General features: G+C 40.2%; 7 protein-coding genes and 6 pseudogenes across 7 annotated transcripts; 7 read left to right on the forward strand and 6 right to left on the reverse strand.

The window, feature by feature from the left end:
- Nucleotides 1-4364: 4364 nt before the first annotated feature.
- LOC113905587 lies at nt 4365-5838 on the reverse strand (annotated as a pseudogene).
- Nucleotides 5839-9745: 3907 nt separating this feature from the next.
- Nucleotides 9746-11323, reverse strand: LOC113905585 (hemoglobin subunit epsilon-4). The gene is made up of 3 exons (XM_027563095.1): nt 11201-11323; nt 10853-11075; nt 9746-10012 (listed from the first exon to the last, which is right to left on the reverse strand). The coding sequence occupies exons 1-3, from the start codon at nt 11290-11292 to the stop codon at nt 9884-9886; spliced, it is 444 nt and encodes a 147-aa protein (XP_027418896.1). The 5' UTR covers nt 11293-11323; the 3' UTR covers nt 9746-9883.
- A 7521-nt stretch (nt 11324-18844) lies between these two features.
- LOC113905588 (hemoglobin subunit epsilon-1) lies at nt 18845-20701 on the reverse strand. Its single transcript, XM_027563097.1, has 3 exons — nt 20530-20701; nt 20190-20412; nt 18845-19099 (listed from the first exon to the last, which is right to left on the reverse strand). Exons 1-3 carry the CDS (start codon nt 20619-20621, stop codon nt 18971-18973), a joined length of 444 nt encoding a protein of 147 aa, XP_027418898.1. The 5' UTR covers nt 20622-20701; the 3' UTR covers nt 18845-18970.
- A 20212-nt stretch (nt 20702-40913) lies between these two features.
- Nucleotides 40914-41035, reverse strand: LOC113906077 (annotated as a pseudogene).
- Nucleotides 41036-49277: 8242 nt separating this feature from the next.
- On the reverse strand, nt 49278-72991 carry LOC113904976 (annotated as a pseudogene).
- On the forward strand, nt 58731-58873 carry LOC113906076 (annotated as a pseudogene).
- Nucleotides 72992-73911: 920 nt separating the features above from the next.
- Nucleotides 73912-79705, forward strand: LOC113904795 (olfactory receptor 51B6-like). Its single transcript, XM_027561884.1, is given in 3 exon segments — nt 73912-73919; nt 78779-79488; nt 79491-79705. Coding segments are annotated over 3 exon segments (933 nt in total).
- An 11499-nt stretch (nt 79706-91204) lies between these two features.
- Nucleotides 91205-92147, reverse strand: LOC113904977 (annotated as a pseudogene).
- Nucleotides 92148-107058: 14911 nt separating this feature from the next.
- Nucleotides 107059-108045, forward strand: LOC113905165 (olfactory receptor 51M1-like). Its single transcript, XM_027562143.1, has one exon. It carries the CDS (start codon nt 107059-107061, stop codon nt 108043-108045), a length of 987 nt encoding a protein of 328 aa, XP_027417944.1.
- Nucleotides 108046-117643: 9598 nt separating this feature from the next.
- Nucleotides 117644-118606, forward strand: LOC113904978 (olfactory receptor 51M1-like). The gene has a single exon (XM_027562027.1). The coding sequence runs from the start codon at nt 117644-117646 to the stop codon at nt 118604-118606; it is 963 nt and encodes a 320-aa protein (XP_027417828.1).
- Nucleotides 118607-121073: 2467 nt separating this feature from the next.
- LOC113904979 lies at nt 121074-122006 on the forward strand (annotated as a pseudogene).
- Nucleotides 122007-133171: 11165 nt separating this feature from the next.
- Nucleotides 133172-134107, forward strand: LOC113905186 (olfactory receptor 51I1-like). The gene has a single exon (XM_027562162.1). The coding sequence runs from the start codon at nt 133172-133174 to the stop codon at nt 134105-134107; it is 936 nt and encodes a 311-aa protein (XP_027417963.1).
- A 7022-nt stretch (nt 134108-141129) lies between these two features.
- LOC113904980 (olfactory receptor 51J1-like) lies at nt 141130-142083 on the forward strand. The gene has a single exon (XM_027562028.1). It carries the CDS (start codon nt 141130-141132, stop codon nt 142081-142083), a length of 954 nt encoding a protein of 317 aa, XP_027417829.1.
- Nucleotides 142084-144179: the final 2096 nt, after the last annotated feature.

Genomic DNA, 144179 nt, shown 5'->3' on the forward strand with positions numbered 1-144179 from the left:
ATACAGTAAGTTCTTCAGATATTTTTTAAACTTTTATGAACATTTAGAAGGAAGAAGTGTACTTTGTTTTCTCATTTGAGATTGTGAAACTCACAGTCTCCCCTTACGCTCTTTCAAACATTTTGAAAATCTCTTTGTCTCCTAATGTCTAATTTTATCATGACGTTTCTGTGCTCAAGAATGTGAAAGGAAACTTCCCAAAATTTTCCTGAAATGTCTCTGATTCTGTGATGTGACCCTGTGGTTTTTAAACATAGTGTTGGGGTGTAAAGGATTCTCAGTGCCTATTATGTATAATGACATGAGAAAAAAATAAATATTTAAAAGCTCATCTGCCTTCAGATAATTCAAAATATAGTTGTGAAAAAGTGAACTGTAATGCATTGTCTATAACCTGGGAAGCAACTTGTTCTGTTTCAGGTAGTCAAACTTAAATTTAATCAACAGGAACATGATATAGATTTAAAGAAATGCATGCAAATGGCAACCCACTCCAGTATTCTTGCCTGAAAAATCCCATGGATGGAGTAGCCTGGTGCAGGCTACTCCGTCCATGGGGTCACAAAAAGTTGGACACGACTGAGCAACTTCACTTCAGTTTATTTAAGTTAGAAGGTTCTAGAAGTCCTTCCAATTTTACATATGACAAAAATAATTTCACAAGGGATAGTTAGGGAGTTTGGGATGGACATATACACACTGCTATCTTTAAAATGGATAACTAACAAGGTCTTACTGTATAGCACAGGGAAGTCGAGCAATGATATGTGCCAGCTTGGATGGGAGGGAGTTTGGGGGAGAATGGAAACATGGATATAAATGGTTTAGTCACTTTGCTGTGCACTTGAAACTATCACAACAGTTTTAATTGGAATGGAGAAGGCGATGGCACCCCACTCCAGGACTCTTGCCTGGAAAATCTCATGGATTGAGGAGCCTGGTAGGCTGCAGTCCATGGGGTGGCTAAGAGTCGGACATGACTGAGCGACTTGACTTTCACTTTTCACTTTCATGAATTGGAGAAGGAAATGGCAACCCACTCCAGTGTTCTTGCCTGGAGAATCCCAGGGAAAGAGGAGCCTGGTGGGCTGCCATCTCTGGGGTCGCACAGAGTCGGACACGACTGAAGCGACTTAGCAGCAGCAGCCAGCATAAAATAAAAAGTTAAAAATTTTCTAAAGATATTGTACTACCTATAAGCAGAAAGCAAATATCTAATCAGTGATTTACTTTCCTGTGTGCTTCCTCATTGTATATTGTAGCACTAAACCAAAGAAACACTGTACAATAGCCTATTTTTAAAATTGTCCTCTACTCCCAGGAGTTTTGACACAAGAAATAATTGTTCATTCATTGATTATTTCATTTAATAAACGTACACTTACTGTCTATGGTGGATTTGCTGTATAAGACATGGTAATCATGTAGGATAGTATAAAAGGCAGAAACCCTTATACAGCACACAGGGTGAGTATGCTAGACAGGAAGAAATGTGCAAAGTTTGGAGTGGGAGGGTTTGGAAGAATTTCCTTAGGCAATACTGGAAATTTCACTGATGACAAGGTCAAAAGATTCAAGCAAGTGTTATGCAAGCACTGAGCTTTACCTGAAATGGGAGGTTGGGGTTAATTTTGGAGGCTATTTGGGGCAAGTGGGAGAGGGAGATTATGCATTAGATTGGGAATATCGGATGTAATGTAGCATCGTTGCCTACAATGTGCAGGCAAGGGAAGTATGAAAAAGGGAAACGTTAATAATGGTTTCTTGAGTAATCATTATGTCTCTGATTGAGCACACTATTTCTTGAGTAATTAGTGGATATGGATCAGAATTAGCCTGAAGTTTCTGCCTAGGTTTGAAGTTTTCCATGATTCCCTGCAATGCCAGTATCCTGTCTATATTTTAAACCTTCTTAATAGTTCTTGTGCTTTGAGACAGAAGCTTCATCCATTATTGACTATGTGAGGTACCTTCCTTTTCTCATTCCCCTTGTCCTCTCATATTAGACACAAAGCCTCCCTATCAATAGACCCTTAGGGACTTTCCCATATCCTTAGGGGGGAAAATGAGTAAACTGAATCAGGAAATTGAGCTGAAATTTATTTATCAGGCAGAAGCCATACCTTTGAGGGTGGATTTTATTTCCCCAAGTTCAGAAGATAACATCTGGGGAAATACTGGGGCCTTCCTGACAGTCTAGTGTTTAAGGCTTAGTGTAATGCAGGGCGTGAGGGTTCTATTTCTGTTCAGGGGACTAAGATCTGACATGCCTTGTGGCCTGAAAACAGGAACATAAAAAACAACAGAAGCAATATCACAACTGAAAAATGACTTAAAAATTAAACTGTAAAAAATAGAAGAATCTAGGGAAATCAAGTCTTCCAATTGGAGAGTCAATTCTTAGATAGACTGATAAGGAATCCAGGGTGCTCAAGGGATCTGGAGCTCTCAAGGAGGAGAAAAGGAAAAATGTTTTGTTCTACATTGCTTTGTCTTAGTCACATAAGACATTTTTTCTTCAACTCTGAGTTGTGACAACAATCTTTAAGACTAACTTTCTTTAAGCCCAGAGCTCTTTAAACCCATGCATAACCTAGGTGGTTAAAGTAAAGGTAAAGGGCTTCCTTGCTGGCTCAGACAGTAAAGAATCTATCAGCAATGTAGGAAACCTGGCTTCGATGCCTGGGTTGGGAAGATCCCCTGAAGGAGGGAATGGCAACCCACTCCAGTATTCTTGCCTGGAGAATCCCATGGACGAAGAAACCAGACAGACTCCATGGGGTTGCCAAGAATGGGACACTGACTGAGCAACTAACACAGACACAAAGAGGCCTATTTACTAGATGAAGGACAAAGAAGGAAGTGGCATCAAGTCCTGTTTCCAAGCCTATTCTTAATGATGGTGCCAGTACAGGATATATTCATGGTTTAGGTATTCTCCTTTGTGGTGGATGTATTATCAGTGGCCAAGTCTCTTAGAGAAAGACTGATTGATCTTTACCAAACCTCTTATGTAACTCAAGTGATTAGATCTTACTCTCCAAATAGGAAGAGCATGAGAGGCCAACAGAAACCTACAAGACTCAAGTCGTTTTAAAACATAATGCTTTCCTACCTCCCATCGTTTGTCTTCTCTGAAAAAGTAGATGATCCCTTTCAATAGTCCATTTTCCTCCATTTTAGTTACACCAGAGACAGAAGCCTTACGTGGACTCGTTTGCTCCTAAGATTTGCTTGGAGAAATGAGTGAAGCTGCTTTTTTACAGATGGAATTTGGGAACCAGACAGTGCAGTGTTCAGGACCTGCAGACCAGTACAGGGTTATCTATGCTGTCTTGCCATAGTAATGCTGTTCATAAACATGTCAATCCTTATTTTTACCTCATCAAAGTGTTAAGAAATTCCTTTTCTGTTTGGCAACAAACCTCCTATTTTTAAAGTTAGGCTCAAAATATACTCTAATTGCTGAAAAAGTCAGTCCAAGGAATAAGGCTGACCTTCTACCATGGCTTCCCTGGTAGCTCAGATGGTAAATTGTCTGCATGCAATGTGGGATACCCAGGTTAGATCCCTGGGTGGGGAAGATCCCCTGGAGAAGGAAATGGCAACCCACTCCAGTACTCTTGCCTGGAAAATTCCATGGACAGGGGAGCCTTGTAAGCTACAGTCCATGGGGTCGAAAAGAGTTGGACATGGCTGAGCAACTTCACTTCACTTCAATGATTAAACAACAAAACAATTCATCTTGCTCAAAGGTATGTTTTTCCTTAACTTTGTACTAATGATTATATAACAACAATGCATCTTACTTGAGGACCTGGTTCTCCTTCTTAAGATTCTTCTGACTAATCCTGTTCTCTTAAAATGTATGTTGTGAGAGAGGGTTCAATAAGACCTTTCTATTGTTAGTAACCAAAGGAAAAAGTATATAAGGTCTTGATAAGACTAGCAAGTAGGGCACTCTACAGTTCCCCTTCTGATGTCTATCTCAGAAGCTTCCTCTGTCCGTTTTTCACTGTAATAAAATTTCTGCCATGCAAAAGCTCTGAGTGATCAAGCCTCTTCTCTGGCCCCAGATCGAAATTGTCTCCTCTGGAGGCCACAAATCTGACACTGTTCACTGTAAGCTATCACAATGTTCATCCACTCAAGGAATTCAAATAGGGCTCTGTAATAACCTAGAGGAGTGTGAATTGGTGGGAGATGGGAGGGAGATTCAAATGGGAGGGGATATATGTACACCTATGATTAATTCCTGTTAATATGTGATAGTGATCAAACCAGTATTGTAAACCAATCATCAATCAATTAAAAATAAATTTTCTCCTTTTTTAAAGAAAATGGCCAGGATCCCAGTGGTATTTTTAGGTGAGGGCATTAGCCACACCAGCCACCACCTTCTGATAGGCAGCCAGGAACTCCGGGGTGAATTCCTTGCCAAAGTTTTGAGCCAGTGTAATTACCAGTATGTTGCCAAGGAGCTGTGTGGAAGGAATAAAAAAACAAGGACATGGTTAGCAGAGGCACCCAATTCAGACTAAAGAGTATTTCAGTCTCATCCCAAGCTGTGCCCCTAGAATATAAGTAGAAAGATGGCTGAAGTATAGATGTTACTTCTAATATGAACCCACCCATATCAGCCAGTCCATTCTGAAGGAGATCAGCCCTGGGATTTCTTTGGAAGGAATGATGCTAAAGCTGAAACTCCAATACTTTGGCCACCTCATGCGAAGAGTTGACTCATTGGAAAAGACTCTGATGCTGGGAGGGATTGGGGGCAGGAGGAGAAGGGGATGACAGAGGATGAGATGGCTGGATGGCATCACTGACTCAATGGACGTGAGTCTGAGTGAACTCCGGGAGTTGGTGATGGACAGGGAGGCTTGGCGCACTATGATTCATGGGGTTGCAAAGAGTTGGACACGACTGAGTGACTGAACTGAATTGATAGCAGCCTGAACTTGTTCTTAGAAATGTTTCTGCCTTTCTGTCTTAGTCCATAGCCTGTTATCATTTTTTATTCTTTTGAACCATTTCAAGACACAATGCATCATTTTGTCTCCCTTGCTTTGAAAGGAAGAGGTAAGGGGAAAATATGAGATAAAATTTTAAGTGACTTAAAATATAAAAGTGTTTTTAAATACTCAAAATGTTTGAATAAAAAGAAGATACTGTAAAGAACAAACAGAAAAAAACAAGATTGGGTAAGAGGAAATGATGGCTGGGAACAAAGAAAGTAAAGGAAACTAAATGTTCCTGAGGAATCCATAGTGATGTAACCAGAATATCTCTTTTCCATTCTGAACTGTATCCTGCTGCTTAACTCTCTCCTCATGATAGGAACTTAACCACCAAAAAAAAAAAATAGATGGAGAATATTAAGCATCCCGTAGACTCACACTGATGTTCTCAGGACTGACATGCAGATTCTTACAGTGCAACTCACTTAGCAAAGCAAAGACACCCTTGAGGTGGTCAACATGCTTCAGGCCTTTGGTAAAGGAGTCTAGCACCTTCTTGTCATGGGCCTTCACCTTAGCGTTGCCCATAATAGCATCAGCAGAGGGCAAGTTCCCAAAGGACTCAAAGAACCTCTGAGTCCAGGGGTAGACAACCAGAAGCCTACAGGGTGAAAACAGCATAAGGAAGGAGGGAGTCAATGCCTGCCAGAATCCCAGGCAATGGCTCTGTCCCCACACACCCAGCTGACATTCACTCTCCTTGCCTTGTAAGCTGAATACCTGCCTGCCTAAGGTTTCAACACCAACTTCAGCCACCCTCATTTTGCTCTGCAGGGCAGTGACAAGTAGCCTTCCCCTCAAGAGTCAGATGCACCATGATGTGTGTTTGTGCAGTTGCAAGTTGTGTTAGAAGCAAGTGTAAGCAGTAGGGGCCCTGGTCTTGCTTGTGAGCCCCACCCAGCCCCCTGCCCTCTCTGCTCTGAGAGCAGATTAGCCCAGGGCATAATACAAGTTCATTGGCTTGGGGGAATGTAAGATGCACTCCTGTTCCTCAGTGCCCTTCATCTGTGATTGGCTGATCCAGTGTGTCTAGACTCAGAAACTTTATTCTCCCTGTTCTTATCTCTTAGCTTCATTTCCTTCATCCATCCATTGCCTCTATAAATATATTCCCAGTCTCATTTATGCTTAAATATTTCAGTCTGATGTTGTGTAATGTATCTTACAGTTTAAGCCTATGAAGTACAGTTTATCTATGAATTTAAAAAGTTGAATTAATAGGTAAGAAAACTAAGACCTAGTAAGGAAATATTTTATCAAGTTGACTTTGTATGGAGCTTCACTCTGTTTCTGAAAATATTTGTAAGAGGTTGAAATGGATAAATATTTTGTCATAGATTTAACTTGTTTTCTTTCTGCTTGTAAAAATACTCTGTGCCACAAAAGTCAATTTTCACCCATTCCCTTCATTGAACTAAATTGCCATCAAGTTAATGAAAAATCATAAATATTGTCTTTCTAGCAGCTACTGAACTAGGTTTATGGAACATGGAGCAGCTACTGAACTAGGTTTATGGATAATGGAAACAATTTAATGAGAAATAAAGAAAAATATCTGATATTTATGATATGACTGTAGAGAAAATTCAGAGGACTTGCAAACAAGATTCATCTTATCCAGCGTGATAAAGTCTGACAGGATTTCTGGGAAAACACTAAGTACAGAAATTTCCACATCTGCATCCTCAGGAAAAAAGTGAAAATGGACCCAGGAATGAAGATTCAAGTCAAATTTCATTCTTCTCAATTCAAAATAATACTACAATGATATACAAATATAAACCCACCAGCATACCTGGAAAGAAGGAAGAAAGGAAGAAAAGAAGAAGAAAGGGAGGAAGGGAGGAAGGACGGATGGAAAAAGGGCCTAGGAGAAGGGAAAATAATGTAACAAAAGGGAAAGAAGAGGGAAAAGAATATATAGAAGATGAGAGGTTGACAATTCCAACATTTTGCAAGGCTGTATATAAAGAAAAGTGTTCATACTTTGCTAATGATAATGTAAAACAGTACAATTGATTTTGAAAATATTTGTTGGTATCTACTGAAGCAGTGGGGCTTCCCTGTTAGCTCAGCTGGTAAAGAATCCACCTGCAGTGCAGGAGACCCCAGTTCAATTCCTGGGTCAGGAAGACCCTCTGGAGAAGGGATAGGCTACCCACTCCAGTATTCTTGGGCTTCCATGTAGGCTCAACTGGTAAAGAATCTGCCTACAATGTGGGAGACCTGGGTTCAATCCCTGGGTTGGTAAGATCCCCTGAAGAAGGGAAAGGCTACCCAGTATTCTGGCCTGGGGAATTCCATGGACTGTGTAGTTCATGGGGTTGCAAAGAGTCAGACACGACTGAGTGACTTTCGCTTTCACTTACTGAAGCAGAGGATGTGCAACGCCTATGACCTGGCAATTGAAAAGCATGTTTGTGTGCATCCAAAGATATGTAGAGGAATGCTTATAGCATCAATATTCATCAGAATCTCAATTCAGTAGCAATTTTAATGTTCCTAAATTATGGTACAGTAAAATGATGAAATATTTACAGCAATGGAAAGAATCTGCATCACATGCTGTAATACAGATTCATTATATAACATAATGCTGTTTAAAAATTACCAGGGACAATAATTCAAATAATGTGATTTGTATATAGAAAGATATACAGTGTGACTGTGATTCAGATGACAGGGAAATATTTTGTGATAGGAAGATGCTATGAATGATCTTTATACTATGTTACAGATTTTTTTTCCTTTAACCTGAAAGTCAAGTAGAACTATTGAGAAATTCAAGAAATGGAGTGACATGATTGATTTGTATTTTTCAAAAATTATTGTGCTTTCAGTGTATAAATGAATATAGGAATAGAATAAATGAGAGACATATAGAATGATACTGTAGTAGGAAGGAAAATATAATTGTCATCTCTGTTTCCAGTCTTGAGCAACTGATGATGTCATAATCATTAAGATGTTATGGGCTTCCCTGGTGGCTCAGATACAAAAGAATCTTCCTACAATATGAGAGACAGAAGTTCAATCCCTGGGCCAGGAAGATCTGGAGAGGGGAATGGCAACTCATTCCAGTATTCCTGCTTGGAGAACTCCAACAGAAGAAACACCATCTCTATTTTCAGACTTCAGCAGTTGATGATGTCATAGTCATTAAGATGGGGAACACAAAAAGAAGGTTCAGTTAGCAGAAATAAATTAGGAAATGATCAGGAGTTCAGTTTTGGACATACTGTATTTGAGTCACCTTTGAGCAATCCAACATGGGATATTAAGCAGTTAGATAGCTAGATATGAAGCTCAGAAACAATGGAATCAATTCAAGAATCTACAATGAAACAGGGCACAGAAAACTAGATCATAGAACATCAGAAAAACCACTACCACTACCTTGGCAAAATGACAGACAACACACTTTACAAACATCTCCTTGGAACTTCAGAAGTGAGGGTGGTAGGGATCATTTGTGAGGCAGAGATAGAGATAATTATCTCACTTCACAAACAAGGAAACTAATTCTAAAAAAATATTAACTAAATGTTTCGAGGCAATGGAGCAATACTTTGACCTTGTCTGTTAATTCCAGGGCTTTGGCTTTTCACTTTATGCCAGTGGCTTGAGTACAGAAATTTGAAAAGATTTTTACAAGGGTGGCTATGCCCATTACCAGCTCCAAGCAAGAGACGTCTAGGTTTTTTCCTTCTTCTGTCAAGAAATTTCCTCTGCTCATTCACCAGATAGGGCACATGGCTGTCATCCATGACTATTCCACTCTCATTTCACTGTGTTTCACGTCTTCAGGCTTCTTTGCCACAACGGTCCAATATTTGATTTTTTAGTCTTACTTCCCTTGCTTCTGTCAAGTTGAGTCCTTTACCTATAGCTTTATTATAATCATAGCCAATTCCTAATCCCAGATTCAGGGTAGATTCTGCCTTGTCTGGTCTATACACACACGTGGATCAATTTCCCTACAATATCCTATTCATTATGTCACTCTCCTGTTCAAGAATCTTCTTTTTGCATAAAACAATAGCTTTATTTCCTGATTTTTCTGGTCTCTCTAGCAAATTTTCTAATTTTATACTACCACTGCCATTAAAGGGCAAATTTATCTTCTGTCCATTAGACCTGAAAGGATGACTTGTGAATTTATCATTTTCCCTAATAAATGGCCTTTATCTCTAGCAAAGGTTTAATAGAATTAGTAATGTGTTCCAGGACACAGAGCTCCCAAGTCATATAACATTAGTACCATTGAAGATGCAAGGAAACAACGGAGAGCACAGTCCTTGACTGGGTGCCTAAAAAGTACCATCTTCACTGCACTTACAACTATAAAATATATGACTTCTATATTAAATTAAAGTAGACCAAAAAGAGCTCTATCCTGCATTTATACAAATAACAGACTATACAGGGTCCCCTACTTTGTGTCCTAACAACTCACTATTAACAATCATTTTGCATTTCTCTAGAGTAACTCCATTTCTTTCCTTTTTCTAAAGACCTTGCCAATCTCAGGAGTTTACATTCCCCTCATAAAATTAACTGCACACTAAAGTCATTCTTATAGAATCTTATTAGGGTTCCTTCTATAACCTCCCCAAAATTTCAATCTCCAATATTCCCAGTTCCAATAGTAAAGCTTTTTTTTTTTTTTTCCCCTGAATCAACTTATAAAAGATAAAAACAAAGAGAAAATACAAGGACAGTCGTTATAGACCATGACTTTTATTTCATTTGAATTATATTGGAATTATGTCTGGAGTCAGAGCTCTCTCCCTCTGTCTTCAGGACAGGAACTGAAGGGAGACTGGGCCCTCAGATAGGCACCAACATGGTTGGCCAGGCATCTAGTGGTACTTGTGGGCCAGAGCATTAGCCACAGCATTTGTCAGCTTCTGCCAGGAAGCCTGCATCTGCGGGGTAAATTCCTTGCTGAAGTGGGTTGCCAAGACAATCAATATCATGTTGCCTAGGAGCTGGGAATAAAAAGAAGATAGTACGTAATGAAGAGAAGGTCTCAGGCTGCCCTTCCAGCAAATAGATACAACATCTGTTTCCTTCTTCATAAGAGGTTAAGCGGCTTTCATGGCCATGTTCCCACAAAAGTGCATCATTATAGACCTGACATTGGCTTCAGTGACTCCCAGTCTGAACCCCCACTGTGTTATATCATTCTCCCATTTTCTCTGTCAACTTCCAACCCCAGAGCATTGCTATGGATTGCTTCTCTCCTTTATTTTAAAAGTAAACTTATAGTGCTGAAAGGGGACTAGATATGCATATTTTGTCTCAAGATATTACACACATCAGATTGTTTGGACATCCATTTGATGAGGAATCCAGCACCTTGTATACAAAAACATTTCATCTTTGCTAGAGAGTAGAGAAGGAGGCACAAATCGTGAAAAGTTGCTCTTATTTTGCCCTGTTTAGTTCTGGTTCAAAACTCAAAAATCATAAAGAAATGTATTCATCAATTTTCATAGAAAATTTCAGTTATCAAGGCAAGATTTCTTCTGCATGGCTCAGTTTGTATTCTCCAGGCCAAAACATATAGCTCAAGTTTGGTTAGTGTTCTTCATAACACTTTTTTCTTTTTTCAGGATTATCAGATGACCAGTGACCTCCACTAGCCATAGAATAATTACTTGGTCTTATCTTTGACCTCTGGAACAACCTATCAAGATCAAGCCTTTCTCTGAAATATTACCTCCAAAAAATACTTCTATAGCATAAGACTTAAGTCAGTGTTCTCATTATAACCACAGCACAGAAACCTGGATGAAAGAACAAAGCACAGGCATGCCCAGACTCACCCTGAAGTTCTCGGGATCCACGTGCAACTTGTCACAGTGCAGCTCACTTAGATCTGCAAAGGTGCCCTTGAGGTCATCCATGTGCTCAATGGCATTTCCAAAGGAGTTCAGCACCTTCCTGCCATGGGCTTTGACCTTGGGGTTGCCCATTATTGCAGACTCAGAGTATAAGTTACCAAAACTGTCAAAGAACCTCTGGGTCCATGGGTAGACGATCAGGAGCCTATGGGATGATTATAGACACAGAACAGATGAGAAGTCAGAGTATGTAAGAAACCTAACCAGTCCCTCTTTTATGGAACACTTTCAGCCTTTCTACATCCTCTCCTACCTGTGTCCAGTGCTTACCTTGCCAGGCTCTCACCGCCGACCACCTCCACATTCACTTTGGCCCACAGACTAGCAACAGCAGCCTTCTCCTCGGTAGTAAAATGCACCATGGTGTCTGGGAGCTTACTGGTGATCCTAATGGGCCAGAAGCAAGTCTGTGCTGCCTCTTCACTGTGTGGCCTTTTATTCCTCATCTCCTGTCCCAAGGTCCTTCCTTCCCCCAATAAAATGAGACTATTGGTCAAAGGTAGGGGGCCACCACCAGGGGTGGGACTTGGGCAAGGGTGGGTCAGCAAGATGGACATTTGTGTCTCTGATAGTGTTACCGGCTCTATCAGGGATACTCCGCTGTTTTCCCCCCTACCCTCTACTGTGTAATTCATATCTCAAGCTCCCCACCACCCCTCCTGAAGTGACCAGCAGGCTGACCATGAAGCATAGCTAGAGTTAGGAAGAGCAACATTTAGAACTCTGTTGAGCACTGTGTCAGGTATTTACAAGACACTATTCTGCTGTTCAGCCAGCGTATATTAATAGAAGCCACAGCTCTTCTTGGATTACCAATGCTTCTAAAGCTTATATGGGGCTCATACTTTTATAGTTCTCGTAGCCAAGTATAAATGATCCCAATCCAGCATCAATTTATAAACAGGATAGGCAAGAACTCAGTAATTTAGAGAAGAAATGAACATCAGCCCTTTGTTACTGAGTTCTATCAGTAATATGTGTGCTTGTCTGAATAATTGTTTTCACTCTGGTTACATGGAAACTCTCTCTGGCCAGAACATGTATCTATGCATTCATATCAGAGAATACACTATTGAATGTTAAATAATAGGTGTTTCTGTGTTTAATGAAGAAAGTATAAGAATTCATCTTGGCAATGGCTCTGGATGAACTGAGTTGTCTCATGTGCTGGGTCCACACTCCTGGCCGAGTGTGACTTTTCTTCACATCTAATCAGTCAGAGGCAACCTTCACTGACAGTACTCCACACGCCACTGCCACTGTGATCTAAAGTGCTTTGTTCTCATGCATCCAAATAAGCATTTACAAGACTGGAAAAGACACATTTCTAGTGGGAGAGGGAATGATTCATTTTATCTCAGAATTTGTTGCTCCCACATTTTGACCTCCAGAAAGCTGGTTTGCTTCTCACTGAGATCACTCTTACAAATATATATACATATAATAAAAATAATTTTCATGTGTATTTACAGAGGGACTCTAAAATTTAGAGTTCAACCCAATGTGTTTATATTAATAGCCAAATTTCTACTATTAGAAAATAAATCTTTTCTGTCTATTTGATACAGTGAGACATTTTTATCTATTCAGCCTGGAAAAGACTTAAACGTAAAATGTGGATAAAAATTTCTGTTTCTGGAAGCTGGTTTACCATGACAGAGTGGATAATCTGTGGGTACTGATTTATGTGAGCACTTTGGTACAGAGATATAAAGAAAATAGTTAGGATTAATCTCAAAAGGATTTGCTTCAAGAAAAGAGGTCAGAGAAATGAAAGAAAAAAGCGGAAACTATGACCACAACCAGGAACCTCACTCACACTCAGCTGGGGTCTGGCTTGCAGGGTTGGCTCTGGGTACTTTCTATCTCTAGCCCTGATGCCCATCTTCATTGGAGTATGTGCCCCTGCAAGGCCTCAGACTCAGGGGCTTCTGCAGCTCTGAATGTTGGGGAATAACTGCCCATCTTTTCAGCAAAGCAGGCAATGATTCTGGAAGTTACCTCTAACTCTGGATTTTCTCTCACACTTTTTAGACAGTCCCTCTTTCTGGGCATTTTACAAAGGTCTCTCTTCCTTGAAATGCTGTAGCCAGCCTGCTCACATATATCTCCTAATGCAACAATCAATTTAACATTCCCTTCCTGGTGGTCCAGCGACTAAGATTCCAGTCTCCCAATGCAGGGTCCCCAGGTTCCATCCCTGGTCAGGGAACTAGATCTTACATGCCATATTTAAATATCCTGTGTGCTGCAAAGATCGAAGATCTTGCCTCCTGCAACTAAGACCTGACACATCCAAATAAATAAATACAAATAAATATTTAAAAGAAAAAAGAAAATAAGTTCTGAAAAAAAAAAAAATCTTTCCTAGCCAGCTCTCTTCACTTTACCTAGACAGTTCCTTAGTAAAGCCCATGGGCAGTTCTTTGAGTTGACTTTGAAAAAAGGTATCTCCTGCTCTGACCTCAAACCCTTCCCATCCCAATCTCTCTTCACAAGGGTTATGACAAACCAGTTACTTTTAGAAAATATGTTCTTAGAATGGAATGACATCCTTGCCTGGATAGTGCCATCTTAAGACCTGGGCTAATTTTCCCGTAAAGAATCTCCATTTTGGTACTCCTCCTCCATCCAGAACTTTTGTCTTGACTGAAGTCTTTTTTTCCAGACCCACTTAAGACCCACTTGTTGATCTGGTCCTATGGAGTTTTCTTGTCCCCTGACACCCTTTCCCTCCTGCCAGAAAACTCCCATATCTTTAACTGGAATAACTCACAAGTATATGATTCTCCCAAGTGTATGTCCCAACCATATACCTTTGGTGCTCTGTTTTTAATTTTCCTCCAGAAATCTCTACTTCATGAAATGAGTGAATGGTGAGCCCCCCTCACCCCCTCAAACACAGTTCAGCATAGAATCCCTAAGGATTTAACATATTTAAAAGCACGTGAGAAAGCAGACCTGAGGACAATACAGAGAACTCTTAGTAGAGCATTACTGCTACTGCTACTATAAAGTAGAGAATACTTTATATTGGTGACACTTGGTGTCACTACTACTGCACAGGACCCTCAGTGAATCTTGTGGGCCAGGGTGTTCACCAGTCCAGTCACCAGCTTCCTTCAGGCAGCCTGCACTGGGGCTTAATTCTGTGTCAAAATGGTTTGTCAAGACAATCACTAACACAATTTCCAGGAGCTGTGGAGGTGGAGAGAGATAACAGATGTGTACAGTGAGCAGAGAGTTGCAGGCTGGCCTTTCCACTCCCACTTAGAAAGAAGTGATATCAACTTCCCACAAAGCCTGGGGCATTGCCTTGTCTCTAAGCACAGTTAGTTTGTTCCCCTTGCTAGACTAGGAACTTGCCCATGATTTCCCTCTTCCTATCTTCCTTCATATTTTGTGGGCTTAAAAATAAACGCTCATAGCTTTTTATCATACTCACTCCAACCCACGTGTTCTAGCTGTTTCCCTCCCTCAGAGACATTTATCCCACTCCTGGATTTATAGGATGCAAACTTGAAATGGCTGTCTAGAAACAATTCTGTACAAATGCTCAACCAATGTATGAATGTGCTGTGTGGTTAGGTGCTCAGTCATGTACGAATCTTTGTGACCCCATGGTCTGCAGCCTGCCAGTCTCCTCTGTCCATAGGGATTCTCCAGGCAAGAATACTGGAGTGGTTGCCATGTCCTTCTCCAGGGTATTTTCCCAATCCAGGGATTGAACCCAGGTCTCCTGCTTTGCAGACAGATTCTTTACTGTCTGAGACACCAGAGAAGCCCTAATGTAAGAACAGCCTTAGCAATATATTTGTGAACTCTAGCTTCTTTTGGTATACAGAGTCTGCATATGCTGCATAGACATTCTCCTTGGTAATTTTTTTTTTTTTTTTCTGCCTCCTGGAGAGGAAAAGAGAAAAATAACAAGTAAAGGCAAAGTTCCTTTCATACAGTTATACTTTCCAGTAGACAATATCCTCATCTCTATATAGGCTTCTTTTTTTTAATTTATTTATTTTAATTGGAGGCTAGTTACTTTACAATATTGTATTGATTTTGCCATACATTGATATGAATCCACCATAGGTGTTCGTGTGTATATAGGTTTCTTTTAAAAGTCAATAGAGTCCAAACAAACCCCTCTAGACTTCAGAAAGCAGTTTTTAGGCCCTAACACATTACATCTTGGTCTTAGTTCAGGTCCCTGGAGCTTCTTTCCTTTCAAACTCAATATTTCCAAATGTTTCACCTCCTATATCCATCCTTATTTCCTTATAACCTCTCGGTTTTTGGACTCATCTCTTCTCTTTCCTCTAGACCTGTCTTGCTGATTCCTCAAATTCAGGCTTTGAATTTATTTTCTATTTCCTCACAAAATGATCTTTTTTTTTCTCCAAAGCTCAATCAGTTTCAATAATGATAACTATTCTTATAGCCAAATTTTTAAAAAAGCATTATTATTTGGAATAAAAATCACATATATTTATGAATACATATATACTAGATGGTGCTTATAGATAACATAAATACTGCCTCTAAAAGATAGAAGTTACAGATAAAGCTAATTATTTTTAGAGAAAGAGCTAAAGAAAGCTTATGTTCCAAGTTGTGAACTAAAAATGTGAGATATATTAGTGTATTTAATTCTGACAAAATAGACTTTGATAAGCATGATCAGTGAATGAAAACTTAAAGTATTAAGTGATGCTTCTCAAATTGTAGAGCTAGCAGTATGCTCAAATTCAAACCAAAGCAGCAAGTTCTTAGGTTTAGAGCTGGCTCCCCATTAGTACAAATGACAACACTAGGGAGAGACTAGGCAAGGGTCCCTTGATTGTACTCTGAGAAACACATTCCATCTCAAGAGAGCTGATCAAAACTATGTTTCTTACATTAAGTAAAATTAACTATAATGTTTTTTTCAAACTTTCATTCCCATGGGTTCTCAAATGTTCATTCAATAACTATTTGTTAGATGACTCTGTGTTATGATTTTTCTATGTACTGGAGATTTAAGATAGACAAAAAAGAAAGCTTTCCTCTTTATCTAATTTTGTGGTGGAAGATACAGAAAATGAATAAGTAAACCCATCAACAAATAATTTCAGCTATTATCATTTGCTGTGAAGGAAATTAATATCTGGACATAATGAGAGAGGGACACAATTAGATAAGGAATAAATCTAAGAAGGTCATAGTTGAGGAAGCCCAGAATGAAAAGAAAGAATCTGTAGTGGAGAGTATTGGGATAGAGGTCCTGAAAGTTGGGACACTGGATCCAAATCTCTAAGGAAGGTAAAACAAATGTCTGCTATGCTAGAAATATGAGTGATGGGTTGGTGTGGTTGATATGTAAATAGTAAAAGTTAGAATGGCAGAAAATATTGTTTCAGAAAAAGCAAAAACCTAATAACTCAGAACTTCTCTTCTAGGATAGGGAATACAAAGCCATTCTAGTATTTTAAACCTGGTAATGACAATTTCTAAACCCTCTGACTCTTAAATTAATATTCCCAGATAATTGTGTTATCACATTATTTTTCTCAGCTGGCTTTTATGGTCTATCAACAATAATTAGACATCTTTTCATCTATTAAAGATTTGAGTCCTCTAGACCTGAATATATGCATATGATTGTAAATTATATGTTTTTGTTTTCAGGTAAATTGTCCTGAACTGGCAAATTTTAGAACTAAACCTAGATCATTAAGGGAGGAAGAATGTATCTTCTGCTTGCTCCTTCATCATCGCCATCCAGGAACCTTTGATATTCAGAATCGGAGTAATAGTTGAGAGGCAAGAAGGATGAAAAAGAGATCGATAGATTAAAAAAAGTACTTTGCTCTCATTTGTTGACTGACTGGGTGGAACGGTCTTGGTGCCACACAGAGCCTCTCTTTACTCTGTTTAGGGGCATAATAAAAGGCTAATGGTGGACTTCCTTCGTGGTCCCATGTACAGGAATCCTCCTCACAACCCAGGGAACATGGATTCACTCTTTAGCTGGGAAACTAGGATCTCATATGTTGCAGGGCAACTCTACCCACCAGATGTAGCTACTGAGCTCACATGATGCGACAAAGATCTCCCATCCATTACTAAGGTCCAATGTGTTCAAATCAATACATAGGCAATGGAACACAGAGAGACCAATGTGTTGACAGCCTGCAACAATGTAATCACTGGTCTTTTATTCCCATTGTGAAGACACAAGGCCAAAGTAGAAGGTAATTTACAGGACGTACTATAATTAATGTGTGGGAGCAATGAAGTGAATGCCTCATAGAGTTAAATTTGCCAGTCCTCAGGAGGACAATTTGAATCAAAGCCTGGAGCTCATGATTCCCTGAGCAATCTGGCAGTGATGCCCTCAAGAATAATTCAGTTAATGTTTCTCTTACATGAACTCCCCAGGTCACTGCAGGCCTCTTCTTTTTTTTTTTTCTTTCTTTTATTATTAGTTTATTATTATTATTATTATTATTATTTACTTTACAATATTGTATTGGTTTTGCCATACATCAACATGCATCCGCCACGGGTGTACACGTGTTTCTTGTTAGAACCATGCTGTGAGTTTTCTCATCTGCTGCCACCCACTTCCTCCCCATTCACCCTAGCCAATCAGAAAATATGTCCTCTTCACTCTCCCCTTCTTCATCCTTCACTTTTTGCAGACCTCCTTGATCTTCTTTCAGGGCTTCCCCGGAGGCTTAGCAGTAAAGAATCTACCTGCCAAGCAGAATATGCAAGTTCCATCACTGGGTCAGGAAGATCCCATGGAGGAGGAAATGGCAATCAGCTTCAGCATTCTTGCCAGGAAAATTTCATGGATAAGGAGCCTGGTGGGCTACAGTCCGTAAGGTCACAAAAAGTCAAACACGGCTGAACACACTGCTTTTTTGGATTGAGGCCATTATATCTCTTCTCCTCAATTAGAATCCATGTCTGGTCTCTGCAATTTTCAATTCATTTTGTGTGAATTAAGCAGATTACTTGCCCCCTCTAAATCCTACTCCTTGAGTCATTTAAAGTTCTAAGAATACCTATTGCTTACTCATGCTACTATCACAGTAATAACTTTTATTTTTATGTTCAAAGACTTATATTATCTAGTCTTTCCTAATTGTATATGTCTTAATATCTCTTCCACTTCCAGAGAGCCACATTCATGCACATTACTGAGCACTGGCTGGCTAATTTTAGACTATGAGACTTTGTTAGTATCTTATCTCCTACATGAAATCTTGGTCATCCTCCTGTCTCCCCAATTTATATACTATCATAACTCTAATTTTATTTTAGTGCACACTACATTTAACCAGAATATGATGCAGAATGATTTCAAGTGTATTAGCCTTGGCTTTGTAAGGAGACAGTGGAATCCTTTAGAAAGGGTAGGCTATTGTTGATTCATGGAGATTTTTTTGAAAATTCTCAGCCATCCTTCAACTGATCTTCTATCTTCAATTCAATCTCATAAGATATATGACAACTTAGTTGAGCTAAAATGTACATTAGAACAAATTGAAAAAGTAACCAGAGTCTAGATGATGAATCCCTACAAAACTTTTACTTTTTTCTGCAAACTCTCTGACGTGTACCATAAATATATCTTGCTTTTTCTCAGACACCACTTACTACTTCTGCCTTCCTGATGCAGTAAGTCATGCCACCGTGAACTGTGACATTCAGTCCCCAACCACTAAAATAAATATTTCCCACCCTGGAAAACTTCTTTCCCCACCTTAGCTTTCTCTCAATCATCCTTCCATAATGTCTATATTCTATTCATGAGCTGCCCAAATGCTTCTCTAAGGACTCTTACTTCTTCCTATGTCTCTCCCCATTCTTCAGATAATGAACTGTTTCTCCTTTAGTACAAGATGAAATGATGGAGAAGATACAATGTTAATTTTTGATCACTGAATAGAATGTACTTTATTAAACAGAAGCTGGGCTCTCAAGGCCAAACCCCAGTCCCCAAGGGCAGAAGGGAGGCACTGGGGACACAAAATGGTGAATTGAAAAGAGGATTCAGTGGTATTTGTGGGCCAGAGCAGTGGCAACACCAGACACCAGCTTCTGCCAGGCAGCCTGCACGTCAGGGGTGAATTCTCTGCCAAAGTGAGTAGCCAGAATAATCACAATCACATTGCCCAGGAGCTGTTGGGTGAGAGACAGAATGAGAATTAGGTATGCCAAGTTGAAGTTTGCTGAAAGAGTTGCAGAAAATAATGGCTTAGTACCTAAACCCACTCCCAAGTCCACATCTTAAACTTCTCCATGGGTTGTACCTGTACAATAAACTCAGATGAGCTTGTCCTTCAATTTAGTTTAAATTCTATGAGCCCTCCATACAATATTTTGTCTACCTATATCCCTTGGCTCTCTCCTATTTCATTATTTTTATTTGCCTCCTTCCCTCCCTCTAGTTTTTATATTCATAGGATTTCAGGACTGCATGGGTTGTTAGAATGAGCTTAGTAAAGCCTCGATTCAATGCAGCAATAAGCTTCCACTTAGTCACAATACTGATGGGTAATTTAATTGAGAATTGATCAATTTTTCTTTAAGATGATCTGGCTAAAAATTATTCTCCCAAGTATCTTCCTAAACTTCAGTCATCAAGAATCACATAGGATAATTCTCCTTTCTTGAGATTGGACTTCTTCTATCAAAAGCCAGATTTCATTTCTCCTTGAACAAATATGCTATTCTTTGATATTCTCTGGGGTAAATACATCCAGTTCTGACAGAAGTTCCAGAAAATTTTTAAGCAAACTTAAGGATGCTCATCATGGTGCTAATGATAAAGAACCTGCCTGCTATTGAAGGAGATGTAAGGGATACAGATATGATCCCTGGGCTGGGCAGATCCCCTGGAAAAAGAAATGGCAACACATTCCTGTATTCTTGCCTGGAGCTCTTTTTTAATGCTCTTAACATCCTTTTATTTTTTTAATTTATTTATTTTAATTAGAGGTTAATTACTTTACAATATTGTATTGGTTTTCCCATACATCAACATGAATCCTCTGCAGGTATACACGTGTTCCCCATCCTGAACCCCACTATGTCACTAGTCCTGAATCAACGTGGTCTCAGTATGCCCACTGGAAGTCTGCCCTCTTAACACCTAGTTTGATCTACGATTTCTGAGATTTTTTCTAGTCTTTTCAATAAAACACTCAACTTCCATTATTATTGCAAAGTAAAAAGCCACAGGGAACACATGAACACTTCCTAAACTCACCCTGAAGTTCTCAGGATCCACATGCAACTTGTCACAGTGCAGCTCACTCAGCTTAGCGAAGGCACCTTTGAGGTTGTCCAAATTCTTAATAGCTTCTCCGAAGGAGGTCAGCACCTTCTTGCCATGGGCCTTGACCTTGGGGTTTCCCATTATGGCAGAGGCAGAGGACAGGTTGCCAAAGCTGTCAAAGAATCTCTGGGTCCAGGGGTAGACGACCAGGAGCCTATGACATGGAAACATAGCAGATGGAAAATCAGCGACTGAGAAATTTTTGAAGAATTTTTTGGCCAATTTTCCAGGCTCATATTCACCATCCTCCCCCATGAAGTCCACTTCCTACCTGCCCAGAGCCTCGCCTCCAGCCTCTTCCACATTGACTTTGCCCCACAGGCCAGTGATAGCAGCCTTCTCCTCGGCAGTAAAATGCACCATGATGTCAAGTTGTGGAGCTTACAGGTGATCACAGAAGCATCAGAAGCAAGTCTGTGCTGCTGCTGGATGCTGTGGCCTTTTATTCTTAACTGCTGAACTTCTGCCCCCTTGCTCCCCCTTGTCCTTTGAAGTCATTGGTCAAGGTTAGGCTGTGTCCCTCAGGGGTGGAGTCAGGTCAGCTGATGGTCAGCAAGGAAGATGTATATTGAGTGTATGATAACCTATTGGTTCCTGAGACATCTTTCGTTTGTTAGATCCTCCTCTATCCCCAACACTATTTTCCACTCATTCCCCATTTTCACCCTCTGTTCTTCCCCTGTCATCCTCCACAATTGTATCCATCCCTCCTATTCTCCTTCTTCCAGAATGATCCATTGAGTGTAGCTAAGCACCAGACAAGGAAGGAGTTCTATTCAAACCATTTTAGTATCGGTTAAAGATGGTGAGATGGTAACAAGGACAAAAACATGCTCAAGATAAAAAATACTACTGTAGACAAGAAACTCAATCAGTTCTAGCTCTCTTGAGGAGTGAATTATAGACAAGCTCTGGATTTTAGTTTTCCAAGGGAGAAGAAAACCAAACAAAACAGACACTCATGGTTACTTCATGAAGCTGAATGGAATGCAAGAGATCTATAATAGAACTAAGAGCTCAATCCCAAATTAAAATATCCAAAGGTTATTTCATAGAACAGGCAGAATAAGCTTACATCCTGTGCTTCCAGGGAACTCTGTTCATTTCTCTGTGACAAGGGAAACTGTCTATTCTGGAGATATTGCCCTGAGTGTTCTTCTTAATTTTCTCTTCTTATTTATACCAGCTAGGCAGCTAAGAAATCTTAAATTATTTAAAACCAGGACTTGTGATCACACTGAGGAAACATGAATTGATATGAGAGTCTAGGTATTGGAGTATGTTCAATGTTTGTTGAAGCCATCAGTGATGGAGACTTCAAAATTCTCTAGTGCCTTGTTTTGTTTTGAATTTTGATGTCCCTGTTGTCTGTAGGCTTCCCTAAGAACATGTCATCATGAAATAGAGTATGCAATTTTTTCAGCTGTGATCCATCGTTATTATACAGGAGTTGATATGATGGTAAGGAATGATGGAGGCAAACCAGCATATAATTCTATAATTAAAAAATTAACCTTTAGTGGATCAATTTTCCTGGGCTGTGACCTTCACAAATATTCCTTTCTTCCCCCACTCCCTTAAGAAAATAAGAAAGACACTCTGGGTTAGACTACATAACCTAGGATGACACACTTCTAGGTCAAGAGAGCAGATATTTTATCACTAATATAGAAGACCAATGAAAGGACAAGAGACATTGGGTTAAACTGTGAAGAATAGCCCCTGTGTGAATAAGAGCAATTTTTTTTCCCTGTATTTGGTTTGTAGGTGCTCAGCAAATTCTATATTTCTATATTTAGTTTCTATAGTTCTAGATATAGTTTCAGGTGTTCAGTAAGTTGATTCAGTTATACAGTAATCCCCCTATATATGAACTTGCAAGTTGCAAACTTTCAAAGATGTGAATTTGTGTTCCATCAACTTCAGGTGTGAGTGAAATTGCAGCTTGCTCTCCATCTCCTATTGCTGATGATCCTCCAGCTCTACCATCTCCCACCTCTTCTCCCTCCTCCAGCCAGTAACTCTTCTTGCCTGTTCACTCGATGCCAGCCCCTGTATGCCAGCTGCTGTGCTGTACTACAGTAGTTTTCAAGATAGTATACTTTAAGATCAAAAATGTTGTCTTTATTTTTTGTATTTGTTTTTTGTGTTATTTGTGTAACAAGTATTGTAAACACATCACAGTACAGTACTTTATAGCTGCTTATGTTAGTTGACAGAGAAGGCAACGGCAACCCACTCCAGTACTCCTGCCTGGAAAACCCCATAGATGGAGGAGCCTGGTGGGCTGCAGTCCATGGGGTCACTAAGAGTCGGACATGACTGAGCGACTTCACTTTCACTTTTCACTTTCCTGCATTGGAGAAGGAAATGGCAACCCACTCCAGTGTTCTTGCCTGGAGAATCCCAGGGACGGGGCAGCCTGGTGGGCTGCCGTCTATGGGGTTGCACAGAGTTGGACACGACTGAAGCAACTTAGCAGCAGCAGCATGTTAGTTGATTTTTAGTTGACTGAGTGCATGCTCAGTCATGTCCAACTCTGTAACCCTAAGGACTGTAACCTGCCAGGTTAATATGTCCATGAGATTTTTCCAAGCAAGAATACTGGAGTGGGTTGCCATTTCCTTCTCCAGGGTATCTTCCTAACCCACAAACTGAGCCCATGCCTCTTGTATCTCTTGCATTGCAGTTGAATTCTTTACTGCTTGAGCCATCAGGGAAGCCTCATTAGTTGGGTACCTAGCTAACTTTGTTGGATCTAGGAACAAATTGGATTTATGAACACACTGTCAGAATTGAACTCATTCATATACATGGAACTTAATGTTTATATATAATATATATTTTCAAATTGTCTTCCCTTGTAGTCTATTACAAAACATTGAGAATAGTTCCCTGTGCTATACAGTAAGTATATCTATTTAATATATAGTAGTGTGTTTATCAGAGAAGGTGACGGCACCCGACTCCAGTACTCTTGCCTGGAAAATTCCATGGATGGAGGAGCCTGGTAGGCTGCAGTCCATGGGATCACTGAGAGCTGGACACAACTGAGTGACTTCACTTTCACTTTTCATTTTCATGCATTGGAGAAGGAAATGGCAACCCACTCCAGTGTTCTTGCCTGGAGAATCCCAGGGACAGAGGAGCCTTGTGGGCTGCCGCCTATGGGGTCACACAGAGTCGGACATGACTGAAGCGACTTAGCAGCAGCAGCAGTAGCAGTGTGTTTATGCTAATCCCAACCTTCTAATTATTCTTCCCCCACTTTTCCCCTTTGATAACCATAAGTTTATTATATCTGTGGGTCTATTACTGTTTTTTTGTATAAATTAATTTGTATCATCTTTTGGGAGGCTTCCCTGGTGCCTCAGTAATAAAGAATCCAACTGCCAGTGCAGGAGAAACGGCTGGGTTGGAAAGATCCCCTAGACAAGGAGATGGCTACCCACTCCAGTGTTCTTGCCTGGGAAATCCCATGGACAGAGGAGCCTGACGGGCTACAGTCCATAGTGTTGCAAAAGAGTCGGAAAACTTAGTGACTAAACAACAACAATACACACACACACATAAACACACACACACACACACATCTTCTTTATCCATTCATCTGTTGATGGACATTTAGATTGCTTACATGTCTTGTCCATTGTAAATAGTGCTACTTCAAACATAAGGGTGCATGTATCTTTTTGAATTATGTTTGATATATTAATCAGTAGACTTAGGGTTCTTGGTTTCCAAGGCAAATTTCTATAGATACACACTATGAGGATAGTGACTCTTTCCTTAAACTTTGGGTATGAGGATCAGATATTGTCAAAGCCCAGGGAATAAGAACCAGGCCCCATAAGACCAAGAGTTTGGGAAATAAATCCCATCTGCAGCAGACAGTATGAGTACTTCCCATTCTCCTTCCAGAGTGTGGACACCAGTCTTCTCAATTTCAGAATGTAGAGTCGGGCCCTCTCCTTCTCCCTCATACCCACTTCAGGTACATCCTTCTCTAGAAACGCTTTGGGGAACAGACCTGGCTTCCCTCCAGGGATCTGGCCCATCTCTTGCCTTCTTATTATTAAACATTTTTGAAAAGTTTCTAGGAAAGGTTATAGGGTTGAAAGACAACATGTCTGTAGCTTAGCACAAGGTTTATGAATTCTGATTCTGAAGTCAGGTAGTCTAATAGAGTTTCATTTTTACTTAAATGCTTGTTCATTCAAACTCAATTATCTTAGCTGCCCATTTTAAAATAATTTACTTTTTTCTCCTATGAAATACCATGATAACTGTCTCTTATTCCCTTATTTGAAAAACCCAAAGTTTAAAGGGATAAGTGATATGATTATCCATGATACATCAGAAAGATTAAATGGTCAGAAAAAATCTAAGATTATTCATTTATTGGATATTAATTAAAATTAATAAAATAAAAATGTTACTTCTAAAGGTATTTACATAAAAAGGACTTTTTAAAAGAAATGTCAAAATTTGATAAAGACTAGCTCTTGTATCTTAGGGAATTCTGTAGCATTTGTACTTTGGTAAACTCTACAGGATGCTAAGAAATATAAGACACTGCTTTTTAGCAAGGAAAAGTAAAATATTTTATTAAAACTTTCTAGCTAAATATGACATCTATACTAATCCTGTAAGACAAATAATGTATTATCTTTAGGTGCTATTAGTATGGAACTTATATAAATTATTAATAGATAAAAATAGATATTTGATTCCACTATAATTTTTCATAGTATTAGCTGAGAAAAAAAAAATACTGCAGAAGTTACTCTTCATCACAAAAGTGTTTTTATGAATACAGTTTATAAACCACTGAAGATACAAAAAGAGCTGCTTAGTATTCTTGATTACAGAGAGGCTATACATTATAATCTTAATTTATCTTGTTATAGTAGAAATAGATAGGATCAAAGTTCCTATTAAGTGTTGAATTAGCCTAGAATAAATTGGGTACCACTAGTAGCTGGAAAATCTAATGGCTACCAGGCAGCAGGCCAATGCATATCTTCTGTTATAGTAATAGTTGCAATGAAGGAGAGAATTGGCACAACGACTAGCCAGGCAACACTCCTGCTTTGTAAACACAAGACCTCTGCATCAGCTCCCACAAAGACTGAGGGTGACTCTGAACCCCAGCTGGGTCCATTCCTAGAGTGAATCCTTTATGTTGGTGGCAGACAGCACAGGCATCAATGGTTTGATGAACCTCTGGGAGCACTGTGACTAAGGCATAGCCAGAGATGCCTGTGTATGTTACTTAAGCAAAAGGAAACTTCACTAGGAAGAGGGAAAGGAAGGCCAGAACCAGCAAGTTATTGCACTTGTCTACACAATGAACTTCGAAGGTAAAGAGCTGGAATCTGACAACTTAGAAAAATCACAAACTTCTCATTTTCCCATTTTATAACATTACTTTCTTGTCTCCATTGATGATTTTTGACCTCATAAAAAATTGCTTTCATTTACATTATGATTAAATTTTTGAGAAATTACAGAGGTTTTATGTCCAATTTAAATATTATTACCTAGTGTATTTGATGAATTAAAGCAACTCTGAATAGTTAGAAGGAATGAGACCATCACTGGAGCCAATGAGCTGTAGCTTTCTAGGCTCCTCTGTCCATGTAATTCTCCAGGCAAGAATAATGGAGTGGGTAGGCATTCCTTTCTTCAGGGTATCTTCCCAACCCAGAAATTGAACCCTGGTCTCCTGCATTGCAGGCAGATTCTTTACCATCTGAACCACAAGGGAAGCCCACATTGGAGCCAGTACTTGCTAATCTTCCTCCTCACTACTACACTACCATGGCTCACTGGCCCATATCTCATGGATATGACTCGGGCTTTAGTCAAGTAGTAATTTTCCAGCTTTGTTCAAATGTATTGTTAGTAGCTCTGAAGCATACATAAAATCAATATTTAGATTTCTACCTAGAGTTGATTCATATGGGATTCTTCTAGGTATAGGGTTTAGATTTCTGTGTCCTAAGATTGGGAAGTCCTTGACTTGGTGACTTTGAATTCTAAAAGATTAATGACTAAAGTTTTTTCCTAGTCATATTATCTTCAATATTTCAGATACTTGGTACTGAATCTATAACACAGCATGTCTCTTGAATAAGAAATCCACATATATCTGAAACAGGATAGATTTGAAGTTTTGAAACTTAGCAAGGCTTAAATGGGAGCAGTGTTGATTATGGTTATATCCCACCCATTAACAAGATCATCTACTATGAGGAATTGTGAGAAAGTAGGATCCTGTGTATTATATGGTCTAGTGAGGGCCAGTAGTGATTGCTCCTCTCCAAAGTCCCTTTCCATACTGTGCTGTGCCTTGCTAAGTCACTTTAGTCCTGTCTGAGTCTATGAGACTCTATGGACTGTAGCCTGCCAGGCTCCTCTGTCCATGGGATTCTCCAGACAAGAATACTTGAGTGAGTTGCCATGCCCTCCTCCGGGGGAATCTTCCCAACCCAGGGACAGAATGCATATCTCTTAAGTCTCCTGCATTGAAGGTGGGTTCTTTTACCTCTAGTGCCACATGGGAAGCCCCAAGCCCCTTTCAACCTTTGCTAATTCTAGCCCCAGAAGGGCTCTGTCTGAAACCAAATTATCACAACCCCTGTCTTACTGAGTCTGAGGTGTCTCTGAGGGAAAGGAAAACTTCTTAGGTCCCTAGACCAATGAGCTGCTGCAGCCCCTCACTCTACTCTAGCCCCATTCATGCATTAATGTCACCAATTATTTCCCTGCACCTGTTTTGTCTTTTTGTTTTTCTTTCCCTTCCCATTCTTCTCCTTCTTTTTCCTCCTCTACCCCTCTCCTTCTCCTCCTTCTTCTCCTTCTCTTCTATCTCATTCTCCTCCTCCATCTCCTTCTTATTCTATGTGTTCACAAGTTTTCTGGGACTTTGGAGGGGTGGCATTTATTTTATTATTTTATTTTGTTTTCAATTAACAAAGGGAAGCAGATCCAGTGTTTTTCTCTTTCTTGGGTCTTGGGCTGGTGATAGCTGGATGGGTCAGAAACTGTGAACATAGATAAGGGCTCAGGAGTACACAAAGAGGGGAGTGGCAAAGAGAGGACCAGCTAAAGACAATGAAAGCCAGGGTGCTTCTTTTACTGCTTTCAAAGACTCTGTCTTTCGTTTCCATACAAGTAGATAAGTGAAAGAGATTATGGGTTTGTGCTTGGGGTCTTGCATGGTTAACTGTTCAGAAATGCCCGGTAAATATGCCCTGTGTAAAATATATATGTGTGTGTGTATGTTTATAAATATGTGAGTACTTCAAAATATGAAGGCTACAGTGACTGGATAGCATGAAAATACCTTGAAAGCCAGGGGTCTAATTTTAATTGCAATTAAAAATAAATTTAGTTTAAAAAGCTTTGAAAACTAATTTAAATACAAAAGACAGACGCAAAATCACCTGAAAGAAAAAAGCATATTTCCCAGGCCAGAGACTCTTAACTATAATCTATGGAATGTTCTGATGTGTTAATCATTAGAGTATTAATCATTAGAGAATTGACCAACAAGGGAAGTCTAGGAAATAGAAGGTTGCTCTGTTGGCTTAGAATCTAGAGATGTTGAACCTCACATAACATTTATGTTCAAGCCATATCTATCTTTCACATGAAGAGGATGAATAAGCCATGTCTGAATTTACTATCAAGATGCTTCCTTGGCATGACTGAATCCAGCTACTTGCCTTGTAACAGTTTGCTTCCTCTATTTACTTGATTAATATAAGGAAAGCATGTATTACTCACAAAGACATGAAAATTCAAGTTATAAATCCCAATGTAAATTAATAAAAAATTACATTGATTTCTATTTTTAGGGTTGTGTGCCTTTTATTTTGACAAGAATAAGTCTTCAAGAATAAATCTCAACCTACAAACAAATGGGCCACATTCTGAAATTAACTAATATGATCAAGGCCCTGTTTGCTGGAATCTAAATTGCACTGGTTGGCATTACCTCTCTTGGCGTTACTCCACTGATGTTGTGGTCTGCAGGTTGTGGTGGGTTGGGTGCACATATATGCATTCATGCATGCTAAGTTGCCTCAGTCATGTCCAACTCTTTGCAACCTGGACTGTAGCCCTGCCAAGCTTCTCTGTCCATGAGATTCTCCAGAAAAGAATACTGGAGTGGGTTGCCATGCCCTCCTCCAGGGAATCTTCCCAACCCAGGGACTGAACCTGTGTCTCCTGCATTGGCAGGTGTGTTCTTTACCACTAGCAAAATCAGGGAAGCCCATTTATATGTACAGGTGCCAGCATGCATGCATGTATGCTAAGTCACTTCAGTCTCATCCTACTCTGTGACCCTATGGGCTGTAGCCCACCAGGCTCCTCTGTCCATGGGATTCTCCAGGCAAGAATACTGGACTGGGTTGCCATTTCTTTTTCCAGGGGATCTTCCCGACCCAGGGATTGAAACTGAGTCTCCTGTGACTCCTGCATTGCAGGTTGATTCTTTACCAATGAGCCACAGAGAAAGTCTGTAGGTCCCAATATAAATATTAGCAATTGTTATTGTAGGAAATTAGGCTTTATTATGAGTGATGCAGGAAAATACCAGAGAACTTTGGACAAAGAGATTGCCATACACAATTTGCATTTTTACCAGTGTGCTTTGACTGCCATATTGGGAAAACACTGTCAGGAGCAGTGGTAGAAAGATCAATTAGAAGTCTGCAGTAAGCATCCAGGTGGAGATTATATTGCCTTACACCAGGGAGGCGGTAGCAGGGGGTCAAACTGTAAATAAATATTTAACACTAAGTAGATTTTCTAATAGGATGTGGAATTTGTGATCTGTTGGTGTGTGTATGAGTGTGCATGCATGCACATGCTCTTGTACATGCTGATTTCTGAATGCGAGTATCTGTGTGGGAGCATGTGAAAGTCAGAGAAAGAGAGTCTTTACATTGAGTTTCATCAATTTCTTTGTTGATCACGTTAACTGCCCCAGATTTCTTGCTTTTAAATGAGGATAGTGGTACTTCCTTGGTGGTCCTGTGGTTAAGAAAGCACCTGCCAATGTAGGGGATACAGGTTTAATCCCTGATAAGTCCAGAAAGATTCCATGCCACTGAGCAATTAAGCCCGTGGGCCACAACTGCTGAGCCTAAGCACTGCAGCTGCTGAAGTCTATGTACCCTAGAGTCTGTGCTCCACAGCAAGAGAAATCACAGTGAGAAGCCTAAGCACCACAACTGGAAAGTAGCCCTCGCTTGCCACTACTAGAGAAAGCCTACATGCATCAGTGAAGGACTAGAGCAGCCAAAATTAAATAAATAAAATAAAATGAAGATGGTGGCTGGGTAGGTAGGAAACTCAGAAAATATCTCTGGAGTATGTTCACACATTCAACTTTTAGCCAAAGTGACATGGAGAATGACAGCACTTCTTGGGTACTGATCAGGGGCCTAGAATGTAAGACATTTTCCTGTGAGGCAGTAGCGCCAAGATGGGCCTGAGATGGTTCCTTAAGTCGAGTGTTGCCTGGTGTTATCCCCAATCAGATCTGCCCAGCATGTCACGGGCCCTTTGTCAGCTGATGTTGGGGTTAACATTGTTTTCCTCTTCCTGTTTCATGCCCCCCTCTTTCATCCTCATATCTCAGTCATAACCACAGAACCCTGCAAAGTGGATGTGCAGTATGTGGAATCTTAAAAACGTGAGACCTAGGACTCCCCTGGTGATACAGTGGACAAAAATTCATCTTCCAATGCAGAGGACATGGGTTTGATCCCTGGTCTGGGAAGATTCCACATGCTGCAAAGTAACTAAGCCTGTGCTCCGCAGCTACTGAGCCTACACCGCAACTAACAAAGCCCACACACTGCTACTACTGAGCCTGCACGCTGCTGCAACTGAAACCCGTGTACCTAGAGTATGCGCTCCACCAACAAGAGAGGACACTGCAGTGAGAAGCCCGCACACTGCAATGAAGAGTAGCCCCACTCACTGCAACAGAGAAAACCCCCAGGCAGCAAGAAGATCCTAGTGCAACCACAAGAAAAAAATTAAGAAAATTTTTAAAAGGTGAGATCTGGAAAAATTATTTAGTCATCCAGCCCTGACACATCTTTATATACTGGAGGCAACGGTTTATAAGGGCTCTGTCCTGGGTTATACAGGACATGAGAAAGAATCAGGACTTCTCTAGCAAAGGTTTCATGCTTTAAATTACTCTGATCACATTTGATTTATTTTGTAAATTAAAAGTTCATATGCATGTACTTATAAGGTTTTTCTTTCTTTTTTTTTTTTTCTTTTTCTTCTTCTGGCTGTGGGAGACTACCTGCAAGATGAATATTTGATGAACAATGACTGATCATTCAATGGCATCTATGGGACAACCAGAAATACACTTTAAATCCAAAGGGAACATATTCCAGGATATGTCACATTCTGCCTCAGTATCCCTCTTTCCTCCTGATGCTGTCTCGGATGGAGTTACAGTCAGGCAGTGTACTTCTCCTTTTTTGTCATCTGTCCTGTAAGCCTCCTCCTGGGAACACAGATAGCAGTCAACATGCGGGGCTGAGAACGTCTGGCCACACACCCTAAGCCTCAGCATGACTCAGCATGATTCAGCATGGTTGTGTTGGAGGTGGGGGCAGACCCTTGTCCCTAAGGCTAAGCAGACCTAGAAGATAGGGAGCAGGGCACTGACTCAGATCTGGGGGTGGCCCCGAACATGAATGCCTATGGGAAGGCAGCAGTGGAGGTTTAGACAAAAATGAATTATGAATTAAAGGGAAATTGGAGCTTATTTATTTGGAGATGAGATGGTTGTAGGGGATAGAGGGGCCCGGGCTTGTAGGCAGGAGAGTCATCCAGTAAATGTTTTCAGAGCAGCTGCTATGTGGTAGAAACTAATGTCAGTGCTTGAATCATAAATAAGACATGTATCTTGCTGTCCAGGAGTCAGAAACAATAGTTAATAATGTATAATATATACAATATTATAATATTTTACATACTTAATAGAGATATATGTGTTAGGGGAAAATTATGACTCTCTAATTTTCTTCTCTGCAAAGCAGGGTATTAGTTAACTAACTTGGCTGTTGTAATCATTTTGCTATGCATATGTATGGGCTTCCCTGGTGGCTCAGTGGTAAAAGAATCTGCCTGCAGTGCTGGAGGAATGGGTTTGATCACAGGGTTGGAAAGATCTGCTGAAGTAAGAAATGACAACCCACTCCAGTATTCTTGCCTGGGAAATCCCATGGACAGAGGAGCTGGGTTGTCTACAGTCTATGGGGTCTCAAGAGTCAACTAAACCATCACCATCACCATGTATATATACTATATATATATATATATATGATATATATCAAATCATCATGTTGTATACTTAACACAGATATTATTTTTATTTAAAAAGGAAAGCAAAAAAAAAAAAAGACTTAAAATATCTATATCTCCAATCATCCTTTGGATGTAAGTTGTGACTGTAATGGATAATACTTAGTGAACATATATTGTGTCCCTATCTCTTTACACAATAAATTAATTCTCATGATTTACCCTATAAGTCATATTATCATCCTATATTTCAGACACATGGAGACATTAAGAATCTTGCCCAAGGTTATATAAGGGATCACTGAACCGCTTCCAGTTCCTCAAGGTAACATTTGACTAAAGCATTGTCATCCTTATTTGATTAGGAATGGTCTTGTAGTCACTGAAGACCCTGATACCCTATCTACCTTTACGTAATTTTCCTGGCCCCAATAGACTTATGAAACCTCTGATGTAGGAAAGAAGAAGAAGCGAGAGTTTACTGTGGTGAGTGAAAAAGTCTCAGTCTGTGACTAAGGGGTTCCTTACTAAGGCTCAATTATTCTGCCTCACAGTATTGTGGCTTCCTTGGTGGCTCAGCAGTAATGCCTGCCAATGCAAGAAATGTGAGTTTGATCCCTGGGTCGGGAAGATCCCCTGGAGAAGGAAATGACAACCCACTCCAGTATTCTTGCTTGGAAAATTCCATGGACAGAGGAGCCTGGCAGTCTACAGTCATTGGGGTCACACAGAGTGGGACATGACTTAGTGACTAAACAACCTTGCATGGCAGCTAGTTCTATGTATCTTGCATGAAGGATGATGCACAATGGGTATTCTCTATTATGAGAAACCCATTCATCTCTCAAGGCTCACCTTACGTTATTTACTCCCCCAAAATAAAGACAGCATGAGGCCCAAACTGACCTTGGAGAAGTTAACATATAAAGCAGGGTCCTACACTGGTAACATTTGTGAGGACTCACTGTCAAAGCTCTGCAAAGGGAGTTTCAGAGAACTTGCAGACCTTCTCATTTTTTGTGCTCTTAACTCATCATCACAGCACTGCCCCTGGTGTGGTTTAGTGTCCTGAATGCTTGGCACAAATTAAGATGTCACAAAGACCTAAATAAATAGATATGCCTATCTTTTAGGTTCATTGACTTTAATACACTCTCATCCTTAACCAAACTTGCTGCTTGGCCAAGGGGTCAAGAGGTCATTTGTGCCAGTATGGACTTAACCTACAATCTAACAAACTCTGTAGTCCAAGCTAGAGCCTCTTTTTAACCTGAATTTGTTTCCAATTCTTTTTTATTTATTTCTCTTTCAAACTTTCCTACAGAGAGATACACCCATGTAGAGAAGGTATGGTCTGCAACCATGGCTTGAACCCTAATCTTTAATCTCTATGGTAAAAAAAAAGTAGGGAATAGGGGCAGTTTAACCTGCTTCTATTTCTTGGGTCCACAGTGGATGTCCACATTGATGTTTTGTTGTAGAAAGAGCAGAGTCTTTAGCAGCAAGAGAACCGGGCCTGCATCTTAACCTCACTACTTACCAGCTTTGTGAACTTGGACAGATTATTTCATCTCTTTGATCTTCAAGTCACCCACACTATAAAAAAGACAGTGTCATATGGACAATAGGTGAGTTCAGAACACCTGGATTCAGATTAAAAATTGACTACTTATTCAAGACATTTTCTTACATTTTCTGTGCCTTGGTTTCCTCATCACCTGAGAAACATTAATGGACTTCTGAATATTGGTAGAGGATTAACTAAGTTAATTCATATAATGAACTTAAATTATATCTTAGCATATATGAAAAACTCAAGAAATATCCTTATCATTAGCATGAATTATGGGGTTGTGAAGAGTCAGACATGACTTAGCAACTAAACAGCAATAACATATTTCAGGATATATACTTCACAGAACTACCATATTAAAGGAGACTATTAAAATACCTAGAATGGTACCTGACATGTAGAAAGATTTAAGTAAGTGTTAACTCCCACCCTCTTTTAATTTTCCCCTAGTCTAAACCTCTTCTGTTTCTTCAAGTGTCTTTCCTGTGGTCTCTAGTTCCTTAATCATCCTGTTTCCTGTTCAACTTCTGGTCAGATTCTTAGTGGACCTCTTATGCTTCAAGATCTAGGGTTGTACATGCTCCATGTGAAGTGAGAGTTTCTAAAAGAGCAAAGTTGCTGTCAGCTGCCTTCATCTGCACCTATGCCTTCAGGGGTTTCAGTCCAAAAGCTAAGCTCTTGACTTTCACCACAGTAACTGGGAAGATGGCCCAACTAGGGGAGGGGAAGGCTCTGCTTATACAGCATCTCAGGCCATTGTTCAATGATGTATTGGGCTTTGAGACAGTCTGTAGATCTTCAAGAGTGGTTGGTGTTATTTTCTAGAACTTACCTGTTGTTTTGAGACATCTGGTCTCTAGTGAGCCCATAGCTCTAGCCTGAATTGCTGTTACTGGTCCTGACGGTGTCTATATCTTTTTGTATTCAATAACCCCAAAGATAGATGTAATTATTATCCTTATTTTACAGATGTCAAGACTGTGTTCAGAGGATCAAGCCCCCCTAGTTGGGTTGGGGAGTCTTACGTGGTAGTAAAAAGTAAAATGCTGCTGTACTTGGCCTCACTTCTGTTCTCATAGTCTATCTGCCCTGAGACTCGTGACTCCACCCGGAGCCGCCAACCTGACCTGACCACCTATCTGACCCAACAGACCTGTAGCCCTTCTGGGCTCTGATAGCCAGCAACTAGTCTTGGCCCTGCCCTCTCTGTGACCTCTGATAGACACATCTTGCACCCCAGCTCCCAGAGTCCCTGTGGAGACCTCAGGTTTGCTGAGTCAAAGTTCGCTGAAGTTCAAGCCCAAAGAAATGCCTGCTTGCAGAGTTACAGTCCCAGACCTCTCCAGGCCTGCCTCCTACACACAGAGCCCCATTCCTCTGCTCTCCTAGGCCTATCCATCTCATGCTCCTCAGCAGTGCAGCAAAGGGCTTGTGAGCTGTGGATTCAGAGTCTGATTTGGGTCCAAGAACTAGCGATGTCTCTTACATGTCTGACCTTAGGCAACATGCCTTGACTCCTCTAAGCTTAATCTTCATCCCCTCATCTCAAAATAAGGATGATGATCTTATCCAATTTTTTAGAGTTTATGTGGGGTTAGAAGAAAATATGACACACTCTGAAGTAGCAGCTTATTTAATTAGAGTTTAGAATATAGAAAAAAGGCAAGGAAAAGAAAGTGAACTCGCTCGGTTGTGTCCAACTCTTTGTGACCTCATGTACTGTAGCCTACCAGGCTCCTCTTTCCATGGGATTTTCCAGGCAAGAATACTGGGGTGGGTTGCCATTTCCTTCTTGGGGAGATCTTCCTGATCCAAGATTCGAACCTGGGTCTCCCACACTTCATGCAGACTCTTTACCATATGAGCTACCAGGGAAGCCCTTAGAATATAAAAGTTCTCAATAAATAGTAGATTTTATCATCCATTAATCCTATACATCTTTTCCACAATTCTCCTACTCACTCCACATATCTTTATTCCCCCACATTCCTCTTCATTCTGACTTTTTTATAGTGATTTCAGATGTTTAGAATGGAATTTGGGGGATAAGCCATTCAGTTCAGTTCAGTTCAGTCACTCAGTCATGTCAGACTCTTTGCGACCCCATGAATCGCAGCACAGTAGGCCTCCCTGTCCATCACCAACTCCCGGAGTTCATTCAGACTCACATCCATCAAGTCAGTGATGCCATCCAGCCATCTCATCCTCTGTCGTCCCCTTCGGCTCCTGCCCTTCAATCCCTCCCAGCATCAGAGTCTTTTCCAATGAGTCAACTCTTCACATGAGGTGGCCAAAGTACTGGAGTTTCAGCTTCAGCATCAGTCCTTCCACAGAAATCCCAGGGCTGATCTCCTTCAGAATGGACTGGTTGGATCTCCTTGCAGTCCAAGGGACTCTCGAGAGTCTTCTCCAACACCACAGTTCAAAAGCATCAATTATTTGGTGCTCAGCTTTCTTCACAGTCCAATTCTCACATCCACACATGACCACTGGAAAAATTATAGCCTTGACTAGACAGACTTTTGTTGGCAAAGTAATGTCTCTGCTTTTTAATATGCTATCTAGGTTGGTCATAACTTTCCTTCCAAGGAGTAAGCGTCTTTTAACTTCATGGCTGTAGTCACCATCTGCAGTGATTTTGGAGCCCCCAAAAATAAAGTCTGACACAGTCTGACGCTGTTTCCACTGTTTCCCCATCTATTTCCCATGAAATGATGCCATTAACAAGTGAATTATTTCTTGAAGGAGCCATACTCATCAGATGGATCATCTCAGCAGCATTCAAGGGGAGGAGAGGGGATGAAAGCCAACAGTGGGAGCCCAGGAAGGAACCCGAGGCAGCTGTACTCAAGGAAGTGAGAGTAGGAAGCTGGGGGCCAGTCTCTGGATGCTGGGCTCCTAGGGAACAGCTTCAACGAAATTGGACACAGACTGGGAAAAACAGTTTCAGACTTTAGGTAAAGACATTTTAATAGGACAGATTGAAGAGAGGGGCTCTGGAGGTTTGGAGCAAAGGGATCCCTGTCACACTAAGAAAACCTGCCCCTTGTGGGCACTGGTCTCTTTCCTGTGCATATCCTATGGGGCTCCTGATTTTAGGACAGGCTTCACAAAGCCCTAACTGCCCACCAGGTAAACCCCTGAATGGGGAGAAAATATTGTGGTTTTCACTTGGAACTCTCTTTTCGCTCTACTTCCCTTTTTTCCTCAGCTCAGCACATCCACTTGATAATTTGATTCATCCAATGAAGAAGTGAGGGGGAGAGCCTTTTCTCGTGTGTGTCCATCACTGTGTGTATGATAGGGAAGAAGAGACTGAAATGTAACAGCACAGACCTTCATAGAGCTACGTGACTCTAACAATTCATCAAGGACAATCTTCAGCTTACCCTGTTTCATACAGTCACACTGAAGCTCTTCCTCTCACAGGGAGGCACTCATGGCTTTTCCACTGAGCCCTTGCTTTTGTTAAACAACATAATATTTGCAAAGTTCTTACGCAAATGAAAATTTTTTAATCCTGCGTCACATAATAATCCCTGTTTCAGAAGATAACCTTCCCATATTGGAATAGTCACATACATATTTGTTAAACCCAAATTGCATACATTGTAACATGGTGACATACCAGTGACCCAGAGAATCACAGTCCTTGACTTCACAAAGCCAACTACTTAAATGAAGACAATAATCATAACCACCACCCTTTTTCTACTTAGTATATTCTTCTTGCTAGTATACTCTTCTTTCTTTCCTAGTATACTCAGGGAAATAAGTTAAATGATATGTTATGCAAAATCCTTGCTGAAATGTCTGGCACATTAGTAAGCTTTCAATAAATGCCAGTTGTCTTATTATTACTGTTACAAATGCACTGGTGGAAAGTGCAGAATAAAATAGTCAACAAAAATGGCAAAAGACTCTGGAGCACTTAGCATATATAAGACACAAATTTTGCATATATTTACTTTCTCAGTGTCAGAACAGTCTTATGAGTATGTTAAAACCCCATTTTATAGGTGAGAGGATTGGGTCATACAGCTAGTAACGTGCTGAGTTCAGCCACTCAGACCATCTGACTCCATAGTCCGTGCTCTTAACCATGGCTCTCTACTCCACTAAGACTTCTTTGAAGTAAATGGTTCAATCTCTGAAGTGAGTTAGTGGAGGCAGCTAAGTGGTGAGAGTGTCAAGCTCTTTCCTAGAGGTGTGAGAAGAGAGGGGAGAAGAGTATGCTCTCTTCTCCACTCAGGAGCCAGCACACGCACATTACTACCAGTTGGTCTGCTTAGGAGAATGTCCTAGGTGAACGAGAAGACCTCAGGATGTCTTGCTGGTTAAGAAGAATAGGGTTCAATAACACTCCTGGTTTAAGTGTTGAGGGAACTTACGAATTTAATCAACAGAAATTCTCTGTCAGTAGAAAGACCATTTTATCTGCACGGTGCGCTAAGTCACTCTAGTCACATCCAAAAGAGAAATCTGAAGCTCAGGGAAAGATGAGGACTTTCTCAATGTGATGTAATTTGTCATGAAAATGCCCAAGATAGGACTCAAAGCTCCTGACTTGCTCTCCAGGGCACTTTCCCTAAGGCCCTTTGGCCTTGAACTGTGCTCTTTCTGAGAGAAGGAATAGATGGAACCTAAAATATCTTAGGGTAGTTTCCCTGCTACAGCCAGGCTGGGTGGGATCCTGGTTAGTTCTTTAAAAATAAATATGTCATTTGAATACAGAAATAGGCAAACCCTGCTCAGGGGCTGGGAGGGAAAAGCTGCTGTTTCCAGGTCCTGGTCCTACAGATAATGCTATCAGGGCCCTGGCAGGGCCCCTCCCATGACTGGGCCTTGACATGAGTCAGCCTAGTCTGGGACAGGAACAAACCTATCATTCAGACCTGGAGGCTGGCGGGGAGAGAGGGGAAAGGGCTTATAGTCCACAAACTCAGTTATGACTCTTCTCTCCCTAAGAAAAGGAAGGACGCACAGAGGTCTATGTAGAGCCTGCTTCCCTTTTTGTGTGCTTCAGCCGTAAAGAGGTAAAGAGCTCACTGCTCTCAAAATGATGGTGAGGTCTTTGCACTGTATGCCATCTCATACAAACCCTTGTCTCAGCCCACACCTGACATGGATCATATCTCTCTTCCCAGGCCCACATGCTTGTCTTTGCATAATAGTTAAGGCATCATTGAAAAATTTACTTTTTTCAACTTTTTTTCTTGTTTCTTTTTCTTCAGTGACTTAATGGGAAAGTGCATACATTTTCCCTCTATAAATTGGCAATAGATTTAATTTCACAACAACTTTCTTGTGCTTATATATATTCACAATAGCTTTCATTTGTTACTGTTGGAAAAAGTTACAATACATTGTGGTAAACCAAAGAGAAAGCCATACAAAGTCAGAAAATAAAAACTAGGCCTCAGTTTTTTATCAACAATATAAATATTATGAAACTAACACAATTATGTGATAATTAATATATAGCATCTAGTTGTATGCCTGACATGTCATAGAAAATCCAGGAAAGGCGTTACAAGGTATTTCAATGACAACATGCTGACCCTGACTTAGGATAGTAAATATAGACAATACATAGTTAATTTTCCCTGGTGACTCAGATGGTAAAGAATCTGCCATCAGTGCAGGAGACCCAGATTTGACCCCTGAGTGGAGAAGGTCCCCTGGAGAAGGGAATGGCTACCACTCCAGTATTCTTGCCTGGGACAGTCCATGGACAGAGGAGCCTGGCAGGCTACAGACCATGAGTTCACAAAGAGTCAGATATGACTAACAGTTCCAACCCAAAAAACGTGACTAGGGCAGCATTAGGATGAAGGTTAGAATTTAATTTTTAATAATAAAAAAGACAGATTTTATTTTCTCAGTCTCCAAAATCACTGCCAATGGTGACTGCAGTCATGAAATTTAAAGAGGCTTGCCTCTTGGAAGAACAGCTATGACAAACCTAGACAGCATATTAAAAAGCAGAGACATTACTTTGCCAAGAAAGGTCCACATAGTCAAAGCTCTGATTTGATTTTTCCAGTAGTCATGTATGGATATGAAAGTTGGACCATAAAGAAGGATGAGCAATGAAGAATTGATCCTTTTGAACTGTGATGTTGGATCAGACTCTTGAGAATCCCCCGGACAGCAAGAAGATCAAACCAGTCAATCCTAAAGGAGATCAATCCTGAATATTCATTGGAAGGACTAATGCTGAAGCTGAAACTCCAATACTCTGGCCACCTGATGCAAAGAGCTGACCCATTAGAAAAGACCCTGATAGTAGGAAAGATTGAAGGCAGGAGGAGAACGGGATGACAGAGGATCAGGTGGTTGGATGGCATCACCAACTCAATGGACATGAGTTTGAGCAAGCTCTAGGAGATTGTGAGGAACAGGGAAGCCTGGTGTGCTGCAGTCCATGGGGTCACAAAGAGTCAAACATGACTGAGTGGTTGAATAATAACAACAAATCAAAAAGAACTTGAATAAAACTTTGAGTTTTCAATAAGTTTTGAGATGGTACTGGACTAGAATGAATAATCTGAGGACCTGTAGTTTCTATTTAACTGCCTTCAGGTAGAAATCTCTGCAAAGAATTAGTGGTCCCCCAAACCAGTGCCCTGAGAAAATATTTTTTTCTTATGCAAAAAGTCCAAGCAAGTCCTTGTCTTATTCCCTGAAGTCAGCAGAGAATGACTCTGGCCCACCTTCAGGGTGAGGGAAGACTTGGGGAGTTTGGGACAGTGACTTTGAGGGTTCACAGTCTTCTTTGTCCATCAAGTTTAACATTCCTGTCTACTTCCACAGCTAACACAGTAGGATAGAGACTGAAACTGCTGAGAACCTGGGATCTCAGATACAGGGAAAGAGGAGATATTAGTATTCATTTCCTATTTTTTTCTTTTTTTATTGAACTCTAATTGATTTACAGTATTATATCTGAAATACAGTATTTACAGTATTATATCTGTACTATGCTGTACACTTTCAGGTGTACAGCATAGTGATTCAGTATTTTTACAGGTTATATTCTATTCAGAATCATTACAAGAGAGTGGCTATATTTCCTTGTGCTGTACTATATGTCCTTGTTGCTTATCTATTTTATACACAATAGTTTGTATTCGGTTGACCAAAAAGTTTGTTCAGGTTTTTCTATAACATTTAACGGAAAAACCCAAAGGAAGTTTCTGCTAACACGGGTTATCTGATAATCCTATTTCCTTAATTCGTCCCTCCCTTCCCTCTTCCCTTTGGTAACCACTGGTTTGCTTTCTATATCTGTGAGTCTGTTTCGTTCTTGCATATGCACTCATTTGTATTATTTTTTATATTTAACATATAAGTGATCTTATTCATTCCCTATTAACATTACTAACATGTTCCTGAAACTTTTTAGTCCAATCATCTAGGAAATATGATTTGCCAGTCAGAATTGTTTTTTAATTGAAGCGTAATTGCTTTGCAGAATTTTGTGGTTTTTCTGTCATACATCAACAAGAATCAACCCAGACCTTCCTCCCATCTCCCTCCCCATCCCACCCTTCAGTTTGTCACAGAGCCCCTGTTTGAGTTCCCTGAGTCATACAGCAAATCAATTTTTAAGAAAAAAATATTTTGGCTTCCTTTGACATCAGAATTAAACGTAGGCACTAATGAATTAAACAAGGCCAGATATCTCATATCTGAGACCTACTGTTTCTGCCCCCTCCCCTCATCCCTATCCTCAATACCACAAATTATACAGTTGAGTTTCCCACATTGCATCCAGAGTGCAATGGATAAGCCTTGCCCTTGGAAAAACCACCTTAGGGATCATGTGTCTCTCCTGCCAGGTAAATATGAGACCTGGATTTTTCAAACAGGGTAAGGAGACAATCATGAAGGGAAGATTTAATTCATCTATCTATTCATCTGTTCACCACCTATCTATCTATAATATTCATTCATTCATAAATGTAAGCAAAAAGCTCACAGATAGTATGAAAGTGCTCAGGTCCCTGTGTGTGTGTGTTTCTGTCTGGGTTGAATTTAAGTGGAAGTACGACTCTGCTGCCTCCACGTGGTCTCCAGACTACCCTGCAAGTCTCTGTCAATTGCTTAGTTTTGATTTTGAGATGCTGTGTAAACACTGCCCTCTCTTGTGTTTGAATTTCCTCTGGATAATAATTTTCAAAATAGAATAATTGTGTCATATGTAGGACATCATTTTTGAAAATTAGACAAACTGAAGTCTGAGTTCAGCCCTTGAAACATATATATGGCATTGAGAAATTTAATTAACTTGTATAAGTCCAGAAGTCTTCAGCACGAAATTTGTATCATAAGGTCTCCTATTTGGGAGACATATTATAGGTCTATAAATGGTCTCCTATTTATAGACCCCAGACTATACAAATTAGATCTTAATTTCTAATGTATCTACATACTTACTATAGTTCCTAGCATAAAGTAAAACCCTTATGAATATTATCTTTTAATATATATATTTTAAGTACCTTCAGCATACTATTTGGGCTTCACTCATGGCTCAAATGGTAAAGAACCTACCTGCAATGCAGAAGATCCAGGTTTGTCCCCTAGGTCAAGAGGATCCCCTTGAGAAGGACATGGCTACACACTCTAGTATTCTTGCCTGGAGAATTCCGTGGACAGAGGAGCTTGGCAGGCTACAGTCCACGGGATTGCAAACAGTCAGACACAACTGCGTATGTTCTTTGAATGATTTGAGTTTTGCATGTAATATTTCTCTTAGTCATTAATACACTATGCATAAATCACTTATTCCCCTTTCCAAGTGAGTCACGTATAAATCAAAATATGTAAGAAAATATTTAAGCATTATATAGCTAGAAATAATTTTATTTATAGAATACTCCAACAATATAAACACTCATAAACTGAAAATTGATAGTTCTTATCCTACAGTCCTACTCTCATTCCTCTTCCTATAGGAAACCAGACTTAGCAGTCTGGTGCGAATCCTTCCAGAATGTATTTCTGATTCATGGGGATGGGTGTGGGAGAGAGAAAGAGAGAGAAAGAAAGAGGAACAGAGGGGTGAGGAAAGAGATTCAATATTTGTTTATCCCTTGAAAAAGCTCTTCCTATTATGTTAAATTGAAGGTAATATTTCCTTTTTGAAATCTGGGATAAATAAAGACAGATTAATATTTAAAATCATGTGAAGGTCTGTGACATTGTGAAAATATAAGTTGATATTTTACTATCCTTTGCTTTACTATTAGAAATGGGAAAGAGGGTGTAGCCATTTTCTCAGGAGACATTACTGGGGAAAAGGAAGCTGAAAGAGGTACCCAAATACCTTGTCTCTGCAAGATGGGGGCACCTACCTTCAGTCAAGAGACCTCTTCAGCACTCCCTTCATAGGAGGCTCCACCCATCTTAACCTGTTGACTACATCAGTTATCTCCTTCCCTCTGATGGCCATAGCAACAGCAGCAGCCTACTTTTCTAAACAAATCTTCCAGGTATATATCGGAGAGTATTAACACCCTGATAAGATAAAAATATATAGTTTGTCATTTTTTATCATTATGATTACCACTGACTATCTCAGCCTTTCACGTGATCACTCTGATTACACTGATGGTCATCGGCTGTGAAACATTAAATCAGAGAAAAGGTAACCTCATGCTTACAGGTTTAAACTTAAACAGTTAAGCAGAGTGAATTAGAAAGCTTACAAATATTTTCCAGAAAGTGTGAAATGAGTCTTCTCCAAATTAGTGCATAGAGAAGAATAGTGGACAATAGACCCCATATTAGAATGAGCAACTCTAGCTTAAATCTTCACCAATTTTTAGTTCAGACGCAAAGACAGGCTATGTGGATCATGTCACGGAGGCAAGAGGGGAGAATCGATGGCAAGAAACAAAGAGCCGTTTGATCTGGGAAAGTAGAAAAGAACATAACAACAGCTGATTGTGATGCTAACAGTGCAAAAGAGATCCTGGTAAAGAGATGGAGGCATAAGGCAGGGAGTAGCAGACAACCACGTGGTAGTCAAAGGATTTGGCCATCAGGAAAAGGATCCCACAAAGAGTAATCTAAGGATGGAGCAATATTAGACTTAGGTGTAAAAGATAAGCTCTGAGGCATTAAAACACAGGATTCCAAGATTGTGGGGAGGATGGTGAAGGTTAAATTATTTTTCAGTCACTAAGTCATGTCCTACTCTTTGCAACCCCATAGACTAAAGCACACCAAGCTTACCTGTCCTTCACTATCTCCCAGTTTGCTCAAATTCATGTCCATTGAATTGGTGGTGCTATCCAACCCTCTCATCTTCTGCAACCCTCTTCTCCTTTTGCCTTCAATCTTTCCCAGAATCAGGATCTTTTCCAATGGGTTGAATCTTCACATCATGTGGCCAAAGTATTGGAGCTTCAGCTTCAGTATCAGTCCTTCCAATGAATATTCAGGGCTGATTTCCTTTAAGACTTAGTAGTTTGATCTCCTTGCAGTCCCAGGGATTCACAAGAGCCTTCTCCAGCATCACAATTCAAAAGCATCAAGTCTTCAACGCTCAACATTCTTTATGGTCCAACTCTCACATCCCTACATGACCAGTGGAAAAATCATAGCTTTGACTATATGCACCTTTGTTGGCTAAGTGATGTCTCTGCTTTTTAATACACTATCTAGGTGTGTCATAGCTTTCCTTCCAAGAGGTAAGCATCTTTTAACCTCATGGCTGCAGTCACCATCCACAATAATTCTGGAGAAAATAAAATCTATCACTGCTTCTACTTTTCCCACTTCTATATGCCATGAACTGATGGGACTGGATGCCATGATATTAGTTTTTTGAATGTTGAGTTTTAAGCTAGCTTTTTCACTCTCTTCTTTCACCCTCTTTAGTTCCTCATCATTTTCTGTCATTAGATTGGTATCATCTGCATATCTGAAGTTGCAGATATTTCTCCCAGCAATCTTGATTCCGGCTTGTGATTCATCTGGCCTGGCATTTTACATGATGTACTCTGCATATACGTTTGTTTAACAGGCAGGGTGACAATATATAGCCTTGTCGTACTCCTTTCCCAGTCCTGCGCCATTCAGTTGTTCCATATAAGGTTCTAATGGTTGATTCTTGAGCCACATACAATTTTCTCAGGTGAAGATAATGACCAGATGCATCTATCTCACATGGAGAAGAACATAGGCTCACCAAAAAAGGATTCTTTTCTGATGTTGGCCAGAACCACAGCACTGCCCACTGGGACATGTAGAGCTAACAGAATGAAATATTTCCAGGAACACACTATTACCTTCATATTCCTTTATCCAAACCAGTCACATGGCCCTGTTAATCACAAGGGCTGATGGATCTGATAGAGAGCACATAGATTTCAGGACCCTGCACTGTCTCTGTAATACTGGTCACTAGCGTTTAGCATTATCTCAAAATCTTCTTTGTTCCAGAAAGAACAAAGTCACTAAAGAGAAGTTCCCAGTAATGTACACAGATTTCTGATTGGGGTACACCATATGCTAATATATAAAAACATTGTAAGTTAAGTAATGAACCGTTGAGTGAGTGAGTGAAGTTGCTCAGTCGTGTCCGACTCTTTGCCACCCCATGGACTGTAGCCCACCAGGCTCCTCCACCCGTGGAATTTTCTAGGCAAGAGTACTGGAATGGGTTGCCATTTCCTTCTCCGGGGGATCTTCCCAACCTGAGGATCAAACCTGGGTCTCCCGCATTACAGGCAGATGCTTTACCATCTGAGCCACCAGGGAATCTTAAAGTTCATAGAACATTTAGAGGCTTTGTACAGTCATCTACATTTTACCTGGATATTTAAAATGCTAGTAAATAAATGTGTTGCTTTTATTCAGATATTTATAGTAGTGGGCAATCTTTAAGATAGTCTATTCCATTTGTGTACAGCTCTGATTATTGAAACATCTTCCCCATATAGATCTAAAGATGTGCCTTCTTGCATCTTCCCACAGTAGATTTTAATTATTTTATATAAAGAAACTCAGAATATGGAATATTAGTTTTGCTCAAAATGCCACTCTACAGATACGTTACTACCCATCTTATTTCTTTACGTAATGTTCAGTTTTAATCTCTTCTCAGTTTCTATCTACGATTGGATCTTCATCACTCTTATTTTGCTTTTCCCTCTCCAATTCTTTCATATGTATAGAATGTTAACCTCAATTCATACTTAATAATAGGTTACTAGGTGCGTTTTCAGTGCTCAAAGACAGATTTAGGCTAAAACGGCTAACCAGTATAAATATTACCTTTTAAAACGTATCTGTTGTATTCATCTGTTTCATTACAACAACATGATAAGGAGATAAGGAAAGGGAATTTTTGATACATTTTCTCTTTTAAAGTCACTTCATATTAGTTAACTCTTTCTTATCTACCCCTGGCAGTGTGAGCTGACCCTCCGTTCTATGATCCCAGAAGCTTTTGATAAATAAGCTGGATTTCTTATATTCTCATTTCAACATATTTCGAATCTGTATTTCTTGTATATCTCCCTAGTTAGGCTAAACTGCCCTTTAAATTAGGGATTGTATTTTATTCGCCTTTGTTAATCCAGTACCTACTGTAGGATCTGAGGCAGTTTAGACACTTAATGAGTTTTGGTGAATGGATAAATTTTAAATGATCCCTCAGGTATCTATTAGATATACACTATGATACAAACTTTCCACTGAGACTCAGGGAAGGAGAGACTCTATACCCAGGCATAGAGATATTGCAGAGGAATAGGCATCTGTATGCTGAAAGTAGTTGATAACTCTAGGCACACCAGGAGATTTAGGAGCAAGCAGGCACACCTTCACAAACACACTATTCATAAATATAGCCTCTTCACACAGACAAGCATCGTGTGAATCTTACGAATACCCTCACAAACTTTGCCTTACCAATCTTCTTCTCCTTTATAGGCTCACCCTCTCATATATATTTAGGATATGATATCTTGAGTCATGCAACCCTCACCCAAGACTTCAGCAGATATGTAAGGTCCTTTTTAAAGTGTGATGAATGAGTATATAACTTCATTGTCAACACTAGCAAGCGGGTACTCTTTCTACCCCCTTCTGATGCCTATGTCAGAAGCTTTCTCTATCTCCTTTATACTTTAATAAAACTTTATTACACAAAAAAAAAATAAAATAAAAAAATAAAGTGTGATGAATGGATTCAATATTCTACTTATTTTTATCTGCCCAGAACCCCAGAGAGAAACACTCCCTTCACTTGAACCACAAACTCTCTTTGTATCATTATATCTTCTTAAGTTTCACAATATATGATTTGGGATAAAATACTTAACCTAAAGAAATCAACCCAGAATATTCATTGGAGGAATGCTGGTGAAGCTGAAGTTCCAATACTTGGCCACATGATGCTGAGAACTGACTCAGAAAAGACCACGATGCTGGGAAAGATTGAAGGCGGGAGAAGGGGATGATAGAGGATGAGATGGCTGGATAGCATCACTGATTCAGTGAATGTGAATCTGAGCAAACTCTGGAAGATAGTGAAGGACAGGGAAGCCTGGTGTGCTGCAGTCCATGGAGTTGCAAAAAATTGGACATAACTTAGCAACTGAACAACAAAACCTTAAGTAGCCCACCTAAGTCTCAGTTCCTTCATCGGTATATTGGGAATTACAATGAAAAGTAATTCAATTTTCATGCTGCTTAATTAGATAAAAGTTTGAAGCTCTCAGGACATTAGCAACAGGAAGATCTGACCACAGAATTGACTTTATCCCATTAATATTAGTACCTCCTGAAATCATGTTAGAATCTAGGTTTATACCTAAGCTTTTCTTTTTTTTTTTTTTTTTCTCTAATTTTATTTTATTTTTAAACTTTACATAATTGTATTAGTTTTGCCAAATATCAAAATGAATCCGTATACCTAAGCTTTTCAAACAACCTTAAAAATACCTGTATTTTCCACTTATAAGTTACAGAGTTGAGTCTTAATCTTAAATGCAGTACCTATGCTTATCCCTATTACAATTCATTTTGCTAGTTTTGTTCCCTTCCCTATCTGTCAACAATATTTTTGAATACAGCTGTTCAACAGTGATAACACTTGATAATCATGCTAAGAGGCTTGGGTGGGCTATCAGAGCAGTCAAGGCTACTGAAGGCTACAAGGGAAATCAGTAAGAAGTCAGATAAAGGAAGTGGTTGGGGAAGATTGTCATGGAGGAGTATACAAAAGATGGACAGAAAATAAAGGAAATTATATATGTAATATAGAGACACCAAGGTACCTGTGATTTCTATAAGGTGTGTAAGGGAGGTACCAAGATAGGAGGATCTAGCCCTTAAGATTTGGATCTAGGAGATTTCTGGCTGAGAGAAAATGACAGATGAGGTTTTTCCATGTTGAAGTTGCTGGAATATTTTTAGAGAGCTCACTGTCTGGATAAGCATCAGTATGGAGAGTCTCTGAGGTGAGGCAGAGAGAACCTAGACTGGACTTGCTATATCCTGGGCTTTGTATATAAGATCTAATCAGAAAATAGGATGTGGGGAGGAGGTCCAAGTAGAAAAACCAACTTAGAAATACAAATAAGGACAATCCTCAGAGAGCAATGAGCGCTAACTGTTTAGATCACATGCTCAGGACTAGCCTAGCTCCATATAGTAGCACAGAAACAACAGCAGATGAATGTTAATTAGCATAACATAACAGTAGCAACAGACTGTAAGCTGTATTTCTTTGTTTAATTTTTATTGAAGTATAGTTGATTTGCAATGTTGTTTTCATTTCAAGTGTATAGCAAGGTAATCCAGACATATAAGTATGTTCTTTTTTAGATTCTTTTCTATAATAGTTTATTACAAGATACTGAGTATAGTTCCCTGTGCTATATAGTAAGTCCTTATTAGTTACCTATTTTATATATAGTACTGTGTATATTTTAATCTCAACTCCTAATTTATCCCTGCCCCACTTTACATGTTTCTTTCCAGATTGATGAAAGCTTTTGTATTTTTGTTGACTATTTCAACCAAAATGAACAGCATAAACACAAAGATTTTGAAGAAAGATGAAGGAAAAACCTATTCAATCAGCGCACAGCATTACTACTGACAGGTTTTCTGTCTTCATCAGCAGAAAAATTTCGTAAAGTAAAAATGCTCTGAATTCTTCTCTGTCAGAAGGAAGTGAGCAGAGACGGAAACAGGAAGTGAAACATCAGGAAGCCAATTAGAAAATTGGAAAGAAGAAAATTAGTATATTGATGTTTACTGGGAAAAAGGAAAGGTGTGCTAGGGCATCTGACTTCAAAACTAGCTGATAGGAAATTGGTTGGTTGCTATTTAATTTTTAATTGTATCAATTTCCCTTTAATAAAATAAAACATGGATTTGCTAAGGGAAACTAAAGTTTCAGGAGTAAGTTTCTAGAGCTGTATACATTTGCTAGTTTTCCTTACTTATGAAACAACATCATTTCTAAGAAAGATTCAAAACATAGATAAAGGAAGATGCTATCATTACAATTCTATTTTATAGAGCACACAAAATGTATCTCCAATTGCACGTATATTTTTCAGACCAACCAAGTTTGAACCAGGCTGTGCGGTTGTTCAGTCACCAGGCTGTGTCCAATTCTCATTATACCATGGACTGCAGAAGACCAGGCTTCCCTGTCCCTCACCATCTCCCGGAGTTTGCCCAAGTTCATGACCATTGAATTATTGATGCCATCCAACCATCTCATCCTCTCTCTCTTCATCTATTTATCTTGATACTTATTGTTTCTTCACATACATGATCTAGAATGTCCCTTCTCACTATTTCCTATATCCCTTTCCCTAAGATCACTGACATTATATTCATTATTAGAATATTTTATGTATTTATTCTAATATATACTCTATAGTCAAATAGTAAATAAGTAGTATATATAACCTGCTCAAGTCAACTTACAGCTGTATGTAATAATTTAAATCTCATCTATCTTGGAAAAGAATGAGTGAGCATAAAACCAAGTTTCTCTTCCAATAATGAGAAAGGCCAAATTATCCTAGAGATCTCAAGGTCTGAAACAAGGCTCAAGCAAGCCTATTGCTAACAGAAAATAGATAAACAATGCTTCTCTGAATCTGCTTGGTCTTGATGCTGTATATAAGGGGATTCATGAATGGAGGAAAGAGAAATTAGACATAGCTCATGGTAATGTGGCACATGCATCCCAAACCTGTGGATGAAAGTCAGGCCAATCACAGTGAGGTAAGAGACCAGGACACAGCTGATATGGGAGACACATGTGTTGAGAGCCTTAGCTCGCTCCTCTCCAGAGGCAATGCCCATCACTGTCTTAAAGATTAGATGAGACGAGAAGAGACGAGAATCATCAGTGCATCATCAGAGCATCTAGGAAGAAAGTTGAAGCAACCAGAATAACTGGGTACACATGATTAAATGTAATATCAGCACAGGTGAGTTTCATGCCATCCTGGTGGAGGCAAAAGGCATGAGAAAGAACATGGGGATGGCGGTATGGGAACAAATAGAGTGGCAGAATTGAGGGTACAATGAACACAAAGTCACTCACTAATGCCCACAGTCCTATTTTCATCACCCAGGAAATGGTGATAACGGAGCTGTACCTCAGAGGGCTACGGATGTCAATGAAACGGTCATAGGCCCTGGCAGGCAAGATACCTGATTCTACGATAGCCAGTGTGTGAATGAAGTAGGATTGAGTGAAACAAGCACTCTGGGCAATTTCCCTCTGATCCAGCAACAGGACACCCAGGACTATGGGCATTGTAGTTAGCATCATCCCAAGATCTGTACCTGCCAGCATAGCCTGGAAGTAGTACATGGGCTCATGAAGACTGTCTTCATCCAAATAAGGACGAGCAGCATGCCATTGCCAGAAAGGATGGAGAGGTATATGATAAAGAAAGGAAGAGGGATCCAGCGGTGAACTGCTTTTAAGCCCAGGAAACCAGTCAGCAAGAAGGGAGCTGCTCTGTTGCTGGACCACAGGGTAGGTTTTGCGGGTGAAGTGCCTTGTTCAAGGCACGCTTATTATACGGTATTTGTTCTTTCTCTCCATCCTCTTAACAGCATATTATCAAGCCTTGTACATTTCCCTTAAATATACAAGAATGTATGTATTGTCTCAGTCTTAATTAATTATAAATCTCTATCCGCAAAGCCTTTTCCTGGAATAATAAACATAATACTAACCAAGTTAATAATCTCAACAATTTACTCTTCAGCATCCAACTTTTATTTTATCAATCACACATCTATGTTTCTAGCCTTTATGGTTAGTTACCCAAATGATTCTGTGGCTCTATTTCATACTCTTCACTCCTTTATTCCTCTTCATATAATCTTTCACATTTAGGCATTTTTCCAATATGAACCAATTAAGATTTTCTCTCTTGAAATCAATCAGATATTTGTGTCACTGGTTAATCACTGAAGAAAATGATTAATCCATAGAATTGGGTCCCTCACCAAGAAATATTTGAGAAATATCAATAGTGATATCTTAAGAGGAATTTGAATAAGGAGATGACTTGTGAAAGTCTAGAGAAATCAGAATAAGTGGGCATGCATGCATGCATGTTAAGTCACTTCAGTCGTGTCCAGCTGTTTGGAACCCTATGGACTGTAGCCTCCCAGACTCCTCTGTCCATGGGACTCTTCAGGCAAGAATACTGGAGCTGGTTGCCATTCCCTTCTCCAGGGGATCTTCCCCAGCTGAGAATTGAACCCACATCTCCTCTCCTACATTGGCAGGCGGGTTCTTTACCACTAGCGCCCCCCAGTGGGAAGAGTTGGTAAACTCGTTTTGGCAAGGTATATGGAGCCCCACTCCGTAGACTCGGGGGCTCAGGACATTTTTCTGTACTGCAGAAGACCTGAGGCCTGAAACACCAGGACACAAACTGTAAAACAGGAAAAGAGATGGTAGTTGAGAGCTCTCACAGGAAACATTTTGAGGAAGACAACTCCTGGAACAAATGTCTCAGAAGCCTTGAGTCATAGATTTTAAAAAATCGTGAGTATCTGAATGACAAAAGCAATATCAGAAATTCATAACTGAATGCATAAATTTTACACAGCCATCTCTATGGAAAAGATGAGGCTCCCAGAGTGAAAAAGATGGCTGCTATATTGCTAATGGAGGCATCATATAAAACTTCTTGTATTTATGAATTTAGAAAGCTCATAACCAGAAAAAATTAAGAATAGGCTTCTATAGAAAATTTTGAAATATGAAATATTTATTAAGTATACTCTTATCAAATCAAGTTAGCTTTGATTGCCTATAACCAAGAAATTTCACAGCAAGCTGATCGCAGTAACTTAGTGACTCAAATGGGTAAAGAATCTGTCTGCAATGCAGGAGACCTGGGTTGGGAAGACCCCTGTTGATCCCTGAGTTGGGAAGATAGCCTAGCAAATGGAATGGAAACCCACTCCAGTATTCTTGCCTGGAAAGCTCCATGGACAAAGGAGCCTGGCGGGCTGTAGTCCATGGGGTTGCAAAGAGTCAGATATGACTGAGCAAGTAACATTTAACATAAGAGAAACATTGCTGCTACTGCTGCTAAGTCATTTCAGTCGTATCCGACTCTGTGTGACCCCATGGACGGCAGCCCACCAGGCTCCCCCGTCCCTGGGATTCTCCAGGCATGAACACTGGAGTGGGTTGCCATTTCCTTCTCCAATGCATGAAAGTGAAAAGTGAAAGTGAAGTCGCTCAGTCATGTCTGACTCTCAGCGACCCCATGGACTTCAGCCTACCAGGCTCCTCTGTCCATGGGATTTTCCAGGCAAGAGTACTGGGGTGGGATGCCATTGCCCTCTCCGAAGAGAAACATTAGTTTCTTCCAAATTCAACTGAACCTATATGTACCCAGGGTCTTTTGTTTTTTTAATTTTTATTTAACACCAAAAGCACTTTATATTGGAGTCTAGCTGATTAGCACAATGTTGTGGCCGTTTCAGGTGAACAGAGAAGGGACTCAGCCGTAAATATACATGTATTCATTCTCCCCCAAGTCCTCCTCCAATCCAGGCTGGCACATAACATTGAGCAGAGTTCCATGTACTGTACAATAGGTCTTTTTTGGTTATCCATTTTAAATATCTCAGTGTGTACATGACTTTCCCGAAGTCCCTAAGTATCACTTCCTCCTAGTAACCTACCCAGAGTCTTGTTAAATATTTGTTTTCTCTTATCATCATTACTGATATCTCTGAAGAGGAATTTAGAAAGAATGAAATGACAACAATCTTTGTACCACTTCCATTTCATTAAAATATAAAAATAAGAATAGATTTTTGAGGATTTTGCATATAGTAACGTATCTAATAAAGAGCAGTGGGTGGTGAGTGGAGATGGACAAAGGAAATATGAATGTTCTGTGGAAATGACCACCACTTCAGGGAATACTGTCAATGACAAAAAGATCAGTCTGGACATTGAAGTGGCAGGTACTTTGTTGATGTGGGTACTGATGAGATTGCCACTAAGTTGATCCACTGAACTATGACCCCTGTGGGGCTCCCTTGTCAATGCCTATTTACCTGATGTATAAATCATCATAAATCACCATTCCTACCTACACCAACCCCTTAACCTTTCAACATTGTATTTCTAAAATAATAAAACTCGTGAAATGAAAAGAAAGAGAATGGATAAATGCAAAAGTTTGCTGTTTGGGATATGTACAGATGACCTATTAGGACCAACTGTCACCCAGTAAGTGGACAAGAGGAAGGAAGCAGGAGAAAAATCCAAACTTGCTTAAATGACATGGACTTGTAAAATCTGAACTGAAGGTTTTGGATTTTGGAATTTGAAGTGATTCAGGTACACAAATTGTATGGAGATTGCTTTGGGAATAGACATTAAAATGTATTATTTTTGATAGACTAAATTAGAATTGTACTCTATTCGTTACCTGCAGTCTTTTTTTTTTTAATTTTATTTTATTTTTAAACTTTAAAATATTGTGTTAGTTTTGCCAAATATCGAAATGAATCTGCCACAGGTATACATGTGTTCCCCATCCTGAACCCTCCTTCCTCCTCCCTCCCCATACCATTCCTCTGGGTCATCCCAGTGCACCAGCCCCAAGCATCCAGTATCGTGCATTGAACCTAAACTGGCGACTCGTTTCATACATGATATTATACATGTTTCAATGCCATTCTCCCAAATCATCCCACCCTCTCCCTCTCCCACAGAGTCCATAAGACTGTTCTATACATCAGTGTCTCTTTTGCTGTCTTGTACACAGGGTTATTGTTACCATCTTTCTAAATTCCATATATATGTGTTAGTATACTGTATTGGTGTTTTTCTTTCTGGCTTACTTCACTCTATATAATAGGCTCCAGTTTCATCCACCTCATTAGAACTGATTCAAATGTATTATTTTTAATGGCTAGTAATACTCCATTGTGTATATGTACCACTGCTTTCTTATCCATTCATATGCTGATGGACATCTAGGTTGCTTCCATGTCCTGGCTATTATAAACAGTGCTGCGATGAACATTGGGGTACACGTGTCTCTTTCCCTTCTGGTTTCCTCAGTGTGTATGCCCAGCAGTGGGATTGCTGGATCATAAGGCAGTTCTATTTCCAGTTTTTTAAGGAATCTCCACACTGTTCTCCATAGTGGCTGTCCTCATTATGTTGTCATGATGGAACAGATGAATACAACAAATACATTTTAAAAGGTAATATTTATACTGGCTAGACATTTAAGCCTAAATCTGTCTTTGAGTGCTGAAAATGCACCCATTAACCTGTTATTAAATATGAATTGAGGTTAGCATTTTATACATACGAAAGAATTGGAAGGGAAAACAAAATAAGAGTGGCAAAGATCTTCTGATCATAGATAGAAACTGAGAAGAGATTAGAACTGAACTTTATGTAAAGAAAATAAGATAGGTAGTAACATAGAGTGGCATTTTAAGCAAAACTAATATGAGTTTCTTTATATAAAATAACTAAAATCTATTGTGGCAAGTTACAAGGAGGCACATTTTTAGATCAATATAGGAAAGACTTTTCAACAATCAGAGCTGTACACAAATGGAACAGACTATCTCAAAGTTTTCCCAGTGCTATAAATATCTGAAAAAAAGAAACACACTTATTTACTAGCATTTTAAATATCCAGGTAAAATGTAGATGACTGTACAAAGCCTCTAAATGTTCTATGAACTTTGAAATTCTCAAATCATTCATTACTTAACTTGCAAAATTTTTATATACTAGCATATGTTGTACTCCAGTCAGAAATCTCTGTACATTACTAGGAACTTCCCTTTAGTGACTTTGTTCTTTCTGGAACCAAGAAGATTTTGAGATAATGCTAAATGCTAGTGACCAGTATGGCAGAGACAGTGCAGGGTCCTGAAATCTATATTCTTTCTATCAGATCCATCAGCCCTTGTGATTAAGCTGGCCATGTGACTGGTTTGGATAAAGGAATATGAAGGTAATAGTGTGTTCCTGGAAAAATCAGGGGTGTCATCACATCATTTGTCCCCATACCTCTCTCCTCCCATTGAGAGGAATAAAAGAATTCTGAGGTAGAGAATTCAAATGCTGTGCCTCTGCTTGGAGGTGAGCACCCAGGAGAACTACCTAATAATCAGTATCTGTGCATGACATAAGCAATAAATAAACACTAATTTATGAGAAAGTTCCCAAAACTATTGAGGCAGATCATGTGTAAGATACTGTACATTTGTATTTGTTTCTGCCTTTTTGTTTGCTTTTACTCCAATCCTGCTTTTTATTACAATGTCATTTAAAGTTCGCACTTAGGATAAAGTGACCATCACTTCCAGACCTCCAAAAATGAAAAAGATTCTCTTAGTTTCTTAGTTTTCCCCACATTTGCCCATTTTCCCAAGTTCACCTAAATTGATCAACATTCATGGAATGTAAGGAACCACTGAGCTTTATCTAAATCCATTGTTGCATTCTTATGCATCTGAGATTTGAACTGTGGCCCAGATTTCTGAGTGACTTTAAGACAAAGGCCTCTGTGGTTCCTTTACCAGTCACACCCACAGTGACTAACACCAAGAAGCTCCTACTTCAGTCTCACAGGCATACCTAGCCCTCTCTTCCAGAATCTCTATCTCATTCTGTTAGCTCTACATGACCCAGTGGGCAGTGCTGTGGTTCTGGCCAACATCAGGAAAGAACCCTTTTTTAGTGAGCCTATGTTCCTCTCCATGTGAGATAGATGCATCTGGTCATTATCTTCACCTGAGAAAATTGTATGAGAGTCAAGAAGTAACAGTTAGAACCTTACGTGGAACAACTTAATGATTCACGATTGGGAAAGGAGTATGACAAGGCTGTATATTGGCACCCTGCCTATTTAACATATATGCAGAGTACATCATGTGAAATGCCAGGCTGGATGAATCACAAGCTGGAATTGAGATTGCCAGGAGAAATATCAGCAACTTCAGATATGCAGATGATACCACTCTAATGGGAGAAAATGATGAGGAACTTAAGCTCTTGATGAGGGTGAAAGAGGAGAGTGAAAAATCTAGCTTAAAACTCAACATTCAAAAAACTAAAATCATGGCATCCAGTCCCATCACTTCATGGCAAATAGAAGGGGGTGGGGGGGAAGTAGAAGCAGTGAGAAATTTTATTTTCTCCAAAATCATTGCTGATGCTGACTGCAGCCATGAAATTAACAGGTGCTATCCCCTTGGAAGGAAAGCTATGACACATCTAAACAGTGTATTAAAAAGCCGAGACATCACTGCCAACAAAGGTCCATATAGTCAAAGCTATGGTTTTTCCAGTAGTCATTTAGGGATGTGAGAGTTGGATCCTAAAGAAAGCTGAGCGTTGAAGAATTGATGCTTTTGAATTGTGATGCTGGAGAAGGCTCTTGAGAGTCCCTGGGACTGCAAGGAGATCAAACTAGTCAGTCCTAAAGGAAATCAGCCCTGGATATTCCTTGGAAGGACTGATGCTGAAGCTGAAGCTGCAATACTTTGGCCACTTGATGCGAAGAGTCAACTCATTGGAGAAGACCCTGGTTCTGGTAAAAATTGAAGGCAAAGGAGAAGAGGGTTGCAGAAGATGAGATGGTTGGATAGTATCACCAACTCAATGGACATGAATTTGAGCAAACTCTGGGAGATAGTAAAGGACAGGTAACCCTGGTGTGCTTTAGTCCATGGGGTTGCAAAGAGTAGGGCATGCCTTAGCGACTGAAAAACAACTTAACCTTCACCATCCTCCTCACAGTCATGGAATCCTGTGCTTTAATGCCTCAGAGCTTATCTTTTAAGCCTAATATTGCTCCATCCTTAGATTACTCTTTATGGTATTCTTTTCCTGATGGCCAAATCCTTTGACTACCACGTGGTTGTCTGCTACTCCCTGCCTTATGCCTCCATCTCTTTACCAGGATCTCTTTTGCACTGTTAGCATCACAATCGACTGTTGTTATGTTCTTTTCTACTCTCCCAGATCAAACGGCTTTTTGTTTCTTGCTCCCATCAGTTCTCACCTCTTGCCTCCGTGGCATGATCCACATAGCCTGTCTTTGTGTCTGGACTAAAAATTGGTGAAGATTTATGCTAGAGTTGCTCATCCTAATACAGGGTCCATTGTCCACTATTCTTCTCTATGCACTAATTTGGAGAAGACTCATTTCACACTTTCTGGAAAATATTTGTAAGCTTTCTAATTCACTCTGCTTAACTGTTTCAGCTTAAACCTGTAAGGATGAGGTTACCTTTTCTCTGATTTAATGTTTCATAGCCAACTGACCTTCAGTGTAACCAGAGTGACCACATGAAAGACTGAGAATGTCAGTGGTAATCATAATGATAAAAAAGAACAAACTATATATTTTTATCTTATCAGGGTGTTAACACTCTCTAATATATATCTGGAAGATTTGTTTAGAAAAGTAGGCTGCTGCTGTTGCTATGGCCATCAGAGGGGTGGACATACTCATGTAGTTACCAGGTTAAGATGGGTGGAGCCTCCTATGAAGGGAGTGCTGAAGAGGTCTCTTGACTGAAGGTAGGTGCTCCCACCTTGCAGAGACAAGGTATTTGAGTGCCTCTCCCCAGTAATGTCCCCTGAGGAAATGGCTACACTCTCTTTCTCATTTCTAATAGTAAAACATAAAGTTACATTTTCAAAATGTCACAGACCTTCAAATGATTTTAGATATTAATCTGTCTTTATTTATCCCAGATTTCAAAAAGGAAATATTACCTTCAATTTAACATAATAGGAAAAGCTTTTTCAAGAGATAAACAAATATTGAATCTCTTTCCTCACCCCTCTGTTCCTCTTTCTCTCTCTCTCTTCCTCTCTGCCACACCCATCCCCATGAATCAGAAATACATTCTGGAAGGATTCACACCAGACTGCTAAGGCTGGTTTCCTGTAGGAAGAGGAATGAGAGTAGGACTGTAGGATAAGAACTATCAATTTTCAGTTTATGAGTGTTTGTATTGTTGGAGTATTCTATAAATAAAATTATTTTCTAGCTATATAATGCTTAAATATTTTCTTACATATTCTAATTTATACGTTACTCACTTGGAAAAGGGGAATAAGTGATTTCTGCATAGTGTATTAATGACTAAGTGAGATATTGCATGTAAAGCTCAAATCATTCAAAGAACATAGGCAGTTGTGTCTGACTGTTTGCATTCCCATGGACTGTAGCCCTCCAGGCACCTCTGTCCACGGAATTCTCCAGGCAAGAATACTAGAGTGTGTAGCCATGCCCTTCTCAAGGGGATCCTCTTGACCCAGGGAACAAACCCGGATCTTCCACATTGCAGGCAGATTCTGTAACATTTGAGCCACCAGGGAATAATATGCTGAAGGTGCTTATAATACATATATTAAAAGATAATATTTATAAGGGTCTTACTTTATGCTAGGAACTATAGGAAGTATGTAGAGCATCAGAAATATATACTATATATACAAATAGTATATATACTATATATACAAATAGTATAACCCTATTATACAAATTTCATCCTGAAGACTTCTGGATTCATACAAGTTAATTAAATTTCTCTGTGCCATAAATATGTTTCAAAGACTGAACTCAAATCTAAGTTTGTCTAATTTTTGAAAATGCCCTCCTACATATGACACGATTATTCTATTTTGAAAATTATTATCCTGAGGAAATTAAAACAGAGAGAGGGCAGGGTTTACATAGCATCTCAAAATCAAGCTAAGGAGTTGACAGAGACTTGCAGGGTAGTCTGAAGACCACGGAGGGGCAGCAGAGTTGTACTTCCACTTAAGTTCAACCCAGACACACACACACACACACACACACACACACAAGGACCTGAGCACTTTCAAGCTTTTTGCTTACATTTATGAATGAATGAATATTATAGATAGGTGGTGAATAGATGAATAGATAGATGAATTAAATCTTCCCTTCATGATTGTCTCCTTACCCTGTTTGAAAAGTCCCAGTCTTATATTTACCTGGCAGGAGACATACCATGATCACTAAGGTGGTTTTCCAAGGGCAAGGCTTATCCATTGCACTCTGGATTCAGTGTGGGAAACTAGACTGCATAGTTTGTGGTAATGGGGACAGGGATGAAGGGAGGGGACTTAAAGACTAAGTCTCAGATCTGAGATATCGGGCCTTGTTTAATTCATTAGTGCCTAGGTTAAATTCTGATGTCAAAGGAAGCCAAAATATTTTTTAAAAATTTTGATTTGCTATATTACTCAGGGAACTCAAACAGGGGCTCTGTGACAGACTGAAGGGTGGGATGGGGAGGGAGATGGGAGGAAGGTTTGGGAGGGAGGGACATGGGTGTACCTATGGCTGATTCTTGTTGACGCATGACAGAAAAAAACACAAAATTCTGTACAGCAATTAGCCTTCAATTAAAAAATTAAAAACAATTTCTGACCTACAACTCATACTTCCAAAATGATTGGACTAAAAAGTTTCAGGAGCATGTTAATAATGTTAATAGGGAATGAATGACTGGTATGAGATCACTTATATGTGAAATATAAAAAGTAATACAAATGAGTGCATATGGAAGAAAGAAACAGACTCACAGATACAGAAAGAAAACCCATGGTTACCAAAGGGAAGAGGGAAGGGAGGGACCAATTAAGGAAGTAGGATTATGAGAGAACCATGTTAGCAAAAACTTCCTTTGGGTTTTTCCATTAGCTGTTATAGAAAAACCTGAACAAACTTTTAGTCAACCCAATACAAACTATTGTGTATAAAATAGACAAGCAACAAGGACATATAGTATAGCACAGGGACATATAGCCATTCTCTTGCAATAATTTTGAATAGAATATAACCTGTAACAATACTGAATCACAATGCTGTACACCTGAAAGTAATCTAATACTGTAAATAAATTAGAGTTCAATTAAAAAAAGAAGAAGAAATAGGGAATTAACACTAAAATCTCCTCTTTCCCTGCATCTGAGATCCCAGGTTCTCAGCATTTCCAGTCTCTCACCTACTGTGTTAGCTGTGGAAGTAGACAGGAGTGTTAAACTTGGTGGACAAAGAAGATTGTGAACACCTAAAGTCACTGTCTCAAACTCCTCAAATCTTCCCTCTCCCTGAAGGTGGGCCAGAGTCATTCTCTGCTGATTTCAGGGAATAGGAAAAGGACTTGCTTGGACTTTTTTCATGAGAAAAAATATTATCTCAGGGCACTGGTTTGGAGGACCACTAGTTCTTTGCAGAGATTTCTACCTGAGGGTAGCTAAACAGGAACTACAGGGCCTCAGATCACGCATTCTAGTCCAGTGCCAATTGTCAGAAAACTCAAAGTCTTATTCTTTAAGTTCCTTCTGATTTGTTGTTATTATTCAGCCACTCAGCCATGTTTGACTCTTTGTGACCCCATAGACTGAAGCACAGCAGCCTTCCTTCTCCCTCATAATCCCCCAGAGCTTGCTCAAACTCAATGAATTGGTGATGCCATCCAACCATCCAATCCTCTGTCATCCCCTTCTCCTCCTTCCTTCAATCTTTCCTAGTATCAAGGTCTTTTCCAATGGGTCTGCTCTTTGCATCAGTTGTCCAAACTGCTGGAGCTTCAGTTCCAGCATCAGTCCTTCCAATGAATATTCAGGGTTGGTTTCCTTTAGGATTGACTGGTTTGATCTCCTTGCTATCCAGGGGACTCTCAGGAGTCTGCTCCAAAACCACAATTCAAAAGGATCAGTTCTTTGGTGCTCAGCCTTCCTTATGGCTCCAACTCTCAGCCTCCAACTCTCACATCCATACGTGACTACTGGAAAAATCATAACTTTGATTATATGGACCTTTGTCGGCAAAGTAGTGTCTCTGCTTTTTAATATGCTATCTAGGTTTGTCATAGCTTTTCTCCAAGAAGCAAGCATCTTCAGATGTCATGGCTGCAGTCATCATCGGCAGTGATTTTGGAGCCCAAGAAAGAAAAACCTATCTTTTTTTATTATTGAAAATTAAATTCTGACCTTCATCCTAATGCTGCATCCATCACTTTTGTTGGATTGGAAAGTGTTAGTGGTATCTGACTCTCTGGGACTTCATGGTCTGTAGCCTGCCAGGCTCCTCTGTCCATGGACTGTCCCAGGCAAGAACACTGGAGTGGTAGCTATTCCCTTCTCCAGGGGATCTTCTCCACTCAGGGGTCAAAGCTGGGTCTCCTGCACTGAAGGCAGATTCTTTACCATCTGAGTCACCAGGGAAAATTAACTATGTATTGTCTATATTTACTTTCCTACAGTCAGGGTCAGCATGTTGTCATTGAAATAGCCTATAAACTACCGCACAATTGTACTCATCTCACATGCTAAAAAAGTAATGCTCGAAATCCTCCAAGCTAGGCTTAAACAGTACGTGAACCGTGAACTTCCAGATGTTCAAACCGGGTTTACAAAAGGCAGAGGAACCAGAGATCAAATTGCCAACATCCGCTGGATCATCGAAAAAGCAAGAGTTCCAGAAAAACATCTACTTTTGTTTTATTTTTATGCCAAAGCCTTTGACTGTGTGGATCACAACAAACTGTGGAAAATTCTGAAGGACATGGAAATGCCAGACCACCTGACCTGCCTCTTGAGAAATCTGTATGCAGGTCAAGAAGCAACAGTTAGAACTGGACATGGAACAAGAGTGGTTCCAGATCAGGAAAGGAGTATGTCAAGGCTGTATATTGTCACCCTGCTTATTTAACTTATATGCAGAGTACATCATGAGAAATGCTGGGCTAGATGAAGCACAGGCTGGAATCAAGATTGCTGGGAGAAATAATAATAACCTCAGATACATAGATGATACCACCCTTATGGCAGAAAGCAAAGAGGAACTAAAGAGCCTCTTGATGAAAGTGAAAGAGGAGAGTGAGAAGGTTTGCTTAAAACTCAACATTCAGAAAAGTAAGATCATGGCATCAGGTCCCATCACTTCATGGGAAATAGATGGGGAGACAATGGAAACAGTGAGAGACTTTATTTTTTTGGGCTCCAAAATTACTGCAGATGGTGACTGCAGCAATGAAATTAAAAGACCCTTTCTCCTTGGAAGAAAAGCTATAACCAACCTACAGAGCATATTAAAAAGCAGAGACATTACTTTACCAACAATGGTCCATCTAGTCAAAGCTATGGCTCATCCTGTAGTCATGTATGGATGTGAGAGTTGGACTATAAAGAAATCTGAGCATCGAAGAACTGATCCTTTTGAACTGTGCTGTTTGAGAAGACACTTGAGAGTCCCTTGGCCTGCAAGGAGATCCAACTAGTCAATCCTGAAGGAAACCAGTCCTGAATATTCATTGGAAGGACTGATGCTGAAGCTGAAACTCCAATACTTTGGCCACCTGATGCAGAGTCAACTCATTGGAAAAGACTCTGATGCTGGAAAAGGTTGAAAGCAGGAGAAGAAGAGGACAATGGAGGATGAGATGGTTGGAGGGTATCACCAACACAACAGACATGAGTTTGTGTAGGCTCCGGGAGTTGGTGATGGACAGGGAAGTCTGGCGTGCTGCAGTCCGTGGGGTCTCAAAGAGTTGGACACAACTGGGCAACTGAACTGAACTGAATCACTGATCCCAGCCTGGCTATAGCATGGAAAGTACCCTAAGATATTTTAGGTTCCTTTTATTCCTTCTCTCAGAAAGAGCACAGTTCAAGGCCAAGGGCCTTAGGGAAAGTGCCCTGGGGAGCAAGTCAGGAGCTTTGAGTCCTAGCCTGGGCATTTCCATGACAAATTACATCACACTGATAAAGTCCTCATCTTTCCCTGAGCTTCAGATTTCTCTTTTGGACATGGACAAAGTGACTTAGCGCACTGTGCAGATAAAATTGTCATTCTACCAACAGAAAATTTCTGCTGGTTAAATGTGTAAATTCCCTCAATAACCAGAAGTGTTATTGAACCCTATACTACTCAGCTAGCAAGACTTCCCGAGGTCTCTCATTCAGCTAGGAAATTTCTCCTAAGCAAACCAACTGGTACTAGTGTGTGTGTGCTGGTTGCTGAGTGGAGAAGAGAGCACGCTCTTCTTCTCTTCTCTGTTCACACATCTAGGAAAGAACTTGACACCCTCCCCACTTAGCTGCCTCCACTAACTCACTTCAGAGATTGAACCATTTCCTTCAAGGAAGTCTTAGGGGTAGAGAGCTGTGGTTAAGAGCACCGATTATCAAGTCAGATGGTCTGAGTAGCTGAACTCAGCACCAGTTACTAGCTGTATGACCCAATTCTCTCACCTGTAAAATGGGGTTTTAACATCCTCAGAAGATTGTTGTGACATTGAGAGAGTAAATATGCGCAAGGATTGTGGCTTATATATGCTAAGTGCTCTAGAGTCTTCCGCCATTTTTATTGAGCCAACCACTATTTTATTCTGCACTTTACACCAGTGTATTTGTAAAAGTGATAATAAGACAACTGGCATTTATTGAAAGCTTACTAATGTGCCAGACATTTCAGCAAGGATTTTGTGTAACTTACATCATTTAACTTATTTCTCTGAGTATACTAGGAGAGAAAGAAGAGTATACTAAGAGTATACTAGAAAGAAGAGTATACTAAGTAGAAAAAGGGTGGTGGTTATGATTATTGTCTTCATTTAAGTAGTTGGCTTTGTGAAGTCAAGGACTGTGACTCTCTGGGTCACTGGTATGTCACCATATTGCAATGCATGCAATTTTGGTTTAAAAATATTGACTATAGTCAATATTTTTGACAATAGTAAAAAATGACTATGCCAATATGGGAAGGTTATCTTCTGAAACAGGGATTTGAGTATTATTATGCGACACAGGACTAAAGAATTTTCATTTGCATAAGAACTTTGTAAATATTATGCTGTTTAACAAAGGTACAGGCTCAGTGGAAAAGCCATGAGTGCCTCCCTGTAAGAGGAAGTGCTTCTCCATGACTGTATGAAACAGGGTAAGCTGAAGATTGTCCTTGATGAATTCTTAGAGTCACGTAGCTCTATGAAGGTCTGTGCTGTTACATTTCAGTCTCTTCTTCCCTATCATACACACAGTGATGGACACACACGAGAAAAGGCTCTCCCCCTCACTTCTTCATTGGATGAATCAAATTATCAAGTGGATATGCTGAGCTGAGGAAAAGAGGGAACCAGAGAGAAAAGAGAGTTCCAAGTGAAAACCACAATATTTTCTTCCCATTCAGGGGTCCAGCTGGTGGGACAGTCAGGGCTTTGTGAAGCCTGTCCTAAAATCAGGAGTCCCATAGGATATGCACAGAAAAGAGACCAGTGTCCACAAGGAGCAGGTTTTCTTAGTGTGACAGGGATCCCTTTGCTCCAAACCTCCAGAGATCCTCTCTTCAGTTGGTCCTATCAAAATATCCTTACCTCCAGTCTGAAACTACTTTTCCCAGTCTATGTCCCATTTCGCTGAAGCAGTTCCCTATGAGCCCAGCATCCAGAGACTGGTCCTCAGCTTCCTACTCTCAGTTCCTTGAGTACAGCTGCCTGGGGTTCCCTCCTGGGCTCCCGCTGTTGACTTTCACCCCCTCTCCTCCCCTTGAATGTTGCTGAGAAGATCCATTTGATGAATATGGCTCCTTCAAGAAACACTTCACTTGTTAATGGCTTATCCCCCAAATCCCATTTTAAACATCTGAAATCACTATAAGTAAGAGAGAATGAAGAGGAATATGGGGAACTAAGGAGATGGGGAGTGAGTAGGAGAGTTGTGTGAGAAGGTGGACAGGATTAATAGATGATAAGTCTATTATTTCTTGAGAACTTCTATATTCTAAAGTCTAATTAAATAAGCTGCTGCTTCAGTGTGTCATATTTTCTTCTAATCCCACATAAACTATAAAATGGATAAGATCATCATCTCTATTTTGAGATGAGAAGACTAAGACTAACCTGAGAGGAGTCAAGGAATGTTACCTCAGTCAGACATATAAGATATATCACTAGTTCTAGGACCCTAATCAGACTTTGAATCCACAGCTCACAAGCCCTTTGCTGCACTGCTGAGGAGCATGAGATGGATAGGTCTAGGAGAGCAGAGGAATGGGGCTCTGGATGCAGGAGGCAGGCCTGGAGAAGTCTGGGACTATAACTCTGGGAGCAGGAGTTTCTTTGGGTTTGAACTTCAGCAAACTTTACTCAGCAAACCCGAGGTCTCCACAGGGACTCTGGGAGCTCGGGTGCAAGATGTGTCTATCAGAGGTCACAGAGAGGGCGGGGCCAAGACTACTTGCTGGCTATCAGGGCCCAGAAGGGCTACAGGTCTGTTGAGTCAGATAGGTGGTCAGGTCAGGTTGGTGGCTTCGGGTGGAGTCTCGAGTCTCAGGGCAGATAGACTGTGAGAACAGAAGTGAGCAGGGGAAAGGGGAGTGAGGCCCAGGACAGCACCATTTTACTTTTTACCACCACGTGAGACACTCCAGCCAAACAAGGGGGCCTTGGCTCCTCTGAACACAGTCTTGACATCTGTAAAATAAGGATAACAACTATAACTCTTTTATGGGGTTATTGAAGACACACTGTCAGGACCAATAACAGCAGTTCAGGCTAGAGCTGTGGGCTCACTAGGGACCACACATCTCAAAACAACAGGTAAGTTCTTGAAAATAACACCAACCACACTTAAAGATGTGCAGACTGTCTCAAAGCCCAGCACATCATTGAACAATGGCCTGAGATGCTATATAAGCAGAGCCTTCCCCTCCCCAAGTTGGGCCATCTTCCCAGGTACTGTGGTCAAAGTCCAGAGATAAGCTTTCAGGCTGAAACTCCTAAAGGCATAGGTGCAGATGAAGGCAGCTGACAGCAACTTTGCTCTTTAAGAAAATCTCACTTCACATGGAGCATGTACAACCCTAGATTCTGAAGCATAAGAGGTCCACTAAGAATCTGACCAGAAGTTGAACAGGAAACAGGATGATTAAGGAACTAGAGACCACAGGAAAGACACTTGAAGAAACAGAAGAGATTTAGACTAGGGGAAAATTAAAAGAGGGTGGGAGTTAACACTTACTGAAATCTTTCTACATGTCAGGTACCATTCTAGGTATTTAAATAGTCTCCTTTAATATGGTAGTTTTGTGAAGTATATATCCTGAAATATGTTGTCGTTGTTCAGTTGCTAAGTTGTGTCTGACTCTTCACGACCCCATAATTCATGCTAATGATAAGTGATATTTCTTGAGTTTTTCATATATGCTAAGATATAATTTAAGTTCATTATGTGAATTAACTTAGTTTATCCTCTACCAATATTCAGAAGTCCATTAATGTTTCTCAGGTGATAAGGAAACCAAGGCACAGAAAATGTAAGAAAATGTCTTGAATAAGTAGTCAATTTTTATTTTTTTTTTTTGTTTTTTTTAATTTATTTTATTTTATTAAATTTTATTTTATTTTTAAACTTTACAATATTGTATTAGTTTTGCCAAATATCAAAATGAATCCGCCACAGGTATACCTGTGTTCCCCATCCTGAACCCTCCTCCCTCCTCCCTCCCCATACCCTTCCTCTGGGTCATCCCAGTGCACCAGCCCCAAGCATCCAGTATCGTGCATCGAACCTGGACTGGCGACTCGTTTCATACATGATATTATACATATTTCAATGCCATTCTCCCAAATCTCCCCACCCTCTCCGTCTCCCACAGAGTCCATAAGACTGATCTATACATTAGTGTCTCTTTTGCTGTCTCGTACACAGGGTTATTGTTACCATCTTTCTAAATTCCATATATATGCATTAGCATACTGTATTGGTGTTTTTCTTTCTGGCTTACTTCACTCTGTATAATAGGCTCCAGTTTCTGAACCCAGGTGTTCTGAGCTCATCTATTGTCTATATGACATTGTCTTTTTTAAAGTGTGGGTGACTTGAAGATCAAAGAGATGACATAAACTGTCCAAGTTCACAGAGCTGGTAAGTACTGAGGTTAAGAGGCAGGCCCGGTTCTCTTGCTGCTAAAGACTCTGCTCTTTCTACAACAAAACATCAACGAGGACATCCACTGTGGACCCAAGGAATAGAAGCAGGTTAAGCTGCCCCTATTCCCTACCTTTTTTACCATGGAGATTGAAGATTAGGGTTCAAGCCATGGTTGCAGACCATACCTTCTCTACATGGGTGTATCTCTCTGTAGGAAAGTTTGTAAGAGAAAGAAGAAAAAGAATTGGAAACAAGTTCAGGTTAAAAAGAGGCTCTAGCTTGGACTACAGAGATTGTTGGATTGTAGGTTAAGTCCATACTGGCCCAAATGACCTCTTGACCCCTTGGCCAAGCAGCAAGTTTGGTTAAGGATGAGAGTATATTAAAGTCAATGAACCTAAAAGATAGGCATATCTATTTATTTAGGTCTTTGTGACATCTTAATTTGTGCCAAGCACTCAGGACACTAAACCACACCAGGGGCAGTGCTGTGATGATGAGTTAAGAGTACAAAAAATGAGAAGGTCTGCAAGTTCCCAGAAACTCCCTTTGCAGAGCTTTGACAGTGAGTCCTCACAAATGTTACCAGGGCAAGACCCTGTTTTATATGTAACTTCTCCAAGGTCAGTTTGGGCCTCATGCTGTCTTTATTTTGGGGGAATAAATAATGTACCAAAAGATCTTATAGGATTAAAGAAATGTAAGATTAGACTTGAGAGATGAATGGGTTTCTCGTAATGAAGAATACCCATTCTCCATCATGCTTCATGCAAGAACTAGCTACCATGCAGTGTTGTTGTTTAATCACTAAGTCATGTCCCACTCCTTGCGACCCCATGGACTATAGCCTGCCAGGCTCCTCTGTCCATGGAATTTTCCAAAAAAGAATACTGGAATGGGTTGCCATTTCCTTCTTCAGGGGATCTTCCCCACCCAGGGATCAAACTCACATTTCTTGCATTGGCAGGCATTACCACTGAGCCACCAGGGAAGCCCATACATATGCATAGCAAAATGATTACAACAGCCAAGTTAATTAACTATTATTCTGCTTGCAGAGAAGAAAATTAGAGAGTCATAATTTTCATCTCCCACATCTATCTCTATTAAGTATGTAAAATATTGTAATATTATATACATTGTAATTAACTAGTATTTCTGACTAGGACTCCTGGACAGCAAGATACATGTCTTATTTATGATTCAAGCACTGACATTAGTTTCTACCACATAACAGCTTCTCTGAAAACGTTTACTAAATGACTCTCCTGCCTACAAGCCCAGGCCCCTCTATCCCCTACAACCATATCATCTCCAAATAAATAAGCTCCAATTTCCCTTTAATTCATAATTCATTTTTGTCTAAACCTCCACTGCTGTCTTCCCATAGGCATTCATGCTCGGGGCCACCCCTAGATCTGAGTCAATGCCCTGCTCCCTATCTTCTCAGTCTGCTTAGCCTTAAGGGCAAGAGTCTGCTCCCGCCTCCAAAACAGCCATCTGAGTCATGCTGAGTCATGCTGAGGCTTAGGGTGTGTGGCCAGATGTTCTCAGCCCCGCATGTTGACTGCTATCTGTGTTCCCAGGAGGAGGCTTACAGGACAGATGACAAAAAAGGAGAAGTACACTGCCTGACTGTAACTCCACTCGAGACAGCATCAGGAGGAAAGAGGAATACTGAGGCAGAATGTGACATATCCTGGAATATGTTCCCTTTGGATTTAAAGTGCATTTCTGGTTGTCCCATAGATGCCATTGAATGATCAGTCATTGTTCATCACATATTCGTCTTGCAGGTAGTCTCCCACAGCCAGAAGCAGAAAAAGAGAAAAAAAAAAAAAGAAAGAAAACCTTATAAGTACATGCACATGAATTTTTCATTTACAAAATAAATCAAATGTGATCAGAGTAATTTAAAGCATGAAACCTTTGCTAGAGAAGTCCTGATTCTTTCTCATGTACTGTATAACCCAGGACAGAGACCTTATAAACTGTTGCCTCCAGTATATAAAGATGTGGCAGGGCTGGATGACTAAATAATTTTTCCAGATCTCACCTTTTTAAATTTTCATAAATTTTTCTTATGGTTGCACTAGGATCTTCTTTGCTGCCTGGGGGTTTTCTCTGTTGCAGTGAGTGGGGCTACTCTTCATTGCAGTGTGCGGGCTTCTCACTGCAGTGTCCTCTCTTGTTGGTGGAGCGCATACTCTAGGTACACGGGTTTCAGTAGCAGCAGCGTGCAGGCTCAGTAGTAGCAGTGTGTGGGCTTCGTTAGTTGCGGTGCAGGCTCAGTAGCTGCAGAGCACAGGCTTAGTTACTTTGCAGCATGTGGAATCTTCCCAGACCAGGGATCAAACCCATGTCCTCTGCATTGGAAGATGAATTCTTATCCACTGTATCACCAGGGGAGTCCTAGGTCTCACGTTTTTAAGATTCCACATACTGCACATCCACTTTGCTGGGTTCTGTGGTTATGGACTGAGATATGAGGATGAAAGAAGGGGGCATGAAACAGGAACAGGAAAACATTGTTCACTATTTTAGGGCACCCCCTAATCTGCTAACATGACATGCTGGGCAGATCTGACTGGGGATGACACCAGGCAACGCTCGACTTAAGGAACCATCTCAGGCCCATCTTGGCGCTACTGCCTCACAGGAAAATGTCTTACCTTCTAGGCCCCTGATCAGTACCCAAGAAGTGCTGTCATTCTCCATGTCACTTTGGCTAAAAGTTGAATGTGTGAACATGCTCCAGAGATACTTTCTGAGTTTCCTACCTACCCAGCCACCATCTTCATTTTATTTTATTTATTTAATTTTGGCTGCTCTAGTCCTTCTCTGATGCATGTAGGCTTTCTCTAGTAGTGGCAAGCGAGGGCTACTTTCCAGTCGTGGTGCTTAGGCTTCTCACTGTGATTTCTCTTGCTGTGGAGCACAGACTCTAGGGTACATAGACTTCAGCAGCTGCAGTGCTTAGGCTCAGCAGTTGTGGCCCATGGGCTTAATTGCTCAGTGGCATGGAATCTTCCTGGATTTATCAGGGATTGAACCTGTATCCCTTACATTGGCAGGTGCTTTCTTAACCACAGGACCACCAGGGAAGCACCACTATCCTCATTTTAAAGCAAGAATTCTGAGGCAGTTAGTGTGATGAACAAAGGAATTGACAAAACTCAATGTAAAGACTCTTCTCGTCCAGCTTTCACATGCTCCCACACAGATACTTACATTCAGAAATTAGCAAGTACAAGAGCATGTGCAGGCATGCACGTGCATACACATACAAACACTCACAAATTCCACATCCTGTTTGAAAATCCACTTGGTGTCACTTTAAATATTTATTCACAGGTTGGCCCCTTGCTACCACCTCCCTGGTGTAAGGCAATATAATCTCCACCTGGATGCTTACTGCACACTCCTAACTGATCTTTCTTCTACCATTGTTCCTGACAGTGGCTTCCCAATATGGCAGCCAAAGCACAATGGTAAAAATGCAAATCGTGTATGGTAATCTCTTTGTCTAAAGTTCCCTGAGAGTTTCCTGCATCATTCATAATAAAGCCTAATTTCCTAAAGTAACAATTGCTAATATTTATATTGTCACCTACAGACATCCTTGGTGGCTCAGTGGTAAAGAATCTACCTTCAGTGCCTGAGTCACAGGAGACTCAGGTACGATCCCTGGGTCGGGAAGATCCCTGGAGGAGGGCATGGCAACCCACTCCAGTATTCTTGCCTGGAGAATCCCGTGGACAGAGGAGCCTGCCGAGCTACGGTCCATAGGGTCGCAGAGTAGGATGAGACTGAAGTGACTTAGCACACATGCATGCATGTTGGCACCAATACATATAAATCGGAGAAGGCAATGGCACCCCACTCCAGTACTCTTGCCTGGAAAATCCATGGACGGAGGAGCCTGGTAGGCTGCAGTCCATGGGGTCGTTAAGAGTCGGATACGACTGAGTGACTTCACTTTCACTTTTTACTTTCATGCATTGGAGAAGGAAATGGCAACCCACTCCAGTGTTCTTGCCTGGAGAATACCAAGGACGGGGGAGCCTGGTAGGCTGCCGTCTTCGCACAGAGTCGGACACGACTGAAGCGACTTAGCAGCAGCAGCAGCAGCATACATATAAATGGGCTTCCCTGATGGCTTTAGTGGCAAAGAACACACCTGCCAATGCAGGAGACACATGTTTGGTCTCTGGCTTGGGAAGATCCCCTGGAGGAGGGCATGGCCACCCACTCCAGTATTCTTGTCTGGAGAATCTCATGGGCAGAGGAGCTCGGCAAGCTACAGTCCAGGTTGCAAAGAGTCAGACACAATTGAAGCAACTTAGCATGCATGAATGCATACATATGCAACCACCACTACATGCATACCAAGACATCAGTGGAGTAATGCCAAAATAGTTAATGCCAACCAGCACTATTTAGACCTCAGCAAACAGGACCTTTGATCGAATTAGTTTCAGAATGTGGCCCATTTGTTTGTAGGTTGAGGTTGACTCTTGAACACTTATTCTGGTCAGAATAAAAGGCACACAAACCTAAAAATAAAAATCAATGTACTTATGTATTAATTTACATTGGGATTTATAACTTGAATTTTCACGTCTTTGTGAGTAATACATGCTTTCCTTATATCAATCAAGTAAAAGTAGAGGAAGCAAACTGTTACAAGGCAAGTAGCTGGATTCAGTCATGCCAAGGAAAAGCATCTTGACAGGAAGTTCACACTTATTCATCCATTTCATGGGAAAGATAGATATGGACTAAACATAAATATTAAGTGAGGTTCAACATTTCTAGATTCTAAGCCGACAGAGCAATCTTTTTTTTCCTATACTTCCCTTTTTGGTCAGTTCTCTAATGATTAACACACTTTTACACATCAGAACATCCCATAGATTATAGTTAAGAGTTTCTGGCCTGGGAAGCATTCTTTTTCTTTCAGGTGATTTTGCATTTGTCTTTGGTATTCAAATTAGTTTTCATAACTTTTTAAATTAAATTTATTTTAATTGCAATTAAAATTAGAGTGAATTTTCCCCCTGGCTTTCAAGGTCTTGCATGCTATCTAGTCACTGTAGCCTTGGTATTTTGAAGTACTCACATATTTATAATCATGCACACACACATATATTTTACACAGGGCATACTTACCAGGCATTTCTGAACAGTTAACCATGCAAGACCCCCAAGCACAAACCCATAATCTCTTCCACTTATCTACTTGTATGGAAACGAAAGACAGAGTCTTTGAAAGCAGTAAGAGAAGCACCCTGGCTTTCATTGTCTTTAGCTGGTCCTCACTTTGCCACTCCCCTCTTTGTGTACTCCTGAACCCTTATCTATGTTCATAGTTTCTGACCCACCCAGCTATCACCAGCCCAAGACCCCAGAAGGAGAAAAACACTGGATCTCCCTACCTCTGTTAATTGAAAACAAAACAAAATAAAATAAATGCCACCCGCCACAAGTCCCAGAAAACTTGTGAACACATAGAAGGAGAAGGAGATGGAGAAGGAGAATGAGATAGAAGAGGAGGAGAATGAGATAGAAGAGAAGGAGAAGAAGGAGGAGAAGGAGAGGGGTAGAGGAAGAAAAAGAAGCAGGAGAAGAAAGGGAAGGGAAAGAAAAACAAAACAGGTGCAGGAAATAATTGGTGACACTAATGCATGAATGGGGCTAGAGTAGAGTGAGGGGCTACAGCAGCTTGTTGGTCTAGGGCCCTACAAGTTTTCCTTTCCCTCACAAAAACCTCAGACTCAGTAAGACAGGGGTTGTGATAATTTGGTTTCAGAAAGAGCCCTTCTGGGGCTAGAGATAGCAAAGGTTGAAAGGGGCTTGGGGCTTCCCATGTGGCACTAGAGGTAAAAGAACCCACCTTCAATGCAGGAGACTTAAGAGATACGCATTCTGTCCCTGGGTTGGGAAGATTCCCCTGGAGGAGGGCATGGCAACTCACTCAAGTATTCTTGCCTGGAGAATCCCATGGACAGAGGAGCCTGGCAGGCTACATTCCATAGAATCTCATAGACTCAGACAGGACTAAAGTGACTTAGCAAGGCACAGCACAGTATGGAAAGCGACTGGAGAGAGGAGCAATCACTAATGGCCCTCACTAGACCATATAATACACAGGATCCTACTTTCTCACAATTCCTCATAGTAGATGATCTTGTTAATGGGTGGGATATAACCATAATCATCACGGCTCCCATTTAAGCCCTGCTGTTTCAAAACCTCAAATCTATCCTGTTTCAGATATGTGTAGATTACTTGTTCAAGAGACATGCTGTGTTATAGATTCAGTACCAAGTATCTGAAATATTGAAGATAATATGACTAGGAATAAACTTTAGTCATTAATCTTTTAGAATTCAAAGTCACCAAGTCAAGGACTTCCCAATCTTAGGACACAGAATTCTAAACCTTATACCTAGAAGAATTCCATATGAATCAACTCTAGGTAGAAATTTAAATATTGATTTTATGTATGTTTCGAGCTACTATCAATACATTTGAACAAAGCTGGAAAATTACTACTTGGCTAAAACCTTGAGTAATATCCATGAGATATGGACCAATGAGTTATGTTAGTGCAGTAGCAAGAAGGAAGATTAGCAAGTACTGGCTCCAATGAGGGCTTCCCTTGTGGGTCAGATGGTAAAGAATCTGCCTGCAATGCAGGAGATCAGGGTATGATTTCTGGGTTGGGAAAATCTCCTGAAGAGTGGGAATGGCTACTCACTCCATTATTCTTGCCTGGAGAATTACATGGACAGAGGAGCCTAGAAAGCTACAATTCATTGGCTCCAGTGATAGTCTCATTCCTTCTAACTATTCAGAGTTGCTTAGTTCATCAAATACATTAGGTAATAATATTTAAATTGGACATAAAAACCCTGGAATTTCTCAAAAATTTAATCATAAATGTAAATGAAGGCAATTTTTTATAAGGTCAAAAAAAAATCAGTGGAGCCAAGAAAGTAACATTATAAAATGGGAAAATGAGAAGTTTGTGATTTTTCTAAGTTGTCAGATTCCAGCTCTTTACCTTCAAAGTTCATTGCGTAGACAAGTGTGCAATAACTTGCTGGTTCTGGCTTTCCATTCCCTCTTCCTAGTGAAGTTTCCTCTTGCTTAAGTAACATACACAGGCATCTCTGGCTATGCCTTAGTTACAGTGCTCCCAGAGGTCCATCAAACCATCGATGCCTGTGCTGTCCGCCACTAACATAAAGAAATCCCTCTAGGAATGGACCCAGCTGGGGTTCAGAGTCACCCTCAATCTTTGTGGGAGCTGATGCAGAGGTCTTGTGTTTAAAAAGCAGGATTGTTGCCTGGCTAGTAGTTGGGCCTATTCTCTCCTTCATCACAATTATTACTATAACAGAAGATATACATTGGCCTGCTGCCTGGTAGCCATTAGAATTTCCAGCTACTGCTGCTGCTACTGCTGCTAAGTCGCTTCAGTCATGTCCGACTCTATGCAACCCCATAGACGGCAGTCCACCAGGCTTCCTGTTCCCTGGGATTCTCCAGGCAAGAACAATGGAGTGGGTTGCCATTTCCTTCTCCTATTGGTACCCAATTTATTCTAGGCTAATGCATCACTTAATAGGAACTTTGATCCTATGTATTTCTACTATAACAAGATAAATTCAGATTATGAAAGCAGATCAAGTTATAGCTTCTCTAATCAAGAATACTAAGCAGTTTTTTTGTATCTTCAGTGGCTTATAAACTGTGTTTATAATTTTCTGATTTTAAAATTGAAAATAAAAAAAAAAAACATTTGTGATGAAGAATAACTTCTGCAGTATTTTTTTTTCTCAGCTAATACTATGAACAAATATAATGGAATCAAATATCTATTTTTATCTATTAAAATTTATAATTTCTATAATTCTCCATACTAATAACACCTAAAGATAATACATAATTTGACCTACAGGATTAGTATATATGTCATAGTTAGCTAGAAAGTTTTAATAAAATATTTTACTTTTCCTTGCTAAAAAGTAAGGAAATATAAGCATCTTATATTTCTTAGCATCCTGCAAAGAGTTTACCAAAGTACAAGTGCTATAAAATTCCTTAAGAGGCAAGAGCTAGTCTTTATCAAATTTTGGAATTTCTTTTAAAATGTTCTTTTTATTTAAATACCTTTAGAAATAACATTTTTATTTTATTAATTTTAATTTATAGCCAATAAATGAATAATCTTAGTTTTTTCTGACCATTTAATCTTTCTGATGTATCATGGATAATCCCATCACTTATCTCTCTAAACTTTGGGTTTTTCTTCTGGGAGAAGGAGACAATTATGATGGTATTTCACAGGAGAAATAAGTGAAATATTTAAAAATGGGCAGCTGAGATAATTGAGTTTGAATGAACAAGCACCTAAGTAAAAATGAAACTCTATTCAGGCTACCTGACTTCAGAATCAGAATTCATCAACCTTGTACTAAGCTACAGACATGCTGTCTTTCAACCCTATAACCTTTCCTAGAACCTTTCTCAACAACGTTTAGTAATAAGAAGGCAAGAGATGGGCCCGATCCCTGGAGGGAAGCCAGGTCTGTTCCCCAAGACATTTCTAGAGAAGGATGTACCTGAAGTGTGTATGAGGGAGAAGAAGAGGGCCCAACTCTACATTCTGAAATTAAGAGAAGACTGGTGTCCATACTCTGGAAAGAGAATGGGAAGTACTCATACTGTCTGCTGCAGGTGGGATTTGTTTCCCAAACTTTTAGTCTAATGGGGCCTGGTTCTAACTCCCTAGACTTTGACAATGTCTGATCCTCATACTCAAGGTCTAAGGAAAGAGTCACTGTCCTCATAATGTGTATCTATAGAAATTTGCCTTGGAAACCAAGAGCCCTAAGTCTACTGATTAATATATCAAACATAATTCAAAAAGATACATGCGCCCTTATGTTTGAAGTAGCACTATTTACAATAGACAAGACATGTAAGCAATCTAAATGTCTATCAACAGATGAATGGATAAAGAAGATGTGTGTGCGCGTGTGTGTGTGTGTGTGTGTATTGTTGTTTATTCACTAAATTGTCCGATTCTTTTGCAGTCCCGGACTGTAGCTCGCCAGGCTCCTCTGTCCATGGGATTTCCCAGGCAAGAACACTAGAGTGGGTAGTCATCTCCTTCTTCAGGGGATCTTCCCGATCCACTCATGTCTCCTGCACTGGCAGGTGGATTCTTTACTACTGAGCCACCAGGAAAGCCCCCCAAAAGATGATACAAATGAGCTTATATGCAAAACAGTAATAGACACATAGATATAATAAACTTATGGTTATCAAAGGGGAAAGGTTGGGGAGGGATAAATTAGAAGGTTGGGATTAGCATAAACACACTGCTGCTGCTGCTGCTAAGTCACTTCAGTCATGTCCGACTCTGTGCGACCCCAGAGACGGCAGCCCACCAGGCTCCCTCACCCCTGGGATTCTCCTGGCAAGAACACTGGAGTGGGTTGCCATTTCCTTCTCCAATGCATGCAAGTGAAAAGTGAAAGTGAAGTTGCTCAGTTGTGTCCAACTTTTAGTGATCCCATGGACTGCAGCCTACCAGGCTCCTCCGTACATGGAATTTTCCAGGCAAGAGTATGGGAGTGGGTTGCCATTGCCTTCTCAGAGCATAAACACACTACTATATATTAAATAGATAAACTTACTGTATGGCTCAGGGAACTATACTCAGTATTTTGTAATAGACTACAAGGGAAAACAATTTGAAAAAAATATATATATATATATATAAACATTCAGTTCCATACATATGAATGAGTTCAATTCTGAGAGCATGTGTAAGTCCAATTTGTTCCTAGGTCCAACAAAGTAAGCCTAGTTACCCAACTAACGAGGCTTCCCTGCTGGCTCAAGCAGTAAAGAATTCACCTGCAATGCAGGAGATGCAGGAGACATGGGTTTAGTCCCTGGGTTCAGAAGATTCCTGGAGAAGGAAATGGCAACCCACTCCAGTATTCTTGCCTGGAAAATCTCATGGACAGAGGAACCTGGCAGCTTACAGTCCATAGGGTCACAAAGAGTTGGACATGACTGAGCATGCACTCAGTCAACTGACATAATCAGCTAATATAAGAAGGCATATACTACAGTACATTACGTGTTTACACAAATAACATAAAAAACATATACAAAAAATTAAGAAAACATTTTTTATCTTAAAGTATACTATCTTGAAAACTATAGTAGTACAGCACAGCAGCTGGCATACAGGGGCTGGCATCACGTGAACAGGCAAGAAGAGTTACTGCCTGGAGGACGGAGAAGAGGTGGGAGATGGTAGAGCTGAGGATCATCAGCAATAGGAGATGGAGAGCAAGCTGCAATTTCACTCACACCTGAAGTCAATGGAACACAAATTCACATCTTTGAAAGTTTGCAACTTGAACATTCATATATAGGGGGCTTACTGTATAACTGAATCAATTTGCTGAACACCTGAAACTAAATATAGAACTATAGAAACTAAATATAGAAATGTAGAATTTGCAGAACACCTACAAACCAAATATAGAAAAACAGATGTTCTTATTCACACAAGGGCTATTTCTTCACAGTGTAGCCAGACGTTTCTTGTCCATTCACTGGTCTTCTACTTTAGTGATAAAATATCTGCTCTCTTAAGCTCAAATTGTGTCATCCTAGATTATGTAGTCTAGCCCAGGGAATCTTATTTTTCTTAAGTGGGGGGAGCAGGGAGCTAAGAAATACATGTGAAGGTCACAGCTCAGGAAAACTGATCCACTAAAGGCTGATTTTTTGATTATACAATTATAGGCTGCTTCTCCTCCACCATTACTTACCATATCAACAGGACTCCAGTATAATAACAGTGGATTGCAGTTGAAAAAGTTGCATACTTTATTTCATGATGATGTGTTCTTAGGGAAGCCTACAGACAACAGGGCCATCAAAATTCAAAACAAAACAAGGCACTAGAGAATTTTGAAGTCTCCATCACTGATGGCTTAAACAAACATTAAACATACTTCAACTACTAGCCTCTCTTATCAATTCATGTATTCCTCAGTGTGATCACAAGTCATGGTTTTAAATAATTTCAGACTTCTTATCTGCCTCGCTTATATAAATAAGTAGAGAAAATCAAGAAGAACACTCAGGGCAACGTCTCCAGAGTAGACAGTTTCCCTTGTTGTCACAGAAAAATGGACAGAGTTCCCTGGAAGCACAAGATGCAAGCTTATTCTGCCGGTTCTCTCTATGAAATAACCTTTGGATATTTTAATTTGTGATAGAGCTCTTAGCTCTACTGTAGATCCCTTGCATTTCCATTCAGCTTCCTGAAGTAACCATATATGTGTGTGTTGTTTTGTTTTTTTCATCCCTGGAAAACTAAAATCCAGATCTTGGCTATAATCCACTCCTCAAGAGAGCTAGAACTGATTGAGTTTCTTGTCTACAGTAGGATTTTCTATCTTGAGCATGTTTTTGTCTTTGTCACCATCTCACTATCTTTAACCAATACTAAAATGGTTTGAATAGAACTCCTTCCTTGTCTGGTGCTTAGCTGCACTCCATGGACCATTCTGGGTGAGGGAGAATGGGAGAGATGGGTGCCATTGTGGAGGAAAACATGGGAAGAGCAGAGGGTAAAAATGGGGAATGAGTGGAAAATAGTGTTGAGGATGGAGGAGGACCTAACAAAGGAAGGATGTCTCAGGAACCAACATGTTATCACACACTCAAAATACATCTTCTTTGCTGACCATCAGCTGACCTGACTCCACCCCTGAGGGACACAGCCTAACCTTGGCCAATGACTTCTAAGACAAGGGGGAGCAAGGAAGCAGAATTTCAGCAGTAAAGAATAAAAGGCCACAGCATCCAGCAGCAGCACAGACTTGCTTCTGATGCTTCTGTAATCACCTGTAAGTTCCAAAACTTGACATCATGGTGCATTTTACTGCCGAGAAGAAGGCTGCTATCACTAGCCTATAGGGCAAAGTGAATGTGGAAGAGGCTGGAGGCGAGGCTCTGAGCAGGTAGGAAGTGGACTTCATGGGGGAGGATGGTGCTCAACACCACTGCTTCTCGGTTTCTGCTAACTGGCTTCCCAGGTATGGAGAAGGCACATCACTGGATCTCCATTCCTTTGTTGATGGTTTATGTCTCCATACTTCTTGGTAGTGGAACCCTTCTCTTTCTCACTAGGGATTACCATAACCTCCATGAGCCCATGTACTGTTTCTTAGCTATGTTGGCAGCCACCAACCTTGGAGTGACACTGACCATGATGCTCACAGTTTGGGGCATCCTGTGGTTGAACCATAGAGAGATTAGCCACAGGGCCTGCTTCTCCCAGGCCTACTTTATTCATACTCTTTCTATCATAGAGTCTGGTGTTTTGCTTGCCGTGGCCTACGACGGCTTCACTGCCATCTGCAACCCCTTGAGATATACTTCCATCCTGACCAACAGTGGGGTAATAAAGATTGGGATGGAGGTATTGACAAGGGCCGGTCCGTCAATTACACCAATAATTCTTCTCCTTCCCTGGTTCCCCTATTGTTGATCCCACATACTCTCTCATGCTTTCTGTCTACACCAAGATGTCATCAATTTACCATGTGCCAATGTCATCTTCAATTGTCTCTATCCTGTTGTGGTTGTATTTGCAATGGTCTTGTTGGACTTCCTTGTCATCTTTTTCTCCTCAATTTTGATCCTCAAGACTGTCGTGGGCATTGCTTCTGGAGAAGGAAGGGCCAAGGACCTCAACGCATCTGCTGCATCCTGGTATTCTATGTCACTGTCGTTGGTCTGACATTTATTCATAGGTTTGGAAGACATGCTCCTCATATGGTCCGCATCATGATGAGCCATATCTACTTCCTTTTCCCACCTTTTATGAATCCTGTCACCTACAGCATTAAAACCAAGCAGATCCAGACTGGTATAATTCACTTTTACTCTCTGTTTCATTCTAGAGCATAACTTTGACTCATTGTTCTCTGAAGAATAATTCAGGGAACCTCGGCAAGCTGACAGCTTTGTTAATGGGAGCAACTAAACAAAACCAAGTTAATATAAACCAACCTCTCTGCTATTTAGAGGATCATAATCACACTGCCCATTTGTAGCTGAGTTGCATATTATATAATACATACATACTAAACATATATCTCAATTGTCCAACTGCTCTTTGCTGTTTTCCCAGATAACTCATTCTGTTGAGTGAACCTATGGCACCCAATATATGATTCTTGGATTTACAGTATGGGCCACCAGCATTTAAATCAAAGCTCATTGTTTTTCAATATGTTTTGCATGTATAGGCTTTGATATATTTAGGAAAAACTCACTCAACTCCAGACATGTATCCAGTATTTTTTCTTATGTGGAACTAGTTGCTGAAAATTTTTTTTTATGGAACTAGTTTCTAGAAAATTGCACTAAGTGAAGCAATGAGACTTACTCTCCTCAGTTTAAAATGACAACTCTAGGGAAAGTGTATCTAATTATATCTAAGTCTGTTCAGTTAAAATTTTAATAAACATTTATTAAATATTATTATTATCACTGTTAATATATGTGGTAGTGGTGGTTTATTCACTAAGTTGTGCCAGACTCCTGCCACCCTATGGACTGTAGTCCATCAGGCTCTCTCCCCATGGGATTTCCACAGAAAAATTAGGGTTAGGGTTGCTGCTGCTGCTGCTGCTGCTGCTAAGTCGCTTCAGTCATGTCCCACTCTGTGCAACCCCATAGACAGCAGCCCACCAGGTTCCCCCGTCCCTGGGATTCTCCAGGCAAGAACACTGGAGTGGGTTGCCATTTCCTTCTCCAATGCATGAAAGTGAAAAGTGAAAGTGAAGTCACTTAGTCGTGTCCAACTCTAGGGACCCCATGGACTGCAGCCCACCAGGCTCGTCCATTTATGGGATTCTCCAGGCAAAAGTACTGGAGTGGGGTGCCATTGCTTTCTGCGAGGGTTAGGGTTAGTTCAGTTCAGTTCAGTTCAGTTGCTCAGTCATGTCCGACTCTTTGTGACCCCATGAATCGCAGCACGCCAGGCCTCCCTGTCCATCATCAACTCCCGGAGTTCACTCAGACTCACGTCCATCAAGTCAGTGATGCCATCCAGCCATCTCATCCTCTGTCATCCCCTTCTCCTCCTGCCCCCAATCCCTCCCAGCATCAGAGTCTTTTCCAATGAGTCAACTCTTCACATGAGGTGGCCAAAGTACTAGAGTTTCAGCTTTGGCATCATTCCTTCCAAAGAAATCCCAGGGCTGATTTCCTTCAGAATGGACTGGTTGGATCTCCTTGCAGTCCAAGGGACTCTCAAGAGTCTTCTCCAACACCACAGTTCAAAAGCATCAATTCTTTGGTGCTCAGCTTTCTTCACAGTCCAACTCTCACATCCATACATGACCACTGGAAAAACCATAGCCTTGACTAGACGGAGGGTTAGGGAAAAATACTGGATTGAGTAGCCATTTCCTTCTCCAGGGGACTTTCCTGACTCAGGGATTGAACCCAGGTCTCTTACTTTGCAGACAATATCCGGCATTACAGGTGGATTCTTTACCTACTGACTTACCCCTGTATGTACATATATATAAATAATATAACAGATTATATAACTTATATAACAGATATATAATTCTATTATTATTTTTACCAACAACATTACTTGACTGGAGATAGAGCTGGTTATATGTGTAAAGTGGGGAGAAATAGAGAGGATGGAGGCAATGCTGATAAGTAGAAGAAAAAAATGACCTTTTCTAGCTCCAAATATCGATCAAAGTTGATTTTTTTCTCAGTCTAGGCTTAAGGAGAGTAGGTTCATGATTCTATGACCAGTTGAAGAGCCAGGACCTATGACTAAAATGACAAGTTTTAAAGTGAACCAAAAATATGTTCTTGTGAACAAAAGATAGACAGTGAAATACAAGGGTTTTGGAAGAGTGGAAGTGACCACCAGTTGACTGGTGAGCCAGACCTGGGCAATCAGAGGCTCCTTTTCCCTGTACTTGGACTGTGCACTCTACTAGAAGCTGCCTCAAGGACACAGCTTCAGAATGATAATGTGGCTTGAGACCACCTAGACAGAATATATAATTTAATCCAGTTAAGCCCTCTATAGATGGGTGCAGAGATCTACTTGTTTCACTATATAGGTGCTCGATGTGTGTTGACTTGTCGACAGGATGAAGTTTATGTCCCTAACCATTCATAGAGGACCTCTGCCTGCCTCTCTGGGGGAATCTGAGCAGTCTGAAGGTGGCCATAGGAGGCATGAATGCAGAATGGAGAGCGGAGTACCAGCACCATCCTCTGCTCTGGTTAACATACAAACTGAAGCACTGCAAGGAGCTAGTTAGAGGGACGCTTAGAATCAATCTACCACCTTGTGGGGAAGCATCACCATGGAGCAGTTGATAACTCAAGAACTCCTTAGGGACATACATTGCTTGTCCAGCTTTGTGCTGATGCTAAAGTTGAGATGCCTTAGAGATGAGCCCCAGTGGGAAAGATAAGCAGTGAGTAAAGAAACCAGAACAGGCCTTGCTGCTAAATCACTTCAGTCATGTCCAACTCTATACGACCCCATAGACAGCAGCCCACCAGTCTCCCCTGTCCCTGGGATTCTCCAGGCAAGAACACTGGAGTGGGTTGCCATTTCCTTCTCCAATGCATGAAAGTGAAAAGTGATAGTGAAGTCGCTCTTAGCGGCCCCATGGACTGCAGCCTACCAGGCTCCACCGTCCATGGGATTTTCCAGGCAAGAGTACTGGAGTGGGGTGCCAGTGCCTTCTCCGAACAGGCCTTAGGTGGTCAGTTAAATGGTCAGTGGAATAAAGGGAAAAGAAAATGAGCAAAAGGAGTATAGAAGACAAAGGAGAAACAGCTAGAAAACTGAAGTGAGGCTCAGAAAGGAGTCTAGGGGAAGGTCTGTCTGTCAGTAGGATGCTAAAGGGAGAAAGGAAGCAGGGTGTTCCTCTGGGACTTGAAATCTCTGGAATAAAATTTTAAATTCAAGAAAACAACTCTTCACCGGTGACTAACCCCTATCCAGTCCCAAAAGGAGTTCCTGTGCATGCAAGTTTAGGAGGGTTGAGGTGGAGCTGTTATCTGAGCCAAGCGACACAGGCCCAAACTTCTAGCTCCTTCCAGCACTTGGGGGTCTAATCTCTTAGGCACAGACCTTATGGTCTCTAACCACTCCCCTCCCATGCTTTGCAAATACTCCCCCTCCCCCTACAGTGAATGGCCCAGAAGGAAAGACTCTAGGAAAGGGGGAAAGAATAGTCTCTGAGGTCTCAGTGTGGTTCAGATGGAAGAGAAGCTATGATGAACACTGCCATGTGAACTTCCAAAGTCCTTTAACCACTGGGTTTTAGTCATTTCACTTTTAACTGGAATAAAGCCACTTTAAACAGAGGTTTTTGAAGTTAAAATGAAAAACCATGTTTCTGATTCCCTGGTTCATCACAACAGAGACACTAGCAAAATATACACGTTCAGATGTATTCTTTTTTTAATACTGTCTGTCCTTTTACATTGTATCGATACAGTTTTCAGTGTTACCATAATTTTTTATTGGAGTATAGTTTGCAGTGTTGTGTTAGTTTCTGCTGTACTATGAGAGGGAGATCCAAGCAGGAGGGGATATATACATATATATATATATATATACATATACGTATATATGTATATATATATGTATACATATATGTATATATATATGTATATATGTATACATATATATACATACATACATGTATGTATGTATGTATATGTATATGTATGTATATACATATATATGTATACATATACATGCATATACATATACATATATGTATATATGTATACATATACATATATGTATATGTGTGTGTATATATATATATATACATATACATATATACATATATCCCCTCCTGCTTGGATCTCCCTCTCATACACCCCCCTCCCCACTTCATCCATCTAGGAAGCTGAGCTCCCTGTGCTATACAGCAGGTCCCACTAGCTCTTTTCTTTTACACATGATAGCATATATATGTCAGTGCTACCCTCCCAATTCATCTTACTTCCCCTTCCCCACTCCTCGAGAAAGAAGATGTAGTACATATATACAATGGAATATTATTCAACCATAAGAAGAAATGAAATTGGGTCATTTGTAGAGATGTGGATGCACCTAGAGTCTGCCATACATAGCTAAGTAAGTCAGAAAAAGGAAAACAAATATCACACATTAATGCATATAATGTAGAATCTAAAAAATGGCACAGGTGAATCTATTTGCAGTGCAGAAATTGTGAATGGACTTTTCTAATGTATTCTTTTCCTTAAGCATTATTCCTGTATCTCTTCTCATTGTCTCATGTCTCATATCCGATCAAGATAAAGCATTTGCCAGTCCTGACTCAGCAGTTAGTAAAGAGTCAGACATTCTTCAAAGTTTTACTTCTACCAAAGCAAAACTACTCCCATTTCCAATTATACCTTATAAGTAACCCAAGCTTCACTTGGCTCTTTGCTTCTGTGGAGTCCCCAGCTTGCTCAGATTTGGTGCATCTTCAAGCATTAATATAGCTCAGAATGGATAATCCAGTTATATGTGTGTGAGTGCTAAGTTGCCTCAGTCATATCCCACTCTTTGTGACCCTATGGACTGTAGCCCACCAGGATCCTCTGTCCGTGGGATTCTCCAAGCAAGAATACTGGAGTGGGTTACCATACCCTCCTCCAGGGGATCTTCCCAACCTAGGAATCAAATCCAAGTCTGTTATGTCTCCTGCATTGGCAGGTGACTTCTTTAACACTAGTGCCATCTGGGAAGCCCCAGTCCAGTTACGACCTCTCTGGTTTTTGAAAATTTATCCTTTCATGGTTCTTCATACATATGCCTCCCAAGTGATGCTAATGGTAAAGAATCTGCCGGCCAATGTAGGAGACACAAGAGACTTGGGTTTGATCCCTGGGTTGAGAAGATCCCCTGGAGTAGGAAATGGCACCCCACTCTAATATTCTGGCCTGGAAAATTTCATGGAGAGAGGCACCTGGTGGGCTACAGTCCATGGGGCATGAAGATTCAGACATGACTGAGCAACTGAGCATATACATTTGTTGTTGTTCAGTCACTCAGTCTTGTCCGACTCTTTGCGACTCCATGGACTGCAACACGCCAGGCTTCCTTGTTCTTCACCATCTCCCGAAGTTTGCTCAGACTCATGTTCAATGAATTGATGATGCCATTCAACCATCTTGTCATCTATCATCCCCTTCTTCTCCTGCCTTCAATCTTTCCCATCATCAGGGTCTTTTCTAATGAGTTGGCTCGTCACATCAGGTGGCCAAAGTACTGGAGCTTCAGCTTCCGTTTCAGTTCTTCAAATGAATATTCAGGACTGATTTCCTTGAGGATTGACTAAGCTAGTGCAATAGTTTTGAAATCAGATGGTATGGTTTAGAATGTCACTTTTCACTTTCTGGTTATGTACTCCAGCAAATCACTTAATCTGTTTGGTCTCTTTGATGTGTTGGATTAAATGCACTAGTACATGTAATGCACCTAATCGTTCCTGGCTCATAGTAAATGTTATAGATGTTTTAGTTATTACTATTACTATTACTAGAAATTTTGCAAAAATGGGATTATTTGATATTCAGGATGAAGAGACACCTGGTCTGATCTGTCAAAGAAAGCCAAGACTTTTTCAAAACTTGATTATAAGCACAATTCTTGATAGTAATTGAGATATTTTAATGGAAAGACTTGCATTCTATTCTTACAATGACGCTGTGAGAAAATAGGACCTGGTGGATGTTTTAGCTCAATTTATCAGAAGATTTTTTTTATTTAAAAAAATGTTTATTTATTTATTTGGCTGCCCTAGGTCTAAGTTGCACCACATGGGATCTTCAATCTTTCTTGGGGCATGTGGGATCTTTAGTTGCAGCATATTAAGTCTCATTTGCAGCATGTGGGATCTAGTACCCTCATCAGGGATTGAACCTGGTTCCTTTGCATTGAGAGCACAGGGTCTCATCCACTGGACTACTAGGGAAGCCCCTATGAGAAGGTTTCTGAGGTTCCCAGACACTGAGTGATTTAAGCTGTTAATGCTTAGAAACAGGAAGAACCAAGATTGCAGATCTAGTGGTGGCTTTCTTCTGTAGGCCCAAGTGTTTCTGAGAGTAGAATGTTGAATTTGCACATTTTCATGAGGAATCAGAGGAACTCTCTTCTGAGGATGTTGGAAGAAAAACTTTTTTTTTTTTCTTTGTCTTCTCAAAAACATCTGTCTTTCTTGTGGCCCTCACATATCTAACGTATAGACTTCCAAGAAACCTAGGTCATATGGCAGTTATGTTGACCGGATTATACAGACACTCATTTATCAACATTTGTTAAGTGACTTTGAAGTAGAAACTGTGCTAGAATATTTGGATATCTATATCTATATACAGCTATATGATCAGGATCTAGAATTAGACATATAGGGAGGATGAAGTTTTTAAAGTTAGGTATTTAGGACATAGCAACCCACTCAAGTATTTTTGCCTGGAGAATCCCGCAGACAGAAGAGCCTGGAGGGCTATAGTCCATGGGGTCACAATGAATCGGACACAACTGAAGTGACTTAGCACACATATGCACACTCATTCATTCACAAATGTAACTTAAGTACCTGCTTATTATCCAACACTATGAGGCCAGAGAAGGCAATGGCACCCCACTCCAGTACTCCTGCCTGAAAAATCCCATGGATGGAGGAGCCTGGTAGGCTGCAGTCCATGGGGTCGCTGAGGGTCGGACACGACTGAGCAACTTCACTTTCACTTTTCATTTTCATGTATTGGAGAAGGAAATGGCAACCCACTCCAGTGTTCTTGCCTGGAGAATCCCAGGGACAGGGGAGCCTGGTGGGCTGCTATCTATGGGGTTGCACAGAGTTGGACACGACTGAAGTGACTTAGCAGCAGTAGCAGCAGCATGAGGCCAGCATGAGAGATGTGAGTGCTTATGTGTGAGATGGTAGGCACAGAATGATGATTAATGTTAGAAGTCCATGAGCCATGGTATTTTAGCAGCCACTATGAGCTGCACGTAGCACTATTAGATTCACTATTAAGAAAAGATTTTTTACATCTTATTTTTACTTTAAAAATCTGGTATTTGAGAAAATCTTTAAGATCATGTAACCAGTAAATAATTGAATCTTTTAAAATTTCCAAGAATACTTTAAATAGTTCTATGATACAAATATAACATAATAGATATAATTCATACACATTAAAAATAAATTGAAAGACCCCTGACTTCTACCTTCATACCTTCCTTAAAGAGAATTCCTTCTTTTAACCCTCTGCCCTTTTTCTTCACACTTAGATAAACGTATATGAGAAACTCAAACATACAGTCTTGTTGGCTGGAGGCAGGAGTTGTGTGGGGCCGTTTCCATCTTGCTACACTAAGAGCAGTGCTGGCTTGTGTACATTCTTGGATTAAAGTGAATATAGACTAAGACCCCAAAAGAAGTCCATGGTTTTAGTGATGCACTTGTTGTCTTTGCTGTCAACAATGGAAAGAAAAGAGACTTTTTTTTTTTTTTTTTAGCATTACCATTGGGAAAAAGAAGTGGGGAAAAACACCTTACTTTCTCATCTATCTCCCACCCTCCTTATATCAGGTCTGCAAGTCCTTCCTTCAGAGTGGCTCCTGGATGGCCCCAGGTGAGTCAGCAGTTCCATAAAACACTCCTGCCACCTTGTGGCTTGTAGAGCATTTACAGGTGATTTTTTGAGAAAAACAGAAAATGTTTAAGAAGAAAATGCTGCTGCTGCTGATGCTAAGTCACTTCAGTCGTGTCTGACTCTGTGCGACCCCATAGACCGCAGTTCACCAGGCTCCTCCATCCAGGCAAGAGTACCAGAGTGGGGTGCCATTGCCTTCTCCGGAAGAAAATGCTACAGGCTACCAAATCGTGACTTAAAAGCAACCATGACAATAATTATTCAGTTCAGTTCAGAAGCTCAGTCATGTCTGACTCTTTGCTAAACCGTATACTGCTGCACACCAGACTTCCCTGTCCATCACCAACTCCAAGAGCTTACTCAAACTCATGTCTGTTGAGTAGGTGATGCCATCCAACAATTTCAACCACTGTAATCCCCTTCTCCTGCCTTCAATCTTACCCAGCATACGGGTCTTTTCAAATGAGTCTGTTACTCGTATCAGGTGTCCAAAGTATTGGAGTCTCAGCTTCAGCATCAGTCCTTCTAATGAATATTCAGGACTGATTTCCTTTAGGATGGACTGGTTAGATCTCCTTGCAGTCCAAGGGACTCTCAAGAGTCTTCTCCAACACTACAGTTTAAAAGCATCAATTCTTCAGTGCTCAGCTTTCTTTATAGTCCAACTCTCACATCCATACATGACTACTGAAAAAACCATAGCCTTGACTAGATGGACCTTTGTTGGCAAAGTAATGTCTCTGCTTTTGAATATGCTGTCTAGGTTGGTCATAGCTTTTCTTCCAAAGAGCAAACATCTTTTAATTTCATGGCTGCGATCACCATCTGCAGTGATTTTGGAGCCCCCCAAAATAAAGTCTCTCACTGTTTCCATTGTTTCTCCATCTACATGTCATGAAGTGATGGGACCGGATGCTATGATTTCAGTTTTCTGAATGTTGAGCTTTAAGCCAACTTTTTCACTCTCCTCTTTCACTTTCATCAAGAGGTTCTTTAGTTCTTCCCTACTTTCTGCCATAAGGGTGGTGTCATCTGCATATCTGAGGTTATTGATATTTCTCCCGGCAATCTTGATTCCAGCTTGTGCTTCATCCAGCCCAGCATTTCTCATAATGTGCTCTGCATATAAGTTAAATAAGCAGGGTGACAATATAAAGCCTTGACGTACTCCTTTCCTGATTTGGAACCAGTCTGTTGTTCCATGTCCAGTTCTAACTGTTGCTTCTTGACCTACATACACATTTCTCAGAAGGTAGGTCGTGTCTGACTCTTAGCAACCCCATGGATTGCAGCCTACCAGGCTCCTCCGCCCATGGGATTTTCCAGGCAAGAGTACTGGAGTGGGGTGCCATTGCCGTATCCGCAATTGGATGACAGAAACTAAAATAAGAGAAAGTTTTAGAAAACAAAACTTGAGAAAAATCTATGGGCTAATGCTTTATTGGGGGAAACAATCTGAATACAGTGAAAATGAAAGAGGGAAAAGATAAAAGTATGGGAAAAGAGAAGGCAAACACAAAGTGTTATTTATATTACTAGGCTAGCAACAGCTTTGCATGAAAATAAAACTACTTGCTTGGTAATGAGGGATTTGATTATTATTAAATAATCCAATATAATGCAAAATCCTTTAGGCCAATCACAGAACTGAGCACTATTTTATACTGTTTGATCACTTCTTAGCTAGTTCTTTTTCATGTTAGATCTGTACAATATATGATTAAACCTTTAACAACATGGGATTTAAGGGCATCATCCACCATGCAGTTAAAATCCATGTATAACTTTAAGTCATCTCTACATATCCTCAGTTCCCTATCCATAGATTCAACTAATCCTGGATCATGAACTACTATTATATATATTTATTGAAACATTTCATGAATAAGTAGATCCATGCAACTGAAACCTGTGTTGTTCAAGGGTCAACTGCATGTATGGTAAATGAGCAGAATTTACCATGCCATAATATTTCTCTTTGGCATACGATTTTCTAAGAAACAACAGGCATGAGAGAAATTCTGAAAACCAAGTAGACGTTCACGTTTTGTAAGAAACATTTACATTTATAAGGGAAAGCTTCATTTGTAAAGGTATCTCCCTAGCTGAGGATGACCAAATAACCAGAAACTCTTGTCAGTGCAGAAGGCAATGACTTAAATCCCCATAACAATCACAACCACAACCTTACTAACTGTGCTTTTTCTGGTAATATTCTGTATTTGACTTTTCCAACCCTCAAAATCCTCTTTCATCTTTAGCTGAGGATGGCATTTAAGTTGAGGGCTTTGGCCACTTCAAAGAGTTGCTCAGTTTTCCTGATCTCTCCCATACCTGTAATTAAACTTTCACATGATTTTCACCTGATAATCTGTCTCATATCAATTTAATTTTTACACCAACCATAAAAACCTGAAGGGAAGAGGAGAATTTCTTCCTCCTTGGTAATTAAAATGAGTCTTTTTATCCAGAGAGAGCAGAAGATGATGAAGTCAAAATCTATATGATGAAGCCTGAAGAAGATGCTATGCTTATAATCATGGATGTGAGAATTAACAATAATTAACAGATAAGAATAGTATCAACAGTATTCTACAGTCTTAAATAGTTTAAGACCTGTGGAAAATTCTTTAAGAGATGGGAATATAGACTACCTGACTGTCTCCTGAGAAATCTGTATGCAGGTCAAGAAGCAACAGTTAGAACCAAACAAGAACAACAGACAGGTTTAAAATTGAGAAAGGAGTGTGTTAAGGCTGTATATTGTCACTCTGCTTATTTAACTTGTATGCAGAGTACATCATGAGAAATGCAGGGCTGGCTGAAGCACAAAATGCAGTCAAGATTGCTGGGAGAAACAGCAATAACCTCAGATATACTGATGATACCACCCTTTGGCAGAAAGTGAAGAGGAACTAAAGAGCCTCTTGATGAAAGTAAAAGAGGAGAGTGAAAAAATTGGCTTAAAGCTCAACATTCAGAAAACTAAGATCATGGCATCTGGTCCCATCACTTCATGACATGTAGATGGGGAAACAATGGAAACAGTGAGAGACTTTAGTTTCTTGGGCTCCAAATCACTGCAGATGGTGACTGCATCCATCAAATGAAAAGATGCTTGCTCCTTGGAAGAAAAGGTATGACCAATATAGACAGCATATTCAAAAGCAGAGATGTTACTTTGCCAACAAAGGTCTGTCTAGTCAAAGCTACAGTTTTTCCAGTAGTCATGTGTGAATGTGAGCGTTGGACTATAAAGAAGGCTGAGCACTGAAGAATTGATGTTTTTGAACTGTGGTGTTGGAGAAGATTCTTGAGTGTCCCTTGGCCTGCAAGGAGATCAAGCTTGTCAATCCTAATGGAAATCAATTCTGAATATTCATTAGAGAGGTTGTTGCTGATGCTGAAGCTCCAATATTTTGGCTACCTGATGAGAGGAGCAACTCAATGGAAAACACCCTGATGCTGGGAAAGATTGAAGGCAGGAGGAGAAGGGGATGACAGAGGATGCGATAGTTGGATGGCATCACTGACTTAATGAACATGGGTTTGAGCAAGCTGCAGGCACTGGTGAAGTACAAGGAAGCCTAGTGTGCTGCAGTTTATGGGGTCACAAATAGTCGGACACAACTGGGCAACTGAACAACAAGAATAGTATTAGCCAGGTGGAATTAAGGACAGAAATATGATGAGTAAATATAAGCAAAAAGAAAAAGTTGTTTAGAACTGTTTAGAAGTAAAGAGGTGAAAAATCCCTTGATGGATATGTTTGGCTTTTATACTGTAGATAAAGGGGTTCATCACAGGAGGTGCTAGTACATAATTGGCCATACTGACATGTACAATTGGAGTGGCATGCTTGGCAAAGCAGTGAGTCATGGACACACCTACCAAGTGCACATAGAGGATGAAAACAGTTAAAATGTGGGACAGACAGTTACTGAGGGCCCAGGGGCTTTCAACCTGGGAAGCAATTCTGAGGACACTTATCAAGATGAGTACACAGGACAGCACAATGAGCAAGGGGTCCAGTATGATAATAAGCAGAGCTAGAACAAATCCATACCCATTATTTGTAGAGGTGTCAGCACACACCAGGTGAATCATGTCTTGATGGAGGCAGTAGGAGTGGGAGAGATGATGGGAGCCTCAAAAAGGGAGCCCTTTCAACAAGAACAATGCAGGAAGAACAGCCAGAAGACAGCAGCAAACGATAGCTAGACCTATTCCACAGATTGCCTTCCTGGTGAGGATGGAAAACTAATAGAGGGGGTGGCAAATGGCCATGTAGTGGTCAAGGGACATGGTCAACAGCACCATGAAGATTCCATATAGGAGAATCTATGAGGAAGAAAAACTGAGCAAAACAAGCCTCAAAGCTGATCCCTGAGGCATTGAACCAGAGGATCCCCATGACTGTAGGCCAAGTGGTGATAGTAAGTCCCAGGTCTCTTAGGGCCAACATGGAGAGAAAAAAGTACATGGGCGCACGCAGAGACGGCTCTGCCCTGATGACAGCCAGTATGATGCTGTTGCCTATGATAGAGATAGTGTAGAGACAGCAGAATGGGATGGAAATCCAGGTATGGAAGACCTCAACACCAGGGATGCCCATGAGGATGAAGTAGAAGGGGACTTGAGTGGAGCTAGTAACCAAAAACATGACTTGAGGCAGCCACAAGACCAGAGTTCTTTGTCTAATCTATGAAAAGTGGAAAATATAGAAACTGAGCAAACATTCTATGATCACTTGAAATCACTATGTAATAAATCATCAAGGAAGACTTGGGGAAGGGAAACAGCAGGGACATAAGTTAATGGATGTTTTATTGTGTTTGCTTGTCATCTCTTCTTTTGTTATTTTCTTAGTTAAGATCATAAAAGCGATTTTGATTTTTACCCAAGGGAATCTTTATATGTCCAGAAAGCAGTTATGCTTTTACAGAAGGAAGGTATAGGAGTGTTTTATGGCTCTTGGAGAAAATAGATGTGGAGAAGATTTTACTATAGGATATCCTTTGATATCAAAAAGTTAGGAGATAAATGTCCTTGATGGCACAGTGGATAGGAATGCACCTGTCAATACAGGGGACATGGATTTGATCCCTGGTCCAGGAAAAGCCCACATGCTGTGGAGTAACTAAGCCCATATGCTGCAACTATTGAAGCTGGCACATCTAGAGCCTACACTGTGCAACAAGAAAAACCACCTCACTGAGAAGCCTGCGCACTACAAGGAAGACTATCCTCTGCTCAAACAGCAGCATCCACTTGCTGCAACTGGAAGAAGCCTGTACAAACCAATGAAGACCCAGTGCAGCCATAAATAAATAAATAAAATAAAAACAAAAGGTTGAAACATATATATATTTTCAAAAAGTTAGAAGGAAAGAGCAAAGACCAGGAAATGTAAAAATCAATTCAATACACCTCTTAGCTCTTTAGGTGTGGGGGTGCAGGAGGGCCAAGAGGAGCTACTCCACGTTCAAGGTCAAGAGGGGCAGCTGTGAGGAGATACTGCTTGTCCAAGTTAGGGAGCAGCGGCTGCGCTTTGCTAGAGCAGACATGAAGAGACACCCCACGTCCAAGGTAAGAGAAACCCAAGTAAGATGGTAGGTGTTGTGAGAGGCATCAGAGGGCAGACACACAAACCACAATCACAGAAAACTAGTCAATCTAATCACACTAGGACCACAAGCTTGTCTAACTCAGTGAAACTAAGCCATGCCGTGTGGGGCCACCCAAGTCAGGCCGGGTCACGGTGGAGAGGTCTGACAGAATGTGGTCCACTGGAGAAGGGTAAGGCAAACCACTTCAGTATTCTTGCCTTGAGAACCCCATGAACAGTATGAAAAGGCAAAATGATAGGGTACTGAAAGAGGAACTCCCCAGGTCGGTAGGTGCCCAATATGCTACTGGAGATCAGTGGAGAAATAACTCCAGACAGAATGAAGGGATGGAGCCAAAGTGAAAACAATACCCAGCTGTGGATGTGACTGATGATAGAAGCAAGGTCCGATGCTGTAAAGAGCAATATTGCATAGGAACCTGGAATGTTAGGTCCATGAATCAAGACAAATTGGAATTAGTCAAACAGGAGGATGGCAAGAGTGAACATCAACATTCTAGGAATCAGCGAACTAACATGGACTGGAATGGGTGAATTTAATTCAGATGACCATTATATCTACTGCTGTGGGCAGGAATCCCTTAGAAGAAATGGAGTAGCCATCATGGTCAACAAAAGAGTCCTAAATGCTGTACTTGGATGCAATCTCAAAAATGACAGAATGATCTCTGTTCATTTCCAAGGCAAACCATTCAATATCACAGTAATCCAAGTCTATGCCCCAACCAGTAACCCTGAAGAAGCTGAAGTTGAATGGTTCTATGAAGACCTACAAGACCTTTTAGAACTAACATCCAAAAAAGATGTCCTTTTCATTATAGGCGACTGGAATGCAAAAGTAGGAAGTCAAGAAACACCAGAGTAACAGGCAAATGTGGCCTTGGAATATGGAATGAAGCAGGGCAAAGGCTAACAGTTTTACCAACAGAATGCACTGGTCATAGCAAACACCCTTTTCCAACAACACAAGAGAAGAATCTACACATGGACATCACCAGATGGTCAACACCAAAATCAGATTGATTATATTCTTTGCAGCCAAAGATGGAGAAGCTCTATACAGTCAGCAAAAACAAGACCAGGAGCTGACTGTGGCTCAGATCATGAACTCCTTATTGCCAAACTCAGACTTAAACTGAAGAAAGTAGGGAAAACCACTAGACCATTTGGGTATGACCTAAATCAAAATCCTTATGACTATACAGTGGAAGTGAGAAATAGATTTAAGGGACTAGATATGATAGAGTGCTTGATGAACTATGGATGGAGGTTCATGGCATCGTACAGGAGGCAGGGATCAAGACCATCCCCAAGGAAAATCAATGCAAAAAACCAAAATGGCTATTTGGGGAGGCTTTACAAATAGCTGTGAAAAGAAGAGAAGTGAAAAGCAAAGGAGAAAAGGAAAGAATTAAGCATCTGAATGCAGAGTTCCAAAGAATAGCAAGGAGAGATAAGAAAGCCCTCCTCAGTGATCAATGCAAAGAAATAGAAGAAAACAACAGAATGGGAAAGACTAGAGATCTCTTCAAGAAAATTAGAGATACGAAGGGAAAATTTCATGCAAAGATGGGCTCAATAAAGGACAGAAATGGTATGGACCTAACAGAAGCAGAAGATATTAAGAAGAGGTGGCAAGAATACACAGAAGAACTGTACAAAAAAAGCTTCACAACCCAGATAATCACGATGGTGTGATCACTCACCTAGAGCCAGACATCCTGGAATGTGAAGTCAATGGGCCTTAGAAAGAAGCACTACGAACAAAGCTAGTGGAAGTGATAGAGTTCCAGTTTCACTATTTCAAATCCTGGAAGATGATGCTTGAAAGTGCTGCACTCAATATGCCAGCAAATTTGGCAAACTCAGCAGTGGCCACAGGACTGGAAAAGGTCAGTTTTCATTCCAATCCCAAAGAAAGGCAATGCTAAAGAATGCTCAAACTACCACACAATTGCACTCATCTCACACGCTAGTAAAGTAATGCTCAAAATTCTCCAAGCCAGGCTTCAGCAATATGTGAACCATGGACTTCCAGATGTTCAAGCTGGTTTTCAAAAAGGCAGAGGAACCAGAGATCAAATTGTCAACATCTGCTGGATCATGGAAAAAAAAGAGGAGAGTTCCAGAAAAACACCTACTTCTCCTTTATTGACTATGCCAAAACCTTTGACTGTGGGGATCACAATAAACTGTGGAAAATTCTGAAAGAGATGGGAATACCAGACCACCTGACCTGCCTCTTCAGAAACCTGTATAGAGGTCAGGAAGCAGCAGTTAGAACTGGACATGGAACAATGGACTGGTTCCAAATAGGAAAAGGGGTACATCAAGGCTGTATATTGTCATCCTGCTTATTTAAATTATATGCAGAGTACATCATGAGAAACGCTGGGCTGGAAGAAGCACAAGCTGGAATCAAGATTGCCAGGAGAAATATCAATCACCTCAGATATGCAGATGACACCACCCTTATGGCATAAAGTGAAGAAGAACTAAAAAGCCTCTTGATGAAAGTGAAAGTGGAGAGTGAAAAAGTTGGCTTAAAGCTTAACATTCATAAAATGAAGATCATGGCATCTGGTCATATCACTTCATGGGAAGTAGATGGGGAAACAGTGTCAGACTTTATTTTTGGGGGCTCCAAAATCACTGCAGATGGTGATCGCAGCCATGAAATTAAAAGACACTTACTCTTTGGAAGGAAAGTTATGACCACCCTAGATAGCATATTAAAAAGCAGAGAGAGACATACTTTGCCAACAAAGGTCCATCTAGTCAAGGCTATGGTTTTTCCAGTGGTCATGTATGGATGTGAGAATTGGACTGTCAAGAAAGCTGAGTGCCAAAGAATTGATGCTTTTGAACTGTGGTGTTGGAGAAGACTCTTGAGAGTCCTTTGGACTGCAAGGAGATCCAACCAGTCCATCCTAAAGGAGATCAGTCCTGGGTGTTCACTGGAAGGACTGATGCTAAAGCTGAAACTCCAATACTTTGGCCACCTCATGCAAAGAGTTGACTCATTGGAAAAGACCCTGATGCTGGGAGGGATTGGGGGCAGGAGGAGAAAGGGGTGATAGAGGATGAGATGGCTGGATGGCATCACTGACTCGATGGACATGAGTTTGGGTGAACTCCGGGAGTTGGTGATAGACAGGGAGGCCTGGCGTGCTGCAATTCATGGGGTCGCAAACAGTCGGACATGACTGAGCGACTGAACTGAACTGAACTGAACTGGTTAACTTTTTGAGCCTACAAAGTCACAAAGAGAGAAAAGAACTGAGGTGAGGAATGGGGAAAGATAATGCCTGTCTTTAGAGCCTAGGGATCTTGAGAAAGAAGAACCTTTAGATGCTACATGGTATAGGGACTCTGTTGATAGACGGACTAGAAAAGGACCTAGATCAGGTGGGTATATCTTGGATGCCAGATTCTGTCAGAAGATCCTATATTAAAAAAAAAAAAAAAAAACTAGCCCAGGAAGCACTTTCTGAAAAAGACTGTCACAGCTTGGAGCATCTCTGTAGGAACAGTCTCAGGGCTGGATTAAGTTGAAAGATCCTTTTGGTGCATAAAAGAGTGTTTTTCTTTTTGACAAGCCAGCAGTTTCCTGTAAGGTTTTTAAGTTCATACTGACTGATGTGAAGGAGGAAAGAATCTGCCACCCCCAAATATGCCTCTTAGGCAGAAGAATAACTGCTTCATTTTAAGAAACAGCAGACAGGAAAATTTCTGATAACTGAATAGAAGTTAATTATCTGAAAGAGATATTTACATGTATAAAGAAGAAATTTATTTGTAAATGTGTCTTGCTCCCCTTACCAGGAAGAGAAGGATGAGTAAACCCCTGCAAACTCTTACCAATGGAGAAGACTAGGCCCTAACTCTGTATAACTTTACCCTTGTTCACTGTACTTTTCCTGATAATCTCTCATTAGCAGCCCCACCAGCCAACATCTTTCTTTTTATTTAGCTTCAAATGGCATTTAAAGTTATGTCTTGTGTTGTTTCAAGTAGCTACTCAGTTTGCTTGAGTATTTCCCTCATATACAGGAGGCATACATATTATTAAACTTTTATTTTCCTCTTCTTTGTACTGCGCTATGCTTAGGCGCTCAGTCCTGCCTGACTCTGCGACCCCATGGACTGTAGCCCCTTATGCTTCTCTGTCCATGGGAATTCTTCAGGCTAGAATATTGGAGTATGTTGCCATGCCTTCCTCCAGGGGACCTTTCCAACCCAGGGATCGAACCCAGGTTTCCCTCATTTCAGGTGAATTCTGTACCATCTGAGCCACCAATTAAGTCCAAAAATACTGGAGTGGGTAGTCTACCCCTTCTCCAGGGGATCTTCTTGACCCAGAAATCAAACCGGGGTCTCCAGCATTACAGGTGGATTTTTTTACAAGCTGAGCTACCAGGGAAGCCCTTCCTCCTCTTTATCTGTCTTTTATTACAGGGGCATTCAGCCAGAAATATAGAAGAGGGTAAAGGGAAATTTTGTTTTCCTTCTGTACAGTTGTTTGGGTAAACTATTTCATCAGTTTGTTTTTAATGTTGCTATCTGGCAAAACATCCCTGTTATTTTCCCCAAACTTACATTTGAAGAACTCAAAATGTCTTGGTATTTCTGCCCTCCATCAGAAAATAAAAACTGGTACTCAGGAATCCCTCAGCAAATGAGAGTCATCATAGGTGTTATCTAAATCATTGTGAAGACTGGTACAGTAAAGGAGGAGAAGAAAGCAGGAAAGCATGAAATCCAAGACTATGGAAAACAGAATCTGTTTCTGCTGATCCATCACTATCCTGCCCCCATACTGATAGCCTCAGAGTCCCAGCATCTTTCCCATCATTCAGAAACCTTCTCCTTGGTACCCTCTCTACCCCAGAAAAGTTACCCATAGAAAATTTCCTTCAGTAATTTGTGTCTCAGTGCAATTCCAGTGAATTATCATAACATGATCTAGAGCTTTAGATAATGTTTTTTTCAAGCTCCCCCAGCCCCACCCTTCCTTTCTACGGCTCTTTAGTGGCACACATTTCTCTCTTCAGTTCACAGAACAGTTCAGTTCTTGTTCAGCCTCACTTCCTATCACATCTTTCCAGTATTCTATGACCATGTACCTCACCTGTCTCAGCTTGCCAGTGCCTTCAGCTTTCTGTAGAACTTCTCACCCTGCAGAATAGAAGGATTTGTAGATGTTCCTTCAAGTTCTCAAGGAAGGAGATAGCATCTTTGTTTACAGGATCCCATGGAACAGAAGCAAGGAAGATTTGTGTGGCTTGGACTGCTCTGGATCACATCTGGACAAGGGACAAAAAAAATGCACAGAGATTCCAAGCTGATTTTCAGGGAAAACCTGAGCAACATCAAATCAAAATCAGAAAACAACCAACCAAATAAACAAATAAAACATTTTGTGCAGATGGCTTCTCTAGAGATGTTTTCAACAGGATTTTTGGAATTCTTTCTAAAGAGAAAAATTATTGGGAGTAAATTCTCTTTCAAAGTATTCATCATATGAAACACTGAGCCAGGAACTTCCAACAATCTTCTTTATTACATATTTTGGTTTTGATTTTATTTGCTTGTCCTAATCTTTTTGTTGGTGTTGGGTCTTGAACTGATGTTGATGACTGATGAGGGTAGTGGTTGCTGAAAGTTGGGATGGATTATATTTATCATGATTCTTAAGGTCCCTAGGGTTTGGGGATAGGAAATAATCACTGACTTCAGCTCTTAAGTCACCAGCTGCATTAGCCCCTAACAAGAGGGGCAGCCTGTCTGTCCTTTGAAGCTTTGAAGCCAGGCATTGAGTTCTCCTCTCTAACTACAAAAGTCCTAAATAACTAAAACAAAACAAAACCAAAAAAACCTATACAATGGAACAATGGTGTGGTACAAGGAAAGAATTTAAACAATCAGTCTGAAACTCTAATAAATATACTACAGTAATTTATCTAAACTCTTCTTCTATCAACAGTCATGTTTTAAATAAATCACTTTTGTTTTCTTTCAAATAATAGTAATATAAGAAAAAAAATTAAAAAAAAATTTTTAATGTCCTAAATAGCATCTTCCAAAATAAGGCCTTGGAAATGAACCGAGATCATTCTGACGTTTTTGAGATTGCATCCAAGTACTGCATTTAGGACTCTTTTGTTGACCATGATGGCTACTCCATTTCTTCTGAGGGATTCTTGCCCACAGTAGCAGATATAATGGTTATCTGAGTTAAATTCACCCATTCCAGTCCATTTTAGTTCTCTGATTCCTAGAATGTCAACGTTCACTCTTGACATCTCCTGTTTGACCACTTCCAATTTGCCTTGATTCCTGGACCGAACATTCCAGGTTCCTATGCAATATTGCTCTTTACAGCATCGGACCTTGCTTCTATTCCCAGTCACATCCACAGCTGGGTATTGTTTTTGCTTTGGCTCCATCCCATCATTCTGTCTGGAGTTATTTCTCCACTGATCTCCAGTAGCATATTGGGCACCTACCGACCTGGGGAGTTCCTCTTTCAGTATCCTATCATTTTGCCTTTTCATACTGTTCATGGGGTTCTCCAGGCAAGAATTCTGAAGTGGTTTGCCATTCCCTTCTCCAGTGGACCACATTCTGTCAGACCTCTCCACCACGACCTGTCCGTCTTGGGTGGCCCCACATGGCATGGCTTAGTTTCATTGAGTTAGACAAGGCTGTGGTCTATGTGATCAGAACGGCTATTTTTCTGTGATTATGGTTTCAGTGTGTTTGCCCTCTGATACCCTCTTGCAACACAGACTTTATTTTTTTGGGCTCCAAAATCAGTGCAGATGGTGATTGCAGCCATGAAATTAAAGATGCTCGCTTACTCCCTGGAAGGATAGTTATGAGCAACCTAGATAGCATATTAAAAAGCAGAGAGAGACATTACTTTGCCAACAAAGGTCTGTCTAGTCAAGGCTATGGTTTTTCCACTGGTCGTGTATGAATGTGAGAATTGGACTGTGAAGAAAACTGAGCACCAAAGAATTGATGCTTTTAAACTGTGGTGTTGAAGAAGACTCTTGAGGGTCCCTTGGACTGCAAGGAGATTCAACCAGTCCATCCTAAAGGAGATCAGTCCTGGGTGTTCATTGGAAGGACTGATACTGAAGCTGAAACTCAAATACTTTGGCCACCTCATGTGAACAGTTGACTCATTGGAAAAGACCCTGATGCTGGGAGAGATTGGGGCAGGAGGAGAAGGGGATGACAGAGGATAAGATGGCTGGATGACATCACCGACTCAATGGACATGAGTCTGAATAAACTCCAGGAGTTGGTGATGGACAGGGAGGCCTGGCATGCTGATTCATGGGGTCACAAAGAGTCGGACACAACTGAGTGAATGAACTGAACTGAACTGAACTGAACTGAAAATAAGACCGTTTCATCTACACTGAAACTCTGTTGCTTTATGTAGCCACCTTCATTTATTGTCTTAGCTAGACCTTCTGAATAACTTGCTGCAGCTTCTACATCAGCACTTGCTGCTTCATCTTGCACTTTCACGTTATAGAAATGGTTTCTTTATTTAAACCTCATTAACCAATCACCGCTTGCTTCAAGCTTTTCTTTTGTAGCTTCCTCCTGGTACTCCATTCCAGTGTTCTTGCCTGGAAACTCCCATGGACGGAGGAGCCTGGTAGGCTGCAGTCCATGGGGTCGGTAAGAGTCGGACACGACTGAGTGACTTCACTTTCACTTTCCACTTTCATGCATTGGAGAAGGAAATGGCAACCCACTCCAGTATTCTTGCCTGGAGAATCCCAGGGACAGGGGAGCCTAGTGGGCTGCTATCTATGGGGTCGCACAGAGTTGGACACAATTGAAGTGACTTAGCAGCAGTAGCAGCACCTCTCTCAGCCTTGATGAAATTGAAGTGAATTAAGGCCTTGCTCTGGATTTGGTTTTAGCTTAAAGGAATGTCAAAGTTGATTTGATCTTCTATCTAGTCCATGGAAACTTTTTCCATATCAGCAATAAGGCTGTTTTGCTTTCTCATCATTCATGTGTTCACTGGAGTAGCACTTTTACTTTCCTTCTAGAACTTTTCTTTTACAAAGTGGCTAATTTTTGGCACAAAAGGATTATCTTCAGCCTATCTTGGCTTTTACACACCTCTCTCACTAAGGTTAATCTTTTCTAGATTTTTATTTAAAGTGAGAGATGTGTGACTCTTCTTTTTGCTTAGACAATTAGTGATGACTGTAGGCTTATTATTTGAGATCTAACTTCAATATTGTTGAAACTTAGAGAATAGGGAGGTTCAATGAGAGGGGGAGAGATGGAGAATCAGCCTGTAGGTGGAGCAGTCAGAATGCTGTTATCAGAACATTTACTGATAAAGCTTGTCATCTTGTATCAGAGTGGTTGGCAGCAGCCCAAAATAATTATAATAGTAACATCAATGATCATTGATCACAGATCCCCATAGAAAATATAGTAATAATATAAAAGTGTGAAATAGAGAGAATTACCAAAATGTGACATAGACATGAACAAATGCTGTGGGGAAAAAATGGTGTTGATAGATTTGCTTCATGCAGGGTTGCTATGCACTTTCAATTTGCAAATAAACATGACCTTTGAAGTGCAATATAGAAAAGCACAAAATAATAAAGTAGTCTGAAAAGTCATTTCCAATAGATAATATGAAGGACTGAAAAATTAAGACTTTGTCTAATACATCACTGACTTGCATTTTTGTAAAGAGTTGAGTTCTTATTCAGATTCTGACCCTTTCTATGAGACCTTGAGAGATTTATACAAATATGCCATGCTTCGATATCTCAACTCTTGAGTATTTCTCCAGTTATGAAAGAATTCCACTCTCCTGCAATCAACACATGAGAATTCCAGGTGCTCCATGTCTATAGCAACACACTGAGTCATTTTCTGTTGTTTCAATTGTAGTGCTCTGGTGTGAAAAGAGTAGCATTTTATGGTGGTTTTAATTTGTAGTTCCTTAATGATGAATAAGGCTATGGTTTTTCCAGTAGTCATGTATGGATGTGAGAGTTGGACTGTGAAGAAGGCTGAGCGCCAAAGAATTGATGCTTTTGAGCTCTGGTGTTGGAGAAGACTCTTGAGAGTCCCCTGGACTGCAAGGAGATCCAACCAGTCCATTCTAAAGGAGATCAGATCTGGGTGTTCTTTGGAAGGACTGATGCTAAAGCTGAAACTCCAGTACTTTGGCCACCTCATGCGAAGAGTTGACTCATTGGAAAAGACTCTGATGCTGGGAGGGATTGGGGGCAGGAGGAAAAGGGGACAAAAGAGGATGAGATGGCTGGATGGCATCACCAACTCAATGGACGTGAGTTTGAGTGAACTCCTGGAGTTGGTGGTAGACAGTGAGGCCTGGCATGCTGCAATTCATGGGATTGCAAAGGGTCAGACACAACTAAGCGACTGAACTGAACTGAATGATGAATAATTCGATTATGTTTTCATAAGCCTCTCAGCCAGTAAACTATCTTCTTTTGTGAAAATTAAAGATTTGTCTGCTTTATTGGATTTTTAAACTTTTTTTTTGAGTTGTAAGAGTCATTTACATAATCTGGAGGCAAGTTCTTTTTCAAGTGTGTATATTGTAAAGAATATCTGCCCAATCTCTGAATTGACTTTTTATTTCAATAGTTTTTTGAAGAGCAGAGCAGATATTAATATTGATGAAGTTGAGTTTATTTAATATTTTTTCATTGCACCTTTTGAAATTCTGTCTTGAAAAGAGTCATAAAGATTTTATCATATATTTTATTCCTGAATAGAGAGCCTTGGAAAAGCCTGAGACACTGGCCTGGACAGGTATTTGGGTAGGAATAAATGTAAAAGGTTTTCTGACTGGCTACTATACTCAGAGACACTGTCCATGGTAGAGTAAAGGGCAAGTTAATGATCATGTAAAAGGAAACACAGAGATTGGTAGAAAATAAGTGTAAGAGTGCAAGAACTTTGAGGCAGGGGTAGGGGTGGCCCTGCAAGAAAGATGAGCAATTTATAACTGATGTGGAAGCTGCATGGGTAATCTTCATATATCATATAAACCACTCCAGCAAAATGTGGGTTTATTCTAATGAACAAAGGAACGGAATAAATGAGGTGTCAGGTGACTGCGATTGGTTTCCTCATAAAGCAGAATCAGTGGGTAAAGTAAAACAGCACCAGGCTTCCTGCAGCAATACCTGTCAGCAGCCGAAGCCTGGAGACTGACTCCTATAAAGCTGACTCCACCCTCAGGTGAGTCCATGGAAGGAGTGAGGAATAAAGGCGAAGGAGAGGAGAGTCATGACGACTCCTGCCCATGGGCCTCCAGCCCTGGGGACTGTTTGTTTCTCCTCAGCTTCTCCCAGGTGGAGCCTTGGTGTTTCACATACACAGAGGAAGGAGCAGGATAAATTCTTCCATGACAGACCCAGCCTGATGCCCCTCAGTGACACTGATGCCATCCTGCCTACCCTCATCCTTTTTCAGTACAAATGACCTGGCTTCTCTTTTTAAAAGTTAGCAGCTGCTGGTGAGTCTCCACTGCTGTCCTGTGCCAGGGTCTCATGGGTGGGTATTAGGGGGTCATAGGAGAAGAAAGGGAGAAAATACAGGGAGAAGGGAATGTAGAGATTTCCAAGAAAGCAATGACCCTGGAAGGATGTGGTCTGAGTTCTCATCCTCACTCCTCTCCTAACACTTAAATGACTTTAGACAGGTTTATTCCCTATGTTGGACCTTGCTTAGTTTTTTCATTTGCAAAATGAAATTTGGGGATCCAGGCTGTAACAGAAGCTCTTTCACTTCTGATATTCAGTGTGTTTGTGTAGAACCAGAGTCAGAGAAGGTGTCAAGGCTTGCTCACTCTGGAGAAGTGGGGATGACCATCTGCACTATCATGTTTCTTGCATCAGAGAGAGAGCTGCTTCTCTTCTCCTGACCATGGTCTCCATGGCCAGGCCAATTCCTTCCTGGCTCCTATCTGGAATCAGCCTCCAAATGCCATCAAGATGTCACAAGCCCTCAGGTCTCCATAGACTCTTCTCTGATAAAGCTGTCTGTTACATATAGCCTTCCCTTTTCCTCTTATCCATCAAACAGCTATTCACTTAACAGCACACATATTAAGTGCATTTCTTGTGCCAGACCAGTTAAGCATAGAAGCTCCTGCCCTGTACTAATAATACAGGCATCCCTGTGACTTCCCCAGCACCCAGGATACACTCTCTCTCCTTCACAGCCCTCTGCCACTCCAGCCACAAGAGGTGTGCTGACAGGAAATTTGATCACTGTGGGAAGGTTCTCCTTGGTTCAAGGGCAAGGTGTTTGATCCATATCCTTGTGCTCAGGGTTGGTTCCATCTGCATCTTCTCCTATGCATAAGAAACAGCAGTCTCCAGCACAAGCTCATTTTTTAAAATAGAGTATATCAAATTGAAACAGAAGAATATTTAGAACATATAGAAGAGATAGATGTCTAGCCACACACTGCATAGTGAAAATCTCTCTTTTCAGGAATTTCCTCTTTAGGCTCACCTTTATCTCTTGTGCTATGAATACTGTAAAAGGATTGCCACTAGCCATGACTATGTGCTGTCAAGTAGAGTTCTGTTTTCCTAGTAGAAGTGGAAATACATCTCTTGGTCCCTTAGTATAGAGAATAATCTTTGATTTCCTGGAGAAACTCACTAGAACTTCCTTTCCAGGGAAAATACTCTTAGCCCCATCATGATTTCTCTATAAAATTTTCATTCCCTCAGATCACATTCCTTGTCTTGCCTATTATGAAGTGAAAACAAGATTTAATTCTAAACTTCAGGCACAACTAATCAGGAGAAGAGATAAGCTCTTGGTCACTCATTTACTTAATTTTTTCATGCAAAAACAGAGAGGTGCCCACTATGCATTATACAATGCATTGGGCTCCAAGGGTCTAGTTGGTGCAAAAAAATGGGTTAAAATCATAAGTTATAAACACATATAAAAAAACTATATATAATGTACAAGTAATATATACATTGTATATAAGATAAACATTTGTAAGAATATATGTTTAAGCATACATTTATGTTGACTTATACTTTTATAGATTCTTATATAAAAGAACAACTGTATACTATATAAAGAACATATATGTATACAGAGAACAAATATTATATTATATATCATATTACATTATAGAAATAGTGTATATAGGTAAATACATTATATATGTTATTTATATTTATACATATTTCTATTTATATATACTTAATATTAGTACTTACTATATGTAAGTATATATGTATGTGTATGTATATTACACATTTTATATATATATATTATATATACATATATAAGATATATGTGTGTGCTTTTACACTCCAGTAGTACTGCAGCAAAGGTATTAAGGGAATACAGAGAAGAATTTGCCTAGCTCTACACAGAGAATTCAAGAGAGGTTTGTTAGAGGAAATATTTGTGCTATCATAAAGGATCAGCAAATGTTCACTGGTGGAAAAAGCAAGAGTGGTTTCTGTTAGAAAAGCAAGCTATAAAGCAATATAAAGAATAGAAACAAGAAATGCACATATGGGGAACTGTAGGAAAAAACCAATATGGGCTTGTTGACTATAGCAGAAAGAAGATGAATTTAGAAGGATATCAAAGCAGAAAACGTCTGGGTAGAGACAGAGTAGTGCACCGTACTAGGACGACCCCCTTTGGATCTAGGTGGTGCAGTGACGAAAAACACACCAAAGCACTGGCTGGTTCCACTCTGGACTCATGAAGCTCAAATGTGCCTTCATCACTGCCTGCTTCCTACTACACTGCTCTCATCTTCCTGTTCTCTGTCTCTTCCCCTTGAGCTCAGAAACACCTAGACACACTTTTCCCCTAAGAACTGTTTTATTGATACTACATGGCTGTCCACTTCAAGTCACCCTGTGGAAAATACCTGGGAACTGTGATCATTCAAGCCCAGAAGCAGCTTCAACTACAGCAGAAGGAAGTAGGAATATCAACAAGGTCATAGCCTTTATGGAGTAGGTGAGGGTAATTTTATTCCCAACCCCTCCTCTGAAACTTCTCTTCTCAAGGTCAGCTGTAACCTCCACATTGCTCAGTCCTTTAGTAATGTCCCAGTCCTTGGGAACATGACCCCTTGGTAACATCATGTATGAATGATTAATACCTCTTGAGACTTCATACAAGACCACAGTCTCCTGTTCATTTGCTTTCTAGCTGGCTTTTATGTTCCTCCTTCACCTTTAGTGGAGCCTTTTCTTCTCCAACTCTAAATTTCAGTTTTGCCTAGGACTCAAAACTAGAAACTTCTCTCTATCCTCACTTCTTTGGTTTCCTCCTCTGTATACTAATAAGTCCTAAATATATATCTCTTTTTCAACTTAGTTCTACTACTGAGTTAGTGAAAATGAATACATGAAAAGCTTGTTGGTGGAATTGACTATAAGTTAAATTTTGACATGTTTTTAAAATAACTATGAAGTTCCTAGATGCAGAATCTTAGCCTACTGTAAGATATATGAGTCTGCAAACTAAAAGAAGAGAATTATAAATATTTGATATTTGTCAACATAAAGATCTTAAGTAAAGTCCTGAGGATGATGTTGTTTGAGGAAGAAAAGATACAGCATGGACACAAAATTGTTGAGATTGAGGATGATCATATTTAAGGGCTCATCAATTAAAAGAGGCCAGCCAAGAAGATTGAGAAGAAATAAAAATACAGAGAAAAACTGATGAAGGTGTGGTACTTTCAAAGGAAGTTTCAATCAGGTAGTTGGATGGTGGAAAGAATACTGAAGTAGAAGATACTAAAGCTGATGATGGTCATGATTCTGCTTATAATGGTGTGCATGTTTATGAAACTGAAGAATTAATAACCAGAACTTCCATTTATTCTCAGCTCAGCCCCTGAAGAATGCCAGCCCAGTATCCCCTCCATCCTCACATGGTGCTCCTGTCCAACCTCACGCAGTTCAGCCCCATGCTCTACCTCACTGGCTTTCCCGGATTGGAAACCATCGAGCACTGGATCTTCATCTTCTTTTTCCTTATGTACCTCGTGGCCATCTCAGGCAACTGCTTCATTCTGATCATTATTAAGACCAGCCCTCGCTTGCACACAGCCATGTACTATCTACTCTCCTTTCTGGCCTTCACTGACCTGGGCCTGTCGGTATCCACCTTGCCCACTACTGTGGGAATCTTTTGGTTCAAATCCCATGGCATCTACTTTGGAGCCTGCCAAATCCAGATGTTCTGTATCCACTCGTTTTCCTTCATGGAGTCCTCAGTGCTCCTTGTCATGTCCTTTGATCGGTTTGTGGCCATCTGTTATCCCCTGAGGTACTCAGTCATTATCACTGGCCAGCGAGTGGTCAGGGCAGGCCTGGTTGTCATCCTGCGGGGCCCTATAGCCACTGTACCCATTGTTTTTCTCCTGAAGACTTTTCCTTACTGTGGGTCTAGAGTCCTCTCCCACTCTTTCTGCCTGCACCAGGAGGTGATACACTTGGCCTGCACAGACACCACCTTCAACAACCTGTACGGGCTGATACTGGTGATGTCAACTGTGGTGCTGGACCTGGTGCTCATTGCACTGTCCTACGGGGTCATCCTGCACACAGTGGCAAGACTGGCCTCCAAAGAGGAGCGGCTCCGAGCCTTCCAAACATGCACCTCACACCTCTGTGCTGTGCTGGTATTCTTTGTGCCCATGGTGGGACTGTCCCTCATACATCGCTTTGGGAAACATGCCCCACTTGCTGTCCACCTTTTTATGGCTAATGTCTACCTCTTTGTGCCTCCCATGCTTAATCCAATCATATACACTATTAAAACCAAGGAGATCCGCCAGGCCATCAGCAAGTTCCTGGGTCTTAGAAAGGCCAATGTTGAGTCATGAGCCTAAAAATTCCACTGGGTGCCCTGAAGAAGGTCTCAAATCAGACCAAAGATTTACAGCATTTAGTACCAATTAAGTTTCCCAAGATTTTTACTCACTTCCCTAAATTAAGTATGGATTAATTTCTCTCTTGAATTATGAGTTAGCAATGCCGACTTTTCTCTTGCTTAAATTATAATGGTCTTCTATGTATATATAAGACCTAGATGTTTTGGCAACATCAAAAATTGCCCCAAGGAAGACCCTCTTGAGCCTTGTGCAAAAACTAAAACTAAAGAAAACTGAATAAAAACTTAAAAGGAGCAATAAACTAGAAAGCAACCAGAACAGAAACTAGCAAAGCACAGACACATGTCAGTTGTTTGAATTCACTTGAGTAACATACCTCCTTTCATGGTTCCTTGGGACTGTTTCCTTCTTCTCTACCTGGGCAACATATTACCCTTCAGTTCCTATTCTGAATAAGCATATCCTTCGCATTCTGGAATAACAGTGGAAGAATCAGAACTCCTGCACCCTTTCCTAATGGCTCATTCAGGTTGAACCCCTCTAAATGTTTCTCATGATGTGCTCCCTCTGGCTTTGTTCATCTAATAGACTCCCTGGACCCCACCCATGTCTCTTCTCATCTCTGATTTTATCTTTCCTATGGATTTGCTGACTATGTTTGCTTCTGGGCCTTCTAGTTGTGAGATCTTGTTTAATGACCTGAAATGCAATAAAGCTCCAGTGAAAGAAATTATCACAGACAAGTCTAAGTCATAATTCCACTGCTCAAGAGGTTGTGAAGCTAAAATTGGCAAGAAGATTGTCCCTACTGTGACTAAACAAAATTCATGTTGGAGTCTCAGCGCTAAGGGTGCTTTCTCATGGACATTTTCATGGCAGGTTCTCTCTCCAAAACTAAAGCAGATTCTCCATCTATCTTTTCCTTCAGAACCCTGCGTTTCCAGTTGTAACATTTGTTTCATAGTAATGGACTCTTCTGTGTCTTAGTTTAGTTTCTTTCTAGGTCCTTCACACTAGATTCCTAAATTAAGCTCTTTAGAAGGATTATGGGAGAAGGCAATGGCAACCCACTCCAGTACTCTTGCCTGAAAAATCCTATGGGAGGAGCTTGGTAGGCTGCAGTCCATGGGGTCGCTAAGAGTCAGACACGACTGAGCAGCTTCACTTTCACTTTTCACTTTCATGCATTGGAAAAGGAAATGGCAACCTACTCCAGTGTTCTTGCCTGGAGAATCCCAGAGATGGGGTAGCCTGGTGGGCTGCCATCTGTGGGGTCGCACAGAGTCGGACACGACTAAAGTGACTTAGCAGCAGCAGCACCAGCAGAAGGATTATTCATGCCTTGTTTATCAGTAAATTTCCATAAATGCAACAATTGTCTCATAATAGATACTCAAGGAGTAATTATTTAAATGCATTCCTCAATATATTAATATATGCATAAAGTGAGATTCAGGGCTTCCCTGGTGGGTCAGGTGGTAAAGAATCTTCCTGCAATATGGAAGACTTGGGTTCGATCCCTGGGTTGGGAAGACCCCTGGAGAAGGGAAAGGCTACCCACTCCAGTATTCTGGGCTGGAGAATTCCATAAACAGAGGAGCCTGATGGGAGTCCATGGGGTCGCAAAGAGTCAGACACAACTGAGTGACTAACACATTCAAAGAGAGATTCAAAGCAAAGAAAGAGAATGCCTCTTATTTTCCAAGGAAATTTTCCATCTTCACATCCAGAAATCCCAAGGAAACTCTTTCATGGCATCTATACAAGAGGTTTCCCATCTTTTTCCTTGTTGTGCTTTGTTTGGGCTCATGGTCCTTGAAGCCTCCTCTGCCACAGATCAAAATTACAATGAACAGGAAGTCCTCCCAAGAGTTGTTCTTCACAGGTTTGGAGCATGAAACACCTTGTAAAAATGTGATTTACTACTCCTCCTGCCTGATCTAGCATCCAACAGAAAACTTGTTGAGTCAGTTTAATCAACTCAGCAATTCTCTCTTTCGTATTATGGACTTAGGAATTTAGATGTTCCCAGGCTCTGAACAGCCATATCCCTGCCTCTACACAAGGCAACTTTCCTTGCCTCTATGTTCTAGCCTTCCCCTATCTCTTTCCTTAGCTGATACACAATCTGAGAGAATATCTTAAAGTGGTATACAAATGGTTGATATTTGATAAAATGGTTTCTGATTCAAATTTTGTGTTTGTTTGTTTTTCTGTATGTTTGATCAAAATAAGAGGAGAGATGCTAGTAGCAGATAGTGTTGCTGGTGATTTAAAATAGAAACTAGTCTATATATTTAGAATATGTGTATGAAGAGATAGAGAATAGGGGTGAAAGTGACCTCTTTGTACAGTCCTGAAGCCATCATAGTCCTGTGCCAACTCATGTTCTTGCTCAGACAACAAAGAGAGACCTGAGTGCCATAAAATAAACAAATAACCCTGGTAGGGTTAGACACATCAGACACCACTGTAACCTACTGGACTCCCCAGTGTTCCCAATTCATATTATGGTCCTGGTTATTTTAGTTTCTGGTTGTCCAGGATCTAGGCATCCTTTGGCTACCATATTTCTTGAATCTTGATGGAAGACAACACTTCTTCCAGATATGGGATCTGATAAATAGTTTTTCTAATAATAAACTAAGAGTCTTCCCTTGTAGCTCAAGTAAAGGATCTGCCTGCAATGCAGGACACCCAGGTTTGATCCCTGGTTCTGGAAGATCCCCTGGAGAAGGAAATGGCAACCCACTCCAGTATTCTTGCCTGGGAAATCCCATGGACAGAGGAGCCTGGTGGGCTATAGTCCATGGTGTCACAAAGAGCTGGACATGACTGAGTGACTAAACAACAAAACTAAAAAGTTGAAAAATAGACAAAAGCATAAGATATTTAAGAATAAATTTAACGAAAAATGAACAAGTTTTCTGTGACTATGTCATTGAAACAAAATATACAGGCATAAGTAAGTAGAGAGAAATATTTTCTTAATGATTAAGAAGATGCATTATTTTATTTAATATGTCAATTTATTCAAAATTAACCTGCAAATCAATCTACTTCTAAGAGAAATTCCAATTGATCATCCTGTAGAACTTGATAGGTGATCCTGAAATTCATACGACAGTGAAAATAGCCAAAGATAACCACAGCAATTTAAAAATAAACTGTGAATGAGAGCAACCCTTAAGAGACTCAGAGAGTTTTTGCAAAGCTATAGCATGTTGTAGTGTAGTGCTTGTGTGGAATTACATACATAAACAGAAAATAATAAAAAGGCACAGACTCATAGATATAATAATATTTAAAAGAAGTAACATTGAAATAGTTGAAAAAGATTGGCTTATTCAAGAAATAGTGCTAACCTAATTGGTTATCCATATGGAAAATAAAGGGCTTCCCTTGTGGCTCAGCTGGTAAAGAATCCACATGCAATGTGGAAGACTTGGGTTCGATCCCTGGGTTGGGAAGACCCTCTGGAGAAGGGAAAGGCTACCCACTCTAGTATTCTGGCCTGGAGAATTCCATGGACTGTATAGTCCATGGGGTCACAAAGAGTCAAACACGACTGAGCGACTTTCACTTTTATTTTTTAATGGAAAATAAAATTTTATCATTATTATTGAGTACACAAAAAAACACATTCAATTAAAGACATGAATGTTGAAAGACACACAGAAGAATGAAGAGACACATGGACAAATAGGTAGATAGATAGACAGATAAATAGGTAGTTTTACCATTGTAAGACGGAAGATACCAAAAAACAGAAACAATGATAGCCGCAGACTAAGAGATGACATTTATAATATATATCTTTGAGTAACTGTGATTTAATATCCAGAACTCCTAAAGAGTCTGTAAGTTAGTAAAAATTAAAAAAAAAAAAAGAAAATCTAAATGAGATTGAACAATGCTTAAATGAGGAAAATAATGTGCCAATAGAGATATGAAAACCCTTTTATTTTCACTATAAAATTTGAAAACAAAATAAATAACAAAGAGATACCATATTTTACCAATAAAAATAGCAAAAATGGTAAAAGCCTGATAATACCAAATATTTGTGCAGTTGTGAAGTAATGATTCATAGTTTATGGTCAGTGTAGATTAGTGCAATCTATGCAGATCTATTTGGGAATATCTATTAGGGGTGAAAGATGCACCTGCTTTATGATACAGCTACTGATTTTTATCTAAATGTTCTTACCTCTTGTGCAAGGAAATATGTACAAGAATGTTACTGCTGCTCCATTTTTAAACGATGAAAATAACCTAGCTATCCATCAATAAAAGAAAAAACAGGTGAAAGTAAATAGACTAATAAATTAATATATACTACTATACACTATTAAAACCAACGAAGTTTAGCAAAATGATAAACATGAATAAATCATAATGCAAATACATATTTACATTATAACTTTTATAGAGCATTTTAAGTATGCAAAGCCATGTCTCTGATGTGTCTGTGTGTGTATATATGTGCAGTAAGGTATTAAAAACCATGTTGAAAATGATAAATAGGAACTCTGGAAATCTCCTCTTGGGGAAAAAGGAAAACAAACTGAAGTGAAAAATGTTACATGAACGATGAACGGTGTCAATTCTGTCTGGAAAAAAATCTGAGGCAAATAGGCAAAATGTTAAAACATTAACATTTAGTCAAGTGATCATTATATCATCCTCTTTATTTTACAACTGAAGCATTTTCTTCTGGAAAAAAAAAAACAACATCCAAAGTGAAATTAAAAAAAAAACAAACAGATTCTAAAACTGGAAATGAAAGTGTTTGTGTGCTATCTTTTGTGTCGGTGGGTGGTGAGGGTGGGAAGGAGTGTTTGAATCTCAGAGCTCAGAGACAGGTTCCACTCAACTTTATTTGAAATTCACAGCGTAGAACACACTTTTGAATAACAACTCTGAGATTCAGAATGCTCTTTACCATATTGAGTGGAAATTTACTGTATAAATCCTATGGGTATAATGAAGCATAAATAAAATAGGATTCAGATTGAGATTAGAGTTGGAGTACCATTCCTGCCACTTACTAGCAAATAAGCCACTAACATCTAAATTTCCTTGTTTTCAAAACTAGGAAATTCATATAGATAATAACATATTTGAAAAGGTTTACCTTACTGGAATTTAAAATGCAAATTAATATATTAACATCTTGTTAATAATCAAATATAGAAAACAATAGTTAATAATCAAGATCTGTGCTGACTAGTATGTTGTGAAAGAGAGATTTTCATACACTGATCTGAAAGCATAACCTGATTTGTTTTCTGTAGAGAGCAAAATACATCAAAAGACTTAAAAATATTCATACAGTGTGTCTCAGAAATACCACACTTGAAATTCTATTTTAATCAAGTAATTGTAAATGGAAAACAAAGGTTTTAGGATGCAAGCTCCTTATGGACAAATATTTGTTATCCTGTTTGGTCACAGAGCTAACTTCAATATCTACCTTGCTACTGCTAATATCTACCTTAGGGCTCAATAAATATTGCTGAAATAACAGATATATTAATATTACAAGTTAGTTGTATTATTATTCATAATAATGAAAAACTATAAGCATTCCAGATATCTATGAAGAATATTACATAGATTTTGGCATTTTCATTTGATAAATTATTGTTGCTTTTTTAAAAATAATATTTAAATACTTAGAAAACCATTTTCAACACTATATTAAGTGAAAAAATAAAAAATATATATTTAAAAACACCTGCTGGATAAAAGCTTTAAAATATACCCATAGAAAAACATATTATATATAACTTATTGTTGTGCATTTCTCCATCTTTGCATTACTCAAATTTTCCAAAGAACACATTCAGTTTTGTAACCTAAAGAGGGTTTTCTGCAGCAGATGTCTGGACCTAAAGCCTAGAGACTGAATCCTATAAATGTAGGGCTCTCCAGCCTCAGGTGAGCCCATGGGAGGAGCGAAGAACGAAGGCAAGGGAGAGGACAGTCATGACAGCTCCTGCCCATGGGCATCCAGCCCTGGGGACTCTTTGTTTGTCCTCAGTTTCTCCCAGGTGGAGCCCTGGTGTTTCACGTGCACAGAAGTTGAGGAGGATAAATTCTTCCATGACAGACCCAGCCTGATGCCCCTCAGTGACACTGGTGCCATCCTATCTACCCTCATCCTTTTTCAGTACTGATGACCTGGCTTCTCTTTTTAAAAGTTAGCAGCTGCTGGTGAGTCTTCACTGCTGTTCTGTGCCAGGGTTTGAGGGGTGGGTATTAGTGGGTAATAGGAGAAGGAAGGGAGAAAATACAAGGAGAAGGGAATGTAGAGATTTCCAAGAAAGCAGTGATCCTGAAAGGAGATAGTCTGAGTTCCGGCTCCTCTCCTAACACTTAAAAGACTTTAGACAGGCATATTCTCTATGTTGGACCTTGCTTAATTTTTTTCAAATGCAAAATGAAGTCTTGGAATCCAGGCTCTCACAGAAGCTCTTTCACTTCTGATATTCAGTGTGTTTGAACAGACCCAGAATCAGAGAGGAGATCAGGACTTGCTCCCCCTAGAGAAGTGGGGGTGACCATCTGCACTATCATATTACTTGGATTGGAGAGAAGGCTGCCTCTCTCCTCCTGACCATGGTCTCCATGGCCAGGCCAGTTCCTTCCTGGCTCCTGTCTGGAATCAGCCTCCAAATGCCTTCAGGATGTCACAACCCCTTTAGTCTCCACAGACACCTCTCTGGTGAGCTGGCTGGCACATATAGCCTTCCCTTTTCCTCTTATCCATCAAATTACCATTTATTTAACAACACACATATTAAGTGCACTTTATGTCCCAGATCAGTCAAAGCAGAGAAGGTCCTGCCTCAGCCTTTGTGTATTGGTACAGAAACCCCCTGTGACTTCCCCAGCACCTGGGATCCACCCTCCCTCTTTCATAGTCCTCTGCTACCCCAATCATAAGAGGTATGTTGACAAGAGTTTGACAACTGTGGGAAGGTTCTTCCTCATTCAAAGGTGAGATGTCTGATCTACGTCCTTGTGCTTAGGCATGGCTGCATCTGCATCTTCTCCTACACATAAGGAGCAGCAGTCTCCACCACTAATTTATTTTTTTAAATAGAATATATTGAGTTGAAACATGAATATTTAGAACATACAGATGAGGTAGAGATCTAATTGCTCACTTCATAGTGAATATCACTGTTTTCATGAATTTCCTCTTTAGGTCTCTCCTATATCTCTTTTGTTGTGAATATTTAAAATGGATTACTGTGAGCCATGACTATGTACTGACAAATGGACTCTGTTGGTGTCATAACAGAGAACAATCTTTAATTTTAGGGAAAACTCATTGGAACTTCCTTTCCAGGAAGAATAATCCTAGCCCCATCATGGTCTGCATATAAAATTTTCATTTCCCCCAGATCTTTAGACTTATTCTAAAGTCTGTGAAAACAAGACTCAACCCCAAACTCTAGACACAGCTAATCAGGACAAGAGGTAAGCACTGGCTTAGTTTTTCACATAAAAACAGAGTGGTGTCCCCTTGTGTTAGACACTGCAGTGGGTCCCAGTGGTCTATTTGAATTTTTTTTTAAGTGGATAAAAATCAGGTTATAAAAACACACACATATAGAGAGACTGTATTCTATGCTATGCTACACAAAATTGCTTCATTTGTGTCCGACTCTTTGCAACCCCTTGTACTGTAGCCTGCCAGGTTCCTCTGTCCATGGGTTTTCCCAGGTTAGAATACTGGAGTGGGTTGCCATTTCCTTCTCCAGGGGATATTCCCATTCCAGGAATTGAACCTGCGTCTGCATTGACAGGCAGATTCTTCAACACTGAGCCACCTGGAAAGCCCTTATAAACAAATAAATATATATAAAATGTGTAAGATGTATATCTATGCATTTGCAACTTTAATGGTGCTATAGCAAAGGAACTACGTGCATACAGAGAGGGATTTGCCTAAAGACTACACATGAAAGTGAAGAGACATTTGTCAGAGGAATGATATCTGTACTGTCTTAAAGGATCAGCAAATATTCACTGGTCAAAAAAACAAGGTGCTTTCTGTTAGGAAACTAAAATACAAAGCAATATTAAGATTAGAAACAAAACAGAAAACACATATGGGGAATTGTAAAAAAAAAAAAAAAAAAAGCAACATGGGCTTGTTAACTGTAGGAGATAAAAGATGAATTTGGAAAGATGCCAATGGAAGAAAGGACTGAGCAATGATGGAATATTATTAACACATCCTGTTAGGACTGCTCACTTTGGAGTCAGATGTGTAGTGATTAAGAACATATCTAAAAGCACTTACTGGCCCGACGTTGAACTTACAAACCTCAAATATTCTTTTGTCACTGCCTGGAATCCTACTATATTGCTCTTGTACACCTATTTTCTTTCTATTCCTATTTTTTTTTCCTCTTTATCTTCTGAAGATATTTTCCTCCCTAAGAACTGCTTTATTGATAACTGTGCAGCTGTCCACTCAAGTGGTCCTGTGGAAAATGATTGAGAACTGTGATTGTTCAGGATCAGAAGCAGACATGCTCACAGCAGAGGGAAGTAGCAATATTGACAAGGTCATAGTCCTTCTGGAGTAGGCAGGGATGGTTTTATTCCCAAGTATTCTTGCCTGGAAAAATCCCATGGACAGAGGAGCCTGGCAGGCTACAGTCCATGGGGTCGCAAGAGTTGGACACGACTTAGTGACTAAACCACCATCACCACTCCTCTGAAACTGTTCTTCTCAAGGTCAGCTGTAACTTCCACATCGCTCAATCCTTTAGTCAGTTCTCAGTCCTTATAACCCTGACCCCTTGGTAACATCATATATAATTAATCCCTCTTAAAACTGATACAAGATCACATTCTTCTGATTTTATTCTGACTGGCATTTTCCCCACAGTCTCTTTCAGTGGAGTCTTTTCTTCTCCAACTCTAAATATCAGATTTGTACAGTTAATACCAGAAGCTTCTCCTTACACTAACATTTTAGGTTTCTGTATCCTGCCTATATACTAATATCTCTCAAACATGTATCTCTTCTTCAACTTATTTCTGAAGTCCACATTTCTACTACTGAGTCAATGAAAATGAATAGATGAAAACCCTGTTGGGAGAGGTGACTATAATTAAAATTTTCAACATGCTTTTGAAAAAACAGTGAAACACCTACATGCAGATGCTCAGCCTACTGCTAGACATATAGAGAAGAAGAGAATTACAGTTTTGTATTTAACATTCATCAGCTTAAGTATGGTAAATAATTACGGAAATGATGATGTAAGAGGAGGAATAATAGAGTAAGGCCAGAAAATTTCCAAGGATAAAAGCAGCTATATTTCAGCATTGATAAATGAAGAGAAGTCAGGAAAGAAGACTGAGAAGAAATGTAAATGTAGAGAAAATCTGTTATATTCAAAGAAAGTTTTAATCAGATAGTTTGGTGTTATAAGTGATAACAGTGAAGTAGAGGATATCAAAGCTTATGATGGTCGTTATCTGTTTATGATGATGTGTTTGTGAAGCTGCAGAATTAATAACCAGGATTTCCATTTATTCTCAGCTCAGCCCCTGGAGAATGCCAGCCCAGTATCCCCTCCATCCTCACATCGTGCTCCTGTCCAACCTCACGCAGTTCAGCCCCATGCTCTACCTCACTGGCTTTCCCGGATTGGAAACCATCGAGCACTGGATCTTCATCTTCTTTTTCCTTATGTACCTCATGGCCATCTCAGGCAACTGCTTCATCCTGATCATTATTAAGACCAACCCTCACTTGCACACACCCATGTACTATCTACTCTCCTTTCTGGCCTTCACTGACCTGGGCCTGTCGGTGTCCACCTTGCCCACTACTGTGGGAATCTTTTGGTTCAAATCCCATGGCATCTACTTTGGAGCCTGCCAAATCCAGATGTTCTGTATCCACTCGTTTTCCTTCATGGAGTCCTCAGTGCTCCTTGTCATGTCCTTTGATCGGTTTGTGGCCATCTGTTATCCCCTGAGGTACATGGTCATTATCACTGGCCAGCGAGTGGTCAGGGTAGGCCTCATTGTCATTCTGCGGGGCCCCGTGGCCCTCCTTCCCATTGTTCTCCTCCTGAAGGCTTTTCCTTATTGTGGGACTCAAGTCCTCTCCCACTCTTTCTGCCTGCACCAGGAGGTGATACACTTGGCCTGCACAGACACCACCTTCAACAACCTGTACGGGCTGTCATTGGTGGTCTTTACTGTGATGCTGGACCTGGTGCTCATTGCACTGTCCTACGGGGTCATCCTGCACACAGTGGCAAGACTGGCCTCCAAAGAGGAGCGGCTCCGAGCCTTCCAAACATGCACCTCACACCTCTGTGCTGTGCTGGTATTCTTTGTGCCCATGATGGGGCTGTCCTTGGTTCACCGCTTTGGGAAGCATGCTCCACCTGCTGTCCACCTTCTGATGGCCAATGTCTACCTCTTTGTGCCTCCCATGCTTAACCCAATCATATACAGTATTAAGACCAAGGAGATTCGCCATGTCATCAGCAAGCTCCTGGGTTAAAAATTCCACTGAGTGCCCAGAAGAAAGTCCCAAATCAGGCCAAAGATTGCCAGTATTTAGTACCTGTTATTACACCCTCTGTTTCCCGAGGCTTTTTTCCACTGCCCTAAATAAAATATGGGTGAATTTCTTTCTTGAGTTATGAGTTGGTAATGCTGTCCTTCTCTTGCTTGAATTATAATGCCTTTCTCTATATATAAGACTTAGATATTTTGGTAGCAGCAAAAACTGCCTAGAGGAAGACTGCTATCAAAGTGTAAAAACTAAAGTGAAACTAAGCAAATACAGAAGGAGAGTAATCAACAAAGAAACACATCGAACAGGACTTATGAGAGAACAGGTAAGTGTCAGTTGTTTAAATTCACTTCACAAAATGTACCTTCTTCCATGGCTCCTTGGGACTGCCTCCTTTCTCGGCCAGCCAATCCTTCTCTTAAGTTTCTTTTTTTTTTTAATCCTGCATAACCCATATCCTTTGGAGTCTTGAGTCTCATTGGAAGAATCAGAACTCCTGCACTATTTTCTAATTTAAACTCCTCCAAATGTTTCTGATGATGTGCTCTCTTCTAGCCTTATTCATTTAGTAGACACTCTGGACCCCACCCCTGTCTCTTATCATTTCTGATTTTATCTTTTGTATGGATTTACTGACATTAACTGAAGTCGATGTTTGCTTCTGGGCATTCTAATCATGAGATCTTGGACAATGACCTGAAATGCGACAAAGCTCTAATAAAGGAAACTGCCACAAATACATCTAAGTCATGCTCCTGTTGCTTATGATATTGTGAACTTAAAAGTGGCAGAGATTTCCCCTACTGTTGACTAAACAAAATTCATGTTGGAGTTGCTTCCTCATGGACATTTTTCAAGGCAGGTCTTCTGAACAAACAGATTCCACTCTGAACTTCAGTTGAAATCCATACTGTAGGCCACACTACTGAAGAGCAACTCTGAGACTCAGAAAGTTCTTCTCCATATTGAGTGGAACCTATCTGTCTATGGATCCCATTAGTAGAATGAGGTCTAAAGAATAGAATTCAGATTTAGAGTTGGAGTTCAATTTCTGTCAGTTACTAGCAAATAGGCCACTAACACTGAAGTTTTCTTATTTTTGAACTTAGGAAATATGTATACAAAATAACATTTTAAAATTTCTACTTTGCTGACATTTAAAATGCAAATTAACATATTTAAATCATACTAATAAGTAAGTATTGAAGAAAACAGTTAATAATGAAGGTCTGTACTGACAAGTATATGGTAAAAGAAGGATTTTCATACAGTGGTGTGAAAATATAATATGATTTGGCTTCCCTGGTGGCTCAGACACTAAATAATCTTCCTGCAATGTGGGATACCTGGGTTCAGTCCCTGGATTGGGAAGATCCCCTGGAGAATATTGGGGATCTATATTCCAATATTCTGACCTGGAGAATTCCATGGACAGAGGAGCCTGTAGGCTACAGTCCGCGGTGTAGCAAAGAGTGGGACATGACAGTGACTTTCACTTTCCGTAGGAAAAAAAGTGTATCAAAAGATTTAAAAAAATATTCATACACCCTGTCTCAGAAATACCACTCCTTTAATCTGTCTTAATAAAACAACTAAAAATGGAAAAATAAAGATTTTACAGTGTCAGCTCCTTGGAAACAAATTCTTCTTTTTCTTTTCTTTAGAAACCATGAGCTCTGAGTTCTTTGAGAAGATTAAGTTTAGAGAGAAGCAAGATACCACTTCTCCTGATTGCATGGACATGCAGAGAGATTCACATCATGACAATAAAGAGATAGAGGGGAGAGCAGATTGCATGAGGAAACTCTATGGGCATCTTCACTTCACTTGGAAAATTTAGAGATTATTTCTTCCCTAAGAAAAGCTTAAAGTGGTAAAGTCAAATGAAGGCAATTTGGGAATAACGATATTTCTGAGAATCTGAGCATTCTGTTAAGGTTGAGCTATGTAGAATTTTGTAAGGGAGGTTAAAAAAACAAACAAACAAAAAAAAAAAACTGGCTTTCACTAGCTGGTTCAGAATAAGAATACAGAAAACCCTTGCCGAGATTTGATGTCATCAAAGTAAAAGATTCCATGGGAATAAGAGAAAGATGAAAAAACAGGAAAAGGACAGGCTGTCTGTGAGGGCAGGGGTTTACTGCAAGGTCATTGAGTCGTAGAGAGAGCAGAGAGGCCAGACCAGACAGCAGGGCATTATTGCCCTATGACAGTGTAACAGCTCATACTTGCTGGCCTAGTAAACTTGAACCCATGGCCACTTTTCACAGAACAAAGAGGACTCTTGAGAAGGACGACGTGTCCACCTTACTAAGCTCCAATCTTGGTATGGGTTGGGGTTGTGCTTGGCTTGCAGAGCACTGCCATCACAGCTGCACCTTCATTGCATCTCTTGAAATTTGACTACTGTCACTGTGGGTCACTGTCCTATGCTTACTGCCTTCACCAGGACATGATCCACCTGACTGGCTCAGATATGCTCAGAGTTTCTACGTTCCTGTTGATGGGCATCCCAGGCCTGGAGTGAGCTCACCCCTGGAACTCCCTGCCCATTTGTGTGTGCTACCTTGTAGCCCTCCTGGGCAATGCCACCATCTTGCATTGGGTATGAACGGACCCTTTCCTCCACCAGCCCATGTACTACTTCCTTGCCATCCTGGCTGTGACAGATTTGAGCCTGTGCTTGTCCTCAGGCTGGTTGAGCTGTAGTTAGAGACCTGGATGGTGGGCCTGGTGCCCTGTGTTCTGCAGCAGCTCTTCCTACACTCCTCCTTCATGGTATCCTCCATGCTCTTTGCTATGGCTCTGGATGGCCTGGTGGCCATCTATTTCTCACTGCGCTACGCATCTATGCTCACGGGGCCTCGTGTGGCATTGGTCAGGGTTGTGCTGGGCCTGTGGAGTGCTGCCATCACAGCCGCACCTTCATAGCATCTCTTGAAATTTGACTACTATCACTGTGGGGCACTATGCTTACTGCCTTCAGCAAGACATGATCCACCTGACTGGCTCAAATACACATTTCAACAGGCTCTATGGACTGTGCATCATCATGCTGGCTGTGGGCTCTGATGTTCTTTTCATCCTGCTCTCCTATATAATCATTCTACATACTGTGCGGGCCATTGCCTCTACTGGGGAGAGGCTCAAGGCCTTCAACATTTGTTTTTCCCACCTCCTGGCTGTGCTCTGCTTCTACGTGCCTATGCTAGGTCTGTCCATCATACACAGGTTTGGGAGCCACACTTCACCCCTGTTGCACGTCCTTATGGGCACCGTCTCTGTGCTCTTCCCACCCTTGATGAACCCTATTATATACAGCATCAAGACCCAGCAGATTCTCAGGGCCACCTTCAAGGTGCTCTACCTAGAGAAGATACAGTGAGACAGTAGAGATGGACTCAGTTCAGTTCAGTTCAGTCACTCAGTCATGTCCGACTCTTTGCGACCCCATGAATCACAGCATGCCAGGCCTCCCTGTCCATCACCAACTCCTGGAGTTCACCCAGACTAACATCCATTGAGTCAGTGATGCCATCCAGCCATCTCATCCTCTGTTGTCCCCTTCTCCTCCTGCCCCCAATTCCTCCCAGCATCAGAGTCTTTTCCAATTAGTCACCGCTTCGCATGAGGTGGCCAAAGTACTGGAGTTTCAGCTTTAGCATCATTCCTTCCAAAGAAATCCCAGGGCTGATCTCCTTTAGAATGGATCTCCTTGCAGTCCAAGGGACTCTCAAGAGTCTTCTCCAACACCACAGTTCAAAAGCATCAATTCTTCCACACTCAGCCTTCTTCACAGTCCAACTCTCACATCCATACATGACCACAGGAAAAACCATAGCCTTGACTAGATGGACCTTTGTTGGCAAAGTAATGTCTCTGCTTTTGAATATGCTATCTAGGTTGGTCATAATTTTCCTTCCAAGGAGTAAGTGTCTTTTAATTTCATGGCTGTAGTCACCATCTGCAGTGATTTTGGAGCCCAGAAAAATAAAGTCTGACACTGTTTCCACTGTTTCCCCATCTATTTCCCATGAAGTGATGGGACCGGATGCCGTGATCTTCATTTTCTGAATGTTGAGCTTTAAGCCAACTTTTCACTCTCCACTTTCACTTTCATCAACAGACTTTTGAGTTCCTCTTCACTTTCTGTCATAAGGGTGGTGTCATCTGCATATGTGAGGTTATTGATATTTCTCCCAGCAATCTTGATTCCAGCTTGTGTTTCTTCCAGTCCAGCATTTCTCATGATGTACTCTGCATATAAGTTAAATAAGCAGGGTGACAATATACTGCCTTGACATACTCCTTTTCCTATTTGGAACCAGTCCATTGTTCCATGTCCAGTTCTGACTGTTGCTTCCTGACCTGCATACAGATTTCTCAAGAGGCAGGTCAGGTGGTCTGGTATGCCCATCTCTTTCAGAATTTTCCACAGTTTGTGATCCACACAGTCAAAGGCTTTGGCATAGTCAATAAAGCAGAAATACATGTTTTTCTGGAACTCTCTTGCTTTTTCCATGATCCAGCAGATGTTGACAATTTGATCTCTGGTTCCTCTGCCTTTTCTAAAACCAGCTTGAACATCAGGAAGTTCACAGTTCATGTATTGCTGAAGCCTGGCTTGGACAATTTTGAGCATTACTTTACTAGCATGTGAGATGAGTGCAGTTGTGCGGTACTTTGAGCATTCTTTGGCATTGCCTTTCTTTGGGATTGGAATGAAAACTGACCTTTTCTAGTCCTGTGGTCACTGCTGAGTTTTTCCAAATTTGCTGGCATATTGAGTGCAGCACTTTCACAGCATCATCTTTCAGGATTTGAAATAGCTCAACTGGAATTCCATCACCTCCACTAGCTTTGTTCATAGTGATGCTTTCTAAGGCCCACTTGACTTCACATTCCAGGATGTCTGGCTCTAGGTGAGTGATCACACCATCGAGATTATCTGGGTCGTGAAGATCTTTTTTGTACAGTTCTTCTGTGTATTCTTGCCATCTCTTCTTAATATCTTCTGCTTCTGTTAGGTCCATACCATTTCTGTCCTTTATCGAGGCCATCTTTGCATTAAATGTTCCCTTGGCTACTTGTATATATAGTTACAAATATGGAGTAAAACATTTTCTTACATAAAAATGATTGTCTTTTACATAAAGGTCTGCAAGTTTAAAGTGACTTCTTTTTCTCCTTTTTTATAAACTGCATGAGATAGTAACACTTTATTTTTTATAATTTTATTCATTTATTTTTGTCTGTGCTGGGTCTTCATTGCTGCTCGGGCTTCTCTAGTTGCAGTGAGCAGGGGCTACTCTCTAGTTGTGGAGCACAGATTTCTCATGGTGGTGACTTTTCTTGTTGTGGAGCATGGGCTCTAACAGTTGCAGCTCCTGAGTTCTAGAGTACAAGCTCTGTAATAGTGGTTCACCAGCTTAATAGCTCCATGGCACATATGATCTTCCCTGATTAGGGAGTGAACCTGTGTCTCCTGCATTGTTAGGTAGATTCTCTACCACTGAGCCATCAGAGAAGCCCTTAAAGTGATTTTTTTAATTTTATCTTCTACTGATTTATTAGAATATTAATTCTATAATAATGGCATTAATGATAAATTACTCTGATGATGTGGAAAGTTGAATCATCATTTCACATTCCTTGGATTAACTAATGGATATACCATAATTCCTCACAATATAATAGTTCTATTATATCCTTTCATCAAAGTAACCTTGTTGTAGATTTAAGCGAAACTTTCCAACACTGCTTTTTACCCTCATTGTTCATATTTGGATGATTCATATTTGGACAGTTGAGTTTCCAGCTTAGAATTATAACTTTGTTAAAAAAAAAGAATTATAACTTTATGAGTCATCAGCATGTAGCTAGTATTGAAATTCATAAAAGTGGAAATTACATTTAGGGAAAGTAAGTATAGGCAGCTGAAATAGTTTTCAACAGAATACTAATAGAACATAGTATTTATTATGTTATTTAATAGAACCGTAATACTTATGGTTTTGTTAGAGTACAATCAAGCAAAGGAGACCAGAGGGAAGATTAATGAGACAAGAAGAACAATATAAGAATATGGGGTCACAAAATTCATAAGAGGAAAATATTTTAAAAATGGAGAAAAGGATTCTTGTTTTCTGATTCCACATGTAGGGAGCTTGACTGCATCACTCCATCCTAACAAGTAATATGCAAAACAGACTGAAAAAATCAATAACTCTTCTTGGATCCATAAGAGAAGGGAGGACACAGAGCAAAATGCTGTTCCCAAGAATGAAGAGACGGACAGATGAATAAGTCATGGCTTACCAGAGCTGGGACACTTGAGCAGAAGCAAGTGCAGCCACCAGTGTCTGGACAGGAAAAATTGATCTGTAATTGAATATTGCTGAAGGCTTAGTGGGGACAAGAGAATAAAAAACTCCCAAAGGATTAAGTCTTAGGAGAGATTCACCCCCACTAGCTCTGTTTGAGTCCACAATAAATATCTGAGAAAAATTATCTCCGGTTTTTTCATCAGAAGAAGAGGAAAAGGAACCATGTTGTGATACATCAGAACACTGTTTCTTCTTTAATAAAGCCTGTCCTCAAGGGAAACTAGTTAACCAACCTGCCAAGGTATATTATCAATGTCTAACTAACTGGGGAAGGGACATAACAAACTTCACAGCTGGCTCAACCCATCCTGTCCCACCTAAGGGGAGAGAAAGAAAAAAAAAAATAAGAAGCACTTGTGAGGTTCACAGTCCAGAGGTACAGACCCACTAAAAGGCTGAGACCTAATCATAATGCTATAGAATGCTTTTCCTACCTTCACACCTCATCACCACATTACTAGAGGCTCACTCGTGACAGTTCCTTTTACCCTGTACATCATGAACAGTTATCAAGAAAAAAAGTTCAAGTCATACGAAAAGGAAAAAATCCCACAATTTTAAAAGACAGAACCAGAATCAGAATCAGACTTGACAAGAATGCTGTAAGTATTGGATGGGAAATTTAAATGAGCTATGAATAATATGCCAAGGACTCTCATGAGTAAAGTGGACAGCATGTAAGAGTAGGTGAGAAAAGTACAATAAAATAACTGTTTTGAAATGCGTTTGCTCCATCTGTCTTTCATCTATGAAGTATTTATCCTTCTTGATTCTCATTTCTAAAAGTTATGTTCTAGCTCTTGTTTGGCAGACTGTAATGTTTATGCAGAGTAGGAGGGTGGATGTGTGATAAGATTCTAAACTCTAGCTGGACCATAATAGGTGCTCCACATACATAAGCTGCTATTAAACGGAGACATTTAATCTATTTTATTTCCGGGAAAGAAGAATGGAACTCTCCTTAGGGTGTAAGTTGAGATAGCTATGGAGGAGGCACAGGAAAGCTTACCTCTAAACAGTTTGATGGGAAACCTGAATGCTGCACAAGGTTTTGCCAAGACTTCCCCATCCCGGCATAGCTCCTTAGTCATTCTCTCTATCCCTGGGGAACAAGGGATTATAGATGCCACAAAATATATAAAGGCACACTGAGAAGTACGATGGTTGCAATATCTAAATGAATCACAGTTGCTTATGAAGGGAAATCAAGGGTATATCTCCTTGCAACTATGCTGGGGTGGGAATCCTACCAAAGGAAACCCAAGGCATGAGACTTAGAATACAACATGGCCTAGGACACTGCCATAAGATGAGTGTCTTATGCAACTAGATTTTCAATAATTTGGTGATAGTTCAGAACACAGGAGCAAGTGAGCAGCTGAAAATGAGAAGGTCATCCCAATAACTCTGGCTATAAATCCTTGCATAATCTGGACATGGGGCATTCTACCTCAGGGGAGGCTAAGTGAGGTGATCATCTAAGAAGAATGCCATCAGGACTAGCAAAAAATGCCTCAGACTAGCAAAGTCAGTGCCTGATCCAAGAAAAAAAAAAAAAAAATCTCAATTGCAGTCCCTAGGGGCAAAGGTCAGAGAAAGAGGAGAATTAGTGCAGGCCAAGGGTTAATTTTAAAGAGAACTGGGAATGATTTCTTCAGCAATGGGATTCTGCTGGTGATGAAAAAGAACAACCAAATAACATTTTGAGTACCTACTACTTTTGAACACTTAATTGAACTTAATTTTGTTCAATTAAGTTTTCAAAAAATAAAATACTAATATTTTGTTCTTTGAAACAAGCACAATCATTCACATTATTAAGGGGGAGGAAATAAGTGCAGAGACCATTCATACATTCTCAATGAAAAAGTAAAATTTTTAAAAATATTTATTTATTTATTTGGCTGCATAGGGTCTTAGTTGCAACACATGGGATCATTCACTGTGGTATGTGAACTCTTAGTTGCCTCATGTGGGATCTAGTTCCCTGACCAGGAACTGAACCTGTGCCCCCTGCATTGGGGCTGTGAAATCTTAGCCACTGGACCACTAGGGAAGTCCCATGAAAGAGTAACATTAAAGAGAGAAAACAGACAGTGAAATCAGGTGCTTTGACTTCAAGTTCTGTGGTTAATTCAGGAAATGTCAACTCCAGGTGCAAAATAACTTGGGCTCTGAAATAGACATCACAGTGAATGCATTCTCAGAGTCCAAACAACAGGTAAAATTTAGCCAGGAGAAACATAAAAGCCTAGATTATAACCAAAGTGAGAAAAATTGAGATTGAGGGGATCAAAATTACAGATGGTAATATGACAGAGGTATGCCCTGGAGTTGCTAACCTAAAGAACAAACCTCCAGTTTGAATGAAAGGTACAAATTCAAAGGCCCCTTAGATCAGACTTTGCCAGTTGGATATATCTGATCAATAAGGTTTAGGCTAGGGACAATAATCGCAGTATTTTAGAAGAATCTTCAAGAAATCATATATTATCACATAAAGACATATATATCTAGAGAAATGCAACACATACATTCACATTTGTGGATAAATATCTATGTGGAAAGCTATTAGAGCTTATATAGTCATGAAACCTTGCAACTAAAATTCTATACATGGTTATGGATATACCTGTATTCTTATGCATGTATACAGATTTGTTCATATGTTCATCTACATAAATTTATATATGTGCCTATGGACATTAAAATATGTTTACACAAACAGGTTATATACACATATGCATGCCCCTACATACATCATCTCATTCTATATTTTCTCAGAATTTGACTTTGTTTTTTAATTTATTCCCTCTGGGACTCCTCTCTTGGCCTACCTCTCTCTTACAGGTCCAGTAAGAGGAAGCATATTTTTCTGAGACTGGTTTGTCTGAATATCCCAGGGGACAGACTAACAAAAATGGAAGAAGGAGAGGGCTGGTTCTGGAGTCACAATAAATAAGAAGGCCAGCCTACTCCTGCCGCCAGCTAGCGACCTAGAGACCAGGAGTGAGACCAACCCCATTGAAAGTCTGAGACCAACCCACACTGGGCCTTCATAGAGGAGTGAACTGTGCCCAGAAGTCCAGTCAATAGGAGCAGGAGGATGAGAAATTTGTCCAAGTAAGCTCAACCTGGGGGTTTTGTTCTGAGATGCAGTTCATTTCTAGTATATATTTTATTTCCTCTTTCCTCATGTCATGAAAGACTCTACCCTGGAGGACATAGACTTTTTGGTGTTTGGATTTTTGTTTTTAACTTTTTATTTTGTATTGGAGTATAGCTGACTAGCAATGCTGTAATAGTTTCAGGCAAACAGCAAAGGGACTCAGCCATACATATCCATGTATCCATTCTCCCCTAAACTCTCCTTCTATTCAGGCTGCCACATAACACTGAGCGAGTTCCCTGTGCTATATAGTAGGACATTGTTGGTTATCCTTTTCAAATGTAGCAGTGTGTAAATGTCCATTTCAAACTGCCTAACTATCCCTTCCCTTCCACCCTTCCCCCTCTGATAAACATAAGACACAGACTTTTGTCCAGAAAGCCTTAGTGTGACTGAAAAACATTTGGAGTCTGTGCTATTTATTTCCTCTCAGTTAATTCAGGAAACCTGGGACAAGGAAGCCTCCATTTTGTCCCCAAATCCATCTCTTTTAAATAGTCATGCACGTCTGTTTTTAAATCTATCTTCATTTTTTTTTATGCCTATTTATCCTCCTGTTTTTCACCTTCCACACCCAATAGGCCTTGTCCCCTCCAACCCTTATAGGCAGCTGCATGACCTTTAAGGCATGGTCACTCTTAAACCCAGCTCCATGGATGAACTACACTTCACCAGTTCATTTCTTTCTCTGGCTGATTGGCCTTTTCTTCATCCCCTTCTTATTCGTTAACTCTATTTTCCTTGTATGGCTTTTCTTCTGTATTTTTTTTTCTTCTTTTCTTTCTCCTCTCCTAACTTTAAGTTTTGCAACAGTGATTTTACAAAGTCAATTTAAATGCCAATTTCTCACTCCCTCAAGTTGTAAATTGGGTGTGATTTGGTCGTTTTGAGCATTTAGATGATAAAAAAAAGATGACATACATGAAGCTAACATACACAGGGAACCCTTCCAGAGTGCCTGATACATAGTGCTCAATCGATGCATTTTCTTTTCTTTTCCCATAATTCTTATTTGTCTTCTTCCTCACTAAACAGCAGACTTTAACCTCTCATTTAAAAATTCCCACTCAACCTTCACACCTTATCCATTAGCATTGATCTCTGGCTTTCTATATTAATAGATTCTCACATGTAATGAAGTAAAAAGATAGTATTCATTGACCCTAGAATAACACGGGGGTTAATCTACATATAACTTATAGTTGACCCTCCACATCCAATATTCTTCATGAGGGGTTGGAGTCAACCAACCACTCATGGTATCAGATCAGATCAGATCAGATCAGTCGCTCAGTCGTGTCCGACTCTTTGCAACCCCAGGAGGCCTGGCGTATGAATCGCAGTACGCCAGGCCTCCCTGTCCATCACCAACTCCCAGAGTTCACTGAGACTCACGTCCATCGAGTCAGTGATGCCATCCAGCCATCTCATCCTCTGTCGTCCCCTTCTCCTCCTGCCCCCAATCCCTCCCAGCATCAGAGTCTTTTCCAGTAAGTCACCGCTTCACATGAGGTAGCCAAAGTACTGGAGTTTCAGCTTTAGCATCATTGCTTCCAAAGAAATCCCAGGGCTGATCTCCTTCAGAATGGATCTCCTTGCAGTCCAAGGGACTCTCAAGAGTCTTCTCCAACACCACAGTTCAAAAGCATCAATTCTTCGGTGCTCAGCCTTCTTCACAGTCCAACTCTCACATCCACACGTGACCACAGGAAAAACCATAGCCTTGACTAGACGAACTTTTGTGGGCAAAGTAATATCTCTGCTTTTCAATATGCTATCTAGGTTGGTCATAACTTTCCTTCCAAGGAGTAAGCATCTTTTAATTTCATGGCTGCAGTCACCATCTGCAGTGATTTTGGAGCCCCCAAAAATAAAGTCTGACCCTGTTTGCACTGTTTCCCCATCTATTTCCCATGAAGTGATGGGACCAGATGCCATGATCTTCGTTTTCTGAATGTTGAGCTTTAAGCCAACTTTTTCACTCTCCACTTTCACTTTCATCAAGAGGCTTTTGAGTTCCTCTTCACTTTCTGCCATAAGGGTGGTGTCATCTGCATATCTGAGGTTATTGATATTTCTCCCAGCAATCTTGATTCCAGTTTGTGTTTCTTCCAGTCCAGCGTTTCTCATGATGTACTCTGCATATAAATTAAATAAACAGGGTGACAATATACAGCCTTGACGAACTCCTTTTCCTATTTGGAACCAGTCTGTTGTTCCATGTCATAGTACTGTAGTATTTACTATTGAAAAATGTATTGTATTTTGTGTTTTGCTGCTAAGTTGTGTCCAACTCTTTGTAACCCTCTGAACTTTTTTTTTTTTTTTTTGGCTATGCTATTTGGCTTGTGGGATCTTAGTTTCCTGACTAGGGATTGAACCTGGGACCTTGGCAGTGAAATCATATAGACCTAACCGGTGGACTGCCAGGAAATTCCTTTTACCTTTTTCTTAATGTCTCCAAAATTAACACACTAGGCCACAGAAGATGAGAATGACAAACCTGAAGCTTAGGCTGGATTCCAGACCACTTTTCCCTCCCCACAGTATATGTTATGGTCAAGCATATTCTTTCTCAAGCCTTAGCTGCTTCCTTTTACCCAGCAGGTGACACTTAGTACTGATGATTCTAAGTAATGACTCTTTTTTCACGCAAACATTTTTCTACTTCTTTGTTATTAATGCACAGAGGAGCTATGGAAAGCAGCAGACTTTTTAATACGTGTGAGATGAAGTGCCCTTGATGAATCAGGAAGCAGGGTCAAATGATTTCTTAGAGACATTCCAGATACTTGTAATGTATCTTAGGATAAAGATATAAAGTTGGTGTCATCAACCAGAAAAATTGAAGCAATTAAGAAATGGCTTAATTGCAAAAGAAAACTGAATATTACTCATAAAAGAGAGGGGATAAAAGCCTACACAAAAACTAATTTTATAAAAATTAAATGCCTGATTTGTATTGATATTATTATTGTCCTTATTATTATTTCACCAACAATAGTAACATTTATTGAAAGTGCATCATACGCTAATGATCCACTTACATTGACTTATTTAAGCCCCAAAACAAGCCTATGGATGTATATATTATAATTATCTCCATTTTACAGCTCAAAGAATAGCCCTCTAGAAACTATTAATAGAGATCAAGGGTTTAAAATCATGTTTGTGGATTCAACTGTAGCTCACCTTTCAATACCTGCAGCTTCTTTATTTCCAGTGCATTTTCCCCTATATCATGTAGTTTTGTTTCCAGTGGGGGATCAGATCTGTTTTCTTGACCTGAGAAGAGAGACATGTTATTCCTCTCATAATTTTTTCTAACACAGAGATTTTGATTGACCTTCTATCCTGAGGTGTTGATGTTTGTTTCCTCATAGATATGTCTCCTTGTTATGCAGAGGTTGTTTTCCTCTGTCCTGAACAGATATCTTTCTCTTGGATAACATAAACAGTTGCAAGTTGCCTTCCCAGGACAGGGTCAGAAGACAGCACACTATTAAGTTGGGCCATTATGGATAAAGATGTTTGTCATTATTCCTGTTTCAGAAACATGGTGTATTAGAAGACATCTAGCTCTTGTATTTCCAAATAAAAGCAAAATATTTTATCAAACAAAGAAAAGAAACACGGTATAAAGGGAACATATTCTAGGACTTTTGCTTGCTGTACTTACATAAGTAGCAAACATTGATTAACCATGCAGTAATGTGTAGATTGACAACAGAAGAAGAATTTTCCAATGAATAGAGTATTTTTCCCACTAATAAGAATTCTAAGGGGTGGAAACGTCTTTCTATTAACTTTTATAACACTGTCTTTTTTCTATACTCTCCCAATGATGTATAAGAAGCAAAGTAATCACAGGAGTTTCCGACCTTTTTGGCACCAGGGACCAGTTTTATAGAAGACTATTCTTCCACAGACTGGGCTGGGGATGATTTTGGGATAATTCAAGAACATTACTTTTATTGTATACTTTATTTCTATTATTATTACATTAGTTTCACTTCAGATGATCAGACATTAGGTCCTGGAGGTTGAGGACCCCTGAGAGTTTGTGAAATGAACATAGAGATTTGAGCCCCTTTTAAGGATGTTGAGTCGGGTAAAGGTAGACAATTCTCCAATGGAGGGTAGTCTCTGATGCTACTTGGAAGGGCAGGCATGGACATTTAGAATTTCTAGTATAGATTCTCGGAGAAGGCAATGGCACCCCACTCCACTACTCTTGCCTGGAAAATCCCATGGATGGAGGAGCCTGGTAGGCTGCAGTCCATGAGGTCGCGAAGAGTTGGGAATGACTGAGCGACTTCACTTTCACTTTTCACTTTTCATGCACTAGAGAAGGAAATGGCAACCCATTCCAGTGTTCTTGCCTGGAGAATCCCAGGGATGGCAGAGCCTGGTGGGCTGCGGTCTATGGGGTCACACAGAGTCGGACACGACTGAAGCGACTTAGCAGCAGCAGCAGCAGCAGCAGCAGAAGTATAGATTCTATATTAACGCCGAAGTAATTTTATTCTTAACTCCTATCCCCATCAGTCACTTAAAATCCAACATACTCTAACCAGGATCTATAGAATATCTGATGGATTATAGCTTTCTTTATGTCAGTTTCTTTCCACTGATACCTTCTTTAAACTATACAATACCATCTCTTCATAGAGACATGAGAAACAGGCAATTCCTACCAAATATACACAGTGACATCACTAAGGGGTTAATTTTAATTTTGAATTATAAAATATTCTACCAGATTTCCTTATTCTGGAGTTATATCTATTTTCAAAGATGACTCCACATTTTTATTTAGTATTGAAGACCAAATGGAGCTGGTCATGATAGGAGAAGTGGTATAGGTTTGCAGATAGTACTAGGCAGGCAATTTTCAGATCCTTTTCAGCCTTTCTTAACCTTTCTGTGTCTCACCCTAGGCTGCATCCTTGGCACCTGCCTAGGTCAAGCTCCCCAGACTCCAGACATAGGAAAATGTTCAACAGTAGTCAATTTACCCCAAAATATTTTCTGCTGACTGGTCTCCCTGGCCTGGAGACCCTGTACCTTTGGTTTGTCTTTCCATTCTGTACCATGTATCTTGTGGCTCTTGTGGGCAATAGTCTGATTCTGACAGTGATCAAGAAAAATACCTCCCTCCACCAGCCAATGTATCTATTCCTAGCTATGCTAGCCTTTGCAGAGCTTGGTGTCTCTGCTTCTACCCTGCCCACTGTGCTGGGCATCTTCCTTTTTGGTGCCAATGAGATCTGCTTTGAAGCCTGCCTTTTGCAGATGTTCTCCATACATTCATTTTCCATCATGGAGTCAGGAGTTCTGCTGGCCATGTCTGTGGACCGCTTTGTGGCCATCTACAACCCACTTCGGTACACCGCCATCCTGACCCTGCCCCGTATTGCTGGGTCTGCTGCTGTTCTCGGACTAAAGAGTGTGACGCTCATGTTTCCATTGCCTTTTCTCCTGAAGCATCTGCCCTTCTGTGGCCACAATGTCCTCTCCCACTCCTATTGTCTTCACTCAGATCTAATCCAGCTGCCCTGTGGGAACACTCGCCCCAACAGCATTCTGGGGCTCTGCATTGTGACTTCTACCTTTGGACTGGACTCATTGCTCATCGTCATCTCTTATATGCTGATCCTGTACACAGTGCTGGGCATTTCCTCAGGGGAGGGACGACGGAAGGCCCTTGGCACGTGTGTCTCACATATGTGTGCGGTCCTCGTGTACTACGTGCCCATGATCAGTGTGGCCCTGGTGCACCGCTTTGTGAAGCAGGCTGCACCTGCTGTCCGTCTGTTCCTGGCCAACGTCTATCTTCTGGTGCCTCCTGTGCTCAATCCCATCATCTACAGTGTTAAAACCAAGCAGATTCGCCAGGGGCTAATCCGACTCTTTCTTCAAAGAAAATAAGAAAGGAGTTGGGGCAATGAGAGAGTTACCCTCGAAGCATTCAGTGTCATCATCCAAGGAGTCCAGGGAGGGAGAAAGTACTCATCACCTTCAAAGTTGGAAAGCTTGATAAAGCTGCATGTTGATGAATATGTATTAGAGAGTGTTCATTTTCCTGTACTCCATGCTGTCATCTAAAATAGTACTGTTTACTGTTTTGTCAACTATTTATGTGTCAACTTAAAAGGCACCTACTCTTTAACACAGAAATTCCAAATCTTAGCACAGCCCTAGATTCATACTTTCATGCTTTTTCTATTTTGTTGTATATATACTTATAACGTATATATTACATATGTACCCACGGCTTTCTTGGTGGCTCAGATGGTAAAGAATTTGTCTGAAACAGGAGGATTTTATTATGTTTATAACAAAAGAGAGTGTTGAATGTCATTCTTCAAATTTTATAAGCAATACACATAAAGTGAGAATTCCTTTTGCTCCTCTCTTCACAGTATCATTGACTCCTTCAAAAGAGTTAGTACTGTTATCAATTTAGTATGTGTTGTTACATATACCAACAAATTGCTATTTTTATGTGGTAAAATTGTTGTACAAAAAGTATTATCAAATGTGTGTGTGTGTGTGATTTGTTATTTCTTTGTTGCTGATACATCTGGATTTTTTTCCTGAGAATATTTCATAGTGTGGACAGATCCTATATCTGTGTTTATCCTGGAAACCTGTTCAAACTTTGGGACAATTAGAATCAAGCTATGTCCTAAAACCAAAGTCCTATAACTGAGATTAAGTATTGAGAATAAATCTAGACAGAAGAGTTTTGTGACTCAGAAGTCTGCAAACTTCTTGAGGAATACTGACTTTGGGGAATAAGACTAATTCTCCTGCTAAGACCTTTTTGGAAGAATTTCTCATGAAAATGATGACATGGAAAGCAGAGGGGATAAGTTTGCTAATGCTAGGATATCCTTTGTCCACTTGAGATTTTGAAATGTGAGGTTTTTAGAAGCTGCCTGAGTCTGAGTCATTGTAGACTGAATGTTAGCAGGGTAATATGGGAAGGGAAATTTTTCTGATACCTTATTTTTCTTGGATTCCTAAGGGCCTGTTTCTATCTTTCCCATAGTAGCATTCATGGCTATGAAGACTAGCCATATTTTTTACTTCTTATTGTTTGTCTCATACCACACATCACAGTTGTAATCAAGAAATTATTTTTATATTGCTTTACCTTTTAAATGCCTCTCTGGTCCACTACACTTTAATTTTAATAAGGCATGGACTCTGTCTTCTCTTCTCATTATGTACCTCCAGTGATTCCAGACATGCCTGAAATATACTAGCTACTCAGTAAATATTTGGTGGATGAATAAATTAATTATTGAATGAATGAATACAGGTCTACACATATTTCCTTATCTCTTATGTTTATATCACCCAAAGAAAGATATGGATAATTTTTATTTTTTACTTCATTAGGCTGTATCTGAATTTTGTTTCTAATCAAGGTTATTTTTCTCAACATATTTTGTCTACTACTAAAATAAAAAGGTCAATACATGATTTCATAATACAATATATAGGCATATCTTGGCGATATTGTGGGTTTGGTTCCAGACAACAGTAAGTAAATATCACAATAAAGCAAATCACACAATTTTTTTTTTGGTTTCTCAGTATACAAAAAGTTATGTTTATACTATACCACAGTCTATTAAGTGTGCAATAGAATTAGGTCTAAAAAACAATGTACATACCTTAACAAAAATATTTTATTACTAAAAAATGCTGCTGCTGCTAAGTCGCTTCAGTCATATCCGACTCTGTGCGACCCCATAGACGGCAGCCCACCAGGCTCCCCGGTCCCTGGGATCCTCCAGGCAAGAACACTAATGATTAGCTAAACCTTCAGTGAGTCTTAATTTTGTTGCTGCTGGAGGAGTTTGCCCCCGTGCTGATGGCTGCAGATTGATCGGGGTGGTGGTCGCTGAAGTTTGGGGAGGCTGTGGCAATGTTGTAAAGTACGTTAACATGCACCTGTCGACTCTTCCTTTTATGAAGCAATTCTCTACAGTATGTTTGATTTCTGATAGTAATTTACCCAAAGTATACCTGCTTTCAAAATTGGAGTCAGTCTCAAACCTTGCCACTGCTTTATCAATTAAGTCTATGTAATATTCTAAATTCTTTGTTTTAATTTCAACAGCTTTCAAAGCACCTTCACCAGGAGTATATTCCATTTTGAGAAATAACTTCCTTTGCTCATCTATAGAAAGTGGCACCTCGTCCACTGAATTTTCATCTTGAGGTTGCAGCAGTTTAGTCACATCTGCAGGCTCCACTTCTAATTCCAGCTCTATTGCTAAATTAACTATATCAGCACTTACTTTCTCCACTAAAGTCCTGAACCCCTCAAAATTACTCATGAGGGTTAATAATCTTTCAAATTCTTGTTAATGTTTACATTTTGACCTCTTCCCATGAATTAGAAATATTCTTAATGGCATCTAAAAAGGTGAATAATTTCCAGAATTTTTTTTTCAATTTCCTTTTCCCAGAACCATTAGAAGAATCACTATGTATTGCAATTATAGCACTATATTGACCAGGTACATTGCCAATGAGCAGTCATACTCACACTTTTTTTTTTTTTCCCTGAGCAGTAATCCTCAGTATTCTTGACTGGAGAATCCCATTGATAAAGAAGCCTGGTGGGCTGCAGTCTCTCTCTCTCTCTCTCTCTCTCTCTCTCTCTCTCTCTATATATATATATATATATATATATGTGTGTGTGTGTGTGTGTGTGTGTGTGTGTGTATTCCACTTTGCTGTACAGCAGAAACTAACACAACATTGTAAACCAACTATACCTCAATAATTTTTAAAAGGTTCTATAAATGGTAGAATTTTTAAGCCAACTCTTTTTTTCCCTCTTGTCAGTCAGAAAATTAGCAAATGAAGTAGCCATCTACTTCAGCAATTTTAAATCATTTTAACATTGGATTCTGGAAATGCTCATTTTCTACTAGCTCTTCCACAGTCATTTTATGCTTGGAAGCCCTATTCATTATACCTTTCTGACCAATCTCCCCTTCCCTTGACTCTAACTCAATCTGGAACTTTTTCTCACAATAATATAACCCCTTGGATCCTGTCATCTCCTGATATTAAACATCCTTGATATTTATGGATATCAACATTTTTATGCCCTGTTCCTTATATATTAAATATATATTTGCGAAAGCCATAGTCAATGATCATAGTAGAGGAATATATAATTTCTCTGGGATATAATTTTCTTATAATAGTTATAATAATAGCTAGCCCTTATGATGTACTTCTGATAATCTAGACACTTTTCTAAGCAATTTGTATATATGAATTATCTCATTTTCATACAGGATGCATTCAATTATTATTACTATTATTATACTCATTTCACAGAAGTACTGACTCAGTACACTTGCTTGTTTCTTTCAAGGATCCCTGGACATTGAAAAGAAGCAATGTAATTAGCTAAGTAATTTCTCCTCAGGGAACCAAGTCCCTCTCTCTTCCTCCACTCACCAGAGCTGATCAGCTGACAAAGAAGGGCACAGCATCCCCCTAGGATAAGGGAAGTATTAAAGCTAAGATGGCTGGGACTTGGTAAACTGAGCTCCCTAGTCCTACTTGATGTTCAGAGGTCAGATCTGTTTGTGGTGAGTACTCAAGCCCATAATCTCCAGCCCTGCCTCCTGAAGCAGCTTTCAGAAGCAATTGCCAAGAGCCTCAACTCTACCCCACAATTTGCCCTCTAGATATTTCCATAGTCACTGGCCATCTTTCTAGCTTCCTGAGCCTATGTGACAGGATGAGAAGATTTTTCTAAACTTGGTAGCAGATGAAGAACAAAATGAAAACATCCAACTGTCATGGATTTCAGAAAGAGCTTAGTCATCGTACTGTCTTCAGTTGGTCATGCAATGCATATATCTTCTTTATAGTCTCATCTGTTAAGTGGGAAGTCCTTGTGTCCTTGTTTCCCTCACAGATATGGTCTGAGTATGAGTGAGACAATGACAAAAGTATATCAATATTAATAGAAATGTGGGGGCAAACTGACTTTGGATGATTCCTTCTGATAATGCCTGAGGGTGGAGGTAGAAAGAGCAAGGGGTAGTAACATTCAGTGATTGCTCAAAGCTCACATTAAACACCTAGAGTCACTCTGAGACGTAGGTATTCATATCTCTCTCTTTAAACATAAAGAAATGAAGCTTCACAAGTGCTTAAGTAAGTAAAGCACGTAGCATTCATTTCTAATTCTGTTCACTTTCAGAGATGTAGCATGAACTAGATCGCATACTTTTCTTTCTAAGGATTTGTTGTTTCTTATGTGTGCAATAGACTAAATTATGCCTTTTAACCTCTCTAAAACTGAAACACTCCTATCATACAAATCCTAAACTCAGGGGAATAATTGCCTTTTAATATCTTCTTTAAAAAGACCTGAGTTTTGTCTGAGAAGATTCTTGAGGATAGGAAGAATGAAAAAAAGCAATAATAATAATAATAAATAAAGGTAAGGGAAAAAAGAAAGAAAACAAAAGAGAGCATGAAGAAGCAGGGAAGACAGCTTCTAACAGGGGAAGGGAAACCCTAGATTCAAGTATCCTTCAAGACTGTCCTTTCCAATATCAGGTCATTGGGAGTGAGATAGGCAAGAAGTAGGGTGCAGTAGGATTAAGAGTACAGTGAGGCTACACATAGAAGAGCCGCTTTACTCAGTGGTGTGTGCTCAGCTGCATCTGACTCTTCAGTCCTTGGGATTTCCCAGGCAAGAACATCAGAGTGGACTGCTTGCATTTCTCCAAGGGATCTTTCCTACCCAAGGATCGAACATGAGTCTCTTGCATCTCCTGCATTGACAGACAGATTCTATCCTGAGGCAGACCTATATTTGGTCCTTGAAAGGGTTAAGAAAGTTATGTTAGCCATCTGGAAGTGAGGAGCGAACAGGGAAAAGACCATTACAAGTAGGGTTCAGAAGTATCTCTCAAGTTTCTCAACCAAAGGAAGTTCTGATATACATGATAATTTCTTGAGGTCAATAATGTGTCCCTGAATTTCCATGCCTTAAATTTTAGTACAACCCATGACACAGAGTTTTCCCCAAGCTAATATTTACTGAGGTAAACTGCATCAGACCAAGACAGGTGCACAAGGATCCTGGATTTGGGCAGACAATGGTCTTTTATTTCATGTTTTCTTCTCATATTTTCATGAGAGTAAAAATTATGGGAAAAATCAACAATTTTGATATCATATTACATCAACAGTTTTCACTTCCTCCATTATTTCTTTTAGTCTTTGACAATGTAGGGCCTTATATACTCACAGTGTAGTAATTTTTTCTATATTTTGTTACAGTTAAATTCTCCATTTAGCCTGAAAAAAGTCCATTAATTCCTTGGGAAATAGCTGAAATGTTATTTTCTGAAGTAAGTTTCCCTGACTCTTAGAATAAAGTAGGTTTATTCCTTCTAGTTCCTTCTCATTGTATTATGAACTTTCCTTTTGCAGCACTTAACATAATTTAACTAGCTTAGAGAGAAGACCAGGGCATTTGGTGATTGCATTGACTACTTATAGGAGAAAGTATGTTTTTTGACCTGCAGTTGATCTGTGTTGCCAAGGTCCTATATTCAGCAGTGGTTGGATAATAGTTCACATCAGGCAAGTTCAGACAGGATTTCAGCAAGGATGGAACTATGTACATGTGCAAACATGTGAGTAGATATGTGTGTGGGTATGTGTCTGTGTGTCGGATCAATGAGTTGAAAAATGCCTGTAGAGCCCCTCCTACCCTGCCAGTCTAGAACTCTATTGTTATTCCTGATCTAGACAGTGCTCAGCTTCAAACGGACTCAATTTAGAGAAGTCATTTTATCATTTTCCCCATTTTATCTTGCCTTCCTCTCCTGCCCAAGAAAACCTTCCTTGACAGTCTGCTTAGGTTTCTATTTTTGTTGCAATGTATTCAGAGATTTGTCTGGCCAGAAAGAAGTCCCAGTGGGTCAGATCAGTTGTCTTTGAGAACTGTGAGTTGAGAGATTGTGAAGACCATCATGGCAGTCTTTTCACGAGCCTGAAAGTCTCCATACTAATACACCAACTTTGGTTCCTACTGTATTCTGTCCTTTACGCATAATCTGTGAAGGTGCTTCCTAGTCCTTTCAAAGCCCAAAACAGCTAACACCAGTGAGTGTCCAAGTTCTATTCTTTTCTAGTTTATCTTTTTGGGACTCTTGCTCCAGGCTCTGGTCATCACCACTTCTCAGGCTTGCTTTGGAACTCAATTATTTATATATCCATATATGTTTATCAGGTATTTTTCACTGTTTTTATATAGTGACCTTTTGCCTTATATCTAGATACTTATCAAAAATATCTCTATTCATCTATTACTGACATTATCCCATATCTTATGCTGGGCTTCCCTAGTAGCTTAGCTGGTAAAGAATCCACCTGCAATGCAGGAAACCTGGGTCCAATCTCTGGGTTGGGAAGATTCCCTAGAGGAGGGTGTAGCAACCCACTCCAGTATTCTTGCCTGGAGAATCCTCATGGACAGAAAGAATCAGATAGGACTGAGTGACTAAGCACAGCAGACAGTATGCTGAGATTGCCTATACATGCCTTCTCCACAGCAGCTTTCCAGGCTCACGCATTTTCGTACCAAGACTTGACAGCCATTTCTCCCTTAGCAGATTCAAGGGCACTACCATTCATAGGGATAATTTTCTACTAACCTTGAACTTCCTCCCATTGGATGCTATCACCTCCTTGTAAGTGGGAATTTCCTGATGATGATCATCTGTCAGTTTTCAGCCATGAGACATTTAACCACATTAATCTGTGACTTTGTCTTGTTCTTCCCTTTCCTTAGTGTCCAGGAGCCAGTCTCCACTATGATGTCATCTCACTAGTTTGCTTTTAATTATCAAGGAAGCACTGATCTTACTGAATGAGATTTCAACATGAGGAACTCCAGTAGTACTTTGGAGTCCCTACCTACAATGTTCATTCTGGTTGGCATCCCAGGACTGGAGGCAGAGCATATCTGGATATCCATCCCCTTCTGCTTGATGTACATTATCATCTTCCTTGGGAATGGCACCATTCTTCATGTCATCAGGACAGACACCGCTCTACACCAGCCCATGTACCTTTTCCTTGCCATGCTGGCACTGGCTGAAGTCAGTGTCTCTGCATCCACTCTGCCTACAGTGCTAGGTGTTTTCCTTTTTGGTATCACTGAGATTAGTTTCAATGCATGCCTTCTCCAGATGTTCTCCATCCATTCGTTCTCCATTATGGAGTCCGCTGTGTTGCTCTCCATGTCTGTTGACCGATTTGTGGCCATCTACAATCCACTGCGCTATACAGCCATCCTAACCATGCCCCGCATTTTTGGCATGGCAGCTGGTATTGGGCTGAAAAGCATTGTGCTCATGGCCCCACTGACCATTCTCCTAAGGCACCCGACCTTCTGTGGCCATAATATCCTCTCCCATTCCTATTGTCTTCACCCCAACCTTATCCATCTACCTTGTGGGGATACTACTATCAACAATATCTATGGGCTTTTCATTGTTACTTCCACCTTTGGGCTTGATTCACTCCTTATTGTGGTCTCCTATGGATTCATACTCCACACTGTACTAAGCATTGCCACTGGGGAGGGGCGGAGGAAGGCACTCAGCACATGTAGCTCACACGTCTGTGCAGTATTCTCTTACTATGTGCCTATGATTGGCTTGTCTATGGTGCACCGCCTTGGATATCATGTGTCCCCTTTGCTCCATGCTATGATGGCCAATGCTTACCTCTTTTTACCACCTGTTATCAATCCCATTGTCTACAGCATTAAGACCAAGAAAATCCGTCGTGGCATTTCCTGGATATTATCAGAGAAGAAAGCCAGAGTTTAGACAAAGGACAAAGTAGAAAGAGACTTTTTCTATAATCACAGGTGGTCCCAGCTTGCATATTATACAAATGATGTTATCTTAAAATATGGTATCTAGCAGGAGATTAGGCGTCCCTGGTGGCTCAGAAGTAAAGAATCCTCCTGCAATTCAGGAGCCTCAGGAGACGTGGGTTTGATCCTTGGGTTGGGAAGATCCCCTGGAGGAGGAAATGACAACCCACTCCAGTATTCTTGCCTGGAGAATCCCATGGACAGAGGAGCCTGGCTCGCTACAGTCCACAGGGTAGCAAAGAGCCGGATATAACTGAAGTGACTGAGCACAAGAGGAGGTTATCTTATAATATGGCAGTGGACAGGAGTTGGGATGCAAATGGAAAGGGATTATGTATGACAGAACAGTATAAAGAATTGATGTCATTTTAAAACATGTTGTGTGCAATACCTTGCATAGATGGAACAAGAATGCCAGAAGGATTGTTTATGAAGACATAGAACTCCACATAAGGAAAAAATGTAATCAGAAATCAGAAGATGTCCTGGGAAATCTATTGAGTCAACTATTCTAGGAAAAGAGAAAGTGCAAGGATTTACATTTTCTTGAGTTGTTGGTACCCAAGCTCAATAGCAGAAGGACATACTAAGTAGTTCGCTCCATAGACTTTCAGTACTGGCTCCAGTGTAGCATTCACTCATTCTCACTAAGACTCCCAAGTTAGGAGTCTGAAGATTACAAATCTTGCTCATTATGCAGAAGTCTGAAGGTCTCCCACCCATAACCCAGCATCTTTCAAAAAAGCAAAATCCTCTTTGTGGACATTAATATGCTCTATCTGATTTGATATTTCTTTGCAGATATTTGGAATAATGTTAACATGTAACATTTATATTTTATGGAAAGTAACTAAGAATTTTGAGATGAAAATGTACACTAGGAAGTTTATATTTATTATTTCAATTACTTCCCACAAAAGTCCTATGAGTTATAGTCAATGCAATTATTATTTTTCAGGTGAAAACTGATGCTTAGATATAGTAAGTATCTTACTGAAACCTATACATCCAAAAATTAGCAGTGGAATCCTGTTGGATCAAACTCCAGCATAAAAGCTTAAACTATACTGTCAAGTAAGCAAGAACTGAAGCTCTTTGAATCCTCCCAGTAGTCAGTCAAATATCATTAATTGAACAAACTCAGTGGGTCAGAAAGAAGTTTGTTTACTTATTCCACAAATCTAGACCCTAGGTACAATGTGAGGACAAAAGAAACTAAGCTCCTCATGGAGCTTAGAAACTATTTTTTTCCTGCCACTACAGGGTTCAAGTTTATGCTTCCCAAAATGGTGTTTAGAACCGATTTTAAATAAACCTTGTAATACTTTTGAATAAAATAAAGTTTTTGAATATGAATTTAATTTTTAAAATCTTTGTTTGTGTTGTATGTTGTAGAGATGCCAAAAAAATCCAAAGTTTTTTTTTTTTTTTTTTTTTTTAAGTTAATTCTGTAACTCTACTACCAGGTTTCTAGATACTCTTTTTCCATATACTCTGACCTAGGGATCTTCAGTTGTCTGCAACTATATCCTAGATTGACAGCCTGCTGATGGATGGTAGAACTCTGAAGAGAATTATGACTTAGAAATATCAAATGAAACCAAGCAGGTAAACCCACAGGAAGGGGCATCCCATAGATGACCAGAGAAGTGAGAGAATGGTGATTCCCCGGGACGAGAAAGGAAAGACATTAGAGTGTCTGGAGAAAGATATTCTATAGCTAAAAGTTTCAGTAAGAGATGATGGGACCAGGTTGTCAGGTGGCTTGATGTAAAATGAAGATCTTGTGTGCTCACTTCCATTTTCTCTCTTCAGATTACACGATGAATCTTCAGGCTTCTAGAATATTATTAATTCTATATTCAAGGCCATCAAAGACAGTTATATTCTGTTATAGCTAGAGTTCATCATTAGTTATCAGATCATGGTTAATTTAGCTCTATCCCAGAAAGAACTCTGTACACCATGCCTTGTCTAGCTAGCTCCAGTCTTTCCAGTCTGAATCTATCTTCCTAAGGTCCAGACTCAAACACAACTTCAAGATCA

This window comes from Bos indicus x Bos taurus, chromosome 15 (genome assembly GCF_003369695.1).
Source record: "Bos indicus x Bos taurus breed Angus x Brahman F1 hybrid chromosome 15, Bos_hybrid_MaternalHap_v2.0, whole genome shotgun sequence".
Classification (NCBI taxonomy): domain Eukaryota; kingdom Metazoa; phylum Chordata; class Mammalia; order Artiodactyla; family Bovidae; genus Bos; species Bos indicus x Bos taurus.

Excerpts from the sequence above, each read along its gene's own strand:
- LOC113905585 (XM_027563095.1), bottom strand. The coding sequence starts at position 11,292 with ATGGTGCATTTTACTACCGAGGAGAAGGCTGCTGTTGCTAGTCTGTGG. Across the intron at positions 11,076-11,200 it reads GGCGGTGAGAGCCTGGCAAG|GCTCCTGATCGTCTACCCAT; the intron begins GTAAGCACTGGA and ends ATCATCCCATAG. Across the intron at positions 10,013-10,852 it reads TGGATCCCGAGAACTTCAGG|CTCCTAGGCAACATGATATT; the intron begins GTGAGTCTGGGC and ends TTTTATTCCCAG.
- LOC113905588 (XM_027563097.1), bottom strand. The coding sequence starts at position 20,621 with ATGGTGCATTTTACTGCCGAGGAGAAGGCTGCTATCACTGGCCTGTGG. Across the intron at positions 20,413-20,529 it reads GGAGGCGAGGCTCTGGGCAG|GCTCCTGGTCGTCTACCCCT; the intron begins GTAGGAAGTGGA and ends TCCATGTCATAG. Across the intron at positions 19,100-20,189 it reads TGGATCCTGAGAACTTCAGG|CTCCTGGGCAATGTGATTGT; the intron begins GTGAGTTTAGGA and ends CTCACCCAACAG.
- LOC113905165 (XM_027562143.1), top strand. The coding sequence starts at position 107,059 with ATGCCAGCCCAGTATCCCCTCCATCCTCACATGGTGCTCCTGTCCAAC.
- LOC113904978 (XM_027562027.1), top strand. The coding sequence starts at position 117,644 with ATGCCAGCCCAGTATCCCCTCCATCCTCACATCGTGCTCCTGTCCAAC.
- LOC113905186 (XM_027562162.1), top strand. The coding sequence starts at position 133,172 with ATGTTCAACAGTAGTCAATTTACCCCAAAATATTTTCTGCTGACTGGT.
- LOC113904980 (XM_027562028.1), top strand. The coding sequence starts at position 141,130 with ATGAGGAACTCCAGTAGTACTTTGGAGTCCCTACCTACAATGTTCATT.